This window comes from Paramisgurnus dabryanus, chromosome 18, assembly GCF_030506205.2.
Source record: "Paramisgurnus dabryanus chromosome 18, PD_genome_1.1, whole genome shotgun sequence".
NCBI lineage: Eukaryota > Metazoa > Chordata > Actinopteri > Cypriniformes > Cobitidae > Paramisgurnus > Paramisgurnus dabryanus.
In genome coordinates this window covers 6,342,999-6,448,867 of record NC_133354.1, presented here as the reverse complement: position 1 = coordinate 6,448,867, position 105,869 = coordinate 6,342,999, and the positions used below count along the sequence as shown (strand labels likewise).

Genomic DNA, 105,869 nt, shown 5'->3' with positions numbered 1-105,869 from the left:
CAGAGAAAGCAGGTACCGTCATGTTTAAAAAAATGTTGGTATCGACTTGGTACCGAAGTATCGGTTCTCGTGACATCCCTACTCTTAAATAACACTAAGATCAGAGGATGATGGTGGTCACACCTTGATTTCTTTCTTATTTTATGCCCATATTAATTAAAATAGTCAGTGATGCTTTTTGTAGCATGGGATGGTTTATTATCCTCCATGAAAGTACATTTATTTCAGAAGACATGATTCCCTTTATATCCCATTTAAAAAAAAACAATCATTTAGGAACTCTGCATGTCTTATAGATATCCTTTTGGGACCCTAAAGGGATCTACCATCTTACTTTCCTATATTCCAGCCCAAATCATTACTCTGCCACCTCTTCCTAATGTTACAATCTTGTTTTAATAGAGTGACTATTTACCAACAATCCAGAATGGCGTTCATCTACATTATTCAGTGTATTATGGCATGTCAATGAATAAAACTGTGTGAAAATAGTCATCTTGTATTCTGAGCAAACAGCAAATGTTTCATTTTTGCAAGTTTTGGTTTGTGGGAGGGGTAAAAACACAGCTTTATGCATTAAAGGATCTTCTATTAAAGGGGTTCTTGGGATTACAGAGACACCAGCAGGTTTTAATACATGGTTGATTTTTAACGGTGGCTGTTTATTGCTGCCCTTTCCTAATTTTTTTTTTTTTAAAGCCTTTATAGTCAAAACTGTATGTACTGTGAATCACTCAGGAATCTTATAATAGTTAAATAATTTCTGTTTAGATCCACAAAATATAAATTGTTATAGGAAGTAATTTTCTTTTTAAAAACACACGTTTTGTCTTTAGATTTTTTTATACCCATATTTTAGGAGAACTACAACTTGTGTCATATTTTTTTTTCAAAGTATTAAAGCATCTTTTAACAGTTTAATTTCATTTAAATAGAATAACATTGAGGGTAAAATTAAATTTCTAAGCTTACTGACTGTATTGGAAAATAAACATAAACCGCATGTGCATAATAATTTGGAACGCGGTGTATGTTTCATTCAAACCTTTTTATTGCTGCCTTTTCCTAAAAAATTTTTTTGAAAGCCTTTATATAGTAAAATCTGTCTGTACTGTGAATCACTCATGAATTTTATAATAGTTCAATAATTTTCATTATTGAACTTTCATCCAAATTATGTTTAAAGTTCTTTATTCTTCTCAGTTTCTTCTGTAAAGGTTAAATGCAGTTTTGAGTTTTTCCTGAAAGAAATCAACATTATGTCATTGTGAAGATGTCTATTAGTTCTTGATGTTTATAATGTTATCAAATTTTTTGAATATTATTGATCAGCATCAGTGACAGGACAGCATTTGTGAAGATGACAACTGATGAAGATCTCTGACTTCTCTCCTGTAAGAAAGTCTCACACAGGTTCTTCAAAGCTAAATTTATTGGAGGTTCATCCTTTAAAGATCTTTTTCTGCAAACTGGACATTCTTGAAATTCTTTACTTTCCCAGAATCTCTCAATACAGTCTTTACAGATACTGTGACTACAAGACAACACAACAGGATTTGTAAAAATATCACAGGACAAGAAAAATCCTCCTCAGAAAAAGATCTAGATGCCATTTTTTAAACTTCATATCAAAATCCTTTAAAGTTTCACTTTCAGTTTACTACATTTGTAAATTAAACAAATCGCAGATAAACATTAACACCATTAAAAGACTGCAGAAAACATGAGAATACAAAACGCTCCATAATAAAAACAACTTCTTCTTTTGTTTAATTGCGGTTGCAAACCACTTCCGGGGCACTACCGCCACCTACTGAACTGGAGTGTAGCACAGGTATGCAAGAGATAAAAACAAAATGATCCCGTATAGCCGTATTTTTTAAATAAATGTTAGAATGAATCTATACTTACTTTATTTTTATAAAATACCTTCTTAAAGGCGTTGCACATTATAAGTTTCTATGCTTAATGTGTTTAATCCAAACCTAGAGCCACTGAAAAAAAGCCCAAACCTTGCTCGTGATTGGTCGATTCGCTGAAAATTCTGCTACCTGATTGGTCAATATTCTTAAATTACCGCCTCTACACTGAACTTTTCTACTTCTTATGTACAAAACAACATGACACCAAAATATTTTTCAAAGCAATTGGTTAAGTTGATTCTACCATTACTATAGATAATCTATGACTGTAACATGTCTGTTAAAAAAATAATTAAAAAAGTGAATATCACTAACAATAACAAAAAACAAATCCACTATATTCTCTCACAACACAACCCACGCCGAGTAATTTAATCCCGCCTACAAGTAACAGAGGCCGGGAGTTCTTGTGATGCTGAACCAATCAGAAGACTCGTTACCTCAGCGAGACCAGAGTGCCGCGCCCAATGCGAGACTCGTACGGAGTAGCAGACGGCTGCAGAAAGGCACGGCAAAAACAATCCCGTTAACTGAGAAAAACTACGAGCTCCCGTCTGCCCCAGAGTCACTGTCCATTCCTGTCGCACACCAAGACTCATTTAAGCGTAAGTATTATTCTCGTTTATTTTATCGTCCGGGATTTTTTTCCCTCAGAGTTTCATTTACGCGGCCTGAAAGCTAGCGCGCATGCTAGTGACATTAGCCTTTCGTTTTTGTGAGAAAAACGCGTTTCTCAAATGTGTTTCCGCTGGGGTTTGGTCTTTAAATGTAATTTGATGACTGTATGGCATTATCGCGAATCTTGTAGATGTTTATTAAATTTAGTGAGGGATTACAGGGGTGTATTCCAGAAAGCTGGTTATGTGGCTTACCCGGGTAAGTTTAGGAGTAAGTAAGCGGATAACCTCTGCTTTCGGTTCCAAAAACGGAGGTAACTTTCGGGTTATGTAAGTAACCATAGCAACTGACTCTCTGAAGATAACCTGCTCCGGAGCAGGTTATGTTGCAGGGTAAGTTCATTTTAGTTAATAAAACGAGGCTTCGGAGGAAGTCTGCGCATGCGTGCACTTATGACGAGCGTACAGCGGGCGTGGAAGCATATATTTTGCATAATATTACAATGTTAAAGCATTTATTTTATTTTATTATATTTACAGTCGCGAATATTTATTGCTGTCTTAAAAAATGTGTGATATGAATTTTTTTTAAAGAAACTATTTTTTTAATAACATGGATTGTTATTGGTGATTGGACTAATTACTATAAATTTTATTATTAATTAAATTTAATTAAAAATTTATTCATATTTGTGTTCGGACTAAATACTATACATGTAATCATGTTCATTAGTAATATATCTCCAAATATCAGTGGATGTATGAAACATAATTCCATCAGTTAATTAATGTTTACAATAAAGTACATTTCCATATCAATTTTGTCAATTCATAAATAACCTCATCTTTCACTTACTAGATAATTTGAGATGAATCTAAAGTTATAATAAATGTGTGTGCAAATACATTGTCATTAATGAATCTTAACCTATGTTACTTAAGTGACAATGTGGCAATGTTACAGTAAATGGATATAACAAATAGAAACACATGATGCCTATCATAATAATAATTACTGAGGGATAGAAGTTACCCCTGCCTGCAGTCTCTGATAGGCATGTGCATCTGACCTGGCCCACAGAATGACACCCATGAAGCACAGGCATGATTTAACACTGACCCACATAGTGACACAGGTGAAGCACAGACTTCATTAGGTGAAACACCATTGAATCACAGACATGGCATAGTGGTCAGAGATTTTCTATTATATCAGTTAGAATCATGTACACAATGAAATGAAATTATAAATATATATTTCATAGTATAATATTTATTTCTTAAACATGCACTTCAGATCCTTAGCCCTCTCTCTACATTTGATCTATAGTTGGTGTTTTTCTAAATCACCTTTATTTCTTTAAAATTGACCTTTTGTAGCTGCTTTCCTGAGCTATCATTTTTGAGCAAAGGGAAATTGAGATATTTGCATATATTAGATGATACAGGACATATATTACAACATGTTACTATTGACACTAATGTAACATTTCTATTCTCCAATTCTGTCACAGCAGATCCTAATCGTCCAATGCAAATGAATGATCATTCTTAGTGTAGTGTAATGAAAAGCATTACACAACATTATTGAAAATCTGTAAGGACTGTAAGGAAGCTTTACAATTAAAAGAGGGTGCATTAATCTATCAGCTATCAGTAAATGTTAAAAAAGATGGTGACACAGTGTCATACAAGGAAAGTCCTAAAACTAAACAGGGTCACCCAAAGGAGCAGAAGTAAAATAAGTACAATATAGTGAATATTATCATAGTGCATTTTATGCCTACACAATACAATCATATCTAAAAAAAAAAAAAACCTTTAAATAAGCCTTATGATGTATTTGCACTTTATGTGCCACAACTCTTATGAAATTAACCATGGTTTTATTGGTGTATAGTTGTAGTAACCATGTTTTTTTTGTGCATTGATTACTATCAGCAGAACCATGGTTTTACTACACTAACCATCGTTTAACTATGTTTTTTTGAAAACCATGGTTATTTTGTGGTTACCATGGTTTTACTGTAACCATGTTTTTTACTGTAGTAAAACCATTGTTACTTTTCACAGGGGAAAATATATTCATAATTCATATGTTTACAATCATATATAAAATCTATGATTATTTTGACTATATTAATTATTTTAGATTGTTTTAGATTATTTTAAATAAAATTGTGTGTATTTTCGTTGAGACACATATAATATTGGACTTAAATGGGGTAAAATGGGTTCGTATTAATTATTTAATTAATTAATTTGATCTGTTTTGTAATCACGCACTTCTAAGCCGCTTATAAAACGTTGATTTTGCCAGAAAATATTAGTTTATAATGTTATTTCTCATTTAAAAACTTTTAAGTTCTCTGACGTTTCCATGGTGACTCGTGAAATCTGCGATCCATTGACAATGCCTTTATGTTGTTACCGTGAGCGCGCGTTAACTCTGGGTTACTTTCAGCGAGTTGATTGACCTAACTCTTAAACTGTGTTTTGGAACCGACATACCCCGAGTAAGCAAGTTTGGGGTTGATCAACCCAAAGTTCGGGGTTAATCTGATGGTAAGTTAACCCTGCTTTCTGGAATACACCCCAGAAAGAGATGCACTTAACAAACAAGCGCACGCCCAGCTCAGGACGGTCACTGCAGCTCTGCACGCCCACAAATAAAAATCACTGTAAATAAAGGAATTTTTTTAATGACATCGCCCTAGTTTTGATACATTTCGATGTGTGAAGAAATGTTTCTTGCATTTCCCACGATTAAGAAAGAAAAATGTTTGTTTCTGTGTTTTACCAGTAACTTATATTTTATTTACTTGTATGAGTTTGTGCGTGTCAAAGGTTTGTAAAGTGAGTCATGTTTTTAACGTACGTTTAATGCTTTATGACAAACCTGTGTAACTTAGTAATTATAAATGAGATCTTATTTAAAGGTGCCAAAGAATGCATTGTAATAATCTGTTCAATTGTTTTCTGATATCTACATAAAAGGTATATGGCTTTATTAAGTGCAAAAATTATGCGGAGATGGTTTTACATGTCCATTTACAACCCTAGGATTTGCCTTTAGAATGAAATGGTTTATTATTACCTTATTTTAAAGGGTCATGAATTATCACGTTGAGCTGAATAATTGATTGGCTGTTTCTCAGAGCAGCTCCTTCAGTAGCTCTGTGTGTGTGTAAACAGATCTTATGTTTGAGTCTGTATCAGATGAAGATACAGAATTTGAGGAATAATCAGTTGTTTGGAGATTGTTAATGGACGTTTCTGATTGGTAAGTTTGTGTTTTTCAGTATGGAACTGCAAACCTAACTGTAACGTCAATAGTAGAACTTCAGCCTTAACGCTAGAATATAGCGCTAACTCAACAGTCACAAATTTTAGTTTTTAGCACTGTAACAACATTTTACTTAATTTAATGTGTAATTAATATAATGTTGGGGCCGAACATCTCGACTATAACGTCACAGTTGGTGTTATGTTTAGATTGTTTTCCAGTGGTGTTGTGTTTGCACAAGGTTTACATTCGGAGGAAACAATCATGTTTGAGGCTCACAATATTTCATTACCATTAACCTAACTCGTATTGTTCATCTAAACCTAGGTAAATACAGTTTTACATTCTACAGCACCTTTAAAGTCACTATGACAGCAGATTTTCTCTTTTTGTGGTGTTGGCTGATAGGACCAGAACACTTTTTATTCAGTCAGAATTCACTTTAACTGATTGAAAACAAAAACCTTTGCCAAGGTTGCTGAAAAATGTTGGATCTGAAACCGAGTCTAATGAACATTATACTTATTGACCAAGCATAGTTTCGTCCAATGCTGATAATATCAATAATACATTGGTATGTCACTGTTTGTATTTGACATGGTCACAGATTGACTGGTAGTCCTGACAGTTTGCCAGTCAAAAGCCCTTTTCACACAGATATTCCGTAAGATACACGGGACAGGCATCCTGGAATTTTACGGGACCGCTTGATATTTTATTCATTCACACTGCCAAGTTTACACGGCATCTGATGGTCCCGGAAAGACACGTGACATGTTGAAAGTCCCGCCCTCTCTTCTACGCAGCGTCTGAAGTTTGCATATTATTTATTATTTCTCTCTCCAGAAACAACTCGCGTGCATTTTTGTTTATGATAAGACTACAAAGGAGCGCGTGAATGCACAGTTCTATTCTGGTGAATGATCTCAGCTTCAGAGTGGATATTTGACAAGCTCCCTGATCTCTGCTTTGATACAGTTTTCAGACATTTCTCATCGTGATTGTTTATATGCATTTAAAACCCGCATTTTGAGGAGCTGAACAATATATCTCGTTGGGATGACATGAGGGTATTTTCGTTTATTATAGCTCAAATGAGCACGTGACGCGATATTCTTTTATGCTGCTGAATGATCTCCGTTTCAACGCAGTAAGTAACGAGCTAACTTACCTGATATCCGCTTCAGTCTAGTATGCTGACATTTCTCGTAGTGAATGTTGTAAATCCCTGATTTTAAAGAGTTGAACCAACTTCATGTTGCCATGACACGCGCGTCCTCACTACGGCGTGCGTCATTGTTTATGCGTCTCATATATCATTTCCTGATAACTGCTTCAATCTAGTTTGCAACATTTCTCGTGATGAATGTTTATATACATGTTAGTTTGCAACATTTCTCGTGGTGAATGTTTATATACATGTTATCTCTCGTTGTAAGGAGCTGAACCATAACTTGTGTTGTGATGATGACGCGCGCGTCCTCACTTCGACACGCCCTTTATGGCATTCTTGTTCACACAGAGGGTTACCCGCGTATCTTACTAGGTCCTCTTTCCGGCAACGATCCCAGAAGATTAACGGAACGAGTTTTTGTTCACACAGACGCTTGTCTGGCAATTTTACGGGTATTTTCTGGGACCAGAGGTCTGTGTGAATGAGGTTAAGGAATGAGATATGGATGTGTGTTCGCTAAGATTAATAATCTTAGTAATTCTTCCTCTAGAAATATTAATCATTAGCTCGATTGTACTGCAGTGATTCTATTAATATTTAATGTTTATGTTTATCAGCTTCTTACAAAAACAATGTGGCTTATCCAGTTAGAATGAAGCATTTTCTAACTCATCAATATTATAATAATCTTTTAAATGAAACCACTGGATTTGGCATTTAAATGGGCTGTTTATTCTTGGTATTAGGATGTGTTTTGGTTGATCTGATCACAAGTGAATGAAAGAAACACATTTAGTTTACACCTGGTATTTGAATCAAAACCTTCTGTCCTGATTACTTTGAAGGGATGGTCTGTCGGTGAGTCCCTCTGCTTTTGTTAAAAGTAGAGCTTGGGGAAAAAAAGTCGTCTCCGATTCTCATGCGTGTCTCATCAGTAAAGCTGGTTCGGTGATTAGTAGTAAACAGCTACCACCTGCTTTCAGATGGAGCGGCATTTACTACACAGAGCAGTATTTCACCGAAACTAGGGAAACTCGTGTTCATAATCTTGGAAGATCGTCTTCGATTATGAACGCGATTTTGCCTAGCTTTTTGGTGAAAAACAGCTCTGTGTAGTAAATGTTGCTCCATCTGAAAGCAGGTGATGGTGAATAAATACTAATCACAGGCTTTACTGATGAAACGCGCATGAGAATCTCAGGCAATCCCCCCCAGTTCTAGTTAAAAGCAAACAGAAAAAAATAACGGGTTTAAATTAACGCAAACTAATATTATTTCAGAGTACCTTGCTTGTGTTGATAGTAAATTTGCTGCACATTGTTTTGTACGTATATGTAAGAGCTTCCTCTGATATTTCAGCGCAGTTGATTTCACATGCTTGCAAAATGTGTATTCAACTACCTCGAAAGTGGACGAGCTCAAAACGATTTACACCTCATTTACACCTGTCTTTAGAGGTGTCCACTTGTGATCTAATCAACCAAAACGCATCTTAATTCCAGGTGTAAACAGCCCCACAGACCATCTCCTCAGTATTCAGGACAAAAGCAGTTGAAAGTGGACAAAATAGACAGATATGTAAATGTGTCTTTCGTCCACTTGTGATGCGATCACGGCCTCACCAAGATGTAAAACCAGTCACTATTTCTCTACTCGACGCCCACGACCCTCTAGAGGGACAAAAATGTGTTTCTCATTTATATCTCATCATGTTTCATTTATTCCCTCCCTTTTCTTCTCTATTTCTCCATTCTTTCTATTGCTTGACGTTTCAAATGTGCAGTGTCGTGTTGCCTTGAACAGGAAATATTTTGTATAATGTGTGCATAGCTGTGTGCAATTCTTGTGTGTATTCTCCGCTAGTCTCTTTCACAACCTTTTCAGCTTCTAGCGTAGGCAGCTATTCACAACATCATAAGTGCCTTTGGTCTTTTTCAGAAGCTTGCCAGCATGATTATACTTCAATTGTGAGTTTAGTCAACCATGCAATATTAAGCTTTTTTCTGTGAAGCAGGTTTTGTAGATTTCAAGAATCTGAAACAGTACTATTTGCTGGCTGTATGGTGTTTGTTAGGGTCCATATATCTACTGTTGGTGTATGTTAAGTATGTGGTTAATGTGCAGTATCTACTGGACCACAGCCCACATTTAGAGCTTGTGTACCAGGAATAATGCACACGACATTCCACAGATACACAACACATGATTAAAGATGTCAAACAGCTGGCATGTAGTGTGGGTTTACAGTCTTTATTTAGGGTGAGTCCTCTGTTATTAGGGGTGTAATTCGGACAGTTTATTGTGATATGATACCGTATCGATTATCTCCGCCGGCGATGTAACATCTGCTGATACATAAAACTTTACTTCGAAGCAATTATGATTTGATCAATGTGATTAATTGATCGATACTTCAATATTTAACGTGCCTAGCCAAGCAGTTAAATTTTTAGTAACTCGCGAATGCAACCAAAATGTATAACATGAACGTTTAAAATAATATAAATATTGAGAAAAATTGTCACATAAAATCAAGTTTTTGATGGCAACTGTCAAAGTCTTTAGTGTTTTTAGATGGTGCTGGCTAGGGCTGTTCAAAAATATTGATACAGCTAACTATCGTGATAGTTTTCCACGATAGTTTATCGATTTTTCAATCTCTACTGTTGGTATTTAAAAAAAAAAAGATCCCTCTGTGTGCGTCAAACAACCTACTTTGCCGCTGCTGTAGATGTTGTGTCCAGTTGTCTGTCCAGTGTTTCCCACAGGATTTTGAGAGACTTGTGGCGGTGATGACGTCACACGCTAATTAGCATATATGTGACGTCATCATGTGTTTGCGTTTGATCGAGTGTTGGCACCAGAAATATGTTTCACTTCTACTCTTTGATTTGTCACGTTATATTGCATTTTAACACAACGGATTGCTATTATTTACATACTATCAGTTCTGTTGTCAGACATAAAATGAGCAGACTATAGCCCTATTCGGACGGGATTAGTTTTACGGTTGTAATTTTACCACAGGGCGTCTGTAATATTGATGGTCAATTCGGACGGGATTAGAAGTCTCTGTAAAACATTCAGAAGTGGGAGGGGTAACTCGATTGCGCAGCAGGTCACCTCTCTCGTCGTCATGTGCACGTTGCTTCTTGATATCAACATGACACAGACGAGAAAAACTCGAAACACTGTGTTTAATTTTAGTTTGGGGAGAACGTCAGTTTCAGGAACAGTTCTGTACCTCTGAGAAGTGAATTTGACTTTTTAAAGTTTGTGTCGTGTTATTCTGGAACTGACTTGCCACTGACTTGTTTTTTCTCCAAGAATGCAAGTAAATGCTTAAGCGCTTTAATATTTGAAAAAAACCCCCCCGCAAAATAACAGGAAATTATGAAATGTACGTGTATGTTTACAGCTGGTCTATAAATCACCATATATTTACATTGAAGTCTTACTGCTGTTGCTCTTCTCATCAATGTCTTGTATGAGCCCTTATTTTATTTAAATGCGAGTTTTATTGTCGCGTATAGCGCAGACAATTGGGTGCAAATTCGGAAATATGAGAGAATACACAGTAACTGTTACACAAAGTTACTACAAAACACGTGCGCAGGCATACGACATCATAGAGAGGGAGAGAACGGGTGTGTGTGTGGGAAACACTAATGCTAACCTTTCGTCAAGTCCTCGCCGTCTTCTCTGTCAGTAAAATCTGTGACTGTTGACGTTTACACGAAAAAGAAAGTATACGGAGGAACGGACATTGAAACACCGTCACCTTTTCACTGTTATGTGAGAGCGAGGGAGAGAGAGAGGCGCGCGCTGCAGGCAAAGGGAGGGACGCGCTGGGTGCTTGCAACAATGAATTAAGACGTTTTTAAACAGTAAAATATAAATGTAAATGGGGATCATGAAAAATCTATTTGTGGCGGCCAGCACTGATTCTGTGGCGGTGCGCCACGAATAAATCAACGTATGGGAAACACTGCTGTCATATACGGTAATTCGACCAATGTCTCAGAAGTTAGCGGGAGTGAGAAAATGGCAGAAAATTTAAAAACACCGGCAGCTTTCAAAGCCAATGTGTGTAAGCACTTTGACTTGAAAAAAAAAGTTTAAAGAAAAATTCAGCTCTATTTTTTATTTTTGATAAAAAAGAACAAGTATCGAAATGCATCACAACACGCAATGTATTGTATCGCGTAGAGGTGGGCGGAATGACCAAAAATCTATTTCACGGAATGAGTCATTTTATTTTACAGAACGGAATATTTCACGGTATACATGTTTTTCAGTTTATATTGTTTTTTGATGATTAAAATGTACAGAAATACACCACTCACTATAGCTTTTAACTAAATGCTCACCACAGTTTTAAAATATGAGCAATTTAAAGTTAATAATGTTAAAGTGAAAATGCCCAGAAGATAACAACAAATAAGTCTTGATTAGACAGAATCTTGTTTTTAATTGAGTTTTTTATAGACTATTGAAGCTATAGTATGGCTTCATTGTATTTTTTTATTTATGCATACATTACATTAAACATATGCAATATGTAAAATGAACCTACAGACAGGATAAATACCTGTATATGAGAGAAGAAGCTCTAGATATTATAAATGTGACAGGATCTATGATGTGATGATCATAAAGTTTGTTTTAAGGTCTTGACGCCCTTTTCTTTACTTCATATTAGACCTTAACATTTGCATCTCTTCCTCGTCTTTCCGATCAAATATGTTTGTATAAGCAAATGGTGCTTCAAACTACATTGTTTCAGCAGCGCACGTGTCACTGATAAAAACGCGAGTTTTGTCTTAGCTTGCTTAAAGTTCAGAAAACTTTACAACTATTAGCATTATGTGCGAGAAGAACTCTTTATTTGGCGTCGCAGCTCCTTGCGCTTGCCTAGAGAGACCTCTTTCCCATCGAGAGATCGGCCGGCTGCTGCATGAGGAGAGAGAGAGCGTGAGAGAGAGAGAGCGCGAGAGCGAGCAAGACAAGACTCTCGCTGCGTGACTGTGGTGGATTCACTGGCACTTATTATAAAAATTACACAAATAACTCGTTCATTTTTTTATAAGTGAACTATTTTACATGTTTCTCCGTCACAGTCAGTCTAACATGCTTGAGGGCAGAGTTGGCCATGCCCACTTATTTGCATTCTGCGGAATAGACGGAATAGAAAAATCTGTTACGTCTGACATTTTATTCTGCGGTAACGGAATATACCGTCATACCGCCCAGCCCTAGTATCGCGATATGTATCGTACCGTAAGGCCCTTGCCAATACCCAGCCTTAGTGCTGGCAAAGGTTTTCTGCCAATCTGTTTTCGCTGCTACAACCGCTTTGTTGCTGCATTGTATTCACTTGCTGACACTTGCACACATAAATAAATTCAAATGTGCGCATTGTTGTAAATACGTAGATGTACATTACGTCAAGGAATAAGGATGTGGAGAGTGTAAAAATAAAGTTACCTCAATCAATATTTTATGTGTGGCCTTGATGCATCGTATTGTTAGAAATGTTATCAATACATTGATCTATATAGATGTATTGTTACATCCCTATCTGTTTCTGGGTAATTGTGACATTTTGCACTCAAATATTTTTATATAATGATCACCAAAGTTTATTATTAACTCTTGTTTGAGGTCAGAGGACTGTATGTTCTGTCTCAGATCTGATCAGAAGAGTTTGGGTCAGAAAATATAATATTTTTAAAGGTTAAGTTGTGTTTTAGAGCATAGAAATGTGGCACACAGGTGGTAATGGCTTAAGTGTTTGTTTACAGAATTGCAGTCAGGCTTGAAATGCTGATTGGGCAGTTTAAATGCAGGAGCTATACGTGTTTAAGTTGAAAAAGGAACGCCCCTCTCCAACCGTTTGGCTCACGATCACGCCCGCATAAACACACAACCAGTGATTTAATCCCACCCCTCGCCCCCTGACACACACATTCACACACATTGCTGATCCACACCCTCGCACATATCTGTCTAGTGTTACGGGTGAGATAATTCACACACTTTCCTCTTGCAAGCTGGGTCAACAGGGAAGTTTGTTGTGAATTGGCGATAAGAACAAAATGTATAAAACCATGGGCTGTAAAATAAAAGCTCAGCATGCCCAGAATGTTTTTTAATTAATTCTAGAAAGCTTTGTGTGTGTGACTTGAAATGTAATCTTCATGTGATGGGCCCACAAGCTTTGCATGTCAACCCGTCTTGTATATGAGCATTATTGTTCGAGCTGTGTTGAGTCAATGGCAAACTCTTTCTGATCCCCTGCTGTCCAGTTTGAAGACTGCCAGGGAATTCTGGGATAGGTTTTGGATATTCTGAAAAGCTTTGGCTTCTTTCTAAGCCCGCTGGTGGATTTAATATTCAGATTCTGTCAAGAAACTGTAATGGATACAGGAAATGCATGCAGTGAGATTTGGCTCAGGACTTTAATGTTTACAGAACCGTTCCTTCTTGTCTCTTCTTCATTCTATGTGATTTTTGATAAAAGAAAATGCTAAATTATTTGGACATTCAGTCAAATCTTTAGCTTGTGTCGTAATCCATTTTATATCTCTTGGGATTTGCTGTAAGATGGTTTTTAGCCTACTTGAAAACGAAACTTTCCAGATGTTCATACACCAGTGAAAGCCAGAGCGAAAACTGGAGATCTTTTTCATTAAGCTGCAGATGGATGAGTTCAGGAGTGAGATGTTTAAAGCATATCAGCGTGTGGGCAGACTAACAGGACTGAAGTGACCCAATACTGTTATATAATCCAACAGGTTTCCATGGAAATGTGCTTTGTTTCCATAGTGACTACAGTCATCCCTGCACATCTTTGCGGTTTTAAAAATTATACAGATCACAATATAACGCTACATAAATATCTGTATGTTGTGTATTTTATGTATGTATATTTAAAATATTTAAATTGAATAAATAAATAATTTTCTGACTTTTGCAGACTTTAATGGTTACTTTGCTCTTTTTCCTCTATGTGACGTTTATCTTTCACACCCGGAGACAGGCGCACATGAACAAAACTGCGAGAAAGCTGGTAAAGGTGTTTACATGCAACATAAAATCGGAGTAATGAGGAAAAAAACTACCTCTGCCGATCAGTTTTGCTTACGCAATTTATAGGCTTTCACCAATAAAATAAAATCATTTTATGCATTTACATGACCCCACACATTATCAGTTTATTAAGAATCGGCATGAGACTGTGCATGTAAGTATACATTTTCTGTATATAGATTGTTTCAGCAGTAACAACATAAACAAGCGGCTGTCGTGGTCCGCATGTAACTTCCGGTAAACTCCGCTAAGAATAAATAACAACAAAGTTCTTTAAACGTAGTTTATTTATAAAAGAAGCAAAAAAACCACATAGATTACCTAGGAAACCAAAACAATTGTTATTTTCGATGAGACATTTGTTCAAGAGATCAGTTTAGCGACTAGTCAGACCATTAAAAAAAAATGAAACTGGAAGTAATGTTCGGATCCAGACGTGTATCGCGTCAGCGCACGTGCGTCCGATGAAACCATCTATATGCACATTTATTTGCACTGATAAACTCTGAAATTATTATTTGTGCTAATTGAAAGCATGCAGAAAAGATGTGGTACATAGATATAAAAGCAGGATTTTCCTGTCATCTGTTGTAAAATCCAGACAGCATAAACGGACAATAATAATGACATTGTTTAGAGTTTACTGTACAGGTATCCCTCTTTTGGCTGCTCTGTAGAGATATATTATTGCCTTTGTACGACAAGACACAACACGGTCTTGATGGTTTATCTAACCCGTGCTTGATCTAAATGTATTGTTCTTGTTTTCCTAGTTTCTGCAACATGTTTACATATTTGCTTAAAGGGGCTGTTTTGTTTTTAGTACTTTCTGTGGAACTAAAGCACGATTTATACTTCTGTGTCATACCTACGTCGTACCATCTATGCTATAGACCTCGCAAAAGTTTTCATTTATACTTCTGTGTTATTGTCCTTGTTGACATGCAGGTATAAGTTGGGCTTTATTCGAGAGTAGAAGGGTGTTTGTGTGTGTCGTTGATGTGTGAGCACAGATGGGCTGATTATATGTTTAGATATCTAAACTAAACTGTTTCTCTTTCATGCAGTGTTTGGAAATGAGTAGTTTTAACAAAGAGCTCAAAGTGCATTTTGTGTAAATTGCCCTGGAATCTACATATGAATGAGATATGTAGGTGTTTAATTGTTTGCCACAGCAGTGTGATCTCTTTTAAATTGGCTTCATTTACAGTTTTACCTAATTGTTTTGTTACACTTCAGTTTATTTCCTGTTCTGTACCTTTCATTTTATGTAAGTTTTATGTTTATCCAGAATATTGGCATGCATGTTTGTATTCAGAGTGAGTCTGTAGTAAGCGTCTATAGTGATGATACATTACTTGAATCTAGGGCTGCACGATTTGGGAAATTTTTCCCATTGCGGTTATTGATGCTAATATTGCGATGTGCGATTGCGATCATAATAAATGGTATCATGAGTCAACTTGATGGGTTTTAAGGAAAATCCACACACAGTTTAGGGATAATGCTAAAATGTGTATTTGTAAAACTAGAAATGTTTTGGTATTGCCATGTGATGTAGTAACTGCTACAACAGACATAGAGTTTTTTTTTCAGCTACCAGATCACTGTCAATCTCCTCTGCATCCATCTTTGCTCTGTTATTTCCGTGCTGCGCACACAAGTAACAACGCACGCAACACACGTGCACTGCCTTTTTTGTTAATTTTTCTTTCTTTTTTTAAACAGCAAGAAAAATCATCAAACTGTTATCAGAAAGTTTGTGTTAACAAGTCCACACATTTATTTATTTAATATAATTGCAACATTTTGCTGTAATATAATCGCACAGGCTGACATCGCGATTGCGATTGCGATGCGATTAATTGTGCAGCACTACTTGAATCTCATCAAAAAACCTCGACGTGAACATATGAGTATCATGAGAAACACTGTGTGATCCTGCCATTTGACTGAAACTGTGGTCATGTTTCTGCTCCGGTTAATTCAGGGCTAAAAGACATAGGGGTGGTTTCCCGCACAGGAATTAGCTTAAGCCAGGACTAGGCCTTAGTTTTATTAGGAAATATAACTAACTAGTTTTAACAAACGTGCCTAACTTAAAACATTACTTGTGTGCATTTTGAAGCAAAACAAAGGGCACTGATGTATTTTAAGATATGTCAGTGCAAGTTGTTTTCAGTTTGGACAGCTCTTACATTTATTTTTGTCTAGGACTAGTCTAATCCCTGTCCGGGAAACCGTCCCTTAATGGGACTGTGTTTGACTGTGGCTAAAATCAGTCAAAGCATTGTGGAAAATCAATCCCAGTGTTCACACAAAATTTAGTATGCAGTTTTTGCGAAATACATTTTTCCGAATTGCCTGAAAAACGTCCATGTTTAAGCGTAAAATATTTTGGCGATATATGTTTTTTTTGCGAAATTTACATATTTCCATTGTTTGTATTTTCAATTCGCAATGTCAGTTTGCACAATTTGAAGGGTAACGGAAACTCAGCTTCTCTGCTCACAGTAAGCGGTGTGATGGGCTGTATTTCCTTTCTCAACAGGAAGGCGACAGTTTGAATACAGGAAGAACAGCAGGTCAGCTGTGTATCTTCCTGTTTTGTGTTCTCTGATGATTTTGGCCTTAGTATTATCTGAACAGATTTTAAGCCTTTCTATAATTACATTGGAAAACAAAGCATCTCTTAGCATCTCATGATGGTTACCAGGAAGCTAAACACAGCAGAGCTGCTCTGTTGCTGTATGCCTTAAGTGAAAGGGATTGATTTTTATAAAGGATGCTTTGAATACTAATGATCAGTATCTGTCATATATGCTGGTGTGGGCAGGATTGAGCTCTCTCTCTATCATTACTGAAGTGGGACGAAGTGAATAAGGTCTGTGTGTAGTTCTTCTAGAAATGGATTTATTCACATATTAAATGGGGGTGGGACAATCAAAGTTTGCATCATGGTGAAAATGAAAATATTTTTTTATAAAAAACACTCAAATATGTTCTTCAAAAGAAGTTTTATGACAAAAAAATGAAACCATACTAGATTATTAATGAATAATAGTTTTCTTTTACCAGAAACCTCTAATGCTGCGTTCACACCAGCCACAGTAGAGGTGTCAAGTACGAGTGATTTCAATGTTAAGTCAATGTGAAGAGTCTGGCGGCGCGAATGAGATGTTTAGCGCGGCACGGTAGATGCGATTACGCCTTATTGAGCGTTGCCGTGGCAAACGCGTGATAAATTTTGAACTTTGCCGGAAAAACGTGCCGCGTTAACCAATCAGGAGCTTGCTCTAGTAGTGACGTGATTACAGGAAGGGAGCGGAGTTGCAGAAGTCCCTGCGAATTTCCATGTGAATGTCTCAATGACTAGAATTTCACACGCGATTGAAGCGAGTAAACTCAAAATGTTCAAGCGGCAAACTAGACACGGTAGACTTGAATTTAAGGCCTCAAACGTGGCTGGTGTGAACCCACGGTAACTGCGTGATAAATCTAAAGGGTTAATAAACAAAAAAACGATGCACTTTCTTTATGACGCACTCTACATAATATAAAGAAATTTATGATACAACATAAATGTATTATACAAAGAGCAGCTATCTGCACAAAATGCAAGACTTAAACTAAGTTATGTACTGGATAGAATGTTTAACTCCTGTTGTGGATGTGCACCATAACTGCACGCTTTTTAACACGTCCAGTCAAAGCACAAAGTTTGCCTTATTTTATGAAGCTTAAGTCTTTTGTTATCATTTTTGTAATTAGCTGTGTCATGTTTTCCTCTCTCCTGTTCTTAGTCAAGATGTAATGCTCGTATGGCTCTCTTGTATCTCTTGACATTTGATGTTCAAATATGAGATGATAACCCACTGACTGACTGTATTTTCGTTTTACCAAAAGTGAATCCGAATATCACGGCATTCTTTTGAATCTTAGTGCCTCAGTGATGTGAAGGGTGTTCGGCTTCACGGATTGGCCGGTTGCCTTGAATCATGCATGGTACTGATGTCATACACGATCAGCGTTTTCGTGATCGATTGTCGATGCCACGTTTGAGCTCTATAGGTTTAAGGAGGTTAAAGTAAAGTAATGAAGCTCATCTTTTCTATGGTTTGGAGACTGTAGTGGTGTGACTGTAGATTTAGTGCAGAGCAGCTGTCCAGAGCTGCAGGGTTTCATTACTCAATGCTGTAGTTATTTCCTGCTTTGGCTCTAAACTGAGTTTAAATGAGCAGCCCGATTGTTGAGTTGTGTGTAAACTGCATGCTATACTATGTTGCTTTGGTTAGTTACTATAGTTTGAGTCGTTTGTGGGATGTACTGTTGTTTGATAAGTGGAGTAAATGATTGAAAGGGCACCTGTTATGCAAAATCCACTTTGGACATAATGTGTGTTGGCAGTGTGTGAATACAACCAACCTATGATGAAAACAATCCACCCGTTCCTTTTTTTAATCCCTATTAATTCATAGCAGTCTTGTTAGACATGCGATTTTGATTCTCTTATCAATGTGAGGTCACGTACTTGTGACGTGAGGTCACGTACTTGTGTTAAATGCAATTCTGAACTATTCAAAAGTAGTGTGTTGCAATAGTGACACAGCGTATTTGTTTGACTGTAATTGTATGGCGCGCTACATTTTGCTGTAGCATATGGCTTAGTGAAATTTGAGGAATAAAATACAGAAAAAGTAATTGCATTATTGATTAGATCAGCAGGGTTTGGGCCTGAGCTTTCCTGATGTATTGCTGGAAATGCTGTGTAGATGTGGGTCTGTGTTTATGTGACCTTGAAACATCAAGAATCCGGTTACAGTCACTATCCAACCACTTATGCACACAAAATACATTAGACAGGCAATAATGCTGAGTCAGACAGCTGTCTTGCGCGCGCTCTCGCTCTCTCTCTCGCTCTGTATTTCTAGGATTTTACAGCATAATGCTTTAAAACGAGGAGTATATAACAAAAGTATCGGTATCTATCAGTACTAGTAATTTTCTCTGCAATAATTTGTTGTGTATGCTACATAAATGTGCAGTTAATTGTGCTGTTGTTTTGTACATCTTGCACTTTAAAACATGCTGCTACTGTGTCTTGCCCATACATTCATACATGTCAAATCAATATTTCATCATTAATGCATCTGTCTGTTTAAGGGATGCTTAACGATTAATCGCGATTAATCGATAGCAGAATAAAAGTTTTTGTTTACATCATATATGTGTGTGAACTGTGTATAATAATTATGTATATATAAATATGCACACATGCATGTATAATTATAAGAAAAAAAATATTTATATATTAGGTATTTATATTTATATATAATATAAATTATAAATAAATATACAAATGTATATACACATGTAAACATTTCTTACATATATACATGCATGTGTGTGCATATATTGATACAAAGTTATTATATACAGTTCACACATATATATGATGTAAACAAAAGCTTTTATTCTGCTATCGATTTATCGCGATTAATCGTTAAGCATCCCTAGTCTGTTTGTTTAAGAGATTAAAGTATTTAAATTCTTAATGCTTTTATTGTATGGTACGTTTTGTAACAAGAACCGTAGAGACCAGAGGTTTCAGAATGATTTACATTTTCTTTTGAGCCCAAAACATTCCTTTACCCAGGACTAGTAATGGTTGCGTAGTTGCCTTGGCAGCATCTGTATCCGTTGTGAATGGAATGAAGTGTTGTAACTTAATGCCTTTTTGAACAAACTTACAGGGTCCCCATATCTACTGTCGGTCTCCTCCACATCATATTTATCTTGACTAGTGGTGCAACGGATCGCAGTTGATCCGTGATCCGTACGGATCACGACCCACGGTTCGGCTCGCATGTGATTCGCGGATTAATACACAAATTTAAATAGGGAAAGTTTATCATTTGTAAGTGTTATAAAGGTTTGCAAATGTTAACATTCAAGTGATTTTAAACAGTTTAACTGCAAAACGGCGCTAAAGTGATCAGTTTACTTTACGCACAAACGCACACGTGCGGTTGAATGCGTCCGGTCCAGCTCGAGTCAGACATCATCCTTCGAAGATCAGAACTCTTGATGTTTAAATTTCAGAGAGTTGCGCTACTCTCTCTCATACTGTAGTGTATTAAAATACATTTGGCTAATAGAGCAATGAAAAACAACGTAACGTTTTTATGTGGGACGACTGTAATGCTGCGCCGTCTGTAATTCGCCCTCTGTCTGTGTCTGTGCGCTCGTTTAAGGGGACTCGGTAGTGCACAAACGGAGAGATGCAGTCTGTGCATATTTGGTCTTAAAGAGACAGTAAGCTCAATTGAACTACTTATGTCTGTGTCATTAATGTTAATCAAAGAACCCAAGACAAAGAGAAAATCACTTCTGAAGCTTTAAAAAAATAATAATTACATTTAATTAATACAATAAATGCAGTGTTATTATTCATTTGATTTCTGTAACTAATGATTTTAGACCTTACTTAATGTGCAACCTTGTTCTTTTTATAAATGTTTGTAATTTCTTGATTTGTTATTAGAATTTTCCCATACTTTTTTTTGCTCATCCGAAAAATGATCCGATCCGTGCCTCAAAATCCGTAATGTGATCCGAACCGTGAGTTTTGTGATCCGTTGCACCCCTAATCTTGACTGTGCTTAATGGACATCACTTTATGTCTACAGCACTCAACAGTAAACGTCTTGTTTTACACATACACACACACACACACACACACAATTTAAATCGTCTTAAGTGAACTCGCACAGCTCCATGCAGACTTCAGTTTCCAAGTGGTCTTCTTTTATGCTCAACACCTAAACTGGTTATTGGGTGAATTTATTTTTTTTTTTTTATTGGGACAATGTTATAATGATTTTAAAATTGAGAACGTCATGCTTAGTGCATTGCATTATGGGTTAACCTTTGTCCTCTGTTGCAGGTGTGCGATGAACGGAGACTCAGGTGCAGGGGTGGTGACGGCCCCCCCGCCCACCAATCCCCCTCATAAGGAGCGTTATTTCGACCGTGTGGATGAGAGTAGCCCCGAGTACCAAAGAGAAAGAAACATGGCACCCGACCTGCGGCAGGACTTCAACATGATGGAACAGAAAAAGAGAGTCTCCATGATCCTGCAAAGTCCAGTAAGAAAACACACACGCACACGAGTTTCAATATATTCAGTCTTACAGAGGGACTTGATTATATTTGAAAGAAATATTTTTAATCTTCAGAAATCTTTATGAATCTTCAAACATTCATACTGCTTGTCTTCTGGTAAGGGCTGTCACAATGATTAAATAATCGTCTCATCGCGATTATTTGACCTCATCGCAATGATTTCAGATCACCGCAATGATTGCACATCTCTTTAAAAAACACAAGGGGGAGATGTATGAGAATGTGTCAAAGCAATAAAACAGTCAATTAACCGTCATAATTGCCACAATTTATTAGACAATTAACCGTCAGCCAAATGTCATAATCGTGACAGCCCTACTATTGGTCAAAACACGGTCTCTGGGCTGTAAACTCTCGCTGTTGCTAGTAACATTCAGATCCCTATTCAATCCCCCTCGTGACTGACCAGCAATCATATGTCTGTGTTTATATTCAGTTTATAAAAGCAAAGAGTCACAGGAAAGATACAAAGAGTCTTTATTTGGAGAGAGAAAGAGTGAGATGTCATGTGTTATGCTTGAAGAAATACTTGTGTACTTGTTTTTATACAATGTCCAAACACTGAAGTTACACACTTGAAGTATGTGTTTGTTGTCTTTGTGTTGCTGCTGTCATCAAGGGTTACAGCGGCCCATTCAACGCCAGTTTTCGTGGATCTTTCACCATGACTAAATGTGCTTCTAGCTGTTTTTAATACGTTGTTGGAAATGTATGTTCAGGTTAACAAACATTCATAAAATATTGAAAACATTGGACAATGCCAGGCTCTCTCTTTCACTTTGTCTCTCTACAGTGTTTTGTATTGCGTATGCACTGTAACATTAGTGGGTCAGTCATGTAGTGCAGACGGTAACAACAGTCAACATGAGTGAACATCGACTGAAAACTTACTTTCATTGACTTTGAACAGCACATGCCGTCTGGAAATTATATTTTATTATTGTCCTACAACCTGATAAACTGTAGAGAACTACACTCCGCCTGCTAATGGTCTCGTCGAGGAAGTGATCAATGTATTTTTTAACCTGGTTCATGATGAATGAGTGAAATAATCTTAGAGAGAGATTAATCGTACATTTTCTTTGTTTCAGGCCTTCTGTGATGAACTGGAGTCTCTGATCCAGGATCAGATGAAGAAAGGTAAAAACCCTACCAGCCTGCTAGCTCTCCAGCAGATCGCTGACTTTATGACCACCAGTGTGCCCACCATGTACCCAGCTGCCCCACAGGGAGGCATGGCAGCCCTCAACATGAGTGAGTGTTTTACTTTGTATTTATGTAGAAATGGCGAAAATGTAATTGACAGTAATTGGTGATATATTGCTAACCCTAAATGTTTGTACATATTAATGTCAAAAGAGTATTACTAAACTTAAAGTACGGATATTTTTCTCTAAACTGTAATGATGTGTGTGTACGTTAAGGTTTGGGGATGGTGACTCCAGTGAATGACCTCAGGGGTTCAGACTCCATTGCTTATGACAAGGGAGAGAAGCTGCTGCGCTGTAAATTGGCTGCGTTTTACCGTCTGACCGACCTGTTCGGGTGGTCTCACCTTATCTACAACCATCTGACTGTGAGTTTGACACACAAACACTGACATCAAAACTCAATAACACAATAAAGCTCAAACAGTAACATCACATTGAATGTATATCTTTTTTCCATCTGTCTTTCTTGCTCAGGTCCGACTGAACTCTGAACAGGAGCGCTTTCTGATTGTCCCTTTTGGGCTTCTGTACAGTGAAGTCACAGCCTCCAGTCTGGTAAAACACTTAATTTTCCCCACTCATGTCTGCTTGGACCCGCTGTGTTTGTAGATAAAAATTGCTCATTTTAAAGTAATAAAAACAATACAGTTTATTATGTAAGGTCTTTATACACCATTGGTAATATGGTTTTATATATATATATATATATTATATTGCATTTCTGTCAAGAGATCCTTCTTAAAGTCCCACATTGCATCTTTAATTAAAATTTCTGGTTGCTTTTGAATATAAAATATGATAAGGTATGCTTTAAAAACATATTTTAATTATGTTTAATTATGTTTTAATTATTATTATATTATTTATCTGTGTAAAATATATGTTTTCCCAGGTGAAAATAAATCTGCAGGGGGAAATTGTTGACCGGGGCAGCACTAATCTGGGTGTTAACCAGGCCGGGTTCACCCTCCACTCTGCCATCTATGCTGCCCGTCCTGATATCAAGTGCATAGTACACATTCACACTCCCGCTGGGGCTGCGGTATGATGATTCGAGATATGCTGAGCTGTCTTTTTTTGAATGCTTATAATTTGTCTGAAAACTATAATGTCTGCACGCTCGAGTCAAGACCAAGACCAAATGTCGAGTCCGGTCAAAACCAGAGATCGAGATTGGTCTTGACAAGGACTCCACTTCTAGTCTTGGATTTGACTCTGGAATCGACCAAAGCACTGCTTAGACTCATGTTTTTATCAAATGAAATTAAAACTCATGATTTTTTGCCATTTTAAGTTAACAAGTCTTTAGTCTTGAATCTGAATAGTTTTTCAAGTGAAGTACATTTAATTGTAATGTGTTTAGGTTATCAGCAACTATAGAAACAGCAAAAACTTTAAACTTGTATATAAAAACATACACATGTTGTCATTCTGCAGGTGTCCGCTATGAAGTGTGGTCTGCTACCTATATCTCCTGAAGCTCTGGCACTTGGAGAGGTGGCGTACCATGATTACCACGGTATCTTGGTGGATGAGGAAGAGAACGTTCTCATACAGAAGAACCTGGGTCCAAAGAGCAAGGTAACACACATATACACCTAGTTAGTGTAGTTTAGTTTTGTATATCTGAAGTAAGATCAGGATTAATGAACTGAAGTTTGTGTGTTTAGGTGCTAATTTTGAGGAATCACGGTCTGGTGTCAGTTGGGGAGACAGTCGAAGAAGCTTTTTACTACATTCACAACCTGGTCACCGCCTGTGAGATTCAGGTAGATGATGCTTTTTTTTCAGCAGCCCTAAGGAAAACCTAAATCAAAACTGACCCTGTTCTTACATTTTATATAAATGTCTGCCATGTACATTATATAAATTTTTTATATTTCCCATCTGAAATTCCAGGTCCGCACCCTTGCCAGTGCCGGCGGCCCTGACAACCTGGTGATGTTGGACCCAGGGAAGTATAAGTCCCGCCCACATCACCTTGAGCCAGCTGGAGACGGGTCGAGCCCGCACCCAAAGTGGCAGGTCGGGGAGCAGGAGTTTGAAGCTTTGATGAGGATGCTGGATAATTTGGTAGGATGGAGGAGAGGCAACTTTCTGCCAGTAGTCTTTGGTTTATGCCAGTGGTTTTGTTCACTTTAACAGCCTACTGATTTCTAATTTATTGTGATAATTGTGTTGGTAATTCTGTCTTTTTCACCTCTTCTACAGGGCTACAGGACTGGCTATCCGTACCGTTGTCCAGCGCTGCGTGACAAAACTAAAAAGTACAGTGATGTTGAGATTCCCCCGTCAGCGACGGGCTATTCATACACAGACGACAGTGACTCGGGTGCTCGCTCCCCGTTAAAACACAGCTTTCAGCGGCAACAGCGGGATAAGAGCCGCTGGCTGGCCTCCGGGCGGCCTGACGAATCCGCAGAGGAGGGGCAGGACAGCAGCGGTAGCCCCAAGGCGAAGACTAAGGTGTGGACGAACATAACACACGATCACGTCAAACCCTTGCTGCAGTCGCTCTCGTCCGGTGTCTGCGTGCCAAGCTGTATTACCAACTGCTTGGTCTGTGCCTACCTTACTGTTCATAGTTTAGAAACGTACTGCTACAGAGCTACAAATGGCAGCTGGTTAGTACCCTGACACCCAGGCCAAAAGTCAAACCCCAACACCTGTCTGGTATTGGGTAGATGTTTGTTTTATCCTTATATGTTTTTCTTGTATTAATAAACTAGCTCTAGTAAAAACTAACCTCCCTTAAAACTAATTTACTAATTTTAACTCTTATTTTCACTTTTTTTCCCAGATTGGTGTGTAGGTGTTTCTCTAAATGCTTAAGATAGATTAACACACCTAATATGTGTTTGTCTGACTGCATGCATGCTCTTAGGCTGTTTTTACACAGTGTTGTGTTGCTTGATCTGATATTGAACCACTTCACGAAGGGCCCTTTCACAGGGCCAGTAACAAAGTATAAGTCACTTCACATAACATAGTTTATTATTACATGTTTCTGATCATTAAGTCTTTTGTTTAAAATTAAATGTAATCATTGCATTATGTACGTTTGCATCAACCACATAGTCAACAAAACTCCTTGCATGCAAATTTGGGAAAGCAAACACCAAACTTATAGTGTCTGATATGCATGATAAGCTTTAGTGATAAAACACCCTCAGAGCATTTTGTAAATGAATTGAGCTTTGATGTTTCCATCCAACTCACCAGTTTAGTGTTCTCTATGAGGATAAATCACTTTCCCATTCTTCTAATGTCTATCTTAAGCAGGGTCTCTTAAATCTGTCAATCACAGTGCAGAGCCCTCCCTTTCTCTCCTGATTGGTCACGGTGGTGTCAGGGTTCTCTCCGGCTGTTGAGTGCATGCTGTGTTGCATGAATGATCAGATGCATTGTGGGTCATCCCCTGGAGGACCAGGGGGTGTGGCATGTGCCTGAAGTGAGTGTGAATAGTTGATGTTGCTAATCTTTACTGCTGCTGTTGATTTTCTTCCTGTTTCTGTTGTTGTTGAGTGTTTCATTTATGTGTTTAGCGCCTTTGTGTTGTTACGTGTCTTTCCATTTGAACAATTTCTTTAGAGCACATTAAAACCAACATTCACAGGAAGCAGTAGGGAAGTGTCATAAACAGTATACATTACATTAGTGAAGGTATAAGCAGACAGAAAGAAAGCCATTTGTGTGGCTAATGTGCTTTCTGGGCACTCAGTACAGTAGAAGTTTTATAGTACAAACATTTATGATTGCTGATGGCTTCGGGAGAGAGAGTGCTCTATTAGCTTCTTAACGAAGATGAGATTTTGAAGATTTGAATACGTTTAAGGGAATCAGATGGGTGAATTTCACGAAAAAATGCTTGGGTTATATTTCACCCCAAAATTTAAAGAACGAAAATACAAAATTATTTTCTTATAAATTACTTTGATTATTTACTTGCTAGACACCCCAGATGGTATTGTTAAAAAACTAAGATGTATGACTAAGATGTATTTCTACACTTGCACATGCATGCACTCATCACATTATAGTACTATACAAAAATTTTTGTTTAGAGATGCACCGATATAAAAGTTTCCTACCGATAGCCGATTATTTAGACTGATATTTGCCATAGCTGATTATTCGGACCGATATCTGCAGATCCAATTGCCAATTAGTCAGAACGATATCTGCTGAAACCGATAGCCGATTATTTCGACTGATATTTGCCAATAACGATAGCCGATTATTTAGACTGATATTTGCCATAGCTGATTATTCGGACCGATATCTGCAGATCCAATAGCCAAATACTCAGAACGATATCTTCAGAAACCGATAGCCGATTATTTAGACTGATATTTGCCAATAGCAATAGCCGATTATTCGGACCGATATCTGCCCATACCAATAGCCAATTACTCAGATTGGTATCTGTAGATGCCGATAGCCGGTTATTCAGATGGTGTCTGCAGATGCCGATAGCCAATTATTCCGCCTGATATCTGCCGTTTATTTCAACTGATGTCTAGCGATACCGTTAACCGATTATTCGGGCCGGTATCTGCCGATACGATTAACGGTTATTCAGACTGATATCAACTGAAAGCCGACTATTCAGCCTGTTGTCAGATTATTCCAACTGATATCTACCAATTTTTCCGACTGATATCTGTCTGTTCTCTTTTGATTGACAGGATACATTGGCCACGACTATCATCCTTAAACTATCGTAAAAAATAAAAACAATTGCTTTCGCTGTCGATACCGATTATTGAGCGATATATCGGTGCATCTCTAATTTTGTCACAATGTAAACGATTTGAATGATCCCAAATAAAGTGTAGTTTTATTTTTATTCAGAATTTAGGATGAAATATGGCCTAATATTGACATGTTTTGTGAGATCTATCCAAATGTAGGGCAAGTGGAGTAAGATTAAATGTTAAATTTTTGCAGCCCTGTATGTTTGAGAGAGCTTTTATTTATAAAGTCTTGGCTTGCTGTTTGATGACTTCTTGTTCTCTTAACCTGCTTCAGAAACCTTTAAGTTGTCTTTTTGATTTATTTTTTATTTTTGATGGATTACGTTTCCTGAACTATTCCCAAGCATGAGTGTAATTTAACTTTCAAAATTTTAAATCAACCAAAAAAATCTAAGAAAGAAACATTGGTTATGAGTGGTTGTTAACTCTTCAAACGATTATCTCTAGTTGGGGAGAGCGTGTTGTGTTGTGAGGCTCGTGACCAGTGAGTATTTCATGTTTACCTGTTCATCCCATGTGCCCCGTTTCTCCAGCGCTCACATGGTAACCCTTCCTCATGAGTTTTGGTTCGGCGCTGAAAGCATTTATTTTTATTTTGGTAAAGTCAGTCATTGGCTACTCATGCTATTCCTTCTCCGGTCAGCGGCTAACTATCGTTGCTTTAAAAATGAAGTACTTGCTGTTCATCTAAACATCTTTGTTTGAACCTGAAGTCCATGAATTCCATTTGCTTTTGAAGTAAAACCTCTAAAACTTTTAAGCTAAAGCTTCCTGAACAGAAGTTTGCCCATTCAGAAAGGTATAGGTGTAATTTTGCTCTTCCTTACAAAGTCTGTGATGTGTGAAGGGCTGGGCGGTATTTTGGGTGGGATTGTCATGCGCGATTTACTACCTATCACCGAACTGGCTTGAGATCCGCATAACAATCTCATCCTACATATCGCCCAGCCCTAGATTTGTGTGTATGCGTGTTCATTTTTTTCAATTGAAAGTGCAGGGTTTTGCATTAATCTTTCTGCATTAAACTGATAAATTACTTGTACAAAGCTAAACTCTTTCCCCGCCAACGTTAAAAAAAAGTTTTTATGATTTTCACAAAAGTTTAATGCCTTGTAGAATTTTTTTTCTTTAAATATGTAAACATACAATATATTAAATGAAAGAACAGACTTTCTGTTTTCAAATGCTCAATGCTTTCATTTGTTCTCTTTTTATCACCCCTCAAATCTTCAAAAATAATTGCATTTTTGTAAAGGACTTCAGAGGGACGATCAAAACATACACAGAGTTTTTACAGTTTTTGGATCAGTGGATGCATCAGTGTTTTATAAGTTGTTTAAGGGCGCCACTTAGTTGATAATAGCGGATATATGGGTTAATTTGCAGGGAAGCGTTTTCTCTTAAGTGACGGGATAACACGTCAATGGCAGGTAAAGAGTTAATTCACATATTCACAAGCAAATATTATTACTCTTATGATAACACCAATAGTATTATCGCTTATACTTATTGAACAACATTTGAATGTACTGCAAACATAGTTATAAACGTTAGTGTAACTCTTTTCCATGGCTTCCTGTTATTATTGTTCTTTCACTTTTGTTGTTGTTAATTGGCCAGTTACACAACAACGGGTTTGGCTGCCAATGGCGTTTCAGCATCCTGATAAAGCAAACTTTTGAAGACTGATTTATGATACATTGTCGTGTAAACAACATAAAAATTTCTGATAACGATGACATCGTGTGCATGAGTTCATTAACTTTAAGGGCTTTATAGTCCAGGGTCACTTGTTGTAATAAACCTACCTCATCGTCCATCTAAACTAAACTTCTCGATGTTTTCATAGTCTTGATTGGTTTTTTATTTATTTCTCTGTAGACAAATGCGTTTCTTTACAAAGTAACATCGCCATCTACTGACATGTCAAATGTGATACAGCGGATTTAGTCAATCTTTTTGACAGCATTGTCGTCTTTATGTGAATTTTTTTATAAATGCAAAGGAAAAACGTTAGTTTTTAACTACAACTTTATGTAGTTGGCATAAACTGGCTGGAGGTTTTAGAAAGCACAGCTAGTTTGTAACAAATCTTTATAACAAACTATGTTGAGGAGATGTGACTCTTGTCACACGACTTCATTCAAGTTTAATTGTCCAGATTTAATGTTGAACCCTGTGTGTTTTAATGTGTTGTGTGTGTGTGTGTGACATAATAGCTAAAGGGATTCATCACTGTCCACTGCCTAAAACACACTTTCAGCTTCTGCCTCACTCCCTCCCCACCTCACAGCTGCCCCTCCTGATCTTCATCCTCTTAAACTGATATTTTCTTGTCTGTGCTCTTTATTTTATGTTCTGTAGACTCTTTTCTTTTTTTTCTTTTACTGTAGCAGTGGCAATGATGATGAGGGTCTGGACTGCATTCATGTTAACTTCAGTCTTGATTCACTGTAAATCTCTGCTGGAAATGCAGTTGAGATTTTAGGTTTGGTTTAATGTGAGAGGTCGTTCCTGTCAGTATCAAATCTGGTACTAAATTACTAATAGTTTTTAATTGTTTGTGTAAAGAAAGGATTAAAATTAAAGATTCGAAATATTCTTAGTGCGAGCGTTATGGTGAAGCACGGAGACTTCATCAACATCATCATTGGTTCATTGCTCAGAGGATTGTTATTATGAACCAGTTATGTTTCAGATTTTCTTTCTGTTCAGTTGATATTGTTGGAGAGGCATGATTTTAATCTTATGTTATATTTTAGTTCTGTATTTTAGTTTTTTTGTTTTCGGTTTATGTGAATAGCTTTGCTTTGGTAATTTCAGTGGACTAAGGAGGACAGTGTCCGGCAGGCTGCTGTGGCCAATCAGTTTGTCCCGCTGAACACCAACCCTAAAGAAGTACAAGAGATGCGCAACAAGGTCTGAACTTTAAATAACAATTATTTTATAGTTGAAACAAGCAAAATTAATGTAGATTCAGAAATATTAAAAAACAATTCTGTCTGTAGATTCGTGAGCAGAACCTGCAAGACAAGAAGAGCGCCGGCCCTCAGTCGCAGTTGCTCACAGGTGCGGTGGTGGATCGCTCCTACGTCCAGGTGAGTCTAAACCCTCTTTATACAAAAGCAGTTTACAAAAAATACAAAAAATACACTTTGACTAGTCAAGGTCTTCTGGGTGAAGAATTGGAGAGATGTGTCAACAAAAGACACCTTGGCAAATAAACAGTAATTGTCATTTTTGGATAAACTAAAATAATCTTTTTGTTGGTAGGTATAAATGAGTTTGAACACTGAAACACACACCTGCTTACCTCTATTCCTCCCTTTAGATCAAACATATTGTGTAGTTTCCAGTATTGTGTGTAATTCTGTAATTGTGTTTTTGATCCAGCGAGTGACCATGTGGCATGTGAGTACAAAAGCAAATCTGGCTCCTAACCACAGCAATGAGCCAGGGCTGCATTCATTTTCCTTTTGGTTTGATTTGTTTGCAGTGCCACGTTTGCTTGTTTTGTTTAGTTTTGTTTGGTTTATTGACTTGGAAAAAACTAAACAGGATGATACTGTTGTGACATTTTTCCTAACACATGCAATATAATTCTGCATGTCTCAATATTGTGTGACTCTTCTGAGGTTAATTAGTTTGAACAGTAAATTAATTTAATTTATTTATTTTATTTTATTTTGTCACTACATGGAAATCATTACTGTGTCAATGAAGCTCATCATTGAACGGTTCCGGAAGTATTTTTGTCAAGATTAATAACTGCTGTAGTAGTATTGTTCATTGTTAGTTTGTGTTAGCTAATACATTAACTTATGTTATAAAACGGTTCGTTTCAATCCTTGATTCTGATTAGTCAATAGGTGTGCTTTATTAACGATAAAACACGGCTATAACCGCTTCACCCAACGGTTCTGTTTATCACTACGCCCTTAGCAACCCCACGTATCGGTTTGTTGTTTTTATTTGAGCTTTCATGCATATTACACATTGGAACACATTTTTGTTCGTGGTCAGGGACTATTTTTTCTAGCGGAAGGAATGCTTTTTATTGATTTACTTCATGAAAGTTCCACTAATATTTTTTTTACTTTACCGCTTCGCGTCGTGCCTAACAACGCCCTTCAGCCGTTACTTATTCACGATACAGCACAGCCTCTCGTACCTTATTGCTTACTTAACAAGTACAAACTTAGTGTGAAGTGTTAACATATAACTGTAGAAATCCAGATTTTATCTGACTACGGCACACACTGTCCAGGACCATGAATGGCATTCGTAAAAGTTAACTTTTAAGTGGACGAAGCCCGACTAGCTTACCCGTATTTGACGGGATTACCTCCAGTTTAGCCCTGCACCTATCTCATAGAGAAACCGAGTTGTATATTAAAGAGAAATTTAGGGAGTATAAAATGTCAATAGTCCCATTTACACATAAAGTCTTTACTGGTAATTTACTGGTAAATTGCAGTTAACAGGTCATGTGTCAAAGGAACCTTTCTGGAAAATCAGTGCTACCAATTTACCAGTAAAACACCATTCACACAGACCTTTGGTCCCAGAAAATACCCTTAAAATTGCCAGACAAGCTTCTGTGTGAATGCAAACACGTCTTGTAAATCTTTTGTGATCATTGCTGTAAAGATTACCTAGTAAGATACCGGAAAAACCCTCTTTGTGAACAAGAAGCCGAAACAATGCCAACAAAAGTTATGGTTCAGCTCTGTGAAACGAGAGATTTACATGCAAATCCACATTCACGACAAGAAATGTCGCAAACTAGATTGAAGCAGTTATCAGGAAATGATAAATGAGACTAGGGCTGAACGATACATCGAATTTTCATCGTCATCGCGATATGAACTCACGCGATGAACACATCGCAACAGACAGCCTTGACGCGATGAATGAAGGGAAAACAGTAAGCGCATGTAATAAACGTTTGACCTATCACGTTTAGTCCTGAAGACATGTGCTGCGTCCGAAATCGCCTACTACCATACTATATAGTATGCAAAAAGCACTACTTTGCCTACTATATATTATGGAAGTAGGCGGTTTCGGACGCAGCGATGGTTTGCGCGTTCATGCTATGAGGCCAATCAGGGGAACCCCCAAGTCAGCTACGCTCAGATTGATTTGTGAGGTGTCAGTTGCGACGCTGTGCCTGTTAGCAAAAACTATGGCAGAGGAAGGAGAGAAGAGTGAGGAAAATGTGTTGTCAGACGAAGACCTTGTGGTGAAAATGAACAGCACTTCAGCTATATCATGGAATTATTTTGGATTTAGGAGAGATGACGCCGCAAACACAGGTACTGTGGAAGCGGTGATTCTCATATTGCGTTTATTGCGCGCTCAAGTTCATTATTTCAAATGTATGTGTGCTCTTGGAGCGCCGCGGTCGCGACACGCTCGTTTTTCCAGGTATTTCAAAAACATTTTAACTTTTCAGAATGACACAAGCGCAGCGTGCAGTTCATGTGACAATAACCTACGTGTCTAGTGTTTTCCACGTGTTTTAGGCGCGACATGTGAATGGCCCCTAAAACATGAAAAAAAACTATATATATTTATCGCAACTCACATCGTCATCGCAACATTAAACAATGTCATCGCACATCGCAACTTTTCCTCACATCGTTCAGCCCTAAATGAGACGCATAACAATGCTGGGCGAATGTAGTGAGGATGTGCGTGTCATGAACCCCATTCACACAGACCTCTGGTCCCAGAAAATAACCGTAAAATTGCCAGACAAGCGTCTGTGTGAACAAAAACTCGTTCTGTTAATCTTCTGGGATCGTTGCTGGAAAGAGGACCTAGTCAGATACCCGGATAACCGTCTGTGTGAACAAGAAGCCACAAGAATGCTGTAATGGGCGTGTCGTAGTGAGGACATGCGCGTCATCAAACCAAAAGCTTATGGTTCAGCTCCTTACAACGAGAGATAACATGCATATAAACATTCACCACGAGAAATGTTGCAAACTAGATTGAAGCAGTTACCAGGAAATGATAAATGAGACGCATAAACAATGACACACATGCCGTAGTGATGACGCGCGTGTCATGGCAACATGAAGTTGGTTCAACTCTTTAAAATGAGGGATTTACAACATTCACGACGAGAAATGTCAGCAAACTGGACTGAAGCAGATATCAGGTAAGGTAGGTCGTTACTTACTGCGTTGAAACGGAGATCATTCAGCAGCATAAAAGAATATCGCGTCACGTGCTTATTTGAGCTATAATACAGGAAAATACCCGCGTGTCATCCTAACAAGATATATCGTTCAGCTCCTCAAAATGCGGGTTTTAAATGCATATAAACAATCACGATGAGAAATGTCTGAAAACTGTATTAAAGCAGAGATCAGGGAGCTCGTCAAATATCCACTCAGAAGATGAGATCATTCACCAGCATAGAACTGTGCGTTCACGCTCTCCTTTATAGTCTTATCATAAACAAAAATGCACGCGAGTTGTTTCTGGAGAGAGAAATAATAAATACATTGCAAACTTCAGACGCTGCGTAGAAGAGAGGACGGGACTTTCAAAAGGTCACGTGTCTTTCCGGGACCATCAGATGCCGTGTAATCTTGGCAGTGTGAATGAACAAAAAATCGAACCATTCCGGAGAAATCCAGGATACATTTTACGTGTATTTTCCGGAATGTCTGTGTGAAAGGGGCTATGGCAACATGAAGTTGGTTCAACTCTTTAAAATGAGTGCATTTCCGTGTATCTTCTGGAATGTCTGTTTGAAAAGGGCTTAAGTGAGGTTGTAAGATTACCAGTAATTTACCACTAAGCGCTATGTTTGAACGAAAAATAAAAAATTACCGGTATTTTAGAACAGACAACATCAGACCGCGCTGATAGCTTTGGGCCAATCATAACGTTTTGATACAGATGACGCGTTTACCCCAGAACTGTTTACGGATGTTTCCACACACATGCTGCTTAAAAGTTGAACACACCTGAGGTTAACGTCAACATTTCTTCACCAAAGTTGTTTAAAACAGCTGGCCACCTATTTGCCGAATTGTCGATGTCCTTAGCACGTTCTCTGTGAAGCCTAATGTGCAAACAGTGCTGATGCAGGTTACGTTTGACATCGCCTAACGCTATGTTGTTTGGTCACGAGCAACTTCGCAACTGTCAACATTTGCAACAGGAGTGAAAACAACAAAATACGGACAGTTGATATGAAGTCATAACTCGCTTTTGTTTACAAATGCAACAATTAGCTCGCCATGCGCCACAGGTAACTTCCGCTTTCTCACAGTTTATTGGTATTTTGAAACTGATGTTTGTAAGATGTATTACTGGTAAAAAGACGGAACATCACTGCGTGTGTGAACAGCACATTTTTGTATTTCCTAGTAAAGTCATTCAGATAAATTCATGGTAATTTACCGGAATAACTGTGTTGGATGGGCACGGACATGATAGAAGTGTGCGATGCAAACGCAAGTTTTTTTTTAATGATTTCTGTCCAGTCTGCTCGTTTTATTGTGTTTAACCACGGCTGTCATTCTTTTTGCCTGCCAGTAGCAGCAGGTATGAGATCAACTTTAAATTTGGAGCCTGTACTAATACAACAACATGACATTTGTGTTCCTTTGGTTGATTTTGATTTGTATTGGATGCCTCCAGTTTTCACTTTGTTTTGCGTCCAGCTAGCTTCATGAGTTAATCGTGACGTAAAAGATGTAAAAGGGTCTATAAGTAGCAAACTTAAGCAGTCGTTTGCTAAAATAAAAAACATTGTGTTTCCATGATAATAATCACTATCATTTTTCTGATTGGTCTCTGTCTCTCTTGAATTATGGGTAGTTTTTTAGTTCACCAATGGAACTGCTTTTTAGATCCTAAGTCTGAGTCACTGAGGTTTTTCTTTCAACCAGGTGCATTATGGGATTCTTTTCATTCCGTTCGAAAAAATTAAAATTTGGTTTTGTAAAGAAAATCATAATTTATTTCAATCTTTTTACCATTTGATAGAAAGTGTGTACCATCATTTACCATCAGACCTCATGGTCAGATTTTGAAGTAAAAATTTGTTTCATTGTGGGCTTTTTTACCTCCGGAACCAAACTGTTGAGCTATAGTACATCGCTTTGAAAAGTTAAATAGCCAGAACTAACAATCAGATCATTTATCTAAACCAGCCAAATGTACCAGCACAATCCAAATTAAAAATCTTCATTTAAGGTTTTTCATATCTCTTAATTGAATCGGGTTTTATTCAGACATAATTTCTCCTGACATCAGCTGGTCAGGTTGTTGTTGTTGTTGTACAGGAGCAGCAGTATGAATCTGTATGTGGTCTGATGTTTGGTTTTTGGTGTTGCAGTGCATGACTCTGACCCATAAGATCATTCCAGCCTGCCCATACGCTTCTTTACAAATCGCTTACTGCATGACTCAAGTGTGTGTGTGTGTGTGTGTGTGTGTGTGTGTGTGTGTGTGTGTGTGTGAGGTCTGATGCTTGTGTGAATTGGTTCATGTCTGCTTTATCAGTGAGTGTGTTGAACTATTGTGTGTGTGATCATGCATGTGCGTGTGTGTGTTTGAAGGTGCATGGATGTGTGTGTGTGTTTCTGTGAGCGTGCGTGTGTGTGCTTGAGTGTGAGCATGCGTGCGTGTGTGTGTGTGCGTGTGTGCGTGAGTTTATGTGAGCATGCATGCATGTGTACGTGCGCATGTGAGGGTATGCGTGTGTGTGTACAGGAGCGTGCATTCATGTTTGTGAGCGTGCGTGCTTGTGTGTGAGCATGCATGATTGTGAGCGTGCGTATGTGTGTATTTACAAATGCGTGTGTTTGTGTGAACATGTGTGCTTGTGAGCGTGCGTGTGTGTTTTTACAGGTGCGTGTGTTTGTGTGTGCATGTGTGAGCGTGTGTGTGTGAGTGTGTGGGTTGAGGCTGTGCACCGCTCATCAGATTTACTGTTGCAGGACGCACCCCTTTCTGACTGCACGGACTCTATTGATGGCATTGACCTATCAGACAACTTAAGTCCTGCTAGGTCTGTTCGAAAGGTACATAACTGTTAACATCTAAATGTAAAACATCAGACCACACACGTTTTCATGACTGTAGGTTTATTTAGAGACAATAACAACATTTAAGACTTTAATGTGATGAGTCTGGCAGAATTGATATTATATCTGGCGAGGGAAAGCAATAATTTAATTTGTTCAGTGTGTAGTAAGACGTTCATCCAAAACTCCATTGCGAATATTTCTGTCATTATTATTATCTAAGACACTAATTTAATTGGATCAAAATGACTTGAATTCAATGTACAGTCCAAGCTGCTTTTTCCATTCAATGAAAGTGAAATAATCTGTTGTACTTCTTGTTCCTGAAAAGAAAGAGTTTGGATTGACTTGAGGTTTATATGGAAAGATGTGAAAAGACTTTAAACATCATCAGCCTTAAACACTTGAATTAACAGACTGTACGTCCTCACAACCCTAATATTCATTTACATTAAATTTAATATGTCATCTGCGCGTACTGAGGTCTTGTTTCAGCAAAAATTACAGCCAATAACTTATTTTATTATCATATTTTTAGATAAATGTAAGTTTTTTTATTTAGCAGTTTCAGTGTTGCATTGTCCTCTTGTGTCCTCCAGGGGGAGCTGGTGACCGCATCTAAAGCCATTATTGAGAAGGAGTACCAGCCACGAGTGATTGTGACTAAAACTGGACCAAATCCCTTCAACAAACTCACAAACCAAGAGATGGAGGAATATTACAGAGAAGTGGAGCTCAAGCAGAAAGGACAGGAAGGTAAGAAGAGGAAACATCTCAATAGAGATCTGATAGAGTGCCCAAAGTGTCATCTACCAAAAAAGACAAAATGTTCATAGGGTTACTTCAAAAACATTTACACTATATGTGCAGTTGATATTCATTCAAATGTATGATATAAGAAACCAATCAATCAAGTTTATTTACTGTTTGAGGGACAATATCAAGTGTTGTTGCTGTGTCTGGTGGTTTCTGAGAGGTCCTGTAGCTCAACAGCACCCACGCAGGTCTAGAGAGAAACTGTTGTGTTGCATTTAGCACAGGTCGAGGAGTCCGTCGACACCCGACTTTCAGGTCCTGAGGAAGTCCAGACCCCCTCCGGGCCTTCAGACATCACCTCCACACAGGAGAACGATGAGCCCCGGGTCACTGAGACTCCACCACCCTCTATAATCTCTAGTCGAGATGCTGAATCTGAGCCTGTATCGGGTCGAGAGAGCCCATCACGTCCTTCAGATTCCCCTCATAAGGATTTTCACTGTGCGGTACTGAAAGCTCTGGGCTGTGACACAGAACTGACCTCACTTTCTCAACCCGAACATAACGGCCCGGCCGCAGGTACCGCCTGCAATCTACTGGACAGAAGAACTTCATTGTGGGCTTGATTCTGACTTTGCGGGTCTCTCTTTTTATCTTCGGTCACCCCCTGCTTCTCTCTCTCCCCATCTGACCCTGCTTTCAAATCCGTGTGTGTATTCCCCTCAGGGTTTCTGTCCCGTCCGGATCTTTCTGTGAATAAAGAGCACATAACCTTTATCTGACAAACTGAAATCATTGGGTCTCCTGAGGGTTTCTCACTGTCCTCTAAACTGAGATTTTTGGGTTTATTGTGTGATCCTTGTGCTAATAAACTTGTGTGGTTTTTCTCTGAATCTGATTTGGCTTCTTTTGGGTTTTTTGTGCTATGTTTGTTGTCTTTAATCTGTGCTTCCTCATAACTTTGTAATGCAGATGGATGTTACTCTGTTATTATATGATCTTTAAAGTCTTGCCATTGAAAAGTTCATATGAATCAGAATGATGTTTTAGTCCTTTAGATGTGTGAGTTATGCTTTCATTAACCAATAAGAGAGGATTTGCTTGTTGGCTTTCATTTATTTCTATGAAGACTTCATGTTGTTAATATTTCTTCTTTTCTTCTGTAGGTCAGACACAAGAAACTGAAGAAGTTCCCAGCGGTACCTGTACTCCACCCAGCTCACCTGTGTGTCTAGATGAAGGTAAGATCATCAGGACATCATCAACTGATTCTAGATCATCTCTGTCTCTAGATGTTTGTTAAGTTATGTTTGTAATAACAGACCAAAGGGGATCAACATTGATATTTATGTTTCAGATATAATAAATAATCATTAACCCCTTCATCACCCCTCTTGGTCTTTATTACCCTGGATTACATCAAAAACCACACAACATAGATCCTATGGTCAAGTTTTAGTTTACGTTACACAGTGTTGTAGATGAGGAGGCCAATATAGATATCATGACTGATATGAGAGATATCTCTGTATTTTTAACCTAGCAGCTGTTGTAAGGTTTGTACGGAGCCCCTAGAGGACATGTTGGTGAACAATATTTGGGATAAAAGAGACATTTTTTAATTCGTTTCCCAAGAAACTTTGCGTTCTGTTGCAAAACTTTAGCGTTTCCCCCAGAAACTTTGCATTTTTTGCAAAACTTTTTCGTTCCCCCAGAAACTTTGCATTCTTTTGCGAAACTTTTGCGTTCCTCTAGAAACTTTGCATTCTTTTGCAAAACTTTTGCTTTCCTCCAAGAAACTTTGCATTCTTTTGCAAAACTTTTTCGTTCCCTGAGAAACTTTGCGTTCTTTTACAAAACTTTTTTGCGTTCCCCCGAGAAACTTTGCATTCTTTTGCAAAACTTTTGCTTTCCTCCGAGAAACTTTGCATTCTTTTGCAAAACTTTTGTGCTCCCCAAGAAAACTTTGCGTTCTGTTGCAAAACTTTTGCGTTTCCCCCGAGAAACTTTGCATTCTTTTGCAAAACTTTTTCGTTCCCCCGAGAAACTTTGCGTTCTTTTACAAAACCTTTTTGCGTTCCCCCGAGAAACTTTGCATTCTTTTGCAAAACTTGTGCTTTCCTCAAGAAACTTTGCGTTCTTTTGCAAACCTTTTGCGTTCCCCCGAGAAACTTTGCGTTCTTTTACAAAACTTTTGCGTTTATCAAGAAACTTTGCTGTTTTTTGCAACACTTTTGCTTTCCTCCGAGAAACTTTGCGTTCTTTTACAAAACTTTTGCGTTTATCAAGAAACTTTGCTGTTTTTTGCAACACTTTTGCTTTCCTCCGAGAAACTTTGCGTTCTTTTGCAAACCTTTTGCGTTCCCCCGAGAAACTTTGCGTTCTTTTACAAAACTTTTGCGTTTATCAAGAAACTTTGCGTTTTTTTGCAACACTTTTGCTTTCCTCCGAGAAACTTTGTGTTCTTTTAAAAAACGTTTGCGTTCCCCGAGAAACTTTGCATTCTTTAGCAAAACTTTAGCGTTCCTCAAGAAACTTTGCGTTCTTTAGCAAAACTTTTGCGGTCCCCCGAGAAACTTTGCGTTCTTTTACAAAACTTTTGCATTCCTCAAGAAACTTTGCTGTTTTTTGCCAAACTTTTGCTTTCCTCCGAGAAACTTTTTGCATTCTCTCACAAAACTTTTGCGTTCCCCGAGAAGCTTTTTGTGTTCTTTCGCAAAACCTTTGTGTTCCCCCGAGAAGCTTTTTGCGTTCTCTCACAAAACTTTTGCGTTCCCCGAGAAACTTTGCATTCTTTAGCAAAACTTTTGTGTTCCTCAAGAAACTTTGCGTTCTTTTGCAAAACTTTTGCGTTCCCCCAAGAAACTTTTTGCATTCTCTCACAAAACTTTTGCGTTCCCCGAGAAGCTTTTTGTGTTCTTTCGCAAACCTTTGTGTTCCCCCGAGAAGCTTTTTGCGTTCTCTCACAAAACTTTTGCGCTCCCCCGAGAAGCTTTTTGCGTTCTCTTGCAAAACTTTTGCATTCGCTCGCAGAAAAAGCCTGTTGTTTGTGCGAGAAACCGAAGCGCTTCACAGTGTCACCTGAGGCAGTTTTTTAGGCAATGGCATCATTGATGCCCGCTGTTTGTAGATATATAACTACCGTGGCGTGTAAGACTAGTCTTGCATATTAAGTTCACTCCTATACCTATACCCACTTCTAAATTGAAATATTAAATATTAATATTAGTTTCATAATGATCTTTATGCGGAGAAGTCAAGCAGCAGAAATTAAATGACAATACTAGGCCATTTTGGAATGCACTAAATATGCAAGACTAGTCTTATATGCCACAGTAGTTATATATCTACAAACAGCGGGCATTAATGATGCCATTGCTTAATAAACTGCCTGCAGGTGACAATGTGAAGCGCTTCGGTTTCTCGCAAAAACAACAAGGTCTTTGTGCAAGTGAACGAAAAAAGCTTCTCGGGGGAACGCAAAAGCTGTTAAAAAAAAGTCCTCTCTTCCCAAATATTGTCCACCACCATGTCCTCTGGGGGGCTACGTAGGTTTGTACATGAAATGCTTTAAAATACAGTGTATATGTGAAAGATTTTTACATCTCTGGTTATGTACAGAAGACAGAAGTGCACAATATGGATGAGCGGTCATATTGTGAGCGCTGTAAATACAGATGTAATCCTGTCGTCTTCTGTAAAGCGTCCGTCTTTAATGTTTTCATTCCTCTTCATGTACATTTCTCTGGGGTTTTAAGAATGGCTCGGCGGTCATTCTTTACTTCTGGTTCTCTGTATCTTTACTGTGTCTGTTCATTTCTTTTTAATTTAACCTGGTGCTTGTGATTTGATCTGCATACACATCTCTCTCTACTTGTGCTTTTTCTTCGTGGCTGCGTCACAATAAGGAGATGGAAATACAAAAGAGTACCTGTTACCATAGTAAGTAAACCTCACCCCACCCCACGCTTGACTTTGATTTCCTGCTTCACTTTAACTCACTGCTGTAACTCATCTCGCTTCACTCGCCCGGATGATCTACACTGATCTCCAGTCAGTCTGATCCACTCTTAAAGGAAGAAGAATCATTGATTAAATAATTGATCAGACTATCTGGAGTGTGGTGAGGTGATCCTGACAACAAATAACTCTAAAAACTAAAAACTCTTTGTACGTCTGTGTTGTTTAAATATTGAGTTTTAATTCAGTCCAGCATTGTTTCAGTCAAACAGGTAATGTATGAATGTTATGTTTTAGATCTTGGTTGTCTTTCAATGATGTCCGCTTTTATTTTTGTGTGTACAAACCCTTTGATGTATCATGATGAATAAACAAGTGTCTGTATTGGTGTAGTTTTAGTTTTACAGAAACTTTCTCAGGGAAGGGGACTCAGATGTTGGGAGCTGAATTTTTCCCCCCGGATGCTCGAGCGGCTCCACAAACTCACTGTTGTCTTTTCCCTTCACTTTCTCTCCGTCCTCTACAGAACCGACACAACAGAACCAGTCGAGCAAAGACGAGAGCGACGCCGCCACTTTAAAACAGACCCTCCCTGATCTCACCCCTGATGAATCCACTGAAGTCACCACCCTACCTGCAGAAGACCCCGCCCCTGAACAGACAGACCCCGCCCCTCAACATGAAGGGGAGGAGCCTGCCGGTGACGATGCTGCGGGTGACCCAGGCAGTGACGAATCTCCCAACAAATCCCCTTCAAAGAAGAAAAAAAAGTTTCGCACCCCATCTTTCCTGAAGAAAAACAAAAAGAAGTCAGAAACCTAGAGAGGAAGCTTGCTCAGTGTTTGGCAATACCTGTCTTTAAATCCTTTAGTTTTATTTCTTCACTTTTATTGTGTCAATCTCTTTTTATCATTAAAAGCATAGATATCTTTTTATTCTGTTAACCGTTCTTAATAAATGCCGGCCGACTGCTAAAGTCACTTTGTAAAGAGCGTGACATGAAAGGCATGTAAATGATCTCACGCTATAACAACATCATCAGTTTTAATGTTTTTATAAAGAATAATGTGAGGCGTATGAAAAACCACTATAATGTATGAGAATGTTATTACGAAAAAGAAATTTATGAAGAAGTTCAGGACCCTTCTGGTGTTAAAATAAGTTGAGAATTCAGCCGCATGCTTCTGATCGATGTCTATTTAGTTTTTAATAAACAGATACACAGAGTGACCCATAATAAAATCATGAAATACAACAGATCTCACCTGAACAGATGCAGAAGAGTCCAAAAGATCTGAAGATGATAGAAATAAACAAATAAATAGCCAAAAATATTTCTCTTCAGTCAGGTTTTTTATTCGTTTCGATTGAATTTGTTGTGATAATAATATCTGCATCTTTCTACAGTATGTTGACACACGATGACTCCTGTTTGCAATATATCTACACCACACAACTTTCATCCTGCAGTGATGTGAATGAAATGTTGACATTTTATTTGATTGTATATTTTTAGCTGTAGGTTTACGTTCAGTAGCTTGACAACACTGTCATAACATTAATCTTTATCTGTATCACTGACACTATTAAACATCCTGCCTTGAATCAAAGACAAACAACCCGACTCCTTGATTCATGTTTCATACAGACACTGATGACATCACAGTTGATTGACAGTTTTGTGATGTTTATAGACACTCACACACAATCCTAGTGTTTGTCTGGAGCATCACAAATGACCATGAGTGAATCTCACTAAGATATATCCAGGTTATGTTTCAGACTTTGGTGTAAAATATGAGCCGGTCACTTTATGAGATTCACAAATCTCAAACAAATGATTGATTTAAGTTTAGAAGAAATACAAACATAGGAAAAATATGAAGAATATTAATGATGAAAGTTTATTTTTGAGTTTAAAGCATGGATGAGTTTGATTTGGATGAGAATAAATCAGAAATGTCTGATGTTCACTAACAAACACAACACAAGAGTTTACTGAAGGACTTCATGACCTTTAACTTTTGTTGTTTGTCCTCTGAACTTTCTCTTGATTTTCTTCTCAACTCTTTCATTCAGTAATTATTTAGTTTGATGATTTTATTTAAAGCCCCGTCTGTCAGTTTCTAACATGCAGATGATGTTTAATCTCTGAATGATTTCCTCTTGTATGTAATACAACTTTAAATCACATTTCTGTGTTTTCATGCTACTTTATATTTTGCAGCCATGAATAAAATTTAATCTTAAAAAGCATCAATGACTCGATGAATAATTGTTTTATAAAATTGTCTAGCAAGGGTACAGATAGTAATCTAGTTTATTATTTATTATTATTGATCATATATTTAATAAATGCATGAAGTCAAACCATAGCTGCTTCAGTCTTACGCAATAAATCTCAGTTGTTTGTGTTCAGATTGTGAATAAACTCCTCCCACTTTCACAGAGATCCAGGAAACTGAGACTGTCAAACATAAACCTTTACTCGGTTAACTAAGAAAACTGAATGATTTAGTGAAGATGATGATGATTTATATTTCTGATGAAGAGTTTTGTGAGTCCCTGCTGTGGATGTGAAGATAGTTTTATTTTAAACAGAACGCTGAGAGTTTAAACTGGATTATTATTTTACTAAACTGAAAGTGAAACTTTGAAGAAGGATTTTAATGTGAAGCTTAGAAAATGGCATCTAAATGTTTTTCTGAGGAGGATTTGTCTTGTCCTGTGTGCTGTGATATTTTTATTAATCCTGTTGTGTTGTCTTGTAGTCACAGTATCTGTAAAGACTGTATTCAGAGATTCTGGGAAAGTAAAGGATCTAAAGATTGTCCAGTTTGCAGAAGAAGATCTTCAAGGGATGAACCTCCAATAAATTTAGCTTTGAAGAACTTGTGTGAGACTTTCTTAAAGGAGAGAAGTCAGAGATCTTCATCAGTTTGTCATCTTCACGATGAGAAACTCAAACTCTTCTGTCATGATGATCAACAGCCGGTGTGTTTGGTGTGTCGAGACTCCAGAACTCACAACAACCACAAATTCTGTCCTGTCGATGAAGCTGTCATTGATAATAAGGTCTGATCAATAATATTCAAAACATTTCATCACATTAATAACATCAAGAACTGATAGACATCTTCACAATGACAAATAAATAACAATAATGTTGATTTCTTTCAGGAGAAACTCAAAACTGAATTAAAATCCTTACAGGAGAAACTGAGAATATTTGAGAAGAATAAACAGAATTTGGATAAAACTGCAGAACATATAAAGGTTTGAATGAAACATAATGTGAATCAAGGTTGTACAACACAAGTATTTTGTAAATGTATTTATTGATCCAGATCTGATTCAGTCAATATGTGTGAAATGTGTTTTGTATCAGATTCAGGCTGAACGCACAGAGAAGCAGATTCATGAAGAGTTTGAGAAACTTCACCAACTTCTACATGATGAAGAATCAGTCAGAATAACAGCACTGAGAGAGGAAGAGGAGCAGAAGAGTCAGATGATGAAGGAGAAGATTGAGAAGATGAGCAGTGAGATTTCATCTCTTTCACACACAATCAGAGTCATAGAGAAGCAGATGACAGCTGAAGATGTTTCATTCCTACAGGTGAGAAGAAAGAACTTCAATCTTCATTCTACAAATCTATGATTTTCATTTTCAAACATTCAAGTGAAATGTAATGAATAATCTGCATGTGTGTGTTTTTAACAGGACTTTAAGAGCACAATGGAGAGGTTTGTATTGTGTTTGCTGTTTCTCTCAGTGATTGTGAATCTAAACTCACAGCAGAATCTCAGACTCCTGAATGTTCTTCCAGAGTTCAGTGTAGAACGTCAGATCCAGAGGACATCTCAGGAATGATGATCAATGTAGCAAAACATCTCAGCAACCTGAAGTTTAATGTCATACACAAGATGAAGGAGAAAGTTGAATACAGTGAGTATAAAATACAACACTGACTTCAGATTTACTCTCAACATCAACATTTATCTGAAGAGTCTCTCTCTCTCTCTCTCTCTCTCTCTCTCTCTCTCTCTCTCTCTCTCTCTCTCTCTCTCTCTCTCTCTCTCTCTCTCTCTCTGTTAGTTCCAGTGACTTTGGACCCAAACACTGCTCACCGTAAACTCTTTCTGTCTGATGATCTGACCAGTGTGAGATTCAGTGAAGATGCAGCGCTGCTTCCTGATAATTCAGAGAGATTTGATCTGTATGGATGTGTTTTGGGTTCAGAGAGCTTTAACTCAGGGATTCACTGCTGGGATGTTCAGGTTGGAGACAACACAGACTGGTGTGTTGGTGTGATGACAGAATCTGCAGAGAGAAAGAATAAAATATTCTCCAGGAGTGGAGTCTGGTATGTGAGGTATATGTCTGGTGAATACTTTGCATTCATTACACCAGAAACATTTCTTCATCTTCCACTGAAAGTGAAACTGGAGAGAATCAGAGTTGAGTTGGATTATGAGAGAGGAAAACTGTCATTCTCTGATCCTCTCACTAACACACACATACACACTTTCACACACACATTTACTGAAAGAGTTTATCCATGGTTCTATGTTGGCTTTGATATTTCTCCTCTGGTGATCTTACCGGTAAAATCCTCTGAAAACTCTGAATCAGGAATTTAATTGATTTTGTTTATAAATCAGTTTGAGTTATCTTAAAGGTTTTTTGTTGTTGTTTCTTTTAAGATGAAGTGCATGAAGTTGTTGTTTTTGTTGAGTGTATTGATTGTGTTGAGTTGTAATTGATTGAGGATGAATTTGAGTCTTCACACAACACAACTGATCATCAGACCTCTGACTTTCACCATAGAGAACTGAATAACAAACCTCATAGAAGCACTGAGAGAAAAACTGATGGAGAAAAGAAAGAAATCAAATGTATTTCTCTTCTAGCAGTATGAGCAGTGCAGATGAGTTTGTTGTTGTTTTGTTAAAAGAAGACGCCGCTGATATTGAATGCAGTCGTGTTTAAAGAAACACATGGAGTTACACAGACTGATATAAAAACACTGTATTATCATTATACAAATAAACATGATGTGAGATATCCCAATGTTTTCATGTCTGTGTCATATTTGAAGTAGAAAATCATCTGACTGTTATATCTGCAGTGTTTCTGTCATCAGATGAACAAATGACAAACAGATATTAATATTCAAGCACAGATATTTACTTCAGAAGAGCTCTGTAGATGTTATTATGTTTATAAAGTCATCACATGAACACATTTGCTCTCGTCTGATATTTCACTGCTGACTTTAATGTTCTTGTTTTTCTTTTCTTCACCTCATTTCCTCTATCATTTCTTCTTGTTGATCAACCCTTACTTTGTTTTTTTTGCATTCCTACTTTTTAATACTTAAATTTCTCATTTGCATTTTTCCTATATTCTGTTGCCTGCCTGACTGTTTCCACTTGGAAAAATGTAACCTCATAAAATTTCAATAACAGAAGTGCATTTATCAAACCTGTCCAGCCTCCCATTTTTCAGGGGATTTTCCAATATTTGACATTCTGTCCCACCATCATCCCGTTTAAATAATTTCCAGTATTTCTTCAGTATTTTTAATCTTTCTATAAAAATGTATTCTGGTTGTACATGATGTTTGCTACATTCTCCTCTATTAAAGCAGATGGCAGTATATGCATGTAACTCAAACTGTACCTGCCAATAAAAGAAGGAGAAGGAGAAGAAGAAGAAGAAGAAGAAGAAGAAGAAGAAGAGCGTCCCGAGAAAAGGTGGAGGATGTGAGCCATGTGTATAACAAGTCCTTTGCAAGAAAACCATACAAAAAATAAATAATATACAGTATACCCATCCACTCTATTGCGTAGTGTAGTAGTGAAAAATGGGGGTGGCAGGGGTTTCCCTTATTTCTTTTAAATCCCAATGTTGACAGTTATGTCATTATAGGCTATATTTCTCATAGTCATTCATTATATTCATTAGTTATTTCGTTTTTGCTTACATACACCTTGACATTATACGCTGCTAGATTATTAAGCATTGATATTAGTTAGTAAATAATTTTATCTGATGATAGACGAAGTACAATGACTGACTGTGTGTTGTTAACAGCGCCACCTGCAGGCAGGAACAGATACTGCACTGTTTAACAACAACACACAACAACGAGCTTTAGCTGATTAACAGAATAAATCATGCGTAAAATAACCGCTGATCTACCACAAACAGACGGAATCTGTGTACTAGCCCTACTGAAAATTACAGCAAAGATCGGCATAAGCTGGTTTAAGTAGTAATGGGAGAAACGAAGCTTTTCAAAGCTTCGAATCAATTGAACCAATTGCTTTGCAAATTGATTCAGTTTTTCTAAGCGTTCGAAACACCATATACGCTGGCGACACCTGCTGGTCAAAATTGTGTAAAAGCAGCAAGATCTGTCCAAACATTATACTTTTTACAAATTAATAGCAAGATTGTTCTAAAAATATGTTTTTAAGAAAAAAATATTATTTAATTAAGAAATCATTATTAGTGTATATTAGTAATATATTAGTGTATTTTGTGTTTTTAGTTTTATTTATGGGAAACAAATCATTAAAGAACTCCCTTTTTAAAGGGACCATTTAACATGTCCGCCCAAAAAAAAAATCAATTCATAATCCACACTCCAAACAGACGGGGGCAGTATACCTCCAGAAAAGTGAGTTGCTCTATTTTAATTTAGCAGCTGCAAATTTAGCAGCATATATCATGTTTGATTTACATTAGCAACTAAGTTATCATTAGTCACAAAAAATTGCAATGTTACGTTTCGTGCGTCCATTTGGTGTTCATTATAGACCCTTTGCACGTGACGTCACGGTCTTACTCGCGCGAATTATGGACGCCATGACGGACGGCGGAAGTGCTATATTGTAGACGGACGGCAAGCCGAACAAGTACGTGTTTGTGTTCGTTAGGGTCATAAAATGGTTATTTCGTGTTGCTATGATGCACCTACCATTACAGAAAAGTGGCATAAATACATTATTTTTACATGAATGTTATTGTTTAATGCTGCAGTGACACCATAAATCATAGCTGCTAACTCCCACGCATCGCAATTGACCCCATTCTCACGCCACACATCCATTTTCACGATGTAAGTAGCTAAACCAGTGCTCGCAGTACTGACACTTTTATATTTTAGCATACCTTCACTGTCTTTTGCGTGCCACCACTTCTCATGTTGCTGGTACTTTGCTGCAAAGAGTCAAAGAGCATTTCACTTTATGTGGCGCTGCGCAGGAAGTTCGGCAGCGAGGACATCAGAGTACCGCGAGAGCAAGTCGAAATGTTACAAAAGGGTCCGCCTTTACCTTTGCTCTCGCGTTACTCTGATGTCATACGCCGATCAGTCAGCTCCGCACCAGTCGAACACACAAATCGTCAAGGTCTGGATAAAAAGCAGAGACCTGCCCGGATTCCACGCACGCAGATACCCTCAGAAAACAGCAATTTTAAGCAACCATCACTCGCGTGTGCATGTTTGCAAGCAGTACAAGCCTGCGTGATGTTTGCGGTGACAGGTTTTAATAAAAAAAGTCAATTGATATTTGACATCTATAAACAATAATATATACGAAATATAATTATATGGTCTTGACATACACATTATCTGTTGCTTTAGTTTAATATAAACTACTCATTTGGTTTATTTGATTTTGACAGTCCCTCTATCACAAATCATCACTTTACGCTTCTCTTTCTCAGTGGATAAACTGAATCAAAGCTGCTGTTATCTGCAGTTATACATTTTACAGAGACCAGTAGCCCATTCATTAGATTTTATCAGAAGAAAAGCATAATAGAAGTGTATAAAATAATAGTAAAGACTCTAATCTCAGGCATTTAAACTCAGTAAAAGCTTTTATTTCAATTTAATTTCTAAAATATGATTCGATTTGTACTGTGAACCATTTTACCGCAGTCTTTTCCACCTATTTAACACAGAAATAGCTAAAATCCACACTATTATCAATTGGCAAATGGTTAGGACTCAGAAGTTGGCAGCTCTGCAGACTTTTAAAAGCCTTAAGATCAGCACCAGTGTATGGGGATATCCCGTTTACCACATAGTGGTACAAATCATGCGGGCTGAAGTCGGGCAGATTCGGCGATTTAATGAGGTCCGTGAAAATTGAAGGAGGAAGAAGGTAAGGGTCGGTATCCAGTCCCGCTATCTCTAACTTCTCTAAATAGCGCTTTTTGTGAGGACCTACCAAATGCCCTACCTCGACCGATAACGGCACAACAACTTCCTTAATATAAGAAGCCATGTATTTTAGTGTAATATATATTTAAACTGTTTAAAACTAATCAAAAATCCCGCTCGTCTATTACTAATCAACCTAGTGCGCCAGTGATTTTGCCGTCCAGCATGGCGTCGTCACGTGGTCTAGGTCACGTGTTTGCAAAGGGTCTATAATCGAAGACATTTCAAGCTTCTTAGCTAATGTTACATTTTAGCATCAGCTTGGTAGATAACGGGTGAAAACCGGATCGGATCCGTGGGTAGAGCTAACTATTAAACGCTAACAGCTAACCCTGATAGCAATAAGCTCAGGGACGGATCCGCAACGGATCCAGACCGGAGCTGTCGGCTTCGGAGCAGATCCGTTGCAGATCCGTTCCGGAGCCTATTGCTATCAGGGAAGGATGCGCAATAATTTGCAAGCGATAGTCATTGCGCTTCTCGTCAGTGAAGCCGGTTTCTTGATTAAAAGTGAATCACCATCAGCTGCTTTCAGATGGAGCCACATTTACTGCACAAAGCCGTAGTTCATGTACAAGCTGAGCATAGGTTATCACAATGCCTATTATAAGTGAAGTTCTAGCGAAATACTAACAGCATCTTACTTACCAATCGAAAAAAGAAATGTTGTCATTTCGGAGTCGAACCTAATTTCTTTCATGTCCATTAGTTGTCTCCAGCGATGAAAAGCAGTGCCAGTATTTACTCTGGTTCGGTTACTTTATTTATCATATTTTATTTGTGATTCCGAGCGCGTTTTTTCCCTGCAGCGAATGGTTTTGGTAGTGGTAAATGTCTCTTGCTTAAAAAAGATATCTTGCTTTTTGTTGCAAAACTTTTGTGTTCCCCTGAGAAACGTTGCGTTCTCCCACAAAACTTTTGCGTTCCCCGAGAAGCTTTTTGCGTTCTCTTGCAAAACATTTGCGTTCCCCAAGAAGCTTTTTGCACTCTCTCGCAAAACTTTTGCGTTCCCCGAGAAGCTTTTTGCGTTCCCCGAGAAACTTTTGCGTTCCCCGAGAAGCTTTTTGCGTTCTCTTGCAAAACTTTTGCGTTCCCCGAGAAGCTTTTTGCGTTCCCCGAGAAACTTTTGCGTTCCCCGAGAAGCTTTTTGCGTTCTCTTGCAAAACTATGCGTTCCCTGAGAAGCTTTTTGCACTCTCTCGCAAAACTTTTGCGTTCCCTGGGAAGCTTTTTGCACTCTCTCGCAAAACTTTTGCGTTCCCCGAGAAGCTTTTTGCGTTCTCTTGCAAAACTTTTGCGTTCCCCGAGAAGCTTTTTGCACTCTCTCGCAAAACTTTTGCGTTCCCCGAGAAGCTTTTTGCGTTCCCCGAGAAACTTTGCGTTCTCTCACACAGCAAAAGTTTTGCGAAAGAATGCAAAAAGCTTCCTGGGGGAACGCAAAAGCTGTAAAAAAAATGTTTCCTCTCATCCCAAATAATCTCTGGGTTCTCCATAGGTTTGTTCATGTAATACTTTAAAAAACAGCGAATATGTGATATTTTTACATCTCTGGTTACAATGTACAGAAGACAGAAGTGCACAATATGGATGATCGGTCTGATCGCTGTAAATACAGATGTAATCTTGTCGTCTTCTGTAAAGCGTTCGTCTTTAATGTTTTCATTCCTCTTCATGTACATTTCTCTGGGGTTTTAAGAATGGCTCGGCGGTCATTCTTTACTTCTGGTTCTCTGTATCTTTACTGTGTCTGTTCATTTCTTTTTAATTTAACCTGGTGCTTGTGATTTGATCTGCATACACATCTCTCTCTACTTGTGCTTTTTCTTCGTGGCTGCGTCACAATAAGGAGATGGAAATGCAAAAGAGTACCTGTTACCATAGTAAGCAAACCTCACCCCACCCCACGCTTGACTTTGATTTCCTGCTTCACTTTAACTCACTGCTGTAACTCATCTCGCTTCACTCGCCCGGATGATCTACACTGATCTCCAGTCAGTCTGATCCACTCTTAAAGGAAGAAGAATCATTGATTAAACGAATGATCAGACTATCTGGAGTGTGGTGAGGTGATCCTGACAACAAATATCTCTAAAAACTAAAAACTCTTTGTACGTCTGTGTTGTTTTAATATTGAGTTTTAATTCAGTCCAGCATTGTTTCAGTCAAACAGGTAATGTATGAATGTTATGTTTTAGATCTTGGTTGTCTTTCAATGATGTCCGCTTTTATTTTTGTGTGTACAAATCCTTTGATGTATCATGATGAATAAACAAGTATCTGTATTGGTGTAGTTTTAGTTTTAGTTTTACAGAAACTTTCTCAGTGAAGGTGACTTTCCCCCGGATGCTCTTCATGACACGAGCGGCTCCACAAACTCACTGTTGTCTTTTCCCTTCACTTTCTCTCCGTCCTCTACAGAACCGACACAACAGAACCAGTCGAGCAAAGACGAGAGTGACGCCGCCACTTTAAAACAAACCCTCCCTGATCTCACCCCTGATGAATCCACTGAAGTCACCACCCTACCTGCAGAAGACCCCGCCCCTGAACAGACAGACCCCGCCCCTCAACATGAAGGGGAGGAGCCTGCCGGTGACGATGCTGCGGGTGACCCAGGCAGTGATGAATCTCCCAACAAATCCCCTTCAAAGAAGAAGAAAAAGTTTCGCACCCCATCTTTCCTGAAGAAAAACAAAAAGAAGTCAGAAACCTAGAGAGGAAGCTTGCTCAGTGTTTGGCAATACCTGTCTTTAAATCCTTTAGTTTTATTTCTTCACTTTTATTGTGTCAATCTCTTTTTATCATTAAAAGCATAGATATCTTTTTATTCTGTTAACCGTTTTTAATAAATGCCGGCCGACTGCTAAAGTCACTTTGGAAAGAGCGTGACATGAAGGCATGTAAATCATCTCACGCTTTAACAACATCATCAGTTTCAATGTTTTTATAAAGAATAATGTGAGGCGTATGAAAAACCACTATAATGTATGAGAATGCATCCGATGTTATTAAGAAAAAGAAATTTATGAAAAAGTTTAGGACCCTTGTGGTGTTAAAATAAGTTGAGAATTCAGCCGCATGCTTCTGATCGATGTCTATTTAGTTTTTAATAAACAGATACACAGAGTGACCCAAAATAAAATCATGAAATACAACAGATCTCACCTGAACAGATGCAGAAGAGTCCAAAAGATCTGAAGATGATAGAAAATAAACATGTTTGATTTGACAGATATTGTTAAAGTCTCTGTCAGGAAAATGTTCATGTCCTATTTCAACCTAAAATATAAAATATTTGTCTTCAGTCAGATTTAATTGAATTTGTTTTTTAAAATCAATATCTGGATCTTTCTACAGTATGTTGACACACGATGACTCCTGTTTGCAATATATCTACACCACACAACTTTCATCCTGCAGTGATGTGAATGAAATGTTGACTTTTTATTTGATTGTATATTTTTAGCTGTAGGTTTACGTTCAGTAGCTTGACAACACTGTCATAACATTAATCTTTATCTGTATCACTGACACTATTAAACATCCTGCCTTGAATCAAAGACAAACAACCCGACTCCTTGATTCATGTTTCATACAGACACTGATGACATCACAGTTGATTGACAGTTTTGTGATGTTTATAGACACTCACACACAATCCTAGTGTTTGTCTGGAGCATCACAAATGACCATGAGTGAATCTCACTAAGATATATCCAGGTTATGTTTCAGACTTTGGTTTAAAATATGAGCCGGTCACTTCATGAGATTCACAAATCTTAAACAAATGATTGATTTAAGTTTAGAAGAAATACAAACACAGGAAAAATATGAAGAATATTAATGATGAAAGATTATTTTTGAGTTTACAACATGAATCACATGTATGAGTTTGATTTGGATGAGAATAAATCAGAAATCTCTGATGTTCACTAACAAACACAACACAAGAGTTTACTGAAGGACTTCATGACCTTTAACTTTTGTTGTTTGTCCTCTGAACTTTCTGTTGATTTTCTTCTCAACTCTTTCATTCAGTAATTATTTAGTTTGATGATTTTATTTGAAGCCCCGTCTGTCAGTTTCTAACATGCAGATGATGTTGAATCTCTGAATGATTTTCTCTTGTATGTAATACAACTTTAAATCACATTTCTGTGTTTTCATGCTACTTTATATTTTGCAGCCATGAATAAAATGTAATCTTTAAAAGCATCAATGACTCGATGAATAATTGTTTTATAAAATTGTCTAGCAAGGGTACAGTTAGTAATCTAGTTTATTATTTATTATTATTGATCATATATTTAATAAATGCATGAAGTCAAACCATAGCTGCTTCAAAGTATATGTCATGTATTTCTTTAGGTGTGGTTGTGAATAAACTCCTCCCACTTTCACAGAGATCCAGGAAACTGAGACTGTCACACATAAACCTTTACTCGGTTAACTAAGAAAACTGAATGATTTAGTGAAGATGATGATGATTTATATTTCTGATGAAGAGTTTTTGGAGTCACTGCTGTGGATGTGAAGATAGTTTTATTTTAAACAGAACGCTGAGAATTTAAACTGGATTATTTACTAAACTGAAAGTGAAACTTTGAAGAAGGATTTTAATCTGAAGCTTAGAAAATGGCATCTAAATCTTTTTCTGAGGAGGATTTCTCTTGTCCTGTGTGCTGTGATATTTTTACAAATCCTGTTGTGTTGTCTTGTAGTCACAGTTTCTGTAAAGACTGTATTCAGAGATTCTGGGAAAGTAAAGGATCTAAAGATTGTCCAGTTTGCAGAAGAAGATCTTCAATGGATAAACTTTTCCCAAATTTAGTTTTGAAGAACCTGTGTGAGACTTTCTTACAGGAGAGAAGTCAGAGATCTTCATCAGTTTGTCATCTTCACAATGAGAAACTCAAACTCTTCTGTCTGGATGATCAACAGCCGGTGTGTTTGGTTTGTCGAGACTCCAGAACTCACAACAACCACAAATTCTGTCCTGTCGATGAAGCTGTCATTGATAATAAGGTCTGATCAATAATATTCAAAACATTTCATCACATTAATAACATCAAGAACTGATAGACATCTTCACAATGACAAATGTATTGAAGACTGTGTAATGCACTGATTACTATTACGGTTCTAAATCACCTTAGAGCAGGGGTCACCAAACTTTTTTCTCTGGGGGCCACATTATCGTTCCTGAATGTGATGGGGGGCCAGGTCAGCTATACAACATGGAATTGTATGACCCAGACCAAAATGACCACCAGCAGGCCTCATTGTGTAGTAGAGATTACTAGTCTGTTACTGCTTGATCACAAGCATGTCGGTGACGAAAATTTGGAAAATATAGGTAATTTTATAATTAAATATAATTTTTTTACTTAAAAAAATCAACAAAATACAAGATGCGAACATGTTATTACTTTCCAAAGAACAATTACAAAAATAAAATTGCCTCATAGGGCCGGTTCAAATAGTGGGGGGCAGAGGGGCTGGGGGGCCGGTTAAAGGGGAGTGGCGGGCCTGAGTCGGCCCACGGGCCTTAGTTTGGTGACCCATGCCTTAGAGGATTGTTTACCCAATTAATGTCCAGGGACTAGGAGAGGATAACGACACCAGAGTCAGGGATCAGATTTACTGAATGTATTGATTGCTCAAATGATAGAATGAACAACTTACTCACAATGTTAATAAAACATGAATACTTCTCAAATAAAACAGCGTAGGCCTACGCAAAATAACCAAACAATATAACAAAAAGCTTTGATTCAAAAAATACAATTATGGTATTGAAATCAGGCAATGAGGTGGTGAAAATGAAAGTACTCAGTCTTGCAAGTCTGAAGTGTTCCAAAAAGTCCACTTAATGCAAGGAGGGTGCAGATTTGGTCAATTGTCAATCCTCATACACGATGTCATCACATTGAAACTCCAACAGGTGGTTCTGTTTCATTCCTCCTGACCGCCAGAGGCAGTGCTAAACACTAGGGGATTATCACTGCCAAGCTAGATAGGTCGAGAAAACATAAAACAATGTCACGTCGTGACGCAAACCGAGACGCAAGGATAAGTACCGTAGCAGCTCGGTGCCCAGCCTCTTTCGCTTTCTCATTGTGATAGGTCATCGTTGCACTGTCTGGTGCAGCTCACCTGAGTTGCGAAAATTCGCCCTCCCGAGCTGTGACAGCGTTCTCAATACCATCATCTTATTGTTTTTTCATAGATTATTTTCTGCAGACGTGAGTCTTTTATTACTTTATAATAGTGTTGGCGATACCAACAACAAAAAATACCTTCACGGTCCCAACCGGTGGCTGGTTTCGACCACACTCAGATTGCGTGCCCTCGTAACGTGATTTATTTCTTGATATTTTATTTTGCCGTGTATTGTTGTCATGTTAGCGATACCCTGTGCTTCAAGGTACTATCCGGTGGCGGGTCTCAGCTGCAATTGGGCTGCGTTCATATTGCAACCATACATAAGCTAACTTACTTGGTTTTGTTTTTTTGTTATCGATAATTTGCGCCTACGGTACTATCCGGTGGCCGACTCGATCGTCATAGTAACGTTGTATTTCCACGTATTTTGAGCCTTACGGTGCTATCCGAGGGCAGCTGACTCGTACTCCTGTGATTCTTCTTGTTGGACGCGGTGCAACCGAGGACATATTTTCGAACTATGTCCCATAACGCTCTTCTCTCCGGTTTTCTGCTGACATGCAAATTGTGTCCGAACATCCTTCTTCCCGACAACGGACACGATCGATACCCATCGTGCCTTGGAACTCAACATTTAAAGGAGGCTCTAACTGATCCGTGTTTACACTGCCGCTTACTACTAGTGATGGGAAGTTCGGATAATTTTTCTGATTCGGATCTTTGAATCTCGTTCATCAAAATGAACGAATCTTTTTTTGAGTCATTTCGTTCTTTTCGTTCATTTAAAATATGATTACCTATAATTTCACAAATTACCCCAAAATAACCACTTATGCAAACAAATATGACATTTCTAACAAGTTATGAGAAATAAAAATCCTTATTTCATTATTTCTTGACACAAGCTCTGAAACATACACAAGAGATAAAAATTATTAGCTTACTCCTAAGTCAGTCCTCGTGTACAAGTCATGGTAATGCAGCCAAAGCCAAAATATAAGAAACGGAACTCCATATTTATCACATTTGTACGCCTCCCCTTGTGTCTAACTTACAGATGTTAGTTGTCAACTCGTCACTGTCTTACTGACTCTCTGTGTTCGGCCAGGCTGTGTCGTATGATATACAGCACAGGACCGGAAAGAGAAATGATTAGTTCATCATTCTCTCGAGTTCGGGACGAGTTCGAGTCTTTCGTTCTTCCTGTCAGCCTCATAGAGGCTATGCTGTCAGTACCGGAAAGATAAATGATTAATTCATTCAAGTCTTGAGATCGGGTTCGGCCGGGTCCGAGTCCTTATGTCACGTGACCGCTGGTATATCACATTAAATACAACATTAGATTCGTATTATTGATTGCGTCTGAATGTATCTTATATTGTTTTATATTTAGTAAATTAAATACAAAATATGTGCAAAAACATTATTTGAAAAATAAAAGTTCCATCTTATTGAAGAACGAAAGACTCGGACCCGACTGAACCCGAACTCGAAAGGTGAACTAATCATTTCTCTTTCCAGTACTGGTAGTGTAGCCTCTATGAGACTGACAGGAAGAACAAAAGACTCGAACCTGTCCCGAACTCGAGACTCAAGAGAACGATGAACTAATCATTTCTGTTTCAGATTCAGAGCCCATATGTTGCGCAATGCGCATGCGCGGTCAACACAAAATGAACGAATCACTCTCTGAGACAACTCGGTAGTCCCGAGTCATATTAAAGATTCGTTCAAAATGAACGAATCGTTCATGAAAGACACACCACTACTTACTACCACTATTAGAGAGACAGCTCCGGCTTGCTGAATTACATCCGAAGTCTTCTGTTAGCCTCGCTCAGCAACACTCGGCACCAAAATGGGCTAAGAAGCGTGACGAGCCGGCCGCAGCTGTCACTCCACCAAAAAAGATTAAACCTGTATCACCTACCGATACAGCAGAGCAAACGCTGTCGAACACGGTTGCTTCTCTCTCGTCAGAATTGGCGGAGATGAAACGTTTTCTTCTGTCTTTACAACCCTCTATCTCGACAGCACCATCTGAGGATACATCCCAGACAAGACAACATGCGGAGGTGTGTATATCCCAGCCTCCACTTACTATGGATGTAGATGCTCTTTCTACACGTGCATCTAATTCACATTTTTGTGATGATGAATTAGAGGAACTCGTCATGCTTCCCCCTCATCAGGACGCTCTCTCCAATCTGTCCGTGGCAGATGAATCGAGCGGCGGGTCTGTACATTCATCTGGTACAAATCCATCTTCTCCAGATGACATTTTGTCTACACTGCGCATGGCGTTGGCTCGTTTGGGTCTTGACACATCACCTGCTCAGCCTGCACAAACTAATGTGTTTTTCAGACAACCTGCTAATGAGACTGACTTTATGATGCCGCCGTGTAAGGACTTTGTAACTGAGTTCTCTAATGCACTAACGGGCTCCAACGTACCTAAAAGGAGATCCAAAACCACTCGCACTCTTGCATCTATGACCGAGGCTGATTCCGTTGGAGTGGGACACGCTCCTGAGATTGAACAACTGGTAGCAGCGCTGGTTGTGTCGCCTGATGAGGCACTAAGAGGCAATGTACGCTGCCCTAGTGCTCAATGTGGACGTACTGACACTTTGTAAAAGAGAGCATATGAGTAACGGTAGCTTATGTTACTCCAGCAGAGAACACTATCTGCCAGCTGCTTCTTGCTTGCAGTACAACTTTAAAGTCATCTAAGGTTGATGATTCTGTGCTTCAATTTCTACAGACTGCTTTGCTGACTATGGGTCATGTAACTCGTGAGCTTGGCACGCTTTCGGCTACACTTCTGACAGCCCGGCACCAGGTATGGCTAGCGCAGGCGTGGTTGCCAGAGGATTGTAGAAAGACATTGAGAGAACTACCAATCGTACCAGGTCATCTTTTTGGTCCGAATGTCCTGAGGTCTTGGACTGGAGAATGAAGCTCTCGGAAGCTTCGCGTCAGCTCACTCAGGTCTCTCGGGCGCCTGTTTTTCGGATGCCAGCCATGCCAGCTCCACCTCATTACTCTATTCCGGACCAGCGTCCCCGTCATCACAATGTTGCTCAGCCCCAAACTTTACAGCGCCATAGAGGGAATGTTCAGGGGCGATGCTCCTTTCACCATCAACGCCATGGTGGAGCACGGCAGCGTCCCCCCACTGCAACTAAAAGCAGAAACCAGAAACCCTGAAGTTCTTGGGCCGGCAGCCGGACGTTTTACTGTGCAGCATCTGGATTACTGGGAGAGTTCATTGTCCGATCCCTGGGTTCTGGCAACAATAAACCGGGGTTACACCTTGCAGTTCCGAAGCCGGCCTCCCAGGTTTTCAGGGGTTTTTCAGATGTTGTCAAAGATCCGGCCAGATCGATGGCTCTTTCCCAAGAAATCAGTTCACTGTTGTTGAAGGGAGCCATAGAGCCAGTTCCTCCCCTCAGTCAGTGGGACGATTTTTACTCCACGTACTTCCTTGTTCCCAAGAAGGACAGGGGTTTTCGACCCATTCTGGACCTACGCCGGTTAAATGTGTTCCTAAAGAAGCTTTCTTTTCGGATGTTACGGACAAGCAACGTTCTGTGTTCCGTGATGGAAAGGGACTGGTTTGTGACTGTGGATCTGAGGAATGAATATTTTCATATTCCCATTGCCCATCACCACAGGAAGTTCCTTCGGTTCAGCTTTCAAGGGCAGGCCTACCAGTTCAGAGTTCTTCCTTTTGGCCTGTCCCTGGCTCCTTGCGTCTTCACAAGATGCATGGCCGCAGTTCTGTCCCCTCTTTGGTCCAAGGGCATGAGGATCATGCCCTATTTAGACGACTGGTTACTCTGTGCCCCAACAAGACAACATGCTCTGCAAAACACCAAGATTTTACTAGAACATGTCCAACGGCTGGGTCTGACTGTGAACAAGTCAAAGAGTCACTTGGTTCCAACCCAGTCCATAAACTTCATTGGTGTGACTCTCGACTCTCTTGCAATGTCCGCCACACTGTCACTCGGTCAGACAGTATTCACCAGTTACTGACTCAATTCCAGCTGGGAAAGGAGATTCCTTATTGTGTTCTCCTACAACTTATAGGGATGTTAGCTGCTGCCACCCCTGTGGTTCCCTTGGGCCTGCTTCATCTCAGACCTCTCCAGAGGTGGAGCAACAGCCTGAGGCTAGACCCTGTGAGACATCTTCATCAGATGGTTGTTGTTTCAGCCGCTTGTGTCCGTGCAATAAAGCCTTGGAAACGATTGGGGTTTCTGAGAACAGGTGTTCGATTGGGTGTGGTGACTTCTCGTCGAGAAGTGATCACAATCAATGCTTCACTGACAAGATGGGGTGCGACGTGGAACCAGAGGGGAATTGGCGGCCACTGGTCGCAACAGGAGACCTTGGAACATATCAACGTTCTGTAACTGAAAGCAGTGTTTTTAGCTCTACAACACTTTCTGCCAAACGTGATTGGCCACCATGTACTCATCCGATCCGACAATACATCTATGGTTTTCCATTTGAATCACCAGCGCGGCACCAGGTCTCTCGCATCTTTACAACTAACGCATCAGATCCTCAAATGGTCTCAGCATCGATTAGCTTCTCTGAAAGCGGTTCATCTTCCAGGATCAGCCAATCAGGTGGCGGATGCTCTGTCCAGGGATTTGTTGCTCCCGGGGGAGTGGAGGCTCCACCCGGATGTGGTACAGGAGATTTGGCGACGGTTTGGCGAAGCAGTAGTCGATCTATTTGCGTCAGAGCTGACCACCCACTGCCGTCTGTGGTTTGCAAGGACGGAGACATCCATCCCGTTGGGGCAGGATGCGTTGGCTCACGAGTGGCCGAACTGCCTGTTGTATGCGTTTCCTCCATTTCCACTACTGTGGGAAACATTACACAGAGTGCTCCTGTGCAATCACAGGGTGCTTTTAGTTGCACCTCGATGGCTGGCCAGGCCATGGTTTCCCCTTCTTCTGAGTCTAGTACAGGGCGAACCATGGCAACTTTCCATCAGGAGGGATCTCCTTTCCCAACTGCAAGGCCGTGTTTGGCACCCAGATCCGGCTCGTCTTCAGCTTTGGATTTGGCCGCTGGGTCCAGCTCACTCTTAGTGGGTTGTGAACCGGCTGTCATCAATACGATTGATAATGCTAGAGCTCCTTCAACACGACAGCTTTATGCTGCTCGTTGGAGACTGTTTTCTTCTTGGTGTGAGAATCAGGACGTCGACCCAGAGCACTGTAAAACTAATATAATAATATGAACGTAACTTGAACATAGTCTTTTGCAAAACAAATAAATAACAATAATGTTGATTTCTTTCAGGAGAAACTGAAAACTGCATTAAAACCCTTACAGGAGAAACTGAGAATATTTGAGAAGAATAAACAGAAGTTGGATAAAACTGCAGAACATATAAAGGTTTGAATAAAACATAATGTGAATCAAGGTTGTACAACACAAGTATTTTGTAAATGTATTTATTGATCCAGATCTGATTCAGTCATTATATGTTTCTGTGTGAAATGTGTTTTGTATCAGATTCAGGCTGAACGCACAGAGAAGCAGATTCATGAAGAGTTTGAGAAACTTCACCAACTTCTACATGATGAAGAATCAGTCAGAATAACAGCACTGAGAGAGGAAGAGGAGCAGAAGAGTCAGATGATGAAGGAGAAGATTGAGAAGATGTGCAGTGAGATTTCATCTCTTTCACACACAATCAGAGTCATAGAGAAGCAGATGACAGCTGAAGATGTTTCATTCCTACAGGTGAGAAGAAAGAACTTCAATCTTCATTCTACAAATCTATGATTGTCATTTTCAAACATTCAAGTGAAATGTAATGAATAATCTGCATGTGTGTGTTTTTAACAGGACTTTAAGAGCACAATGGAGAGGTTTGTATTGTGTTTGCTGTTTCTCTCAGTGATTGTGAATCTAAACTCACAGCAGAATCTCAGACTCCTGAATGTTCTTCCAGAGTTCAGTGTAGAACGTCAGATCCAGAGGACATCTCAGGAATGATGATCAATGTAGCAAAACATCTCAGCAACCTGAAGTTTACTGTCATACACAAGATGAAGGAGAAAGTTGAATACAGTGAGTACAAAATACAACACTGACTTCAGATTTACTCTCATCATCAACATTTATCTGAAGAGTCTCTCTCTCTCTCTCTCTCTCTCTCTCTCTCTCTCTCTCTCTCTCTCTCTCTCTCTCTCTCTCTCTCTCTCTCTCTCTCTCTCTCTCTCTCTCTCTCTCTCTCTCTCTCTCTCTCTCTCTCTCAGTTCCAGTGACTTTGGACCCAAACACTGCTCACTGTGAACTCCTTCTCTCTGATGATCTGGCCAGTGTGAGACTTAGTAAAGATGCAGCACTGCTTCCTGATAATCCAGAGAGATTTGTTGTCTCTAAGTGTGTTTTGGGTTCAGAGAGCTTTAACTCAGGGATTCACAGCTGGGATGTTCAGGTTGGAGAAAACACACGCTGGGGTTTGGGTGTGATGACAGAATCTGCAGAGAGAAAGAATGACATATCATGCAGCAGTGGAATCTGGTTTGTGGGGGTTGACTCTGGTAAATACTTTGCGGTCATTACACCAGAAACACCTCTTCGTCTCCCAGTGAAAGTGAAACTGGAGAGAATCAGAGTTGAGTTGGATTATGAGAGAGGAAAACTGTCATTCTCTGATCCTCTCACTAACACACACATATACACTTTTAGACACAGATTTACTGAAAGAGTTTATCCACGGTTCAGTGTTGTCTGTAATATTTCTCCTCTGGTGATCTTACCGGTAAAATCCTATGAAAAACTCTGAATCAGGGATTTAATTTGAGATTGATTTTGTTTATAAAACAGTTTGAGTTATCTTAAAGGTTTTTTGTTGATGTTTCTTTTAAGATGAAGTTCATGAAGTTTTTGTTGAGTGTATTGATTGTGTTGAGTTGTAATTGATTGAGGATGAATTTGAGTCTTCACACAACACAACTGATCATCAGATCTCTGACTTTCACCATAGAGAACTGAATAACAAACCTCATAGAAGCACAGAGAGAAAAACTGATGGAGAAAAGAAAGAAATCAAATGTATTTCTCTTCTAGCAGTATGAGCAGTGCAGATGAGTTTGTTGTTGTTTTGTTAAAAGAAGACGCCGCTGATATTGAATGCAGTCGTGTTTAAAGAAACACATGGAGTTACACAGACTGATATAAAAACACTGTATTATCATTATACAAATAAACATGATGTGAGATATCTCAATGTTTTCATGTCTGTGTCATATTTGAAGTAGAAAATCATCTGACTGTTATATCTGCAGTGTTTCTGTCATCAGATGAACAAATGACAAACAGATATTAATATTCAAGCACAGATATTTACTTCAGAAGAGCTCTGTAGATGTTATTATGTTTATAAAGTCATCACATAAATCAAACACATTTGCTCTCGTCTGATATTTCACTGCTGACTTTAATGTTTTCAACTGAAGTCAACTTAAACAAACACTTTATAAACTGAATGTTTATTTATTCTGAGATGAAGATCACAGTATTTATAATTTTAAAGTCATATAAGATTGATTGTAGTACATATAAGAATTTAAACAACCATCAGTGCTGATGAATATTAATAAATACATTATGATGTTATGATTTTATTATAGGGCATCCCAGCATCATGTTTTAGTTTACTTTACACAGTGTTGTATAGGAGGAGGCCAATATAGAAATCAAGACTGATATGGGAGATATCTCTGTATTTTTAACCTAGCAGCTGTTATAAGGTTTCTATGAAATGCTTTAAAATACAGCGTATTATGTGAACTATTTTTACATCTGTGGTTATGTACAGAAGACAGAAGTGCACAATATGGATGTGTTGTCATATTGTGAGTGCTGTAAATACAGATGTAATCCGGTTGTCTTCTGTAAAGCGTCCGTCTTTAATGTTTTCATTCCTCTTCATGTACATTTCTCTGGGGTTTTAAGAATGGCTCGGCGGTCATTCTTTACTTCTGGTTCTCTGTATCTTTACTGTGTCTGTTCATTTATTTTTAATTTAACCTGGTGCTTGTGATTTGATCTGCATACACATCTCTCTCTACTTGTGCTTTTTCTTCGTGGCTGCGTCACAATAAGGAGATGGAAATACAAAAGAGTACCTGTTACCATAGTAAGCAAACCTCACCCCACCCCACGCTTGACTTTGATTTCCTGCTTCACTTTAACTCACTGCTGTAACTCATCTCGCTTCACTCGCCCGGATTCTAAAAATATATCTAAAAATAAATTATTTAATTTAATAAAGACATAATTAAAAGTGTATTCTGTGTTTTTAGTTATAAACAAATCATGGCAAACAAATCATTACAAAAGAACTCCCGGTAACACTTTATTTTACGACCCGCAGAGTACAGCAAAATTAAACAGAATTTACACCGTACCTATCTGTAGCAACAGAGTACCTCTACAGTACGTACTTGTAGTTATTAGGGAACAATATTTTAAGTTTGGGGTAATAAGGGGGTAAGAATATATGGAAAATTATTCTCTAAGTATTTCATAACTACAGGGTACCTATTGTAATATTACTTGGTATGTATGACTTACGTCTATGGGTAATATGGTCTATGTGTAATATGTTTTTTTTTCATATTTGCTACTTACCTGATGAAGTGTTTTGTATAGCCTACAGTTGATGTCTACAAGCCACGTCGGCAAATAAAATATAACACACAATAAAAATAATAGCAACTTGTACCTCTTTGATCTGTATATGTATACAGGAGTTACCAGGTAACTCTTATATTTGCGGGCTGTAAATTAAAGTGGGACTTTGTTCACCTCTTATTATAAATGTTATAGGGTAAATACCATAAACATACAGAATATTGTTATTTTTATTTCAAAACATCTTTAAAACACTATAATTAAGCCAACACTTAATGTTTATTATCACATAACTTTTATTTCAAATAAAAAGTCATGACAATTTTTCATTGTTTTTGCGGCTTGGCGTCTTCTGTTGGTGTTCTTGTCCACTCGGATGATGAGTTGATGTCGTCTCACAAATGCTGTTCTGCATTACATATAAAAAACATAAATGAAAGCCTTCAGTAAATGTTTCTTCACTGTGCCTTGACAGAAACAGAGTTTTCTGAGCCAGTTACGTTAATAACTTTAGGCTATTATGTGCTAGCTTTCTTGAAAAAACATTGTTTGAAATGCGTGAGTCATGTATTAACAAAACCAGTCACCTTATCCAGCATGCGGAACCTGCTCACATCACTCGCAGCCGTATTCCACAGTGTAGAACGTTTTTAAAACCTCTTCTTACACTCTGAGGCTATTTTGGGGATTTCCGCCTGGATTTGGCCTACCCAATTTCAAAAGCTTCTCATACCCACATGCAGAGGTGCACATACAAAAGTTTGGTATCATTTTACAGGAAACCCTTTGAAATTACATAAAACACTGTTAAAAGTGCTCAACATGGTTGTATGTGTTGTCAGTCCTCTAATAAACACAAAAATAAATAGGCGCTTGTTGATGTTTTTTTTCTAAAGTCTGTATTTATAGGTGTATACCTCTGGGCCTGAGTGGTAACGAAACCTGCAGACAGTTTTGTTTGATTCCAGCAATTGCCAGCTTACAGAGGAAAAATGATTTTTTTCTCTATCATAATAAATGCAAAAGTTATTTTACTCCAACTGATGGGAGGAATAATACGCTTTTTGTATACAATTTCTGCCAAAAAACATTTGAAGTGCTCCCATAACCTCATACAGTGGAATAAATGCAATTTCTTTATATCATTTTGCAGAAAACCCTTTGAAGTTACATAAAAAGCTGCTGTTTGTGACAAATAGTGTTATTTATGTTGTTTTTCATATGATGAAACACCAAATTTTATTTTTTATGTTGTAAACACTGTCTTTGATAGTGTATAACTCTGGTTCTGGATGCTCTAGCAGACTGCAGACAGTTCTGGTTGTTAGCAGCAGCAGACAGTAAACACCCAAAAAAAGAATGAACTCTTTAGCATGTCGCATTCAAAAGATATTCTTATTTTACTGAAGGGTGCGAAAATACATTTTTCATATAAATATTAATTTTTTGTTTTGCACATATAATAAATAGCAAGGGATTATATATGCACACAACCAAAGAAAATGCTGTGAATGGATTTATTTTTTAGAGTAGGACCTAAGATAAAAGATGGTGTATCATTTGTGGCTATATGTGCTATCTGAGGCAGTCCACACTCAAGTTTCCCATATGTTTACAAAAGACCATTTTTTACCTCATTATTCATTCGATGATTGTTGGATATGTGTTAATAATAGATCAAAAATAACGCTGTAGCCTTATTCCTGAGAATGAGAGCTTTCGTTTGATATAAGACTTGCCCATGTTTGTCATACCTGAAAAATATGAAATATGTGAATATTAAATCATATAATAAATTGTCGGGGGGGGGGGTGATAGTGTAAATTAAGTGTAAATAACTTTCTTACAGGATCGCGTTCTAGCAAACCTCCTGCAGACGGCCGCGCGCTCTACACCTGCGCAGTAGCCTACGCATGTAGTCGTCTTTTGCTTTAGCGGGAGCTGATATCTGCTGTTGTTTCATTCTGGTTTGCCATTGCATAAATTATATTTGGCTAAAATACTTGTGTTTACAGTAAATAAATTGCAAAGCACCACTTCAAATATGTCCGCAAATGTAGGAGTTTCCTGGTAAATAGGGAATTGCTATTTTTATTGTACTTACCTTAAAAAAAGATAACCACATTAAATCAGCTGGACTTTTGTTATTAAAAGCAAGTAATATAGGCTACTAAAATAAAAGTGATATGCTGTTATATTTATTTGCCGATGTGGCTCGTAGACATTGACTGTATACAACATTCAGTAGTCAATATGAAAAATTCACAATAAAAATAAAAAATAAATAAAACATAATTTCCCCATAGACTTGACTAAGTCATACATACCACGTAATATTACAATAGGTACCCTGTTGTTATAAAATACTTAGAGTATAAATAATTAATAATTCTTCATATTCCTACCCACTATTACCCCAAACTTAAAATATTATTCCTTTATACCTAAAAGTACGTACTGTAGAGGTACCCTGTTGTTACAAATAGGCACGCTGTAAATTCGGTTTAATTACGCGGTACTTTGCGGGTCGTAAAATAAACTGTTACCAAAATTAATTATTTAAGGATTATATAAGACATAATTTAAAGTGTATTCTGTGTTTTTGTTTCATTTATGGCAAACAAATAATTACAAAAGAACTCCCTTTTTAATTATGCACATTTTTGTCATTAAATTTGTCTATAAAGAAAAAGTGGTAGTGTTATTAGTCAGAAAGAATGTTTTATGAACTTTTATAATAAAACTGACCCGAGTTCACCTACACTGGTCATTTCCCTGCTAAAAAACAAATAGTCACCATTACAGAAATTCTATTGGTTTTATTGGGAATTTTATTGGTTCTAATGGAATATGGCCCAAAACACACTACAGTGTATTGGTCTTTGTTGGTCTCTAATGGTATGTATTGGTTCGGTTCTGGTTCTGTATTTTAATGGAAACCATTAGAATTTTCTGTAATGGTTTTATTGTTTTTTTCAGCAGGGTTGTTGTGATTCCCCTTGTGGTGAATCGTTGGATTTTCGAAACAGTTATGACATAATGAATCCTCGTTTGCTAAAATCACGTGACTTTGGCCAGTTTGAAACAAGCTCCGAACCAATGATTCGAAACAAAAGATTCGTAAATGTTTCGAAGCCTCATGAAGCGTAGTTCGAAAACGCCCCTCACTAGGTCTAAGCTGTCCTCCCAGCCTGGCAAAGCTGGTCAAGCTGGTGGGTCAGCTGGTCTTCCAGTCTGACAGCTAAGCCCAGCTAGACCAGCTTAAAAATTGACCAAAACACAGCTAGACCAGCCTGCTGCACCAGCAATAGGCCACCAGCTAAAACCAAGCTGGGAGACCAGCTAAAACCAACTTATGCTGGTCTTAGGTGGATGTTCAGCAGGGAGATAACCAAATTAGAAGTTTTTATGGGCAGTTTCAGTGTTGCATTGTCGTCTTGTGTCCTCCAGGGGGAGCTGGTGACCAAATCTAAAGCCATTATGGAGACGGAGTACCAGCCATGAGTGATTGTGACTAAAACTGGACCAAATCCCTTCAACAAGCTCACAAACCAAGAGATGGAGGAATATTACAGAGAAGTGGAGCTCAAGCAGAAAGGTAAGAAGAGGAAACATCTCAATAGAGATCTGGGGCCGTATTCACAAAGAATTTTAAGGCTAAAAGTAGCTCCCAACTGGCGAATTTAGGAGCAACTCCTAAAAATACTGGGCGTGTCACTCCTAAATTTAGGACTCCTAAATTTTTTCACTAAGAGTAATTCACAAAGCATTTTAGCCCTAAAAGTAGCACCTAAGTCTGAGACAGCTTAAAAGAAGTCGAGAGGACTCCTAACTCACTAAGACCTATTCACAAAGGATCTTAAAATGTCTTAGGTGCTGATCCTCCTTAACATGGACAGTTTCACCAACTCAAAAGCATTGCACATAACACTTAAAAGAACACTTTAATGTAAGCATATTGTTTATAACATTTGTTTCATAATTCATTACATTCATGGCAAGCAGGAAGTTTTTTAGAATTACAGGAAACAATAATGAAATTAAATATTTAATATTATAGGCATACCTGTTGCCATGCTAGTCTGTTTAAAGGCTGCAATCTCAACCCTCTACTGCAATTGTAATGCATATACCACCGCCTCTCGCAGTCGTCCGGGGTCCGCGACACAAGCGGGAATGCTGTGTTGATCTGCAACAAATCCTCTCCCATCAGTAATGCGCGGGTTGATCCGAAATGAGCGGATGCCTGAGAGGTCACCCGCGGATTTTTTGCTGTCCGACTTGCGGGCGGGTTAGTTGAAAACGTTGGTCGGGTGCCGGTTGTTTTGTACATTGACCCGCGCATCATTGTCTCGCATGTCTCACTTTTGCTTGATATATCAGTGCCGAATTTCCCTATTATTATGTTTCTTTTTTCCAGCACCAACTGGGACAGCAGCAGTAACTGATCCTGCATCCAGTTGGGCTTTCTTTTCCGTTTTGGCGAGTTCATAATCCACCGTCATTTATTTATTACATTAGGATTCTTCAATATGGGCAACATTTCCTTGCTTTAAGTAGTCTATTTAGGCTAATAGGATGTCAATTAATCAAGCAAGTGTTAATGTAATGTCGTTTTTTATTATTAGGCAATTGGCGGTTTTCATTTGGGTATTAGGCTACCTTGATTTAATTTAATTTCATTCACGACTTTTCTTTATATGCATTTTGATGGCATTACTATTATTATTTTGTGTAGGACACAGACATATTTCAATGTTGTAATTCCATGATTTGGTGCGTCTGTGTTATGTTCCGCATGACAGCCCTGTCATCTAACAACCAATCACCGTGGTCATTGCGAGGCAGCTCGTGCATGAGAATTGACGTCATCCGTAGCAACGAAGACTCACTCTTAGTTTAGGAGTTATCATTTTTCCTTACTAAAAGTAGGTCTGAAAGGCGTTGTGAATAACTTTTAAGAGAAAACTCCTAGCTAAAATCTTTTAGTGCGATTTAGGAGTACTCTTAGTGGTAAGATAAAATGCTTTGTGAATACGGCCCCTGATAGAGTGCCCAAAGTGTCGTCTTTAGATGTCATCTTCATGCTCTTCCTTCTGAATTCAGCAAACTATAACATTGAAAATATATCACTTCTGTCATCTACTGTACCAAAAAAGACAAAATGTTTATAGTTTTACTTCAAAAACATTTACACTATATGTGCAGTTGATATTCATTCAAATATATGATATAAGAAACCAATCAATCAAGTTTATTTACTGTTTGAGGGACAATCCCTGCTGAAAAAAAACAGCATACCAGCAAGACCAGCATATGTTGTGTTTTGGTGCTGGTTTGCTAGTGAACACCAGCTACACCAGCATCAGCACCAGCATTAGCACCAGCTAAACCAGCACCAAACCAGCATTAGCACCAGCATTAGCACCAGCATCCCATGCTGGTCAAACCAGCATATGTTGTGTTTTGGTGCTGGTATGCTGGTGACCACCAGCTAAACCAGTATAGACCAGCATAATTCCCATGCTGGTTTGATGCTGTTTTTTCAGCAGGGATATCAAGTTTTGTTGTTGTGTCTGGTGGTTTCTGAGAGGTCCTGTAGCTCAACAGTACCCACGCAAGTCTAGAAAGAAACTGAAGAAGTTCCCAACGATACCAGCACTCCACCCAGCTCACCTGTGTGTCTAGATCAGGGATGGGCAACTTCGGTCCTGGAGGGCCGGTGTCCTGCAGAGTTTAGGTCAAACTTGCCTCAGCACACCTGCCTAAAAGTTTCTAGTGTGTTTAATTATGGTTGGAGCTAAACTATGCAGGACACCGGCCCTCCAGGACTGAAATTGCCCATCCCTGGTCTAGATGAAGGTAAGATCATCAGGACAACATCCACTGATTCTAGATCATCTCTGTGTCTTGATGTTTAAGTAATGTTTGTAATAACAGACCAAAGGGGATCAACATTGATATTTATGTTCCAGAAATAATAAATAATCATTAACCCCTTCATCACCCCTCTTGGTCTTTATTACCCTGGATTACATCAAAAACCACACAAAATAGATCCTATGTTCAAGTTTTAGTTTACGTTACACAGTGTTGTAGATGAGGAGGCCGATATAGAAATCATGACTGATATCAGAGATATCTCTGTATTTTTGACCTAACAGCTGTCGTAAGGTTTGTAGATGAACTGCTTTAAAATACAGCGTATTTGTGAAAGATTTTTACATCTCTGGTTACAATGTACAGAAGACAGAAGTGCACAATATGGATGAGCGGTCATATTGTGAGCGCTGTAAATACAGATGTAATCCTGTCGTCTTCTGTAAAGCGTCCGTCTTTAATGTTTTCATTCCTCTTCATGTACATTTCTCTGGGGTTTTAAGAATGGCTCGGCGGTCATTCTTTACTTCTGGTTGTCTGTATCTTTACTGTGTCTGTTTATTTCTTTTTAATTTAACCTGGTGCTTGTGATTTGATCTGCATACACATCTCTCTCTACTTGTGCTTTTTCTTCATGACTGCATCACAATAAGGAGATGGAAATAAAAAAGAGTACCTGTTACCATAGTAAGTAAACCTCACTCCACCCCACGCTTGACTTTGATTTCCTGAAAAACTGGTAAGGTGATCCTGACAACAAATATCTCTAAGACATTTATCTTTGAAAGTCTGTGTTGTATCAATATTGATTTTGATTATGTTTTAGATCTTTCAAGTTCATAATAATAAAAATATCTGTGAATAAAGCAGCTTTGTGGTTTTTGTTCAGCTCTGTATCTATATGTCACAGAGTTACGTATGTGTTTTATCACTGCTGTTTGTTTACTGGTCCCAGTGAGAGATGAAGTTTAATGTCAGAAATATAAATGTATCTATCAGTGTGTTTGTTACTTAAGATCATCTAAAGATCTGGGACTAATTCAGTTTGTCTATGATTTACATCAGCTGTTTTTAGACGATTGTTTGGATCACTAGTCAGGGTTGGACTGGGAACAAAATTCGGCCCTGGCAATTTTCTCGTGGAACGGCCCACCGCTGGACCAACGACACCCCACCCCACACACAAGCCCACCGATACCAAAATCGCCCCCCTGATTCCCCCCATAAATAACAAACACACAGTATTATGCTGAATGAGAGTCATGTTGTAGCAACACTTCATAAACTGAACCCAAACATTTAGCCACAATGTAAAGACTTAATGAGGTATTTCCCACAGATCTGAAATATAATTGTGGTGGTAGCCGGTGAAAAAGGCAATCATTATTACCCACCGACAAAAGTGTCTACTATACGTGTGACAAACAACTAAACTACCCAGGTGAAAAAGTAGTACACTTCCATAGTGTACTTAAAGTGCTTTATTTTCGCACACTAATTTTGTACTTAATATACTAAAAAGTCATCTTTAGTACTTCTTAAGATGCTCTTGAAATCATCTAAGTGTACTTCACTGTGCTATTTTGAGGCACCATGAATATGAACTAAAATGCATTTTTAACATACTATCTGTGTATTAAAAAATGTATTTACTTAACACTTGAATTAAACTTGAACTCAACTTTCATACAAAGATGGGTTCAAGTTTACTAAAAGTGGTATCTAAATACATTTTTTAAATACATTTTTAGCACATTTTAGTTCATATTTATGGTGTCTCAAAATAGCACAGTGAAGTACACTTAGATGATCTTAAGAACATCTTAAGAAGTACTAAGGATGAAATTTTAGTATATTAAGTACAAAATTAGTGTGCGAAAATAAAGCACTTTAAGTACACTATGGAAGTGTACTACTTTTTCACCTGGGTAGTCATCATTTGAAGTGGATCAAAAAAGTTCATCAAAGTTGTCCTAAGACAAGAACGAGTATTGGGTATTGGTTTGAGAACACATTAATGAAACGTTTGATCCACTTCAAATGTTGACTAGTGTAGTAGGCTATTGTGTGACCTAACCCAATGCTTTGATTTATTGAACATTTATATTTCACTGTATGGTTCAAATGTAACCACCCAAACTCTATTTGCCATGAACAAAGCTGACACTGTTTGTCAAAGCACCACAAAAACACTTTAATATTTTTCCACTGATTTATGAAGCAATACTTGTGTAGATGATCCCTTTTATTAAACTCTATTAAATACAATAATATGTAAAGTATATTAATGATAGACAGGGCAAGTCTATAGATTATAAGTGACCGGTGTTATAATAGTTTATGTAGCTTTCTTCACTTTCTATTAGACAAAGCAGAAGTGGTAAAAGTGCCTCTCTTTCCATTCCTCTCTTGCAGATTAAAAGAGCTTAATCCACTCATTATGTCAGATTCAAAATTCTACTTGCTGTCACTGTGACGGGTGACTTTACTTTACAGCTTTGCCTTTTTATATCTTGAGTCAGCTTATAAGGACTGTTTGCCCATTTGAGCTATAACTGCTCATTCAGTGCAATGGGCTTGACATTAACATTGCTTATTTGCTACCATCTCTTATATCTAAAATGTTTTCTCAGAAAGAAAGGATGGTTCATTAATAATATTTATAAAAATAGGAGAAAGAAAGTGCATTGTGACTTTAAAAACAGAGCCAGTTGTTATATAGAAACCAGAGGCACGAGACTGCATATGCGCTTTAACGCCTTAGCGCCGACTGACTCTGATCACGGCTGGTCGATCAGACCCAGGACCCGAAGTAATTAAACTGGGACGACCCAGACCCAACTGCCCCTTTAAAATATAGACCTGGAACCGTATGGGTCCTCTGTGAAGACCTCTAATGCATACAACTCTGCTCAAGTTCAGAAACATGGACACAATGACCACGTTTACATGCACACCAAAAATGCGATTATTTCCAATAATGCGAGTAAGGCCTTAATCGCAGTAAGATGTTTACATGACTGGAGCTAACCTCTTCACTCCGGTTTACATGCAGTTTTTATTTTCGGATTATTCACACAAAGTTCAATGCAGAGCACAAATGATGAACTCACATATATGGTCCACTGTTTTAATTTACTTACGTTAAATGACAAACACGTTGTTATAGATGTATTTCATTATCCGGTGCCGTGATGAAGATATAAATATGACAGTGCCTGTAAAGGGCGTTCACATGATATAAAAATATAGTTTTAAAAATCGTTTTATATTAAAGATAATAGCAGAGCTCACACAACAACTATAACGATAGCGATTTTGGCACATGATGAACGATAAACCATTGACAGCCAATCAAATCTATTTGAACTTGAAGTGCACGCGCACTTAAAATGCAGCAGAAAGCTCATTCATTGCTGAGGTTTATAACATAAAATTACCTCAGGTATCCAGCGCTGATGCTGTGAAATTTTTCTACCAGACTACGCCAAAAGGTATGATATTATTACACAAACTACTACATTCATTCAGTTGAGGACATCTGCTGGTTTCCCGCTGTGTAAATGCAACAAGAACAGCATATGTACATATTCAGTGACATGTAAACAATTGCAAAAAAAGTTTTTATTACAAGAAATATCCAATATTAGGTAATGCCGCGCTCGTTTTATCGAATTAGCATGAAGTTATCATTATGATGTGGTCACTAATATATTTATCGTTATAATTATCGTTATAATGTCATTTAAAGGTTTTATACACTGCTGTCGTGTTATTTGAGCTGTTTCTGAATGAAGGCAGACTGCTGACAGCGAGTCGTGTTGGCAGAGTTCATGTAAAACTTCCTAATGTCAAGATTAAAACGAATTTGTGCTTAAGGTGCGTGACTAAAACACACGTGCACTTAATTAGTGCGGTATAAATGCGATTAAAGCGTTTACATGGACGCATACTGCGATTATACCCGGCGTACGCCACCTCTTTTAATGCGACTTTACTTATTGCGATTATGAGCTTAATCGCATTATTTTTATCGAATTATTGCGTTTACATGAGGTAAAGTATAATCGCAGTATTGACAAAATCCCATTATAATCGCATTATTAGGGTGCATGTAAACGCGGTCAATGTGACACTGAGCTTGCCTCAGTTTGCACCCAATTAATTGAGAAAAGGAGAGCATGCGAACACATACCGAACTTGTTGGAAGAGAAAAAAAGTTATGCCAGATATACTTGGGCGGTTGTTAATATACCTGGGCGACTTTTTCTCGCAGATCTTCTCCGCTCCCCCCTTTCTTCTTTTTGGAGCCTCTGTTGTCCACAATGATTATTCTTAAGTACAAGGCTAAATGATGCGCTATCATCACTGTATATTTAACCATGAACCTAGCGGCTGCTTGGACAAATCCACTTGAGGGGTGGAGCAGGGGGGCGCAATCATAAGACACACTGAACCTGTCATGAAGAGGCCGAAAATATTTACCTGTCACCCGCCCCTAAGCCAAACGCTAAAAAATCTCAGAGGCCACCGGCCCACATGTCAACCGGCCCACCAGGCATTTTCCCAGTGGTGCTCACATGAGTTTTAAATCATCTGTGAATTGTGATTTACTGTGAGCACCAGCGTTATGAAGGTTATTAAGACATAAAATCCATATTTTAGGAGGTTGCTGAGGTCATTTGTGTTCAGTTCTTCATTTGAAATCTTTGTGTTTCTTTTGTTCAGGTTGTTTTTTCTGTACACTTCAATATAGAGATGTAAAGCACCGTAAACTTTATTGATGAAGACTTTAGTTATTTTTGAAGTCCCACACATCTCACATAAGACTGTGTGTAAATGATGTCAGCTTTTATTTTTGTGTGTTTAAACCATTTGATGGATCATGAATAAACAAGTGTCTGTATTTGTGTAGTTTTAGTTTTATAGAAACTTTCTCAGTGAAGGTGACTCAGATGTTGAGAGCTGAATTTTTCCCCCAGATGCTCTTCATGACACGTGCGGCTCTACAAACTCATTGTTGTCTTTTCCCTTCACTTTCTCTCCGTCCTCTACAGAACCGACACAACAGAACCAGAACCAGTCGAGCAAAGACGAGAGTGACGCCGCCACTTTAAAACAGACCCTACCTGATCTCACCCCTGATGAATCCACTGAAGTCACCACCCTACCTGCAGAAGACCCCGCCCCTGAACAGACAGACCCCGCCCCTCAACATGAAGGGGAGGAGCCTGCCGGTGACGATGCTGCGGGTGACCCAGGCAGTGACGAATCTCCCAACAAAGAAGAAGAAAAAAGTTTCGCACCCCATCTTTCCTGAAGAAAAACAAAAAGAAGTCAGAAACCTAGAGAGGAAGCTTTCTCGGTGTTTGGCAATACCTGTCTTTAAATCCTTTAGTTTTATTTCTTAACTTTTATTGTGTCAATCTCTTTTTATTATTAAAAGCATAGATATCTTTTTATTCTGTTAACCGTTCTTAATAAATGCCGGCCAACGGCTAAAGTCACTTTGGAAAGAGCGTGACATGAAAGGCATGTAAATCATCTCACGCTATAACAACATCATCAGTTTCAATGTTTTTATAAAGAATAATGTGAGGCGTATGAAAAACCACTATAATGTATGAGAATGTATCCGATGTTATTAAGAAAAAGAAATTTATGAAGAAGTTCAGGACCCTTGTGGTGTCAAAATAAGTTGAGAATTCAGCCGCATGCTTCTGATCGATGTCTATTTAGTTTTTAATAAACAGATACACAGAGTAACCCATAATAAAATCATGAAATACAACAGATCTCACCTGAACAGATGAAGAAGAGTCCAAAAGATCTGAAGATGATAGAAAATAAACAAATAAATAGCCAAAAATATTTCTCTTCAGTCAGGTTTTTTATTCGTTTCGATTGAATTTGTTGTGATAATAATATCTTCATCTTTCTACAGTATGTTGACACACGATGACTCCTGTTTGCAATATATCTACACCACACAACTTTCGTCCTGCAGTGATGTGAATGAAATTTGATTGTATATTTTTAGCTGTAGGTTTACGTTCAGTAGCTTGACAACACTGTCATAACATTAATCTTTATCTGTATCACTGACACTATTAAACATCCTGCCTTGAATCAAAGACAAACAAGCCGACTCCCTGATTCATGTTTCATACAGACACTGATGACATCACAGTTGATTGACAGTTTTGTGATGTTTATAGACACTCACACACAATCCTAGTGTTTGTCTGGAGCATCACAAATGACCATGAGTGAATCTCACTAAGATATATTCAGGTTATGTTTCAGACTTTGGTGTAAAATATGAGCCGATCACTTTATGAGATTCACTCGTACTATCCCATACAGTATAAACAAATCTCAAACAAATGATTGATTTAAGTTTAGAAGAAATACAAACACAGGAAAAATATGAAGAATATAAATGAAAGATTATTTTTGAGTTTACAACATGAATCACATGGACGAGTTTGATTTCAATGAGAATAAATCAGAAATCTGATGTTCACTAACAAACACAACAAAAGAGTTTACTGAAGGACTTCATGACCTTTAACTTTGTTGTTTGTCCTCTGAACTCGCTCTTGATTTTCTTCTCAACTCTTTCATTCAGTAATTATTTAGTTTGATGATTTTATTTAAAGCCCGTCTGTCAGTTTCTAACATGCAGATGTTGAATCTCTGAATGATTTTGTCACAGGTCGGAGTGGACCACCAATATCGTGAATCTCGCCCCTCCCTAGTTTCCACCTCGAGGAGGTCCCAAAAAACACCCCAATGACCAGACAAACAAGGGGAAGTTAGTTAAAACAATCTTTATTAAATAATTTTAAAAGGGTAAGTGGAGAAGGGATATCTAAAATGTTAGCTCTCTGGGCCAAGAGAGCGTCAGTTCCGAGTTGCTTCTGACTTTCACGGGGATTCACAGGTAGGCCTTCCGACTTCTTTATTCACTTGTGATCACGTGTGGAAATATTCTCAGCTTCGCCCCTTTTTGTATCTCCTAGCCGAACTGCAGGTGGAGCCTTTCACCCTCCCTTCCTGGGCGCAAAGAATTAAGGTAGTGGAGTACACTAGTAAGTGGATGGATACCTTAGGCTGGCGGCCGTGACGTGTAAGAGAACCACTGGCTCGAGGCTTGAGTGTCCAGAAGGTAGTTAGGCAAGTACACTGAGCTGGGAGCTTTGGGCATCCAGAAGGTATACGAGTGCGTTCCTGGGTTTAAAGCTGGAGGCGCCTAGAGGGTACACAGGTAAGTATATAGGGTAGACTGGACTGGCTACTGTGGACGTATAGGTAGGTATACAGATAAGTGTGCTGGGCTTAGACCTTGGGCGTACAGGTAAGTATACAGGGAGGTACCCTGGACTCTTGGCGTACAGGACGTATATGCACACAGCAACTTCTAGCCTTCATCACTAGGACAGACTTCTAAGGAAAACACTTTGACGTCGACTTCCAACACGTAGTGGAACAGTCTCACGATGACACAGAGCCTTTGGCTCAAACCTGCAGTAGACAAACACACAGAATCCCTTTAATAATATACTACTTCCGTGAACATGTAGGGAGGGATACAACACCTATAGGCTTTGATCAGAAAGGCAGATGGACGTACAGGCCGAGGCTGCTGCTCGTTGGGCCTAACACGGCCACAGAAGGAATCACAATGGGTGGGTAGGTTGAGGTAGGATACCACACCAGGTGAGGTACTGCTCGAGTGGGCCGAACACTTCCCTCTCCTCTCTTCCAAACAGCGGGACAAGAGATCTAGACAGGGGCGGACACCTGAAAGCATTCAGACGGATGATCATACACGGAGACAGCACCTCTACTTTTTGCCACGCAGCAGCCAATTCAAGCTTTCCCTCCTTCAATACTCCACACAATATTCACAGCAAATCCTTACTTCTTACAGTTGCCACGGCACCACCAGGTGGGGGAAGGGATTAAGAGTCACAGTCGGGTTGTGTGTATACATATCAGTCATCCACCGACACCAGCTCAATTCCTTTAATACAGAGCTCTCCTCTTCGGCCTAGGGAGTGATCGCTGACTACAATTCTTCAGGTGTAAACACGTCAAAAAGACTCACCCACTGCACTCCACGCACTCACGGTGAATTAGGGTCAGATCATGTTGGGCCGGGAATTGGTCCTGAACAACTGAAAGGGGTTAGTGCGGAGGATGACCAGATGGAGACGTCAAACCAACGACTTGTAAACACACTCCTTCCTCTTCTTAGCTGGCTCCGGCTGACCCACCAATCCTTTTTACAGGTGGGGCTGCTTACACGCGGAGCGAACACACAGGAAACACACTGGGATGCAATGTTAGCAAGGGTGTCACTGACACGACAACAATTCAACATACTCAGTTTTGTTGACGCTTAAGGCCTTCCTCTCTCTTCTAGAGGTCTGATGAATACAAGATTGCTAGTAAAACACTCCTTCATTCCATCCAATGTGTTTCACTGTGACTTCTCAATGTACACAATCTCTTCAAGGTAAACAGTACATGTCAACACATACTTCAACAGGGATGCTTTAAATACTTAGCTCCGTTTGTTAGGGATGGCTCCCGCGAAACTGACGTTTCGACACTGTGTCGAGATCCCGAAGCGTAAATGTTTCGAAACACTGCTCCGAAATGTGATTCGAAACACCCATGTCACGTGATGAAGTGATTCGAAACACCAAGCGGTGCATTTCACAAGTATTTCGAAAGGTGGCGTACCTGTCGAATCTGCTTCGAATCTTAAACTGACAGGGTAGGAAACAAAACTGACAATACCTCATAGATGCGTTTTTGGCAAGATCAAATACTATAAATTACTGAAAAGAAGTCATTTTTCCTCATAGGTATGTAACACTTAGGCTACTTACAAAAAATGCATGCCAGCAAGTGTCCCTTGTGTGAGAATGTTTTCAAAGGCTGGAGAAATTATATGTAAAAAAGTAGCTGGTTGAGTTTATCAACACAGAACAATTTATATATTTGAATAAAGATCTTTATATGTAAACAATGTGGCATATTATGGCTTGATATATTTTATGAATCTCTTATTATTTATTTGGTATATCTCTATTCTATTTTTTTTCATTAAATAGACCCGAATCGCCTATAGTTATCGACAATTGTGAGCCTAAAAGCTCATGTAGTTGTCAAACAGATGTTAAAACAACATTAAAACTATTTTATTATGATGACGTAGCACATACATTTCCCAGGTTCGATCCTAAGACCTACGAATGAGAGTCGAGAGCACTATCCACTCTCCCATTCTATCACTTGTGTGTCAATCAAACAACATGTGGGATACATGGGCGGAAATCCCGGGGGGGTCGGGGGGGACAGGACCCCCCCTATCTGAGGGTTGTCCCCCCTAAATTATCATTAGAATATGTGTATTGAAAATAATTTAATGATTTATAATACTTAAACTAGTTGTGTAAGAAGTGAAACAATACAAATGCAAACGGAGCAACAACAAAAAAACGTTTTAAATATTTGGATTCCCCCTCCCTTGCCTCACAGTGGTTTGGTCCACTGCCCACGCCCCTTTTACCTCACCACCACACATTCCGGTGGTAGAGAAGTGTACGGAGCCGACGCGTTAATAAGCTATATACAATACAACGTTTCCCATCACTTATCAGTTTATCCTCATATGTTTTAAAACTGGACTATTTTGACATATAAACATGAACATATTTCGTTTTCTGAGAACAGAAGCAGATAAACGATCAAGAAAACATTTTTATGCATTCATGCAGAGGTGAGGCAGAGCTGAAAGTAACAAATTACATTTACTCACCTTGCTGTAACTGAGTTTTTTGTGTACTTTTACTTTGAGTAGTTTTTAAAATCTGTACTTTACTTTTACTTAAGTATGTTTAAAGTATTGTTGGTTACTTCGCTACATGTTAAATCATATCCGTTACTGAGTAAAAATAAATAAAAAAGTAAGGTGATAAAGACGCGCCACGGTCGGATGATTGATTGATGGGCGGGGGAACGCGCAAAAAGAACCATGGAGAGGGACGAGACAGGCGCAGGCTAATGCAGACCCTCAATTCAATTCTTACGAAAGAAACCCCTGGCCATTGACGCAAAGCGATTGTTTCATTCAGGTAGGGTTCATGCTCTTGAGTACGGAGTTTGAGAATTGCCGACCGTGTTTAACCGCTAATTTGCACGATGCATTTTTAATACATGCGCATTATCTTCCGAGGTCTAGCAGCTTCGCGTCAAGTCAAACAACTTGAGAACGTCCTCGAGAATGCGCAGATCATTAGACATTGCAGAGAGAGAGAGAGCGCGAGAGAGATAGATTGAAAGACATCAGGTACACAGGTCTGGGAGCTAATAAACGTGTAAAGGATGTATAGTGTATAGCCATGGCACTCATCTCATTATATGTTCATTTATGTATATAGTTTAATAACAATGTATGTTACCAGCAATACATCAATTACAACCTTCATATAATGATTGTATTTACTAGCTGCTGACCTCATATTATTTTTGCTTCAAAAGTGCATAACTCACCTGTAAAAATCATTAAATAATTCCATAAATGTTTCTTAGTTATAAAAAGCTTTTTATTTTATTAACATTTGTTATTGCACTTTAATTGTAGAGATGTTTACAATTAAAAACATAGTTTGAGATGTATATATCCTTCCTTTGTGAACTATACTAGAAACCTCTCCCCGCTGTAAAAAAGTAACTCTTAAAATTAAAATGACTTTTTACTTGAGTAGATTTTTAGACCAGTAACTTTACTTTTACTTAAGTAAAATATTATTAAAGTAACTTTACTTTTACTTAAGTAACATATTATTAAAGTAACTTTACTATTACTTAAGTAGAAAATTGTATTACTCTTTTCACCTCTGCATTCATATGTATTAAAATTAAATTTGCGTCCGTTCATAGAGAAAGAGAAACGTTTTCTATCTGTACCCATTTCCTTGCAAGTACAATTTTGCCTGTATTATTGGTGTCCCCTTCAAAAATTGTTCTTGAAAAATTTTATGTTTATTGTCCCCCCCAACATTTAGATGAGATTTTCGCCCCTGGTGGGATACAATTTGTCAGCGCTCGTCTAAAATCTTGTCAAGGCTGCTTCATGTAAAGACATGCAAACGACCGCTAGGTGTCACTGTGGAGGCGGTTTCGGATTGATGTTTCGAAGCCTCGAAACATACGGCACAATTGATTCAACTGTTTCAGTGTTTCACGAAGCCTCGCTCTGCCCACCACTACCGTTTGTCTTCAGCCCAATCCTCCATTTGCACTTCACCCAGTCTGCAATATCCACAACAATACGTCCCTCCAAACACACCGATCGCTCCGTCTCACTCACAGCATTTGCCGGAATAAACTTCACGCTTTGCTGTTCTCCAGGTGCCTTATTTATATGCCTCCTCTTCACTGAATTGCCCAATCGCCGATCGCCACGTTCAATTGCACACCTGTTCTCAATTATGCCCGATTTTGGTTGCCCGGAGTTACCAGAACTGACTGCGTGTTACACGGACAAAGGTCCGGGCAGAACTATTTCTGCCATTTTAAGTTCCGCTGCATTAAATCACCCCGTAACAATTTTCTCTTGTATGTAATACAACTTTAAATCACATTTCTGTGTTTTCATGCTACTTTAAATTTTGCAGCAATGAATAAAATCTAATCTTTAAAAGCATCAATGACTCAATGAATAATGTTTTATAAAATTGTCTAGCAATGGATCAGATAGTAATGAAGTTTATTATTTATTATTATTGATCAAATACAAAATAATTCATGAAGTCAAACCAAAGCTTGTCTTACACAATAAATCTCATTTGTTTGTGTTCAGGTGTGGTTGTGAATAAATTCCTCCCACTTTCAGAGATCCAGGACACTGAGATTCAGGTTTACCTGCTTACTCTGTTAACTAAGAAAACTGAATGATTTAGTGAAAATGATGATGATTTATATTTCTGATGAAGAGTTTTTGGAGTCCCTGCTGTGGATGTGAAGATAATTTTATTTTAAACAGATCGCTGAGAGTTTAAACTGGATTATTTTGAATTACTTTGAAGAAGGATTTTAACGTGAAGCTCAGAAAATGGCATCTAAATCTTTTTGTGAGGAGGATTTGTCTTGTCCTGTGTGCTGTGATATTTTTAAAAATCCTGTTGTGTTGTCTTGTAGTCACAGTATCTGTAAAGACTGTATTCAGAGATTCTGGGAAAGTAAAGGATCTAAAGATTGTCCAGTTTGCAGAAGATCTTCAAGGGATGAACCTCCATTGAATTTGGTTTTAAAGGACCTGTGTGAGACTTTCTTAAAGGAAAGAAGTCAGAGATCTTCACCAGTTTGTCATCTTCACAATGAGAAACTCAAACTGTTCTGTCTGGATGATCATCAGCCGGTGTGTTTGGTGTGTCAAGACTCCAGAACTCACAACAACCACAAATTCTGTCCTGTCGATGAAGCTGTCATTGATAATAAGGTCTGATCAATAATATTCAAAACATTTCATCACATTAATAACATGAAGAACCGATAGACATCTTCACGATGACAAATAAATAACAATAATGTTGATTTCTTTCAGGAGAAACTCAAAACTGAATTAAAATCCTTACAGGAGAAACTGAGAATATTTAAGAAGAATAAACAGAATTTGGATAAAACTGCAGAACATATAAAGGTTTGAATGAAACATAATGTGAATCAAGGTTGTACAACACAAGTATTTTGTAAATGTATTCATTGATCCAGATCTGATTCAGTCATTATATGTTTCTGTGTGAAATGTGTTTTGTATCAGATTCAGGCTGAACGCACAGAGAAGCAGATTCATGAAGAGTTTGAGAAACTTCACCAACTTCTACATGATGAAGAATCAGTCAGAATAACAGCACTGAGAGAGGAAGAGGAGCAGAAGAGTCAGATGATGAAGGAGAAGATTGAGAAGATGAGCAGTGAGATTTCATCTCTTTCACACACAATCAGAGTCATAGAGAAGCAGATGACAGCTGAAGATGTTTCATTCCTACAGGTGAGAAGAAAGAACTTCAATCTTCATTCTACAAATCTATGATTGTCATTTTCAAACATTCAAGTGAAATGTAATGAATAATCTGCATGTGTGTGTTTTTAACAGGACTTTAAGAGCACAATGGAGAGGTTTGTATTGTGTTTGCTGTTTCTCTCAGTGATTGCTAATCTAAACTCACAGCAGAATCTCAGACTCCTGAATGTTCTTCCAGAGTTCAGTGTAGAACGTCAGATCCAGAGGACATCTCAGGAATGATGATCAATGTAGCAAAACATCTCAGCAACCTGAAGTTTACTGTCATACACAAGATGAAGGAGAAAGTTGAATACAGTGAGTATAAAATACAACACTGACTTCAGATTTACTGGCCATTCAGATACTGATTTCATTGAGGCTTCAATTATGAAAAAAAAATTTTTTAGACAGGGTGTCAGGATCCGTCAAAATCATGTGTTTAATTATATCTAGTCTTTGTGTTCGGGGTCCTGGAAGTACCATGTTCTATGTGGGAAATGTGTGGTTTTAGTATTGAATTATTCTGACCACGCATTTCCCGGGTCTCGTCACTTTTTCCCCGATCCCTTACTTGTAATGATTTCCAGGTGTATGTAATTTACTTTGTCCCTATTTATTGTCCTTGTGTTTGCTGTTTTGTGCTCGTGCATCTTGTTTCATGCCTTGTTGTATCCTGTCGGTTTCTGTATCCTTTCTGTGAGTATTTAAGAGTTCTAGTCTTGTTTGTTTAATGTTAAGTTTAGTGTTGCATTTCCCCGTCTTGTTTTGCCCCCTCATGGGTTTTGTTTTCCCCTGTTTGTATAATAAACCATTCATTTGTCACGTCCACACTTTGGTTCATTTCTTGTCCATATATCCTCACACAGGGGATATCCCTCCGAATGGATTGAGGAAGCCTTTAATGTAACCCTCCATAAGAGACATGCAAAGTTGTTGAAAAAGAAGACCAGAGTAGTTAAAAAACATTCATTTTCCTTTATTACCACTCATTCTTCTCAGTCTCACCTAATGAGATCGATCTTCAAAAAACATTGGCACTTAAGTGGAATTAAGTGTTACTTTTCAAAATCCTCCACTGATTGTATTTAGAAGGGCTAAGAACTTAAAAGACTTTTTGGAACATGCTCGGTTTCAGAAAAGTACTCCCAGTCAATCACAGAGAGTAATCCGTCCATTACCAAATGGAAATTATCGCTGTGGTAATTGTGCACAATGTAACAACACCTTTAAAACATATTTTTTCTGCCATCATAAAACCAGAAAAAAGTTTGATATTAAGTCCGCTATCACCTCTGTCTCTACACATGTGATTTATTTGATTCGTTGTCCTTGTGGTTTGGGATATGTTGGAAAAACGTCACGTCAACTTAAACAAAGAATTAGTGAACACAAGAGTTCAATAAGAAGAAAGGATATGAATTACCCGGTAGCCACCCATTTTAATGCACTTAATCATGACATTTCCTCTTTACGTTTTTGTGGAATTGAAAAGGTTAAAGCAACACTATGTAGTTTCCATGTAAAAATGACTTACAGCTCCCCCATGTGGTTAAAAAGCGCAACAGTGCCTGGTATCAGACACTCTTCTACAGGCAGGAGGAGGGGCGGGGCTGTGTTTCCTACCCTCCACCACCACTTTCAGAGTGCTTGTAGCAGCTAGGAGGCTGCTCAGGTTGCAGCAACAGTACAATTTGTCCAGTTAAAAGTTGTTCTATCACTGAAATAATTTTAGAGACATTATATAAAGGTAAAAAAACTACATAGTGTTGCTTTAATATCCCACCTAGAGGTGGAGATATTTATTTGCTACTACAGAGGCGTGAACTCTTAGCCTGACTACGTCAGACTTTGTACTTCCGGTATTTCCGGTATTTTCGCTCGATGGCTTTGTTTTCACATCATACGTGTATTTTACAGCAGAAATGTAATGCGGCTGAGCCCGCGCATAACGCACATCATAACCAAACGTTATGTGATTGGCTTACGTTTAGACCAATGATTTTAAACTTCAGACAAGCCCCTCCCGCTAGAAGGAAAACGATTGTCAATTTATGCCCAGCCAGACTCTGTCTATTAGGGTTGTGACAATTAATCGGGCAAATGCGCGCTTTCTCAATGAATGAATTTGAATGAATTACGGTGAAATGCAGCCACATCCAAAAGCCAGGGGGCGCTCTCGCTTAGAAACACCGTTTGTGCCACAGAAGCTAGCTGCTATATGTTTTGCATTGAGATGATACTTAAGGCTCGATGTGCTGCGGTGATATGTGAATTCCTTGTTGCATAGCTTACACACAACCATGCTCTTATCGATGCTTCCGTCCGTTCGTTTTTTAAAAAAGAATTTCCCATCCACGGGGCCAACCAAAGCGATCTCATCAGCTTCTTCGTTCATGTTCACTGTGGTTTGTTGTTGTCTGAAGTCATGAACGCTAGTTGGTGCTCCAGTATAATCGGTCCGTCGAAACTCATCCAATGAGAAATGTTCCGCGGTGCAAAAATAAGTGCGATTAAAATGCGTTAAAAATGTTAAACGCGTTATTTTTTGTGTAATTAATTAATCTAAATTAACGCGTTAAAGTCCTGGCCCTAATTATCACCCTTAGGGTTGAATGATGAAGCACTATTTAATGTGATGCTTTGAACTGCAGATTATACTTGTATAGGTATGTTGTATCATGATTCATATGAAAAATGATATCATTTGTTTATTGATTTGGCTATAATGATGTGACGATTCTGAATGATGCACTTTACTTATCATGTGACTAGCTGTTTCTCCATTGTGACTGGTCAGTTGACCACTTTAAATTGAATGTTGTTTGTACTGTAACAAGTTGTAGGTGCCTGAGGAAGATCAATAGATCGAAACGTTGCAACATTTATTAAAATTTTCAGCAAGCAGATAGTGTGCAGGAATTGCTTTTCATGTATGACCACAAAATATAAAATGTTATCTAAATGCCTTGCTAACAGGCTTAAAGACTATTTGCATTTGATGATACATAAGGTTCAAGGTTCAATTTATTGCCATATAGTGTAAAACACAATTGGAATACTTTACAGCCAGTCATGCATAGATGTAATGTGGCAGGTAAAACATTAAGACAGAACACGATATGACAATATACAGAGCAATAGTGCTTAAGCAGAATGGAAGGTGGTAAAAGTAATAATAATACTTATACTAATACTGAATGATAATAGTAGGAGTAATAGAAACAATAAAGTGCAAACAGTGCATTCAGTCCTGAAAAGGAATTGATCTGTCATCGAGCAAGCCTGGCGGCCGTGGCAAAGAAGCTCAGGCGATGCCGGGAATTTGCAGTTCTCGGGAGCCGAAGCCTTCTACCTGAAGTGAGCAGCTGAAACATGGCACAACCTGGATGTTGTGAAGGGATTCAAGAGAAGGTAGAGAGGTGTTGATCACTCTTGTGGGCCTTTTTCATGAGGGCCGTGGTGTTCGGTCTCCATTTAAGATCACGGGAGATGGTCAGCCCAAGGAAACGGCAGGACTCCACAATGGTCACTGTGGTGTCCCCCAGCATAATGGGAAGGGGTGGAGCTGCATTCCTCCTAAAATCCACCACCATTTCCACTGTTTTTAGAGCATTAATCTCTAGGTTATACCTGTGACACCAGCTCTGCAACCGCTCGGTCTCCTTCCTGTAAGCAGATTCATCCCCCCTGGATATGAGGCCCACCAGGGTGGTATCATCTGCAAACTTCAGGAGCTTGACTGAGGGATGGAGAGAGGTGCGGGATAAAGGGGAGGATTGTATTGAAGGCCGAGCTGAAGTCCACAAACAGGATCCTGGCATAGTTTTTTGCAGTTTCAAGATGTTCTAAGACATAATGCAGAGCCATATTTACTGCGTCCTCCATGGATCTATTGGCTCTATAGGCAAACTGCCGGGGGTTCATTGCAGGATCTGTGATAGACTTGAAATGAGCCAGAACGAGGCACTCCATCACCTTCACGGAAAGACTTTCTTGGACCTGACTCTTCCCCTAAAGGGTGCTGGCGTGCTCTGTACAAATGTCCGATTGACAAGAGGACAGGTGACCTCAAGTGGAGAATTGTACATGGAGCTATTGCTACGAACAGACATGTGGCGCACCTTGATCCTTGTGTTGGGGAGGGCTGTCTTTTTTGTTTAGAGACAGAGTCTCTGATTTATCTGTTTGCACAGTGTTTACGGCAGGGGTGTCAAACTCATTTTAGGCTGTGGGCCGGATGGTAAATAACGCCATGAAGTGCGGGCCGGATAATTTTTTTAAACCTTAGTGTGCTGATAATTGTGTTAAAATTAACTTAACAAACCAATTAATTAGTTTGTTTAGCAAGAAAACCAGAGAAACACACAGCTCTGTGAAAACTACATTTCATAAGGTCACACTCATACTGTTCATATTATACACACAAATTTACATCTGAACAAAATCCACTGGCCTTATAGGTTGAAAAGCTTTAATTTAACTTCTTTTGCCTCAATGCCAAAATTATTTATAAACCATTCACTTTTCTTTGGAATATATTTGTAATGAGAACAGTCATTTAGAAAATGCTAGATGGGGCAGTGGCCCAAACCAAAAATGGCACTATGGGGGGTGGTACTATTATTATGGTTTTAATAAAGTATTATAAATATTATGTATTATATTACTAGCATCAACTTAGACAAGTGATTATAATGGGAATTATAATAAGAATTAAAGTGTGACAATCTGCTAAATATTCAATATGATTTACCTGCTGGCTTGATGGAGCTTTGAATCCATGTTTGCAATGTTGAACTGCTGCTAAAAGCCTCTCTTTCCGTTCTCTGTCGTTATTTTGTGAAGGCATTGGTGTTTTTTGTATTTTTTTGTCTACAAAGTGTGCCAACAACAGCAAATTTAGTGTTTATATTAACTTAGATCGGGAACATTAAATCGATTAGACAAGCATTGTAACGTTAATAAGAATGTGGATATTTTGTTTTTGTTAGCTTGCTAAGTTTTTAGCACTTTTAGAACACTGACAGCAAATCATTACCGGAAGAAATACATAAACATACTTACAAATTACTAATTCTGCGGTTTAACAACTGATATAATGTAATGAATCCACCTGTTAATGCAACGAACTTCGGAAACTGTCGTCTTCGCTCTCCAGGCAGAGAGTGGACACAGAGATGCTGCGGAGCGGGCGAGAAAACACGAAGTGGATCACCGGAATCAGTGGATCTTTAGGGGAGCGGTAACAATAAAACAGCAAGATTTTTGGGCACCGTGTTTACTCTATGTTCCGCGTTTTGCTGCTTTCCGCAAGTCTCTCATATTAAAAACGAACTAGACACCCGCCTAAAAGGGTTTTTAAAATATGTATTTAATATTTAATAATACTGTATAAATCATCACGCGGGCCGGATTGGACACCTTTGCGGGCCGTATCCGGCCCGCGGGCCGCATGTTTGACACCCCTGGTTTACGGGATCTTATATCTCTTTTAAGTGAATGGTTTTTGTCCCTAGTTGAATGGTTTTCTTTACAATTATTAATTTACGGTCCCAAATACACTGCTCAAAGGAAAAAAAACTTTGTCAGGCACTGCAAAACTTGACATCTGGAAAACAAGAAAAAACTACCTATTGGGGGGAGGGTACAATAAATGTGATTCCTATGTTTTTAGGTTTGGTGGCAGCAAGATGAAAAGTTGAATTTGCCTACTATAAAGTTAGAAGATTTTATACCAATGTTTGTAGAGATCTGGGGTGCAACTGAGGTATTGTGTTCTTTTATGTGAAGGAGTGTTGGTTGTGCTGTTTTTGTATTCTGTGCTTCTGATATAAAATTGTTAAAATATAAATATAAATTTAAAAAATCTCTCTCTCTCTCTCTCTCTCTCTCTCTCTCAGTTCCAGTGACTTTGGACCCAAACACTGCTCACTATAAACTATTTCTGTCTGATGATCTGACCAGTGTGAGAATCAGTGAAGATCCAGTGATGCTTCCTGATATTCCAGAGAGGTTTAATGCATCTGTATCTGTTTTGGGTGCAGAGAGCTTTAACTCAGGAATTCACTGCTGGGATGTTCAGGTTGGAGACAACACGTACTGGGCTCTGGGTGTGATGACAGAATCTGCAGAGAGAAAGAAGACCATATTCTCCAGGAGTGGAGTCTGGTATGTGAGGTATTTCTCTGGTAAATACGGTGCAGTCATTACACCACTAGAAACAGCTCTTCGTCTCCCAGTGAAAGTGAAACTCGAGAGAATCAGAGTTGAGTTGGATTATGAGAGAGGAAAACTGTCATTCTCTGATCCTCTCACTAACACACACATACACACTTTCACACACACATTTACTGAAAGAGTTTATCCATGGTTCTGGGTTAAGTGTATTATTTCTTCTCTGGTGATCTTACCGGTAAAATCCTCTGAAAAACTCAGGGATTTAATTTGAGATTGATTTAGTTTATAAAACAGCTTGAGTTATCTTAGAGGGGCCATGAATTTGTCAATTTTATTGTTTTATACTGTTGTATGAGGTCTACTTATGATGTTTGTGTTGTTTTTACATTCAAAAACATCAAAAGCAATAAGTAATAGGATATTTTGTAGCATGGATTAGTGGCTCTCTGAAAGGGGGGGCCGCATTGAAGACCTGGATGCAAACACCCACTGCTATGATTGGACAGCTTCATTCCCCGTCTTTACATGTGGGAAAATGTTTTAAAAACATTAATGTGTAAAAATAGCAGCCTAACACATATATGTTTGAGCCACAAAAGATTCTGGGTGCTAAAGATGATACACATAAATGGCAAAAAGTATCGTAAAGTAGAAACAAAACTTTAAACTCGACACAACTAAATTACCGTATACAACACAGTAAGCGTGCATCAAAATCTAAATCGTGGCTGATACGTCATACTTTATCACTTACTTTGTATATTTCTATTGTGCTTGTGAGGTTGCTCTTAGATACATGTAACGTTACATACCACAGTTATATGATAAAAAAAAGCTTTGTTGAGTGTTGGACCTTTCAAACGCAACTTGCCTAAAATGGCGTATACAACACAATAAGCGGGCATCATAATCTAAATTGCAGCTGATAAGTCCTTCCTTATCACTAACTTTGTATATTTCTATCGTTATATTACAGTCGTATTGTTAAGTGTTGTAACTTTTTTAATTGTTAAATGTTTTTAGTAAATTAAAACAGTCAAACATACGTGTTTAGACACAGATGTTACAACAGGACATCTCTAACAAAGCAATAGTGAAACGCAGTAACGTTATCTTAAATAAAGTAAAATGTTTTACTTACTGTGTATACTGCTGTGTGATTTTTGTCAGATCCAATATTAGTGGTGCTTTTAATCACAGTCTCTCTGCAAATCCAGCATCGAATTGTGGCTTCTTTGAATGAATCCGTGGTACACAAAGTAAACAAAAACTCCCCACACGAGCTGGAACTTCTTTAAAAACAAACTTTAACCACACATTCCTAATGTTATGTTCCTAGCCTCCGAATTAAGGTATACAGCGTCTGTGTTGTTCCCAGACGGTTCTTCCACAACCGAAGACTCCTTTTCCATGGTTACTCATAACAGATCAACGCATCAAAATAAAAGTCTCTCGTATTTAAAAGAAATTTTGGTTGCATTTGGCAATCTTTAAAGACATATTTACTGATTGTTGAGACACTGCATGGTTTGCTTTACCCCTGGCCCACACGTGTGTCACGCGAAGCTGTGGTCGGGGCTACAAAGTGGTTGTTGTATTTGGGTTTGGGGAGGTGTTTCAATTCAACTCTGACATCATATTTCGGCACATTCCTAAACCAACCATTTTCTTGGCTTGGTGCCAAAAACTGTGTCCTAAATATCTCAGATGCCTTAGACCAGGGCTAGTCAACTGGCGGCCTGCGGGCCACCTGCGGCCCGCCAATCATCTTTATCCGGCCCGCCGGTCACCTTTGGCCGTTTCTCAATCGGAAGGCTGCAGCCTCCGGAGGTCGCATGCAGACTGCATACGTCATCAAGTTTAAGTTAACTGAGCATTAAATTCACAAATCATAAGCATATTACAACAATTTACGATTAACTTAGAATAATAGTCAACTTTATAATTGTTAAAATTCTGAAATAAGACTTAATGACGTATGCAGCCTGGAAATGCGACCTCCGGAGGCTGCAGCCTTATTGAGAAACGACCATAGTCTGATTTAAATTCAGCGTGGTTACTTTTACCTTTCCACTGTACAAGACAACACAGAAAGGGGGTGTGTGGAGTGCCAACCATCTGCGGGTGCATAATTATCTGATCCAATTCGAGCTTTGGATGCATTAAAGAAAAACTTATGCGACTACACCGCATGTGACGCGGCGACCGGAAGTGATGTATTTCAGTGTGTTCCAATCAAAACTGTGAGCAAAGTTAAAATTATTAATTATGTTTTGTTTTACTTTATCAGTAACACTTGAATACTTTAATTACTGGAAAGTAAATTATTAACTATACATTCGTAGATTAAATCCCTGTCTGTTTTGTGCATATTCATATGTGTTCGTTTTACATGCGTAGTATGCATAAATACTAAATACAATGCATACTATACCTTCAATAGCCTACAAAATAAATAACTGATTTAAAAACAAGATTCTGTCTATAAAGACTTATCTTTTGTTAACATTAATGCATTTTTACTTTAAAACTAACTTTAACTTCTTATATTTTTTAAACTGTGGTGAGCATTTAGTTAGTGAGTGGCAATTTTCTGCAAATTTGTATATTTCAAAAACTATATAAACATAAAGCTTATAAACATATATACTCTCATACATTTTGGTTTTATTTTCACCACATGTTGCTGTGTGTGGTTGTTAAATAAAGGGTCTTGTGTTTATGCTCAAGTGGGCTCAGTGATATGTTAATAATGATATTATGGTGTTTTCTGGGTCAAAGAGGGAAAACTCACTGTTTTATGTATTGAAAGAAACTAATGCATTTTGTGATGTAGATTACCTAGATATTACACTTTTTTTTTTAATGAGACTATAAATTGAGGGGATGGGGTGCCTCCAAAATCTCTCAGCCCCATGGACTCACATTAGGTTAAGGCGGCCCTGGTGATTATGCATTCACGTGTCGGTGGCGCCCCATGTTGGTAAATAAGGGAATCGTCACCCAGTGTTATTTAACTATGGTTATGTGACCTACTTAGATCTTATTTAGACTGAATAGTGCTAATTATTTAAGTTGTTAATAAGAAATATTTTGTGTACATATTAATATATATTTATTTCCTTTATGTTCAATTTGTTACAGAAAACCACACACACGTTTGTAATTAGGCAAAGTCTTCAGTAAAGCAAGAAATCCTTTACTATTTCCTGTAGTTCTTCTTTTCACAACTAAGCATCTCATTCAGTTCTGACCGACTGCCTGCTGCTTTCCGCACCTATAAATAATCACTACATTTCGAACCCCTACATTTCACGGACGTTTTCAGTTTTTCAATTTAAGTATGATGACCTCTTATATAACAAATTATCAAGTTAAAATTCATTGTTTGATTCACTGCTCCTTTAAAGGTTTTTTGCTGATGTTTCTTTTAAGATGAAGTTCATGAAGTTGTTGTTTTTGTTAATTGTATTGATTTTGTTGAGTTGTAATCTATTGAGGATGAATTTGAGTCTTCACACAACACAACTGATCATCAGACCTCTGACTTTCACCATAGAGAACTGAATAACAAACCTCATAGAAGCACAGAGAGAAAAACTGATGGAGAAAAGAAAGAAATCAAATGTATTTCTCTTCTAGCAGTATGAGCAGTGCAGATGAGTTTGTTGTTGTTTTGTTAAAAGAAGACGCCGCTGATATTGAATGCAGTCGTGTTTAAAGAAACACATGGAGTTACACAGACTGATATAAAAACACTGTATTATCATTATACAAATAAACATGATGTGAGATATCTCAATGTTTTCATGTCTGTGTCATATTTGAAGTAGAAAATCATCTGACTGTTATATCTGCAGTGTTTCTGTCATCAGATGAACAAATGACAGACAGATATTAATATTCAAGCACAGATATTTACTTCAGAAGAGCTCTGTAGATGTTATTATGTTTATAAAGTCATCACATAAATCACACACATTTGCTCTCTGACTTTAATGTTTTCAACGGAAGTCAACTTAAACAAACACTTTATAAACTGAATGTTTATTTATTCGGAGATGAAGATCACAGTCTGCATATTTATTAAAGTCATGTATGTCAAATTTGGCCAGTTTGACTATGTTCAAAATGTGTAATATTATTGCACTTTGTGTATTCAAATGAATCAAGTATGTTTAGTAACGAGTTTACTTCAATATTTTGGATGTAAATGTTAGGTTTATAGCATTTCTGTCATGAAACACATACATTATATTTATGAAAAAAAAATGTATATGTTAATGTATTATTTTTATTTATTCAAATTAATTTAAACTCCTGTAACAATTTCACCTCCAGACACTTAAAACTTAAAGGAAAAGTCTACCCTTTTGCCATATTAAACTATGTTATTACCTCAACCTAGACGAATTAATACATGCCTATCTTTGTTCAATGCGTGCACTGTACAGCACATTGTGAATGTGTTAGCATTTAGCCTAGCCCCATTCATTCCTATGGTACCAAAAGGTTTTATTTTGTGGCACAATACTTACTGGTATAACTCCTCATGTAACAGTCTTTAAATAGGGAAAACACGGAAGTGTTTGGTGGCTTCCCTGTTTGGTACCATAGGAATGAATGGGTCTAGGCTAAATGCTAACACATTCATAACACGCTGTACAGAGCACGCATTGAAAAAAGATAGATATGTATTAATTCGTCTAAGTTGGGGTAATAACATAGTTTAATATAGCAAAAGGGTAGACTATTCCTTTAAAATATTTTAAAACAAGACCAAGATTGGGCATCTAGACAAAAAAATGCCAGAGTTATATTCATTTGCAGATGCAGATCAACTTTTCACCCCACAATTAATAAGATCTTAATAAAGGGGTAAAATCTTAAAATTAAAGACATCTTATCCCCACCACACAAAAAGTAAACTTTTTTTACAATGCTTATATTTATTTTATTTTAATTTTCTTGACAGAATTTGTGAAATTTAATCATGTTAACTATAAGTTCATTTCAAACAGGAGTGTAAAGCATTTAAAGGGAACATTTAAGTTTACCTCTGAAAGAAACTGATACCAGTTCAGTCACGTGGGTCACATACAGGTTTGTCAGTTCTCAGGTTCACCACACGAGGTCGTCACTGTCACACTTATGAAGTACAATCACTCCAGTTACTGATTTTAATCTTTCACTTTGTCAGTAAACTTCATTCCTCTTGTGTTCAGTATTCATGCTCTTATCTTTTACTTTTCAGTACTAATATAGTGTATGTGTTTCTGAGCTTATATGTAGTTTATATATTGTATTATTATTTCACATTATTTATCTGTATCTTAGCTGTATAGTTACTGTAGTTATTTCTGATGAGCTTTCTCTGTTCATCTTTTACTTGGTCATAGGTATGTTTGGAATGCAATAATATCAAAATAAAGTAATTTCTGGTAAACTTTGTATAATAATTTCACACATGCTGAATTGATTTTGATGTGTTCTCAGAACAGTTTTGTGGTTTGTCGTAAAGTTGAAGATAAATTCCAGTAAATCAGTGAAAATGACAAACCTTAGACTTGAAATGTACTTTTGGGCGGTCTTTGATTGAGATTTGGATTAATCATTAAAGCTTTGGACTCAGTGTAATGTGGTGCTATATAAACATGTGCTTTAATTTTAGCAGCGGTGGAGTGCGAGTACTAAACCTGAAATGTAAACTGCATCAGGAAGATTGATGTAAAAATTAGTGAAGGGAAGTTAATGTTTGAAATAAAGAAAAGTAGCTAAACCAGTTGAATCTCTTTCTCCAATTACTTCATTGTCAAGAAGTTTGATTTTTCCTTTTATCCGGATGACGCAAACAATCTCTTCTGGGATTACAGGGAATCAGGTTTGAGATTTCAGTAGCTGTTGTTTTCACTGAAGGAGTTTTAGGAGCAGAAACAAAGCAGAAATATTAACATCTCTGTCAACTTTAAGGTGAGTTTTTATGAAAATGGAAATGCAGTTCATAAGAGTGCATTAATATAAAAACAGTTTAAGATTTGGAGAAGATGTTTGTGATTATATACAGTAACTGATTTCTCTTATTATTTATGTGTTTTGTAGTTCTGGTGTAATGCTGTTCACTGAGAGATTAAGAAGTTAAGACATGAAGATGACGAGACACATTAAAGAGATGACACTGAGAGAAAATCTAACAGAAGAGAAGCTGAAAAAGAAACCATTGAAAGATGGAGAGGCGGTGGAGGACCGAGCTAAATATGTCTGTGGCTTCAGTGAACATTTAAAAGTGCTCCAGAAGAACAGCATTGATCAATTTCAACCAAATTGTAAGTCATTTGTTCACAGAGTTAAACACAAGTAACTTTTCCTTGACCATCACCAACACTTTACTTGAATACAGAATACATAGAAAAGATTGAGACTGTTGTACAATAACACTTCTGCTCCAGTTATGGATTATTTAGGTTTACAATTCAAATTCAGTATTGTGACATTGCCAACATTATTGTCTTCTTTATAGAAATTGCTTGAGATTTTCACATCAGTAAATTGCAAAAGTGAAATTAACAAATTTAAACAAATTATTCTGCAGAGATTTAAGAGCATTGGATAACAGTGCAGATACTTAAAAATATTAATGTACAATAAAAAGTATATTGCTATTGTCATTAGCTGTGAAGTTATTGATGAAATGTTTGTTTCTTTAGTTTCTCTTAATGCAGACAGATCTGTGAGTCATTCTGATGACTGAAAGTCAAAGATGAGGTGAGATTATATACAGATAATATATGATGTGTTTTGAGTCTATCTGGTTTTTATTCTGAATGTTTCCTCTTAGAAATCTGAGCTTCATCTCATCTAACTGTCAGAAAGTTCATCATGACAGTTCAACCACAGATGTTCATCTCTAAACAAGATTTTCCTCTGAAAACGTTCAGATTTAGTGATTTATGGCTACATCTATATACTGTCTACAGATGTCATATATAGTGCTTATATAGTGTAAAACTCATACTTACAAGCAGAGTTAAAGCTAAAGTTAATGTGTTCAGTGTCAAAGTCTTTCAATGTAAAAACTTACACTTAGTTTATTACAGTATGTTAATATTATTACTGTGATTTTACTCTTACTGTGAACTAACAGATGATGTGCAAAAAGATAAAAACATGCTTTTACAAAACATTTGTCATTGAGAAGATGATTAATCCTTTAATCCTGATGTTATATACTGTAGGAGACAAACCCTTAATAGTGTTCAAGGGTACAATGATGAAATCTCAGTGTCTATTATTCATTTCAATGAAAAGAAAAGTACAGTAAGATGTTGTGTAAGCTGATATAAGTGTCAAAGTCTATTTATGCTTCATATGTGGAGTCTATTACACTGTATTCTGTTAAACCTGAAACTGTGAATGTTGTGTAAATCTGATCATCACACATGATGTAAATGTCTTAACAACCTTTGTTGTACAGTTTAGACTCTTTTACACTTACAATAAAATATTTCACTAACAAAATCAACACAGTAGACATTTATGTGAGTGTTGTTTATTTGTGGTTGTAAGGGTTAAGTGAAGGTGAGAGAGTGCTTGGGTTTGGTTAAGGATTAAGAAATACAGGAAGTGATGTCATTAAAAACAATCTACTGTATTATTCACTAGAAAGAAGGAGGAGCCAAATTTCATCATCACTTGAATACGTGTTTAGATTTAATTCACTCTAATAATGGTGTTAAATAGCAGTAAAAGTGATTCACTGACTCATAATCATTTTTAGTGCTAAACATCACCTGTGTAGAATCAGTGCTTTAAGTGGCCCAAAAGAGGTGCCGGTACTCATATATATATATATATATATATATATATATGTTTTTTTTTTTGTTTTTTTTTTTGCTGACTCGACTCCTATATTGAAAGGGTTTTATATTCAGCAGTCAACAGACGACATTGTAAAAAATAATAAATCCTTTTATAAGTTTGTGGATTTGCTTGAGCTAGAAATTGCACTGAACATAAATAAAATGTGCAAAAGGATTTTGAAAAAATACCATTGGAAAGAAAAGAGCTACTGTAGAGCTTTTGAACATAAATAGAATGTGCAAAAGGTAGATATGTGAGTTACATTTTCAGCATGGTTAAATGCTAAAACTAGTTGTTCAGATAGAAAAAGCTAAATTTTTTTTTTTAAATGACACCAAGACCATGTCTATGGGTTCAAGAATAACAAAATACTGGCCATTTGAAACTCGAAAGTCATTTATTTTGTCCCATTGTTTCGTTCTGAGCGCACGGAGAGGTGGTGGTACGCTCAAGAGCTATTTTTAGAAGTGGCGGTACTGAGTACCGGGGCGTTCCGGCCCACTTAAAGCACTGTGTAGAATCATATTGTGTTATATTGAACCATAAGTGATTCTATAGTCATGTTTTAACACAACTCATGGTTCTACAGAAGTGTTATATAGATGTTATATAGGTGCTAAAAATGATTCCCCTATGATAACAAGCTTTTAGTATTATTTAGCATCAAAAATATCTAAATGAGCGTGCGATGTAAATCCTGCTGACTATAACATATAGTAATACTTTGTTACAGCCTGTAGGATTTAGATCACACGCTGGTTAAGTTGCGTCATGTGGTGATTCTGGTTTAACTTGTACACAGTTAAGGGTAAATTCCCTGCCAATTTTCCATGTGTTTTGGAGAAATCTTTAACTTAGAAGGAGACTGCTATGCCCAGCTGTAGTGACCTGCCTAAGCACCTTCAGAATTACATCTTATTCTAAATAAATATGTCACAGGGTGACTTTATAGGGCGGAACTAATCTATGGCGAAGATTAGTTCCGCCCGAAGATGGTTTCCACCCGGACCAAATTTTAAAAACACCTTTACTTCCTGGTTTCTGGGGCAACACAATCGGGGCTTTACGAGCAGCAGGTGCGAAGATTTAATGTGGCAAATTTGTGATTGGAGGATGTGTTGAAGATGAGACCTATGAATAGATCTGTAGAAACACAAGGGTGGACCAAGACACACACTCCTTTTGAAGAGTCTGAAGGCGCCGTTGATCCGGGGATCACTTTGAAGCGAGCGTAAAGAGTGCGGGCCGAAGGAGGCGAAAGGAAGGAGTTGTGGCTGTTTGTTAAAGGAGCACCACGGAAAAAGTCGTTGTTGTTGTGTCGTGCTGTGTTGTGGTTGCACAAACCGATTTGGTGTGGAGAAAGAGCGGAGGACTGGGCGAAGTCGTTACAGGAAGAAGCGGAGGTTGTCATCAACTGGGTGAAGAAAGCATTAAGGATACGAATCACTGGGCTGAGTATACAAAGATTATTTGATGTCATGATGCAGTTGTGTTTTCACGGTTGGATGTTATTGGAACCGTAGCATTGTGGACTACTCACCGGAGATATCGTCAAGGACGATCGGCAGCGGCGGATAAACTGTGAAAAGAACAAGACCAGCAGTGTTACCAGTGTGTGTGAGTAACCATTTACATTTTATCGTGACGTATTGAAGAGAGTGCAATACCCAACGTTCATTGTGAGTCTGATGAACAGATTTGCGGCCCCACTGTGGAGAGAAGCGTGGGCGAGCCGGGAAGTATAGCTAGAAGCCAACGTAGGAAGCCAGCTTTGTGGAGTATTGTCCTCACACGTGAGTAACATTATGCATTGTACTGTTTAGTATTGGAGAGAGTATATTACCTAACGTGTGTTGTGAGTTGAATGAACAGATTAGCGGCCCCACTGTGGAGAGAAGCGTGGGTGAGCCGGGGAGTATAATTAGAAGCGAACGCTGGAGGTCCGGCGTCCATCTTCAGGTGCCTTTCCCCCCACTAAGAACAACGCCCAACTGGTTACTCACACACACGATGAACCCTAGTCAATTTTGGCTCCGTCCTTAGTTCACTTAAAGTGTGTGTGGAGTGCCGTGGGTGAGTCCTTGTCTTCATTGTGAGTGTGTACACTTGGAAGCTTGCAGTGTATTGCTGTGCTTGCGTTGACGGAAGCCTGGTCGAGGTTAGAAGAGTCGTGGTGGGAACTACTGCACGTTGAGGCTAGAGGAGTGCTATCCGAAGGCTGATATAAATAGGACTTCCTGCATAAGTTGTTGGATCCTGTCTGGCTCTGTAAGGGCAGTGGTGAAGTATACCTACAAATCAGTGTGAGTAGAAAATTCAAAAGTTATTATACTTGGACGCGCTATAACGCCAGTATGAAATAACCATCCTTGTGTGGAGCCTCTTCAAAGGTTCGCCCCTGCTCAGTATCTCTGGAACCGTAAGTGGAGGAGGAGCGAGGGAAGCGTTCGGCTCCGCACGACCATATCCAATGTCCTCTCAATGCACAGGGAGCCTCAGTGTAGGCCGCGTCGCTACCCCTGCCCACCTGGAGGCCTGTAAGTTAACTACACACTGTGTTGGAACATCGCCTTGTAAGTCCACTGCCCCGTGGCAAAAGTTGTGAAATAATTGTTGTGTTGAGCAAGAAGGAAAAAGTCCCCATTACTGAAGTAGTTTATTTTAATCCAATTATGTGCATCATGAGTTTACCAATATAATCCAATTATGCAGTAGTTTAAAGAACCATCTGGACCAGCTGTGTGTATTCATGTTTCAGGGCACAAAGGGTTTTAGGTTTAGCAAATAGCCAAGGGTCAAATAGGTCATGGAAAGGAGACACTGGTCTGAGGGATGTCATGTGGTTCTTGCCTGAACAGAAACATATTGTTTTAAGCATGAGGGAGGGAACAAAGACCTATATATTTACCAAGCCCTGGCTCAGAGGGTCAGACTGATTTGGAGGATCCTCCCAGGACCACACTCTGGTTCTGGGGGGATTCACCAGGGCAGGCTCGGCTTCTTATTTGACCGGAAAATAAAAGTCTATCTCTTGAAATCAAAACCTAAGACTGAAGCTTGTTTCATTTGAGGAAAAGGAAAACCACAACATTTGGTGCCGAAACCCGGGATAGAAAAGAGCTGGACAATCGCACCACCTGAGCGAACCTGACGAGCAACACAAACAGCGTATGGCCATATACAAGGTAAGCACTTTTTGCTTATTTATTAGGTTTGTGTTGTTTGCCAGAATTTGCTCCAAGTGGTGAGAAATTTAAGCTCTTCTAAATTTAAGAACCATATATGTGAACTGGGTTTTGATTTCAAGGGTACAATCTAACTAAGGCATGCATGCATGAATCTGTATTAAATTACTTTGGCTTTGATGATCACAGTGAATTGAAACAGATTTTAAGTTAAGAGAATGCGCAAGAGTTTGTATGCAAGGTTGCATATGTCTACGTTTGTCGGGGAAGTGAATAACGTAGAGGTTTAATTTGGTTTAATTTGAAGTTAAAAGTTTAAATCTGGTGGATTAACGATTGTTTATTTGGTTAATGTAAAAAAGGACACGCAAAAGTTTAAATCGTTATGTCGGGGAAGTGAATTAATGATTGTTTAATTATTTAATGTTTGTGTTTGAGTGTGTATGTATGCAGCTGCAGTGTGTGAGTTAGTGAGAGAAATGTGAACTTGCATCTGGCAAGCAGGGAGAGACTTTCCCTTGGGCAGTTTCTGCAGGCTGTTAAGGGGGGTGTAATTGCTGTCCTGTGAGTGTAGGGTGAATGACTACTGTGTTAGAGTGTGGAAGAATGAGCCCTAAATAAATAAATAAATAAATAAAATAAAAAAATAAAAAAATAAAGAAGAGCCCAAAAAAATAAAGGGTTTGACATAAATGCTAATTGGTTATTACTGAAAAATGGTTGGGTTAACAATTTGGTTTATAGGTTATCAAACATAAATTTGAAATTTAAGGTTTGGTAAAAACAATTGACACCAGATGGGACATCAAAAAGAGCACAGAACCTGAGACCACAGCTGGCTTTCTCGATGGGCAATGCAATCAGGTGGCCACCTAAAGAGATGAGCAGTTTTGCTTGTTAAAAGATTGTATTGTTCACCTGAGATGGCTCGGGGTGGTCAACTCACAAATGCTCTTCCAAATTTAAGAATAAAAAGGGGAAATTAAAGATTATTAGATTAAATGATAAGAATAAAGGGTTTCATTTTCAAAAGGAATGTGTGCTAGGACAGATAATGGTTTATTGTGTGAATGAGTTTTTATTTTGTCATTGAGTCGCTCTGATGAAGATTTAATGTTAAGTTGAGAAGACGCCTAAGAAGTTTCGCGAAAGAGCAGTGAAGAACCTGAGTGTTACCGTGTCGGGGCAGACACGTTGGGGTTCGGAGGGAAGAGTATTCAAATCCTGTAGGTCAGGTACGGTCTATTTGTTATTTGTCTTGTTGTTGTGGAAGGCCCGGGCTGATGAGAGATATTGTTTTTGTTTTATTTGTCATGTCGGATTGGTAAATTGTGTAAGTGAATCTTTTCCACGTTGATGGAAGTGTAGTGGAAAGATGAACTTGGCCAGGTAGTCTAGATAGAGTTGTTTTATTTTATTTGTGTGAGAATGTAATGTGTCTGTGATATAATGAGTCTGTGTGAGCAGGTCTGAGATGGAAAGAGTGGGGGCTGAGAGCCCATAGAGAGGTGTTGTGTTACAGGAGTGAATGATTGTTTAAAACTATAAAAAAGGGAATAAAGTTTAAAGGATGTGAATATGAGTAAGAATATGAGTATGGATAAGAGACGGTTATAAATGCTGGGTATTAAAGATTAGATTGAAGATATTGTGGTTCTGAGGTATTGTAGCCAAAAATATTAATTATTACAGTGAAGTATACAGCTACTTCTAGAAATTAAATAATTCATTTAAATGATTGATTAAAATAAAAAATTGTGCTCAATAGGAAAAGATTGCTTGTCCAAAAAAGGACAGATGTTGGTGATGGTATTTGACAAAACATTACAAAATATTATAAAGGAAATTTTATTTAAAAAAAACAATGGAAATCTAAGTAACTATTTGGAGAATATATAAATTGGACAAATAAAAACAATAAGTTTGTGAAGTGTTTAAAGGTGCAATTTGTAAGATATTTGCAGTAAAATCTCCAAAAACCACTAGGCCAGTGTTATATATTTTGTCCAGCTGATTACTATCAATATCTGTAATGTTTTCAACTACTTGTAAATCGTGAGAAAATTTCCATTCAAAACATTGACACGGGGCAGTGCAGTCTCCTGTCAATGACGTTAATATCCATGTGACCCTTTGTCACCGCCTTTACTGACGTAAACCACATGACAACAGTGGTCGAGCTCGAACAAATAAAATGGCGGCCAAGGAAGCGGCTGGAGCACAAATTTTGTGAAAATAAACGTATATTTTCACTTTTTAAGCATTTTAATTGCATTTCTAGCGAGAAATTAGTATTGTAGTTTTCAAATATGTGATTAGTTATCACAAAGGCGCTCTCTGTTTATATTTCAAACACGCTGCCTTTGAAGTGCGTCGGAAAGCCTTTCTCTGAGCGGCCTTCAGGCCTCCGAGGCCAAAGTCATGGCCTCATGAGGCAGCGAGGCAACAAGTCCTCACTGACTTGAGTTTTCGGACGCAGCCAGTGTTGTGGACAAATTTGGAACTATGCGATAGCGCCTGTCGGGCTACGCGCTTGCTTATGAACTTATGGATATCTCTGTACCGTCTGCCGCTGGTTGTGTCAGCTCCTGTAAGCGTACGGGCCAACCAAACGACCCAAGAAGAGTTTGGAACAAAACGAGGGAGGATCAATTTGTTGTTGCATTATCTGGATGGAGAGAGCTTCACGACAACATTTAACTAGACCGAGATTCTGATCCTGCTTGTGTTTTACGCGATGGGTGAGTTGTTTTGATTCCTATTTCGTAACCCTTCAAAAAACGTATGCTATTATATTGATCACAACATTAGTGTGTAGATTGTAATCAGCGCTTCTCCCCGCGGACGATATGCACATCAAAAGGTATTGTACAGCAATATAAATGGTCATTTTAAGACACTTCAAAATAAGATTTGTACTGTCAATACATTATGTGAAAAATCATTGTAGATTGTAAGTTGAAAACTTAATTCTGTGCTGTGTTTACCATCGAATTTGGACTAATACTGTAATATCAATATGACTAACAATTACGTTTTGAACATCACATATAAACTTACATAATGAAATAAACGATGTCATCAAACACAACATTTATAAGACTTGATTACCTTATCCATCAACGTGATTTCTCGTTCTCGTCATCAGCGGTTGAGTTAAAGACTACAAATCCCATAATTCCACGCTGCTCCAGAGCTTCAGTAAACAACATCATTGTTTTTGTTTGATCTGGCGCCATCTTGCGGCGCATAAATACAAATTGTATCTTTAAATGAGAAATAATTATAAAATATAAGGTGTGTTATATTGCAAAGAAAAGATTATGGCAGTCACATTAATGGAAAAATAAGGATTAAACAATTGTTGTGTGGAGAATTAGAAAATAGAATAATTGGATGTTCAAATGAGGAAACATTTGATGTGGCATTGTGTGAGAAGAAATATAACTAAATAAAAATATAAACTAAATTAAAGAAAAAGAAGAAGAGATAATTAACAGACAAAGAAATGCTTAGAGAAAGAGAGAGAGAGAGAGAGAGAGAGAGAGAGAGACAGAGAGAGAGAGAGAGAGAGAGAGAGAGAGAGAGAGAGAGAGAGAGAGAGAGAGAGAGAGAGAGAGAGAGAAAGGGAGGGGGTTCTAAATGGTCACCAGATTTGACCTTTAAAGGTCAACTCTCATTGCTCGAGGGAATTGTAGGATTAAGCAAAATCTAGCAGAAAGACAGAGGTTAAGCTTTGAAAGAGAAATAACAAATTAGAGAAAAAAGAGTAGAGACTAAGTTATTAAAGGTGGAAATAAAGAGAAAAATTAAAAAGGGCAGAAAAATTATTAAAAGGTGAATGACACAGATAAATTATATAAAGATTAAAAAAAGACTTAACAAAATGAAGAGGAGTCTTCATCTGATGATGGAGGGTGGTCACAAAATAAATTTTATTTTAAATTGAAAGGCAATATTTTGCAATGGGTTAAGCTGACCTTGAAGGGTTCAAGAAACAGACAATGGAAAAAAAACTGTGTGTGATATCAAAGTGTTGGAGGAGCAAAGATGAGGCAACAACTCTTCAGCTGGACACGTCCTATATGAATGGGACTATGATTGATCTCAAGCAGTGAAGGGGGCACTGCGCATATGTTCAGAGACAATTACAAGGATGAAAAACAAAAAAAGACTGAGTGGAATCCAGAAGGAGACCCACAAAGACAATATTGTTCTTGGAGACAAGAGAAAACAGCACACTGAACACTTTTTCGTCTTCATACCAGCCTTTGAGTGAAAAAGGGGAAAGAGTAAACAGCCGTTCAATGTTTAGTAAAGACCTTGTCACAATAGGGACACAGACAATCTTTATGAGAAAATCAGCTAGACAAATTTAAAGGCTGATCAAGAACTTATGTTGTTAGGTGTGACTACCTCTTCTGAAATCAAATCAGACTCCTATTAATCTGACAGGAAGAAATGCATAATGAAAATTTGGGGGTTTTAAATTTGGTATCTACAGAGGAAGTTAGAACTCCAATGATGGTACTAAGCTAAAAAGCCAATATAAATGGCATAGAACAGCTATGGCAGAAAGGAAAATAAAATAGATAAAAGAAATGAATTGAAATAACACCATAGGATATTATAAAAGGTAAACAAGAAAAAGCTGTGAGAATAGAGAAAAGAAATAACAAATTATTGTAACAAACTTAGTATAGCAAGCAAATATATTTAAATTGTATCTAGTCTACAATGTAAGAGCAATTAATGACAAGAAAAGATTGATGACCAAAACCCACATACTTTGCTTACAAGTGTTTCTCCATTTGATAAACATTTTTTACTGTGAATTATGATTTGCATAAGAAGTAAATCCTTGCATTTACGTATTTACTTATGAGGGAAAACATTATACAGGTATAGAATGGATGAACCGCCATTCCAACATGCTGAAAGGTTAATTTGGTTGATTAATGCTAGAAGGTTGATCAAGTGATTGGTTGTCATTGAATAATAGGCTCACAGGAAAACTGTTGATTTTGCCAGCATGGGCAAACAGATGTGGAAGCTAAAAAGGGCCTCAGAGTGTCAGGAGATCTTTTTAGATTGTATAGAAGTGAAAAATCTCTGACATAAATATTATTATCATAGATGTACATGGGGCAAATAAGTGGAATGAAAATAAATGGTAACACTTTATTTTACGACCCGCAAAGTACCGCGTAATTAAACCGAATTTACAGCGTACCTATTTGTAACAACAGGGTAGGTAACCTGTAGGTATAAGGGAATAATATTTTAAGTTTGGGGTAATAAGGGGGTAAGAATATGAAGAATTATAAATTATTTATACTCTAAGTATTTTATAACAACAGGGTACCTATTGTAATATTACGTGGTATGTATGACTTAGTCAAGTCTATGAGGAAATTATGTTTTATTTATTTTTTATTGTGAATTTTTCATATTGACTACTGAATGTTGTATACAGTCAATGTCTACGAGCCACATCGGCAAATAAATATAACAGCATATCACTTTTATTTTAGTAGCCTATATTACTTGCTTTTAATAACAAAAGTCCAGCTGATTTAATGTG

At 38.1% G+C, this 105,869-nt stretch overlaps 4 protein-coding genes and 1 long non-coding RNA gene across 22 annotated transcripts; all 5 read left to right on the top strand.

Moving 5' to 3' along the window:
• The first annotated feature begins 2,368 nt into the window (after window positions 1–2,368).
• Window positions 2,369–76,435, top strand: add1 (adducin 1 (alpha)). 18 transcript variants are annotated; one of them, XM_065243658.1, is made up of 19 exons: window positions 2,369–2,527; window positions 21,038–21,239; window positions 22,368–22,530; window positions 22,701–22,852; window positions 22,962–23,042; window positions 23,380–23,529; window positions 23,925–24,068; window positions 24,158–24,256; window positions 24,387–24,560; window positions 24,699–25,046; window positions 30,068–30,163; window positions 30,253–30,342; window positions 30,638–30,655; window positions 36,214–36,297; window positions 36,900–37,056; window positions 37,336–37,635; window positions 38,223–38,297; window positions 51,105–51,138; window positions 75,037–75,161. In XM_065243658.1, coding segments are annotated over exons 2-19 (2,361 nt in total). In that variant the 5' UTR covers window positions 2,369–2,527; window positions 21,038–21,044; the 3' UTR covers window positions 75,038–75,161. The 18 variants fall into 18 exon arrangements, with proteins under 18 accessions (XP_065099730.1, XP_065099731.1, XP_065099733.1 ...); XM_065243659.1 differs by lacking the exon at window positions 51,105–51,138 and adding an exon at window positions 40,965–40,998 and having other exon boundaries at window positions 75,037–75,138; XM_065243661.2 differs by lacking the exon at window positions 75,037–75,161 and adding an exon at window positions 51,677–53,473.
• On the top strand, window positions 43,463–46,251 carry LOC135721432 (E3 ubiquitin-protein ligase TRIM39-like). The gene is made up of 6 exons (XM_065243678.2): window positions 43,463–44,091; window positions 44,197–44,292; window positions 44,405–44,635; window positions 44,741–44,763; window positions 44,847–44,965; window positions 45,116–46,251. The coding sequence occupies exons 1-6, from the start codon at window positions 43,702–43,704 to the stop codon at window positions 45,658–45,660; spliced, it is 1,404 nt and encodes a 467-aa protein (XP_065099750.1). The 5' UTR covers window positions 43,463–43,701; the 3' UTR covers window positions 45,661–46,251.
• Window positions 53,665–62,684, top strand: LOC135721434 (E3 ubiquitin-protein ligase TRIM39-like). Its single transcript, XM_065243679.2, has 6 exons — window positions 53,665–54,283; window positions 60,749–60,844; window positions 60,965–61,195; window positions 61,301–61,323; window positions 61,407–61,525; window positions 61,714–62,684. The coding sequence occupies exons 1-6, from the start codon at window positions 53,894–53,896 to the stop codon at window positions 62,244–62,246; spliced, it is 1,392 nt and encodes a 463-aa protein (XP_065099751.1). The 5' UTR covers window positions 53,665–53,893; the 3' UTR covers window positions 62,247–62,684.
• Window positions 76,436–81,896: 5,461 nt separating the features above from the next.
• Window positions 81,897–90,076, top strand: LOC135721441 (E3 ubiquitin-protein ligase TRIM39-like). The gene is made up of 6 exons (XM_065243686.2): window positions 81,897–82,499; window positions 82,605–82,700; window positions 82,821–83,051; window positions 83,157–83,179; window positions 83,263–83,381; window positions 88,967–90,076. Exons 1-6 carry the CDS (start codon window positions 82,113–82,115, stop codon window positions 89,512–89,514), a joined length of 1,404 nt encoding a protein of 467 aa, XP_065099758.1. The 5' UTR covers window positions 81,897–82,112; the 3' UTR covers window positions 89,515–90,076.
• A 4,764-nt stretch (window positions 90,077–94,840) lies between these two features.
• Window positions 94,841–96,762, top strand: LOC135721435 (uncharacterized). Its single transcript, XR_010521487.2, has 4 exons — window positions 94,841–95,213; window positions 95,343–95,566; window positions 95,948–96,005; window positions 96,079–96,762. It is a non-coding gene; the product is annotated as an uncharacterized lncRNA (long non-coding RNA).
• The last annotated feature ends 9,107 nt before the right edge of the window (window positions 96,763–105,869 follow it).

What these genes read in the sequence shown, in the direction of transcription:
- add1 (XM_065243650.2), top strand. Translation starts at nt 21,045, where the DNA reads ATGAACGGAGACTCAGGTGCAGGGGTGGTGACGGCCCCCCCGCCCACC. An exon ending in CCATGATCCTGCAAAGTCCA is followed by an intron (nt 21,240 to 22,367) that starts GTAAGAAAACAC and finishes TCTTTGTTTCAG; the next exon opens with GCCTTCTGTGATGAACTGGA. An exon ending in TTATCTACAACCATCTGACT is followed by an intron (nt 22,853 to 22,961) that starts GTGAGTTTGACA and finishes TTTCTTGCTCAG; the next exon opens with GTCCGACTGAACTCTGAACA.
- LOC135721432 (XM_065243678.2), top strand. Translation starts at nt 43,702, where the DNA reads ATGGCATCTAAATGTTTTTCTGAGGAGGATTTGTCTTGTCCTGTGTGC. An exon ending in AAGCTGTCATTGATAATAAG is followed by an intron (nt 44,092 to 44,196) that starts GTCTGATCAATA and finishes GATTTCTTTCAG; the next exon opens with GAGAAACTCAAAACTGAATT. An exon ending in GAAGGAGAAAGTTGAATACA is followed by an intron (nt 44,966 to 45,115) that starts GTGAGTATAAAA and finishes TCTCTCTGTTAG; the next exon opens with TTCCAGTGACTTTGGACCCA.
- LOC135721434 (XM_065243679.2), top strand. Translation starts at nt 53,894, where the DNA reads ATGGCATCTAAATCTTTTTCTGAGGAGGATTTCTCTTGTCCTGTGTGC. An exon ending in AAGCTGTCATTGATAATAAG is followed by an intron (nt 54,284 to 60,748) that starts GTCTGATCAATA and finishes GATTTCTTTCAG; the next exon opens with GAGAAACTGAAAACTGCATT. An exon ending in AAGATGTTTCATTCCTACAG is followed by an intron (nt 61,196 to 61,300) that starts GTGAGAAGAAAG and finishes TGTTTTTAACAG; the next exon opens with GACTTTAAGAGCACAATGGA.
- LOC135721441 (XM_065243686.2), top strand. Translation starts at nt 82,113, where the DNA reads ATGGCATCTAAATCTTTTTGTGAGGAGGATTTGTCTTGTCCTGTGTGC. An exon ending in AAACTGCAGAACATATAAAG is followed by an intron (nt 82,701 to 82,820) that starts GTTTGAATGAAA and finishes GTTTTGTATCAG; the next exon opens with ATTCAGGCTGAACGCACAGA. An exon ending in TTTAAGAGCACAATGGAGAG is followed by an intron (nt 83,180 to 83,262) that starts GTTTGTATTGTG and finishes ATGTTCTTCCAG; the next exon opens with AGTTCAGTGTAGAACGTCAG.